We start from the raw sequence: 139,823 nt of genomic DNA on the forward strand, positions 1-139,823 counted from the left end.
AGAGAGGTAATACCGGACACGTACATATCCAGAGAAATAATACCGGACACGTACATATCCAGAGAGGTAATACCGGACACGTACATATCCAGAGAGATAATACCGGACACGTACATATCCAGAGAGGTAATACCGGACACGTACATATCCAGAGAGATAATACCGGACACGTGCATATCCAGAGAGGTAATACCGGACACGTACATATCCAGAGAGGTAATACCGGACACGTACATATCCAGAGAGGTAATACCGGACACGTACATATCCAGAGAGGTAATACCGGACACGTGCATATCCAGAGAGATAATACCGGACACGTACATATCCAGAGAGGTAATACCGGACACATGCATGTACAGTATTACCTATAATGTTTTACTGGACAGTGTCCAAATACAGGACAGTCCGGTTCGATACTGGACACCTGGCAACCCTACCTCTAACTCCGCGTTACAATTTTTTCATTGGTGTGCCGATTCTCGCCACTGTATTGCTAGAGCAAGCAGCCGATTTGCTGCAGATCCAAATTCACCCATCTCTCTGATACGGCAGAGAGCGTCGAGGCCGGTATACCAGCCAGCGTAACACTGAAGTCCAAAGCCAAAACCCTAAAGAAACACATTGTACAGACAACCAGCAGGATTTCTCAAATAATAGCAAAAACACCCATTAATAAAAATCTGCTTTATGCTTCATTAGTTACATGCATTGTACAAGTATTCATTGACGACATTGCAGAACCGTTTCTATAAATGTAGAAAGGACATAAGTTAGCCGGGGGGGGGGGGGGGGAGGTGGTTAAATTTGAATTATACAGAATTTGAAATCGGCTGTCTACACACGCATCCGGACACGTACATATCCAGAGAGGTAATACCGGACACGTACATATCCAGAGAGATAATACCGGACACGTGCATATCCAGAGAGGTAATACCGGACACGTACATATCCAGAGAGGTAATACCGGACACGTACATATCCAGAGAGATAATACCGGACACGTGCATATCCAGAGAGGTAATACCGGACACGTACATATCCAGAGAGGTAATACCGGACACGTGCATATCCAGAGAGGTAATACCGGACACGTGCATATCCAGAGAGGTAATACCGGACACGTACATATCCAGAGAGCTAATACCGGACACGTGCATATCCAGAGAGGTAATACCGGACACGTACATATCCAGAGAGATAATACCGGACACGTACATATCCAGAGAGATAATACCGGACACGTACATATCCAGAGAGGTAATACCGGACACGTACATATCCAGGGAGGTAATACCGGACACGTACATATCCAGAGAGATAATACCGGACACGTACATATCCAGAGAGATAATACCGGACACGTACATATCCAGAGAGGTAATACCGGACACGTACATATCCAGAGAGATAATACCGGACACGTACATATCCAGAGAGGTAATAACGGACACGTACATATCCAGAGAGGTAATACCGGACACGTACATATCCAGAGAGATAATACCGGACACGTACATATCCAGAGAGATAATACCGGACACGTACATATCCAGAGAGGTAATAACGGACACGTACATATCCAGAGAGGTAATACCGGACACGTACATATCCAGAGAGATAATACCGGACACGTACATATCCAGAGAGGTAATACCGGACACGTACATATCCAGAGAGGTAATACCGGACACGTACATATCCAGAGAGGTAATACCGGACACGTACATATCCAGAGAGGTAATACCGGACACGTACATATCCAGAGAAGTAATACCGGACACGTACATATCCAGAGAGGTAATACCGGACACGTACATATCCAGAGAGGTAATACCGGACACGTACATATCCAGAGAGGAAATACCGGACACGTACATATCCAGAGAGGTAATACCGGACACGTACATATCCAGAGACGTAATACCGGACACGTACATATCCAGAGAGGTAATACCGGACACGTACATATCCAGAGAGGTAATACCGGACACGTGCATATCCAGAGAGGTAATACCGGACACGTACATATCCAGAGAGGTAATACCGGACACATGCATGTACAGTATTACCTATAATGTTTTACTGGACAGTGTCCAAATACAGGACAGTCCGGTTCAGTACTGGACACCTGGCAACCCTACCTCTAACTCCGCGTTACAATTTTTTCATTGGTGTGCCGATTCTCGCCACTGTATTGCTAGAGCAAGCAGCCGATTTGCTGCAGATCCAAATTCACCCATCTCTCTGATACGGCAGAGAGCGTCGAGGCCGGTATACCAGCCAGCGTAACACTGAAGTCCAAAGCCAAAACCCTAAAGAAACACATTGTACAGACAACCAGCAGGATTTCTCAAATAATAGCAAAAACACCCATTAATAAAAATCTGCTTTATGCTTCATTAGTTACATGCATTGTACAAGTATTCATTGACGACATTGCAGAACCGTTTCTATAAATGTAGAAAGGACATAAGTTAGCCGGGGGGGGGGGGGGGGGTGGTTAAATTTGAATTATACAGAATTTGAAATCGGCTGTCTACACACGCATCCGGACACGTACATATCCAGAGAGGTAATACCGGACACGTACATATCCAGAGAGATAATACCGGACACGTGCATATCCAGAGAGGTAATACCGGACACGTACATATCCAGAGAGGTAATACCGGACACGTGCATATCCAGAGAGGTAATACCGGACACGTGCATATCCAGAGAGGTAATACCGGACACGTACATATCCAGAGAGCTAATACCGGACACGTGCATATCCAGAGAGGTAATACCGGACACGTACATATCCAGAGAGATAATACCGGACACGTACATATCCAGAGAGATAATACCGGACACGTACATATCCAGAGAGGTAATACCGGACACGTACATATCCAGGGAGGTAATACCGGACACGTACATATCCAGAGAGATAATACCGGACACGTACATATCCAGAGAGATAATACCGGACACGTACATATCCAGAGAGGTAATACCGGACACGTACATATCCAGAGAGATAATACCGGACACGTACATATCCAGAGAGGTAATAACGGACACGTACATATCCAGAGAGGTAATACCGGACACGTACATATCCAGAGAGATAATACCGGACACGTACATATCCAGAGAGATAATACCGGACACGTACATATCCAGAGAGGTAATACCGGACACGTACATATCCAGGGAAGTAATACCGGACACGTACATATCCAGGGAGGTAATACCGGACACGTACATATTCAGAGAGATAATACCGGACACGTACATATCCAGAGAGGTAATACCGGACACGTACATATCCAGAGAGGTAATACCGGACACGTACATATCCAGAGAGAATACCGGACACGTACATATCCAGAGAGATAATACCGGACACGTACATATCCAGAGAGATAATACCGGACACGTACATATCCAGAGAGATAATACCGGACACGTACATATCCAGAGAGGTAATACCGGACACGTACATATCCAGAGAGATAATACCGGACACGTACATATCCAGAGAGGTAATACCGGACACGTACATATCCAGAGAGGTAATACCGGACACGTACATATCCAGAGAGGTAATACCGGACACGTACATATCCAGAGAGGTAATACCGGACACGTACATATCCAGAGAGGTAATACCGGACACGTACATATCCAGAGAGGTAATACCGGACACGTACATATCCAGAGAGATAATACCAGACACGTACATATCCAGAGAGGTAATACCGGACACGTACATATCCAGAGAGGTAATACCGGACACGTACATATCCAGAGAGGTAATACCGGACACGTACATATCCAGAGAGGTAATACCGGACACGTACATATCCAGGGAGGTAATACCGGACACGTACATATCCAGGGAGGTAATACCGGACACGTACATATCCAGAGAGATAATACCGGACACGTACATATCCAGAGAGATAATACCGGACACGTACATATCCAGAGAGGTAATACCGGACACGTACATATCCAGGGAGGTAATACCGGACACGTACATATCCAGAGAGGTAATACCGGACACGTACATATCCAGAGAGATAATACCGGACACGTACATATCCAGAGAGGTAATACCGGACACGTACATATCCAGAGAGGTAATACCGGACACGTACATATCCAGAGAGGTAATACCGGACACGTGCATATCCAGAGAGGTAATACCGGACACGTACATATCCAGAGAGATAATACCGGACACGTACATATCCAGAGAGATAATACCGGACACGTACATATCCAGAGAGGAAATACCGGACACGTACATATCCAGAGAGGAAATACCGGACACGTACATATCCAGAGAGGTAATACCGGACACGTACATATCCAGAGACGTAATACCGGACACGTACATATCCAGAGAGGTAATACCGGACACGTACATATCCAGAGAGGTAATACCGGACACGTACATATCCAGAGAGGAAATACCGGACACGTACATATCCAGAGAGGTAATACCGGACACGTACATATCCAGAGACGTAATACCGGACACGTACATATCCAGAGAGGTAATACCGGACACGTACATATCCAGAGAGGTAATACCGGACACGTACATATCCAGAGAGGTAATACCGGACACGTGCATATCCAGAGAGGTAATACCGGACACGTACATATCCAGAGAGGTAATACTGGACACGTACATATCCAGAGAGGAAATACCGGACACGTACATATCCAGAGAGGTAATACCGGACACGTACATATCCAGAGACGTAATACCGGACACGTACATATCCAGAGAGGTAATACCGGACACGTACATATCCAGAGAGGTAATACCGGACACATGCATGTACAGTATTACCTATAATGTTTTACTGGACAGTGTCCAAATACAGGACAGTCCGGTTCAGTACTGGACACCTGGCAACCCTACCTCTAACTCCGCGTTACAATTTTTTCATTGGTGTGCCGATTCTCGCCACTGTATTGCTAGAGCAAGCAGCCGATTTGCTGCAGATCCAAATTCACCCATCTCTCTGATACGGCAGAGAGCGATACCAGCCAGCGTAACACTGAAGTCCAAAGCCAAAACCCTAAAGAAACACATTGTACAGACAACCAGCAGGATTTCTCAAATAATAGCAAAAACACCCATTAATAAAAATCTGCTTTATGCTTCATTAGTTACATGCATTGTACAAGTATTCATTGACGACATTGCAGAACCGTTTCTATAAATGTAGAAAGGACATAAGTTAGCCGGGGGGGGGGGGTGTGGTTTAATTTTGAATTATACAGAATTTGAAATCGGCTGTCTACACACACATCCCATTTTATACACCTGCTCGAAATGTACAAGCTGCGTTTTCTCCGCCGCTCTCACATACATATGTATATACACGTGCATTTAGCAGACGTGGACTCACCAATGCATTTCAGGATTCCTTAGCAATAAGGGGATGAGTTTCTCAAACCTACTTCCAGAATAATTACTGCCAATATGTACAATGCAATAAAAAAAAGGGGGGGTTAGGTTTTCCTGATGTTTAATCATTATTATATTATTAATTCTTCTGGTTTACAAGCCATGGATATGGGACCGTCTCTCTCTTACGCTGGAGAAGGGCGACGCTCTCGTGGATTTGCATGTTATCTATAATTAAAGCATCCTATTATTATCTAAGAGGTAGGTCCCTACTGACTCATTATAAAATTAGGCTCTCCGATTCAAACAGACAGCGGGAGCTTGTGAGGAGTGAAAACGTTCTCTTGTATTCATTTGTTCTGGTGACTGCTATTACTAATGACGCTAATTACTAATAGTAAAAAATGTTATATACACAGACATATCTATATATGTACCTTAATTTGCTAAAAAGCATTAGATGTATAATACAATGTTTGGGATATTTCTTAGCTCCCGGAAAGGGTCCTGTAGGATTGTTGATCCTGCAAATAAATCAGTGAGGTTGCAGTATATAGAGATTCACCACTAATCCTACAGGCTTTGTCTTCTCCCGTTAACTGTGCAAGCCGGGGGGGAAGAGGTGGAAGAGGTTTGTGCTGTTCCTGGGAGAAGCAGAAGCCATTTGGAATTAGGAGAGGAGGGGGGGGGGAAGAGGGAGAGGGGGGAAGAGGGAGAGGGGGGAAGAGTGGGAGGAAGGGGGCATAGAGAGGGAGGAAGGAGGGGGGAAGAAAGGGAGAGTATGTAAAAAATTGTGGTACCCTGTGAGAAATAAGAACAAAGGAGTGGTACTCAGTAAACCATAGTACCATCACAAATGTGTGTGTATGTGTGTGTGTATATGTGTGTGTGTGTATGTATGTGTGTATGTATGTATGTATATATATGTGTATGTGTGTGTGTATGTGTATGTGTGTATCTATGTATGTATATGTATGTGTATGTATGTATGTATATATATATGTGTATGTATGTATGTATATATATGTGTATGTATGTATAATGTGTGTGTGTGTGTGTGTGTGTGTGTGTGTGTGTGTGTGTGTGTGTGTGTGTGTGTGTGTGTGTGTGTGTGTGTGTGTGTGTGTGTACACACGTGTCTCTGTGTGTATTTCTAGATTGTACTCCGGTGGTTTTAACCCAAGGTTCTTTGAACCTACTAATTTCTAGCACCGTGGGGGAGGGGGTGGGGCATAACACCCACCTACTTCATGCTGATGCACCATTAAAAGAGGGGAACGCCAGCCTGACATTCAGCCCCCCCCCCCCGCCTCCCACTGACTAGGCTTCTGGGGCCAGCGTCTATGTTCTGATCGGGACCCTTGTGGCGGTGAGGCTGCCAAGGTCGAGCTAAGAGGGGAATGTCCTGTCTTGTAAGTGAGCTCGATATAATGCCCTGCTAAACCCATTACTAAACGTCATTCGTGGTCTTTACAAAGGCCCAAAGCCTGCACTAGAGTGTCCACATGGTTCTGCACTTTACTCTCACTTGCTCCACCCCCCCCCCAAGCAGGCAGCACAGACCTATTTCCCATGTAGACTTCACAAAGACTTATCGGAGGAGCTCCTCTGATGAGACTCTTTGAAGTCCCGTCATGTCGCAGTGGGAAAGGGGCTTTAGCAGCAATGCTCGTTTACATTTGGGGCACATTTAGGAAAACAAACAAACACACTGTTAAAAAAAAAAACTCACTGCCAGCCCAAAAAAAAGGTTTAGATCGCTGAAATCAGAATACAAAAACGCCGGCACAGGGTGTCCACGCGTGGCGCTACGAGAGCTCGAACCCCGTGTTCATGCTGATCGAGTAGCGCAGCTTCTCCCGCAAAATCCCCTTCTTGCTGTAGTTGGGGAGTTTCAGGAGGTTAAAGCACGTGGAGGAGGTGGGGAGGCGGCCGCCCGGCTCCCGTTTCCGGATGGTGAAGAAACCGCGCAGGACGCTGCCCAGCGTGTCCCCGGTATCCTGCGCAAAGAAGAAGAAGACGACAGGTGGGTAAAGCGCCGGCTGCCGCGCTAGGAGAGGGCGTTTGTCAACTCGGATCCGAGTCACGTTATTGCCACGCTGAGCAGTGCCTAAGTGGGGCATATTCACTAAGCGATGCTACTCCGTCAGATACATGCTAGCACGGCTCATTTCTTTCTTCTTCACACTGCCCCCCTTCCCTTTTATCCCCCCCCATAGATAGGAAGCAAGGGATCACTGGGGCCCAACAACAGGGACCTCCTGGATCCCGAGATCTGTCACGGCTTCCTATTGGCCCGTGTGCCGCGGGGTATATAATACCAGGAAGAACTGGCGGCCCTTTCCCCGGTAAGTATCTACGGGAAGCAGGGGGTCCCCGGAGCTCAAATGAACACGGTTCAGAACCCCAAAGACCCCCTGCTTCCCACCTATGTTAAAAAAATAGAGGGGGGTTAAGGTGAGGATCGCCCCTTTAAGGCAGTGTTTCCCATCCCAGTTAGAAGGATATACCCCAGGGGTGGGCAACTCCAGTCCTCAAGGGCCACCAACGGGCTAGGAATTCGGGATATCCTTGCTTCAGCACAGACTGAGCCAGATTGAGCCATCCGTGCTGAAGCAGGGATGTCCTGAAAACCTGACCTGTTGGTGGGCCCTTAAGGACTAAAGTTGCCTACCAAATCCTTTTCCTATTACATATTATTTCGGGTGACCCAAACCGTGGTCGTCCAAGGAACCACCTCTCCCCCCCCCCCCCCCCCCCCCCCCCCGAGATACTTAACGGTAAAGGTAGTGCGTTTCTGTCCCCCTTCAGGGGAAACAAAATGGCGGCTGAAATCTCCCGCGTCACATTGGCCAGCGGCAAGCCGCATCGCTTCCTGTTGGCCTGCGTGATGTGGGGTATTTAAATGCTAGGCGCTACCTTTACCCGTAAGTAATCTTGGAAATCAGGGGGTCCCCGGAGCGAATATAATTTACATGGAGACACATCGCTCATACCAATTTCCAACAAACATAAAAATAACCCGGTGCAAAAAGGGAACAAAATGACAATTAATCAACACAGATAGAGTCCCAGAGCTAAAATGTATGAGATCCATCTTCGGGGACCCCCACCCGCATCCCATCATGCTAAAAAAAAAAGGGTGATGACCGAAGGTGGGTGAGAACGTCTGAACAAATGAACAAATGGATTATTTCACTGTAGTCGTCCGTAATCCTGGAATTTGTATGGCCATCTGATTCCAGGAGTTCAGCTGGATTCAATTGCCAAGGCTAACAAAACCACAGGCGAGCTGAAGGGCAGAGCGTGGGGGGAGAAGACCCCGACTCGTTCCGTGGTAGAAGCCCTGCTGATGCTACCCTGCGTCCATGCTACTCCCTACGGCTGCTAGGGACGGAGGTTCTCCCTACGGCTGGGGTCAAAGCAATAAACATCGCCTGTACTGTGCAGCCGGGTGTCCCCTTCGCCATCGAGGACCCTTACCTGGTCATCGGAGACCTCCACGCAGCGGATGGAGAAGGGAGGCTTGAGGTAGGCGAATCCCAGGAGTGGAGGTCGGGAGCAGCTGGTGATGAACTGAAACAGGCAGAGTGGGGTACAGCGTTACAAGAGGGGTACAAGAGAAGAAACAGGGACGGGTACAGGCTATGCCCTACAGTGGGGTACGGTCCGGACATGGATTCCAGTCATGTCAGGGCTTCTTGGTCACCAGCCTTACCTTTAAAAACATGGCTCGTTCATCCGAGGAGAAATCGTTGGCCAAGATGTCCCACAGCCAGATAATGACCCGGTGACTCCCGTGAAAGCCTCCGTAATAAACTGTGTGTTTCCTGTGAAGTGACAGCCCAGTTACTGTATATATATATATACACACATATATATATACATACACACACATATATATATATATATACACACACAACCGTTTTTGCTCACTTTAGGTCATCCAGATCGATCTCCGCGTTGTCCCCGGATATGAGACGCTGCAGCTCGGGCGCCGAGAACATGCGGATCCACTCGGGCCGGATGATGGAGCGGAACCCACTGATGAGAGCGGCTGCCTGGTTCTTAATCTGCATGTGCATGCGGAAGTGAGCCATCAGGTGAATGTAACTGATTCTACAGGGGAGAGAGAGAGAGAAAGGAAAGAGAGAGAGGCAAGAGAGGAAAGAGAGAGAGAGGCGAGAGAGAGAGAGAGAGAGAGAGGAAAGAGAGAGAGAGAGGCGAGAGAGAAAAGAGAGAGAGAGAGGCGAGAGAGGAAAGAGAGAGAGAGAGAGGCGAGAGAGGAAAGAGAGAGAGGCGAGAGAGGAAAGAGAGAGAGAGAGAGAGAAAGGAAAGAGAGAGAGGCAAGAGAGGAAAGAGAGAGAGGCGAGAGAGAGAGAGGAAAGAGAGAGGCGAGAGAGGAAAGAGAGAGAGAGGCGAGAGAGGAAAGAGAGAGAGGCGAGAGAGGGGGATAGAACAAGAACGAAATAGGGAGAGAAAGAAAGAGCAATTACTATTTGTTATTATTCTCCTCACTCCAACTAACCCAAAAAAAGAGAAACTATCCCCCACTGTAATGAAACACAGCACACACACACATGTCCGTGTTGCGTGATGTAGCACACGGCTCGGACCCAGCACTTACTTGTTTTCATTGGTGACCGAAATGGACTTTCCTCCTGGGACCAGCTCATGACAGACCAGCTGATGGAAACACAAAGACATTGGCGCTTTAGCAGTTGTGCCTCATGGCAAACTGGGAGCAGAACATGGCCGCCGATACCGGCGTTACCGGCGGCGAGCCAAATAACAAGAATCATGTGATAATGCGCTCCGGTCTGGATTGGCCGAGGCCGAGTTTACCCCAGGTACGCCGAGAGCTTTGGAGAGGGACAGTAGCAGAGGTACGAAAAGGGGAAAGGGTGAAGGTGCTTAGCACCCCAATAACACAGGAAAACTAATTATCAACACATTCAAGAAGAGCTGGGTGGGGCCCCCCATATTGGAACAGGAAACAGGAAGAGAGAGTCAGAAACCCAAACACACATGGAAGGACCAACCTGGCCCATGACGTCTTCGTCGTATGAAAGGGTCAGCCCCAAATCGCCAATATCTCCATCGTAACGCTGCGAAAAAACGCGCGCAAAGAAACAATCCACGATTAGGCGAGCTCAGGCCTACAACCCCCTCTAGCGAAATGCGTCGGTAACACAATATCTTTCCAATGCCCTAGGAGTGCTGCTGGGGAACTGGGCATACAGTACATTTATTTCACACACATACACAAACCCGGCGCTACTGCCCTGACTGGCGCGCGAGTTATTCGCGATATTTTACAGTCTTTTAACAAATCATTTGGCTGCCTCTTTTGATCCAAAAATGATTGACGCCTGCTAACCCCGACCAGGTAATCTCCATTTAATGCAGCACCCCTGAACACACACACACACACACACACACACACACATTTGCAGCAGGGGGTCTCCAGTGCTGAACTGCGTTGATTTCAGCTCTGGGACCCCCTGCTTCCCGAGATACTTACCTCCGTAGAGGGTGCCGGTAGCAGTTCCGGCAGGGCTACTTTGGGCTAACATAAAGGCGGGTTAAATGTCCGTGTCCTGCGGGCCAATAGGAAGCCGTGACATCGTCCCTCGGGGCTTCCTATTGGCCCACGTGACGCAGGACATTTAAACAGCAGAGAGATACCGGCACCAACTACGGAGGGACGTATCTCAGGAAGCAGGGGGTCCCCGGAGCTGAAATCAACGCCGTTCTGCTCCAGAGACCCCCTGCTTCAACCCTATTTAAAAAAAAAAAAAAAAAGCCATAAAGGGTCCCCAGGAGAGCTGCTTTAAGCAGGTACCTACACAAATGCATCATATTCCTTATTGTCCTGTGCACTACACATCGTTACTATTATAAGAGAAGGAAGCAGGCTGAAAGGGTTAAAGGGAAGTAGCACAGGGTTTGTGTATTGGTTTCCATACACATAATCCAAACACGGGAAACCCTATGACCGCCCCTCCAGCAATTCTAGGTGGGGAGTGAGTATTACATGTGGAGGGCTGCATGGGACCGGCGCGGTGCGGCCACACAGTATTTTTACCGACGCTCAGCACGTATGGACGTCGGAATGGGACGGGTGCTTGCGGACGTTTCGCCGTGACCAAATGACCGCCGGGGGTTCGGACGCACACGGACGCTTTGCTGCAGCTGATCCGCTGCTGGCCGCTCGTAAGGGACGTTTCATTACTGGTTAGGGTAGGGGCTTAATGTAAATGGGTTTAGCGGTTAGGGTAGGGGCTTAATGTAAATGGGTTTAGCGGTTAGGGTAAGGGGTTCATTTAAGAGGTTTAGCGGTTAGGGTAGGGGGTTAATTTAAGGGGTTAGGGAGTTAATTTAAGGGGGTTAGGGTAGGGAGTTAATTTAAGGGGTTTTAGCGGGTATGGAGTTAATTTAAGGGTTTTAGCGGTTAGGGTAGGGGGTTAATTTAAGGGGTTTAGCGGTTAGGCTAGGGAGTTAATTTAAGGGGGTTAGGGTAGGGAGTTAATTTAAGGGGGTTAGGGTAGGGAGTTAATTTAAGGGGTTTTAGCGGTTAGGGTAGGGGGTTAATTTAAGGGGTTTTAGCGGGTGGGGAGTTAATTTAAGGGTTTTAGCGGTTAGGGTAGGGGGTTAATTTAAGGGGTTTAGCGGTTAGGGTCGGGAGTTAATTTAAGGGGGTTAGGGTAGGGGGTTAATTTAAGGGGTTTAGCGGTTAGGGTTGGGAGTTAATTTAAGGGGGTTAGGGTAGGGGGTTAATTTAAGGGGTTTAAGCAGGTAGGGAGTTAATTAAAGGGGTTTTAGCGGGTAGGGAGTTAATTTAAGGGTTTTAGCGGTTAGGGTAGGGAGTCAATTTAAGGGTTTTAGCAGTTAGGGTAGGGGGTTAATTTAAGGGGTTTAGCGGTTAGGGTAGGGGGTTAATTTAAGGGGTTTAGCGGTTAGGCTAGGGAGTTAATTTAAGGGGGTTAGGGTAGGGAGTTAATTTAAGGGGGTTAGGGTAGGGAGTTAATTTAAGGGGTTTTAGCGGTTAGGGTAGGGGGTTAATTTAAGGGGTTTTAGCGGGTGGGGAGTTAATTTAAGGGTTTTAGCGGTTAGGGTAGGGGGTTAATTTAAGGGGTTTAGCGGTTAGGGTCCGGAGTTAATTTAAGGGGGTTAGGGTAGGGGGTTATTTAAGGGGCTTAGCGGTTAGGGTTGGGAGTTAATTTAAGGGGGTTAGGGTAGGGGGTTAATTTAAGGGGTTTAAGCGGGTAGGGAGTTAATTAAAGGGGTTTTAGCGGGTAGGGAGTTAATTTAAGGGTTTTTAGCGGTTAGGGTAGGGTGTTAATTTAAGGGTTTTAGCGGTTAGGGTAGGGGGTTAATTTAAGGGGTTTAGCGGTTAGGGAGTTAATTTAAGGGTTTTAGCGATTAGGGTAGGGGGTTAATTTAAGGGGTTTAGCGGTTAGGGTAGGGGGTTCATTTAAGGGGTTTAGCGGTTAGGGTAGGGGTTAATTTAAGGGGTTTAGCGGTTAGGGTAGGGAGTTAATTTAAGGAGGTTAGGGTAGGGAGTTAATTTAAGGGGTTTTAGCGGGTAGGGAGTTAATTTAATGGGTTTTAGCGGGTATGGAGTTAATTTAAGGGTTTTAGCGGTTAGGGTAGGGGGTTAATTTAAGGGGTTTAGCGGTTAGGCTAGGGAGTTAATTTAAGGGGGTTAGGGTAGGGAGTTAATTTAAGGGGGTTAGGGTAGGGAGTTAATTTAAGGGGTTTTAGCGGTTAGGGTAGGGGGTTAATTTAAGGGGTTTTAGCGGGTGGGGAGTTAATTTAAGGGTTTTAGCGGTTAGGGTAGGGGGTTAATTTAAGGGGTTTAGCGGTTAGGGTCGGGAGTTAATTTAAGGGGGTTAGGGTAGGGGGTTATTTAAGGGGCTTAGCGGTTAGGGTTGGGAGTTAATTTAAGGGGGTTAGGGTAGGGGGTTAATTTAAGGGGTTTAAGCGGGTAGGGAGTTAATTAAAGGGGTTTTAGCGGGTAGGGAGTTAATTTAAGGGTTTTAGCGATTAGGGTAGGGGGTTAATTTAAGGGGTTTAGCGGTTAGGGTAGGGGGTTCATTTAAGGGGTTTAGCGGTTAGGGTAGGGGTTAATTTAAGGGGTTTAGCGGTTAGGGTAGGGAGTTAATTTAAGGGGGTTAGGGTAGGGAGTTAATTTAAGGGGTTTTAGCGGGTAGGGAGTTAATTTAATGGGTTTTAGCGGGTATGGAGTTAATTTAAGGGTTTTAGCGGTTAGGGTAGGGGGTTAATTTAAGGGGTTTAGCGGTTAGGGTCGGGAGTTAATTTAAGGGGGTTAGGGTAGGGGGTTAATTTAAGGGGTTTAGCGGTTAGGGTTGGGAGTTAATTTAAGGGGGTTAGGGTAGGGGGTTAATTTAAGGGGTTTAAGCAGGTAGGGAGTTAATTAAAGGGGTTTTAGCGGGTAGGGAGTTAATTTAAGGGTTTTAGCGGTTAGGGTAGGGAGTCAATTTAAGGGTTTTAGCAGTTAGGGTAGGGGGTTAATTTAAGGGGTTTAGCGGTTAGGGTAGGGGGTTAATTTAAGGGGTTTAGCGGTTAGGCTAGGGAGTTAATTTAAGGGGGTTAGGGTAGGGAGTTAATTTAAGGGGGTTAGGGTAGGGAGTTAATTTAAGGGGTTTTAGCGGTTAGGGTAGGGGGTTAATTTAAGGGGTTTTAGCGGGTGGGGAGTTAATTTAAGGGTTTTAGCGGTTAGGGTAGGGGGTTAATTTAAGGGGTTTAGCGGTTAGGGTCCGGAGTTAATTTAAGGGGGTTAGGGTAGGGGGTTATTTAAGGGGCTTAGCGGTTAGGGTTGGGAGTTAATTTAAGGGGGTTAGGGTAGGGGGTTAATTTAAGGGGTTTAAGCGGGTAGGGAGTTAATTAAAGGGGTTTTAGCGGGTAGGGAGTTAATTTAAGGGTTTTTAGCGGTTAGGGTAGGGTGTTAATTTAAGGGTTTTAGCGGTTAGGGTAGGGGGTTAATTTAAGGGGTTTAGCGGTTAGGGAGTTAATTTAAGGGTTTTAGCGATTAGGGTAGGGGGTTAATTTAAGGGGTTTAGCGGTTAGGGTAGGGGGTTCATTTAAGGGGTTTAGCGGTTAGGGTAGGGGTTAATTTAAGGGGTTTAGCGGTTAGGGTAGGGAGTTAATTTAAGGAGGTTAGGGTAGGGAGTTAATTTAAGGGGTTTTAGCGGGTAGGGAGTTAATTTAATGGGTTTTAGCGGGTATGGAGTTAATTTAAGGGTTTTAGCGGTTAGGGTAGGGGGTTAATTTAAGGGGTTTAGCGGTTAGGCTAGGGAGTTAATTTAAGGGGGTTAGGGTAGGGAGTTAATTTAAGGGGGTTAGGGTAGGGAGTTAATTTAAGGGGTTTTAGCGGTTAGGGTAGGGGGTTAATTTAAGGGGTTTTAGCGGGTGGGGAGTTAATTTAAGGGTTTTAGCGGTTAGGGTAGGGGGTTAATTTAAGGGGTTTAGCGGTTAGGGTCGGGAGTTAATTTAAGGGGGTTAGGGTAGGGGGTTATTTAAGGGGCTTAGCGGTTAGGGTTGGGAGTTAATTTAAGGGGGTTAGGGTAGGGGGTTAATTTAAGGGGTTTAAGCGGGTAGGGAGTTAATTAAAGGGGTTTTAGCGGGTAGGGAGTTAATTTAAGGGTTTTAGCGATTAGGGTAGGGGGTTAATTTAAGGGGTTTAGCGGTTAGGGTAGGGGGTTCATTTAAGGGGTTTAGCGGTTAGGGTAGGGGTTAATTTAAGGGGTTTAGCGGTTAGGGTAGGGAGTTAATTTAAGGGGGTTAGGGTAGGGAGTTAATTTAAGGGGTTTTAGCGGGTAGGGAGTTAATTTAATGGGTTTTAGCGGGTATGGAGTTAATTTAAGGGTTTTAGCGGTTAGGGTAGGGGGTTAATTTAAGGGGTTTAGCGGTTAGGCTAGGGAGTTAATTTAAGGGGGTTAGGGTAGGGAGTTAATTTAAGGGGGTTAGGGTAGGGAGTTAATTTAAGGGGTTTTAGCGGTTAGGGTAGGGGGTTAATTTAAGGGGTTTTAGCGGGTGGGGAGTTAATTTAAGGGTTTTAGCGGTTAGGGTAGGGGGTTAATTTAAGGGGTTTAGCGGTTAGGGTCGGGAGTTAATTTAAGGGGGTTAGGGTAGGGGGTTATTTAAGGGGCTTAGCGGTTAGGGTTGGGAGTTAATTTAAGGGGGTTAGGGTAGGGGGTTAATTTAAGGGGTTTAAGCGGGTAGGGAGTTAATTAAAGGGGTTTTAGCGGGTAGGGAGTTAATTTAAGGGTTTTAGCGGTTAGGGTAGGGAGTTAATTTAAGGGGTTTTAGCGGGTAGGGAGTTAATTTAATGGGTTTTAGCGGGTATGGAGTTAATTTAAGGGTTTTAGCGGTTAGGGTAGGGGGTTAATTTAAGGGGTTTAGCGGTTAGGCTAGGGAGTTAATTTAAGGGGGTTAGGGTAGGGAGTTAATTTAAGGGGGTTAGGGTAGGGAGTTAATTTAAGGGGGTTAGGGTAGGGAGTTAATTTAAGGGGTTTTAGCGGTTAGGGTAGGGGGTTAATTTAAGGGGTTTTAGCGGGTGGGGAGTTAATTTAAGGGTTTTAGCGGTTAGGGTAGGGGGTTAATTTAAGGGGTTTAGCGGTTAGGGTCGGGAGTTAATTTAAGGGGGTTAGGGTAGGGGGTTATTTAAGGGGCTTAGCGGTTAGGGTTGGGAGTTAATTTAAGGGGGTTAGGGTAGGGGGTTAATTTAAGGGGTTTAAGCGGGTAGGGAGTTAATTAAAGGGGTTTTAGCGGGTAGGGAGTTAATTTAAGGGTTTTTAGCGGTTAGGGTAGGGTGTTAATTTAAGGGTTTTAGCGGTTAGGGTAGGGGGTTAATTTAAGGGGTTTAGCGGTTAGGGAGTTAATTTAAGGGGTTTAGCGGTTAGGGTAGGGTGTTAATTTAAGGGGTTTAGCGGTTAGGGTAGGGGTTAATTTAAGGGGTTTAGCGGTTAGGGTAGGGGGTTAATTTAAGGGGATTAGCGGTTAGGGTAGGGTGTTAATTTAAGGGTTTTCAGTGGTTAGGGGTGTTAGGGTAAGGCACTTACCTTTGCGGCGATCATCTGGTTACGGCGAAACAGCCGAGACCAAATGTCATAGACATTACGGACGTTACCATAAACTGAAAGCACTTGGCCACTTACCACCTTTTTTTACAGGTGTATCAGAACTTAAAATGTGCTTTATAGTGGCAAATAACTGCACATGGACATAGAATCTGACGGCAGGTAGGAGACGCTTGGCCTTCCGAGTCCTCACGTTTCCTGCTCAGACCCCATCTCCTCTTTGGCTTTTTTTCCCTTCATATTTAGGATTTACCCTTCTGTTTATCCCAAGTATGTTTGAATTCCCTTACTGCATTAGGCCCTACCACCTCTGCTGGCAGGCTATTCCACAAATCCCCTACTCTTTCAGTGAAGGACTTCCTCACATTTCCCCCCGAGCCTCCCTCCCTCCCCAATAGGAAATAGAACGGCATATACAATACAGCTTTTGTTACGGGCTGCTTCTACCAAGTGTGACAATGCAGCTGCCATCCCAAAGCTGCAGTGATCAGGGCGCGTGGAAATAATGACACTGTTGGTCTGGTTCCCTGAACCCCATTGTTATTAACCCATGTGAGACCCCCGGATCAGACCCTAGGTGCGGAGCCATGCTACACTGACCTTGATGGAGGTGAGATTCTTGTAGAACTCCGAGTCCAGGGAAGGCAGCTCATCCACGGAGCTGTAGAAGATGCTGTGATGGTGCCCAAGCAGCTGGCTTACAAAGAACGATGCAAATGGTACGTCCACCACAATGCCCTGAAAATATACACAAGGAAGAATATTCCCGGTACATGCACTGTGTGCATCAGCTTGTGATTTGGGGTCTGAAGGGGTCATTCCTTCCTAGGAGCAAAGTGTACTAATGGCAGTGACATGTTTAAGGGGTCAGTCCCTCCTAGGAGCAAAGTGTACTAATGGCAGTGACATGTTTAAGGGGTCAGTCCCTCCTAGGAGCAAAGTGTACTAATGGCAGTGACATGCTTATGGGGCCAGTACCTCCTAGGAGCAAAGTGTACTAATGGCAGTGACATGGTTAAGGGGTCAGTCCCTCCTAGGAGCAAAGTGTACTAATGGTAGTGACATGGTTAAGGGGTCAGTCCCTTCTAGGAGCAAAGTGTACTAATGGCAGTGACATGGTTAAGGGGTCAGTCCCTCCTAGGAGCAAAGTGTACTAATGGTAGTGACATGGTTAAGGGGTCAGTCCCTCCTAGGGGCAAAGTGTACTAATGGCAGTGACATGGCTAAGGGGTCAGTCCCTTCTAGAAAACGGGTGATTTTTGGACTTTGACGATTCCAGAAAAAAAAAAAAAGAAGCCTCAGTGCTAGATCCAATATGACAAATTATATAGTTAAATACTTATCTGTTTTTCTTCTCATAAGTGAGGCCGATTCAGTTGAATTCTTTGGCCACAGTATTGTAAGCCTGTAACCAGGTCACGGTGCGGCCCATCTGCAGGTCCTAACCCTGCTGCACCTGCAACAAGCTCTCATACACTCTCTATGGATGGACTGCGGACAGGTCACAGGCCATACCTTGGCGTGGCTTGCAAGCTTAAAATACTTTGGCCAAAGAATTGAACCGAATGACCCTCACTTACGAGGAGAAAACCAGATCAGTATTTAACGATATCATTTGTCATATTGGATTTAGCACTTTGGCTATTTGCCTTGTGTTATATACATGGGGTGGCACTCCTAATAACACTCCTTTTGACACAATGTATAAGATGTGGTGGGTTTGGGTTCTGAGCTTACAGGGTATGTGTGTGTGTGTTTGTAAATGTCTATTGGTAAATCAACTTAGAGGTTAGTGACCCCTCCTCACTGGTGTCACGCTCGCCCATCCCACCTTTTAAATGGCAGCCCTGACTATGCACCTGTGAATGACCAGTCTATAAAGACCGCTCTCCCTCCATTAGAGAGGTTATGAGAGCTTGTTGCAGGTACAGCACTGTTAGGACCTACAGCTGGGCCTGTGACGTGCTTGTGCTGAACCCTCGCCAAGCTTTTGACCACTTCTGCTGACATTTCTTTGGGAGGATCTCAATATGTTCAACAAATCGCCACAAACTCTTCTCCTTCCCATTTTGGGGGGGGGGGGGTAGCAAACTGCGTCCGGATTCTCCGCCTTCCACGGCATCTCGTGTGCTTCTGCTCAGCTCCTAGAGAGCTGACGAGACTGCATTCCCCCTTACCTCGTACACGGCTTTCCCCAGCATCTTCCCTACAAACTCAAACAGCTGGAGGTAGTTCTCGTGGATATAAGACGTAGGTGACGGGTACAGCCTGTCGCCGGAGCTGGTGGTCTGCAGACAACACACAAGATGTAATCAGCCATCCAAAGTAAGTACTGTGTGTAATTAACTTCCATAAAGTGTTAAAAGGAGCCATCCCCTCCCTAACTAGATGCCATTTTTGTACATCATCGGAACCGCTTGGATCCTCAGGAGTTGACCCAGGTTATTTTCAGCTCAGGGGACCCCTCGGTTCCCGAGATATTTACTGGTGAAATTACCGGTATTACTCCTGGTCTTTCAAGGGGATTTAAGTGGCTGTCCAATAGGAAGCCGCAACCGATGATGTGGCAGCTTCCTATTGGCCCGAGATTTGGCAGCCATTTTGTTTCAATCTTGTCGCCAATATCTCGGGAACCAGGGCATCCCCAGAGCTGAAAATAGTAGCATTTGGCTCAGGGTGAGACAATGGGGAACACTGTTAAAAAAAATGGGGGTTCAACACAATAAATGGTTAGCCTGTGACCAGCGGGCGATTTATACAAATACCTTGAATAGATTCAGCGCAGGGTCAAACACTTTCTTTATGATTTCCTCCAGGAACTCCTTAAACACCCCGTCCTGGTCTATCCCGGCCTCGTCCACGCCCAGATCGTTGACGAACTTCACGCGGATCACGCCTTTCATGGCGTTCTGGGACAGCTGCCGCAGCTGGTCGTACCCGTCCTGGAAGGGGCGAAAAACCATTACGGGGTCAGGAGGCCGGGAACACGCGAGCGAGTTGTTTCTAACTTTGTGCGGGGAAACGGCGTACTTTCAAAGCAACCGGCGCCATGTCAGAAATAATATACATTGTGGCTTATTATAGTGTGACTTATAATACATTTATAACCTATATCTCTGTCTCGCCCCTGCTTGAAATCCATATTTTGCTTATGAATTCAGGCAGTGGTTCCTAACAGAGGGTCCATTAACCCCTACGAGATATCCCAGGCAGTATAGCGGGGTCCTGAGCCCGCGTGGGAACTGCGCACTTAGTAAGACCCCAATATGCCCCTTAGCGTGGGGGGTACAGCTGTCACTTACAGCAGGAGCTTTCAAAGTCGCTCCCCACACTGCTTTGCATCCACAGCAGAAAGGCATTGTGGGACGTGACTTTGGAAGCTCCCGCAGTGGGTAACAGCTATACCCCCCATGCTGCCTGCACACACTGAGGGGCAGTTTGGGGCCTTATTAAGCGCGTGTTCCCCCCGCGAGCTCAGGACACGACACTGCCTGGGATCGGTCACACAGCTCTTAGCGACAGTCTGAGGAGTCGGCAATAAGATTTATCCATTAGGGGTTCGCGGGACAAATACTTTAGCACAATGGCACAATCTCATCACTCCAACCACAATAAACCCCATGAGTCTGCGTATATCCATTTCCAAATGTTATATTGCATATTGTTTAAACATTTATTCACAATACGGTGCCTGCTTTCAGATCTCCGGCTCTTTCCCCATTCACCGATTGTTTTTAACCCCTGTATTTTATTCCTAAAAAGGGAGGTCAAAACCTCAAAAAATAGGGCTGCTATGACCCTCTTAATTAGTGACACAATTACAAGCAATTCGTGACATAATTGGACAACAAAAGAATCTTATCCGAGAAACTGAGGATAAGACTCTTTGTAGTCTGCATGGAAACACAGCAGGAGTTGGCGCGTGAACACTTCACTGCAGGTTTGGGGGCTTTTAAAATAAAATCAAAAACTTTGAAAATGGGTAAAAAAATAAAAAAATAAAAATTAGAGGGGGGGGGGGAGGAAGGAGAACAGACCTCTGGGAGTTCTTGTGGGCTCAAAAAAAGGCTATGGATGACATCACTGTAACGGATTGGTGCGTCCGGAAGAAGTTGCCCCGCTAACACATGACGAGGACCAAGACCGATATTATAAAAAAAAGCAGTAATACAGCTTTTTATTTTTTTCAGCAGAGTTTAAAGAAACCTCCCCCCCCAAAAAAAACCACCAAAAAATAAACATTTCTGCAGGGAACATGAAAATTCGGGCTGGGTTTCTGCGTGTCCGTGGCCCGTGTGCATACCTCCAGCATCCGTGACCTGCGGATGGTGATGTGGGTGACGTGCGGAGAGGCGATGTTGGTCTCCACTAAACCCAGTTTCTCCTTCTCCTTCGTGACAATATTTCGGAACAGGAGCACCCTCTGTAAGAGTGACACAAGTGAGGCAGCTGTATGTATGTATGTATGTATGTGTATATATCTATATATCTATACACACACACACACACACACACACACAATCACACCTCATGAGATATAAGATTATATATATATGGGTAAAACAGTAAGTAACTTGGGTGTAATCGGCTTTCTTACAAAGACTCAAGCGTCACGGATTTGTATTTTGTGGCATGACTATGTTTCGCTTTTCAACAGGAACACTAAATTCAACCACAACTCCCTTGTTTTGTTTATATGCGCGAGTAACAACGGAGACAACATGACCACACCAGCAGCACGGGAAAACTTACAGCGGTGGCAGATACAATGTGGCATTCACTACTCATGGGGACGGTGATGGCAGATACAGTAGACATGTTGGACCTCTTTAGAAGAGAACGGTATACAGGGATAAGCAGAATAAGTTAAAACATAGGATGTTGATGCAGGGAGAAATCGGACTCCCATCACCGGGGCCAGGTAGGGATTTTCCCCCTTATGAGGCAGAGTAAAGCCATAATTCCCGCGGAGTCTTCAAGTGAATGGGCTGGAAGTGATCGTCCAGCCGGAAGACAGAAAGGCCCAATTAGCCGCTGAGGGACAGCTGGCTGCGACCATTTCGCCCCGAGGTATGGATTATAGGGTTACGATTAGGGGTAAAGGTTAGGGTTTTCTTTGATGGACACGCAGGAGGATTTCCCTTTCATGTGAGTGAATGATCTAATAAACACTTTTTATAGCTACGATCCCGGGGCAGAGGTAACGATTACCTGCGGCGACGTCCTGGCCGCCAAATGCCCTGTTGGCGAAACGGCTGCGGCTAAATGGCCGTGACTAATTGTTCTAGATGCCCGGAAAGTGTTGTATAGTAGAAGACTGTTTAGTGGATATGGGCCCTAAATAACAACGGTTTCACTAGGGTTTTTTTTTTTTGCCATCCTGTGGATCAACACAAGAATAAATATAGGATGAGTATCTCACTTAATTACTATTCAACAAGGGCTGAACGTGGCGGACATATGTCTTCTTCCCACCTAATCTACTAGACAAAAAAGGTGTGTATTTCCACAGCTGTGTGTGACACTAGGGCAGGCAGTGTGTGAGCAGGGTGACCGTGTGTGACACCAGGGCAGGCAGTGTATGAGCAGGGTGACCGTGTGTGACACCAGGGCAGGCAGTGTGTGAGCAGGGTGACCGTGTGTGACACCAGGGCAGGCAGTGTGTGAGCAGGGTGACCGTGTGTGACACCAGGGCAGGCAGTGTGTGAGCAGGGTGACCGTGTGTGACACCAGGGCAGGCAGTGTGTGAGCAGGGTGACCGTGTGTGACACCAGGGCAGGCAGTGTGAGGGCAGGGTGACCGTGTGTGACACCAGGGCAGGCAGTGTGTGGGCAGGGTGACCGTGTTACTTACATTCTTGTGCGGGATGACGTGAGGGATATACTGCAGCAGGAGCTGCGCTCTCTTCCTCTCCTTGTCCAGTTCTTGGAAGAGCAAAGCGGGTTTCAGATCCCTGGAAGAAGCAGGAGACTCCGTTCAGTTTCTAGATTGCAGCATGGCAAGTTTATACGGTTATTCATCTGCAACGTGTAATCCCCGGTCACTGGGTGAGGACTGATCACTTATCTGAAACCCTCAGTCTTTTGGAGAGCCCACCCCATACATATATTGCTTTCAGAGGGAGCTGCATTGTGATGGAGATTATAATGGTCCAACAATATGTTATAGTCATATCAAATATATTATATAATAATGTCATATAGAGCGCTGAGAGTGTACACACAGGGCTGTACACAGAATTTCTTTCAGACACAATTAACCCGTCCCCCAAAGAGCTCACGATCCCATTTGTATGCCTGAGACACAGGAAGATAAAGTGACCTGCCCAAGGTCACGGGGATTTTAACCAGGATCTGACCTTTCAAAGGCTCCTTCCATTTTAAAGTCATGCCTGCTGTTATGCAGAGGGTGAAATGATGGGTGTCAACGGGTCTCAGTACTGCTGTATAATTCAGCCCTGCACAGTGGAATGCAGGGAACACGGCAGCTGCCGCCATGCAGAGCGAACTGCGCATGCGCAATGCATCACGGATCCAATGCAACACGGATCCAAGGCAACACGGATCCAAGGCAACACGGATCCAAGGCAACACGGATCCAATGCAACACACTCACTTGCGCAGCCAGTGGTCGTCAGGGGCGAATCTCCGGCGACAGTCCCTCTCATACAACACCATTAGCCAGCCGTGTACGGAGTGGAAGAGCTCCAGCGTCTCACCCTTGGCGTTCTCTGCAAACACAGGGGGATAGAAGCGGTTTCATTAACAACGTTCCTGTGATAACCATGCAGGCAAAGAAGGGTGGGGGGCCGGGCTGCTCCTTCCGTGCAGTAACACAGGAGGGAGAGGGATTAGGGGGTACGAGACTTTTTATTGCACCAACAAGTAGTTGAGATGTTACAAACTTTCCAACTTCTCAGGGTCCTTCATCCGGTACGGCAGCAATACAGAAACACAATATTATATACCGTGTATGTAAGAGGGATCTCTGGTTACAACGGGTTTTGAGATAACCAGAGATCCCTCTTACATACACTGCATATAATATTGTGTTTCTGTATTGCTGCCGTACCCGATGAAGGACCCCGAGAGGTGGGAAATCTTGTAACATCTCAACAACTTGTTGGTCCAATAAAAGGTGTCATACCCACTCCTCCCTCCCCCTCCTGTGTTACTGCGTGTGATAAACATGAAACTATACCCAGAGTTTTATTTGACACGGTTCTATTTTTTTTTTTCTTAAACGAAGATGCGTTCGCAGGAAATATACGCCAAGTTTAAAAAAAAAAAAAGTGTTAGATATATTTATATACACACTGTAAATACTGTGTGTGCTCATGTATAAATATGTATCAAACATAAACCAGACACATATAAATAAGTATATATTTGTACGTTTTGCTTTTCAGGAAGATATTTTACCAGGAAAGATACATTGAGATATTAATCTTGTGTTCATGTACACACACACACACACACACACACACACACACACACACACACACACACACACACACACACACACACACACACACACACACACACACACACACACACACACACACACACACACACACACACACACACACACACACACACACACAATGTTACCAGCAGGGCAGCAGAAGAGCAAAAGGAGGCAGCACTCTTAAAATAAATATATAAATTATATATATATATAAGGCGGGGTTGCAGACCTGCCTAAGACATGCAGATGAGCATACAGCTATATTTGCATATATATATATATATATATATATATATATTTCTCTGACTCTGGCCATAAGATGAACGATCTGAGGGTTGCCATACTCAAAGGTAATCTTAAAACACCGACAGAGAGACGGTTGCATGAATACAAATTTATGCAACTGTTCGGGACACTTAGCAGTGGCCTAAACAGAGATCGAAATTTTATGAGCCATTACTGACACAAGTGAACTCTCTTCCCATGAGCGCTATAGGCCATGTCTGTACATACTGTGCTATATGTATGCACACACAGCTGTCTCTCAAACATACTTATACTCCTTGTTTTTCCATCCCTATACACCAATAGGGACCACATAGTATCCACACACACTTTTAGTTATGCTACTAACTCTCACATTTCCACACCCACCCACACCATTTATATACGCTCCCACTCAACACACACCTTTTGTAAAGCACTGTATATACTGTGGGCTCTCCATTCATGTTAATTCACACTGATACACATACACACTCTTTCATCACTTGCTTTCAGGAACCTTTTGACACCTCCAGCCATAAAACACATCCACACCGGGGGAAGGACCAGCACAGATAACATTCCAATAGACATTGTTTATAGTATAGCTTTTGCTTGCTTCATTCATTGTAACATCGCCGAAAGAAGAGATCAGTGTATCTCGAAAGCTCGCACAAATAAAAGCATTTCGTTAGCCACAGAACGGTATCACCTATTTATTTTTTGATTATTGAAGCTCGGCTAACACGGTACTGATACCTCTACATGAATATATATATATATATATATATATATATATATATATATATATATATAAAATATAAAAAACCACAGCATGTATACAAACATACACACAAACACACAACACACAAACACACACACACAGTTTGAGAGCCCCCTGCTATGTACTGAGGGAGTCTTACCCAGGATACAGTCCCAGATCATCTTGAACACAAAGGAGTTCAGGAACGAGGAGATGGTGACCAGCTCCTCCACCTTGAATGAGATCTGCTCTTCGTACACTTCAATGTCATCGAGGATCCTGCCAGAGAGAGATCCACAAAGATGGACATTTTAACGTGCTCTTAAATACCCAACATGTTGCTTCCCTTTCTGCTGATGTTACCCCCACCCCCTTCAGACCCCCTCTCACACGGGGCTATCCACGGTGGCCGTTCTGGTCTATTTTCGGTACTATTTCACAGGGAATGGCTCGTAGTTTAAAATCTGAACTGGATCCTATCCTAGCCTTACACCACATCATGGCTTTTGTTCTGGGCTGCAAACACATCCATTCCCAAGTTCTTTTGCTGAAAGATCCATCTAAAACGCCCGGATTTCTGGCAACTTTGTAGCAATCTAATAGTCTCTTGTAGTATCGGTCTCTTGGGTGGTGAGGATTTGGGTATCTCCGTAACATTCTTCAGAACATGTGGAATAGCAAGTAGGGAAAATGGGGAGACTGGGAGGTCAAAAAGACCCTCATCTGTGGTCAATGTTTAACCTTTACAGTGCCATGGGGGTCAGCTGGCACCAGAGTGCCACTGGACATCCGACACCTCCTCATCGTTTGATCGCTCCAGTAGTGACCACATGACTGGCACCCCGGGCGCCGGAAACAGAAGTGGAAGGGGCTCCACCACTTCTGTTTAAATCGGTCTGGCTAATCCATCAACTTGATCTGCCCCTAAAAAAACAAGCAAGTGTCCAGACCATACCACGTACGTCATTAGGGGTTCTCTAAAGGTTAAGAGACTCACGTAATTAGGTGCCTGGAACAGTCACAGAACAGAACCAGCATGGCCAGCAGTCTCCTGGACTCATCTGTGTCGTTGCTCAGACACTCCAGGAACAGTTTCAACCCTCCCTGAGGTCCCAGCTCGCAAATAAAGGCCCATAACTTGGGCAGAAGGTCGTCGAGATACGTGAGACCTAAAGATCAAATGAAAGAGCTCAATCTCTCCTGGAACCAAAGTGAAAATGATTAACAGCACATTGATGGAGTTATACGAGGATAGGGTTAGATATGAGGCACCTTAAACTCCTTCCATGGCAGGGGAATAGGGATTGGGTTAAGGATTCGTATACCACTACACTCTCTCTACGCTCTGCTCAGGCCGGTCTCCTCTCCATCCCAGGTCACTACAGCTCTCTCACACCTACAACCCTTCTCAACTACTGCATCCTACATCTGGAAGTCCCTATCTCTCAATGTCCTCCAAACACCTTCTCTCTTTAACTTCAAACCCCATCTGAGAACTCACACATTCAACAAAGCGTTTACTCACTAACTGCAAGACTGCTACTCACTAACTACAGTGTGCTAATACTCCCCCTAACCAATGCACTGAAATCTACTCCTACTGTCTCTGCACAAGCCAATTAGATTGTAAGCTCTTTGGGGCCAGGACAGCTTTCTCCCAATGTTACAATTATGTGTTGAAGCACTTATCCCATCTGTATTATATATATATATATATATATATATATTATAATGAGCATCCCGCGTTGTGTCACTCTGGCAATATGCCCTACTAACCAGTGAGTATCTGCAGTCGGATCTGCGTGAGCGTGGTCAGCGCGGTCTGGTACAGCACACAGACGCTGCACACTTTCTGGACTTCCGCAGAATCCACGCGCTTTCCCCCGATCGGCTTCAGGATGTGACGGACAGAGGCGGATTTCTGGAACGCCCGTTTAAAGAGATCTGCCGACATTGTGCAAACCGTGAGAGTTGGCTAGGACAAATCCTGTTATTCACTTTACAAGTGTTAATAAGAAGTCCCCCCCCGAGTGATACCACTGATCAATAACACACCTATTGCAAACGTTTGTTATAAGTGGCAGGGTCCTAAGGGAAAGGTTAGGTGCGGCAGTTTGAGCCCTTCCTGGGGTTAATCATATCTATGCAAATAAAGGGCAGCTAAATTAGTGCATGGTCAACATCAGGGGGTTCTGCAAGACGGTGTCAAGAGAGTGCACCTAATCTACTACATCAGGGGGTTCTGCAAGACGGTGTCAAGAGAGTGCACCAAATCTACTACATCAGGGGGTAGGCAACTCCAGTCTTCAAGGGCCACCAAAAGTCCAGGTTTTAAGGATATCCCTGCTTCAGCACAGGTGGCTTCATCAGCACAGGGGGCTCAATGAAAATGACTGAGCCACTGAAGTCGGGAAATCCTTCATACTTGGCCTGTTGGTGGCTCTTGAAGACTGGAGATGGCCATCGCTGGTCTATATCATAAAGCTGTTTCGGAAAGATAGAAGGACCTTAATATGCGCGGCTTGGAGGGGAGAGGGGGAGGGGAGAGGGAGGAGGAGAGAGGGGGGAGGGGGGAGGGGTAGGGGGAAGGGGAGAAGGGGGATATGATTGAAACTTTCATAAGGGGTTTAACAAAGTGCAGGAGGGAAGCATATTTCAGAGAAGGAGAAGAGCTAGAACAAGAGGTCGTACTCTGACGCTGCAGGGCGGGAGGCCCAGGGGAAGTGTGAGGCAGTGCTACTTAGCGGAAAAGATGGTGGATTAATGGAGTAGCCGCTCAGCAGAGGTGGTCAGTGCTAATACAGCCAGGGCAGGTAAACATGCATGGGATAGACATATGCACATCCTACGAAAGACAAGGATCAGATAGGGTCTGAGGCTTTACAGATGAGGTGGGCCGAGCGGTTCTGATCCGCTGTCAAACTCTATGTCTCTACACACTGCCATTGAAAAATATGTAGTGACCCAAAAGAGTGGTTGGCTCACTCGGTATGTACACATTTAGCACTCATCGCAACCCGACGCACAAACAGTGCGCCATGGATACACAATCCTCACTTCAATGGAAGCTTATTGTAGCGAAGCTGAACATGCTGTAAAACAAAGGCAGGTAAATGTCATTACGGAGGAGTGTGGGGCCGCGAAAATAAATACCTGTGTCCTTTGGGTTACACCTCCCTCCAAAGTCTAACTGGGCGAGATCCTCATCCTTTATATTGATCCAGAGATAGTCAATAACCAATAAACCATTTGCGGTTTGGACACCGGTAAATGGTTATCTGGTTACTCCCCGGATGAATTCCCTGCCTAGGATTTATATTGGGATAGAGTAAAATGGTGACCACCTACATAAATGGATGGTGCCAAAGTGAGACTCTGGCTCTGCCGTGTGTGTGGGGGGGGGAATCCGGTACTATTTTCAGAGTACTGTAGAGATCAAGACGTAACCGTTGCTCGCTACAACTAAAGACTCTGACCAAAAGATGCTGGGGGTCCTATTTATCACAAAATCCAAGATGTTCCTCTTAACACTGCCCAAGGTCACCCATATTACATAGTTACATAGTAAACCCAGTGTCGCTGTCATCAACTGTATGTGACGGAATAGAGCAGTTGTGGAACTATACAAGACCTTTCCTTAGGGAACGTGGGAGGTTATATCGGCTGCTGCTACATACAGAAACTGCTTTCTGACATACTCTACCCCAGCGGTTCACAAACCTTTATTGCACTGGGCATCCCACCCCCCCCCGATAGAAAATATTTGTGCTGCGAACCCCTAATTAATAAATCTTATTGCCGACTCCTCAGACTGTCGCTAACAGAGCTGTGTGACCGATCCCAGGCAGTGTCGTGTCCTGGGCTCGCGGGGGGAACACGCGCTTAATAAGGCCCCAAACTGCACCTCAGTGTGTGCAGGCAGCATGGGGGGTTATAGCTGTCACTCACTGCAGGAGCTTCCAAAGTCACGTCCCACAATGCCTTGCCGCTGTGTATGCAAAGCATTGTGGGGAGCGACTTTTGAAGCTCCTGCTATGACAGTTATACTCCCCACGCTAAGGTACAGTTTGGGGTCTTACCAAGTGCACAGTTCGCACATGGGCTCAGGACCCCGTTACACAGCCTGGGATCCACCATTAGAGATTATTTTTGGGTGACCCCTTGGGAGACGCCTCACAAACCCTTCGTGGTTACCAAACCCTTTGTTGGGGATCTCTGCTCTACTCTATCACTTGTTAAAGGAATGACAGGAGAAAGAGACCTCACTTTTCATGGGCAGGTTGTTCTGTGGGGAGGTGCTGTGCGAGGGGGCGTGAGACGCGTCCGAATTCTCCGCCAGCTTCTTGCTGAGGACCTCCCGGAACACGATGCGGATCATGGGTGCGCCCCACAGGTGCTGCAGCTGCTTGGTCAGTAAGGGCATGGACTCATTGAGGCTGGAAGGAGAGCGGGAGGAGAGGGAGAGCGGCTCAGGTGGAGGTCTATTGTCCATCTACGGGGAAGGAGGGAGTTATGGGGGAGATATCACATCTATGGGGAAGCGCGAGGTTAGTGACGGGGGGGAAGCGCGAGGCTAGGGACAGGGGGGGGGAAGCGCGAGGCTAGGGACGGGGGGGAAGCGCGAGGTTAGGGACGGGGGGGAAGCGCGAGGTTAGGGACGGGGGGGAAGCGCGAGGTTAGGGACGGGGGGGGAAGCGCAAGGTTAGGGACGGGGGAAGTGGGAGGTTAGGGACGGGGAGGGTGGAAGCGCGAGGTTAGGGACGGGGGAAGTGGGAGGTTAGGGACGGGGAGGGTGGAAGCGCGAGGTTAGGGACGGGGGGGGAAGCGCAAGGTTAGGGACGGGGGGGGAAGCGCAAGGTTAGGGACGGGGGAAGTGGGAGGTTAGAGACAGGGGAAGTGGGAGGTTAGGGACAGGGAAGCGGGAGGTTAGAGACAGGGAAGTGGGAGGTTAGGGACAGGGAAGTGGGAGGTTGGGGACAGGGAAGCGGGAGGTGAGGGACAGGAAAGTGGGAGGTTGGGGACAGGGAAGCGGGAGGTTAGGGACAGGGAAGTGGGAGGTTAGGGACAGGGAAGTGGGAGGTTAGGGACAGGGAAGCGGGAGGTTAGGGACAGGGAAGCGGGAGGTTGGGGACAGGGAAGTGGGAGGTTGGGGACAGGGAAGCGGGAGGTTAGGGACAGGGAAGCGGGAGGTTGGGGACAGGGAAGCGGGAGGTTAGGGACAGGGAAGCGGGAGGTTAGGGACAGGGAAGCGGGAGGTTAGGGACAGGGAAGCGGGAGGTTAGGGACAGGGAAGCGGGAGGTTGGGGACAGGGAAGCGGGAGGTTGGGGACAGGGAAGCGGGAGGTTAGGGACAGGGAAGTGGGAGGTTAGAGACAGGGGAAGTGGGAGGTTAGGGACAGGGAAGCGGGAGGTTAGGGACAGGGAAGCGGGAGGTTAGGGACAGGGAAGCGGGAGGTTAGGGACAGGGAAGTGGGAGATTGGGGACAGGGAAGTGGGAGGTTGGGGACAGGGAAGCGGGAGGTTGGGGAGAGGGAAGTGGGAGGTTAGAGACAGGGGAAGTGGGAGGTTGGGGACAGGGAAGTGGGAGATTAGCGAGAGGGAAGTGGGAGGTTAGGGACAGGGAAGCGGGAGGTTGGGGACAGGGAAGTGGGAGATTAGGGACAGGGAAGCGGGAGGTTAGGGACAGGGAAGCGGGAGGTTAGGGACAGGGAAGCGGGAGGTTGGGGACAGGGAAGCGGGAGATTAGCGAGAGGGAAGTGGGAGATTGGAGACAGGGAAGCGGGAGGTTGGGGACAGGGAAGTGGGAGATTAGGGACAGGGAAGCGGGAGGTTAGGGACAGGAAAGCGGGAGGTTGGGGACAGGGAAGTGGGAGATTAGGGACAGGGAAGCGGGAGGTTAGGGACAGGGAAGCGGGAGGTTAGGGACAGGGAAGCGGGAGGTTGGGGACAGGGAAGCGGGAGGTTGGGGGACAGGGAAGCGGGAGGTTAGGGACAGGGACGCGGGAGGTTGGGGACAGGGAAGCGGGAGGTTGGGGACAGGGAAGCGGGAGGTTGGGGACAGGGAAGTGGGAGATTGGGGACAGGGAAGCGGGAGGTTAGGGACAGGGAAGCGGGAGGTTAGGGACAGGGAAGCGGGAGGTTAGGGACAGGGAAGTGGGAGGTTAGGGACAGGGAAGCGGGAGGTTGGGGACAGGGAAGCGGGAGGTTGGGAACAGGGAAGCGGGAGGTTAGGGACAGGGAAGCGGGAGGTTGGGGACAGGGAAGCGGGAGGTTAGGGACAGGGATGCGGGAGGTTGGGGACAGGGAAGCGGGAGGTTGGGGACAGGGAAGCGGGAGGTTGGGGACAGGGAAGCGGGAGGTTGGGGACAGGGAAGCGGGAGGTTGGGAACAGGGAAGCGGGAGGTTGGGGACAGGGAAGTGGGAGGTTGGGGACAGGGAAGCGGGAGGTTGGGGACAGGGAAGTGGGAGATTGGGGACAGGGAAGCGGGAGGTTGGGGGACAGGGAAGTGGGAGGTTAGGGACAGGAAAGCGGGAGGTTGGGGACAGGGAAGCGGGAGGTTGGGGACAGGGAAGCGGGAGATTAGGGACATTGAAGCGGGAGGTTAGGGACAGGGAAGTGGGAGGTTGGGGACAGGGAAGCGGGAGATTAGGGACAGGGAAGCGGGAGATTAGGGACAGGGAAGCGGGAGGTTAGGGACAGGGAAGCGGGAGGTTAGGGACAGGGAAGCGGGAGATTAGCGAGAGGGAAGCGGGAGATTAGGGACAGGGAAGCGGGAGATTGGGGACAGGGAAGCGGGAGGTTAGGGACAGGGAAGCGGGAGATTAGCGAGAGGGAAGCGGGAGATTAGGGACAGGGAAGCGGGAGGTTAGGGACAGGGACGCGGGAGGTTGGGGACAGGGAAGCGGGAGGTTGGGGACAGGGAAGCGGGAGGTTAGGGACAGGGAAGCGGGAGGTTAGGGACAGGGAAGCGGGAGGTTAGGGACAGGGAAGTGGGAGATTGGGGACAGGGAAGCGGGAGATTAGGGACAGGGAAGTGGGAGATTGGGGACAGGGAAGCGGGAGGTTAGGGACAGGGAAGCGGGAGATTGGGGACAGGGAAGCGGGAGGTTAGGGACAGGGAAGCGGGAGGTTAGGGACAGGGAAGCGGGAGGTTAGGGACAGGGAAGTGGGAGATTGGGGACAGGGAAGTGGGAGGTTGGGGACAGGGAAGCGGGAGGTTGGGGACAGGGAAGCGGGAGGTTAGGGACAGGGAAGCGGGAGGTTAGGGACAGGGAAGCGGGAGGTTAGGGACAGGGAAGTGGGAGATTGGGGACAGGGAAGTGGGAGGTTAGAGACAGGGGAAGTGGGAGGTTAGGGACAGGGAAGCGGGAGGTTAGGGACAGGGAAGCGGGAGGTTGGGGACAGGGAAGTGGGAGGTTGGGGACAGGGAAGCGGGAGGTTAGGGACAGGGAAGTGGGAGGTTGGGGACAGGGAAGTGGGAGGTTAGGGACAGGGAAGCGGGAGGTTAGAGACAGGGGAAGCGGGAGGTTGGGGACAGGGAAGCGGGAGGTTAGGGACAGGGAAGCGGGAGGTTAGGGACAGGGAAGCGGGAGGTTGGGGACAGGGAAGCGGGAGGTTGGGGACAGGGAAGCGGGAGGTTGGGGACAGGGAAGCGGGAGGTTGGGGACAGGGAAGCGGGAGGTTAGGGACAGGGAAGCGGGAGGTCAGGGACAGGGAAGCGGGAGGTTAGGGACAGGGAAGCGGGAGGTTAGGGACAGGGAAGCGGGAGGTTGGGGACAGGGAAGCGGGAGGTTGGGGACAGGGAAGCGGGAGGTTGGGGACAGGGAAGCGGGAGGTTGGGGACAGGGAAGCGGGAGGTTGGGGACAGGGAAGCGGGAGGTTGGGGACAGGGAAGCGGGAGGTTGGGGACAGGGAAGCGGGAGGTTGGGGACAGGGAAGCGGGAGGTTAGGGACAGGAAAGCGGGAGGTTAGGGACAGAGAAGCGGGAGGTTGGGGGACAGGGAAGCGGGAGGTTAGGGACAGGGAAGCGGGAGGTTAGGGACAGGGAAGTGGGAGGTTGGGGACAGGGACGCGGGAGGTTGGGGACAGGGAAGCGGGAGGTTGGGGACAGGGAAGCGGGAGATTAGCGAGAGGGAAGTGGGAGATTGGGGACAGGGAAGCGGGAGGTTAGGGACAGGGAAGCGGGAGGTTAGGGACAGGGAAGCGGGAGGTTGGGGACAGGGAAGTGGGAGGTTAGGGACAGGGAAGCGGGAGGTTGGGGACAGGGAAGCGGGAGGTTGGGGACAGGGAAGCGGGAGGTTAGCGAGAGGGAAGTGGGAGATTGGGGACAGGGAAGCGGGAGGTTAGGGACAGGGAAGCGGGAGGTTGGGGACAGGGAAGTGGGAGGTTAGGGACAGGGAAGCGGGAGGTTGGGGACAGGGAAGCGGGAGGTTGGGAACAGGGAAGCGGGAGATTGGGGACAGGGAAGCGGGAGGTTAGGGACAGGGAAGCGGGAGGTTGGGGACAGGGAAGCGGGAGATTAGGGACAGGGAAGCGGGAGATTAGGGACAGGGAAGCGGGAGGTTGGGGACAGGGAAGCGGGAGATTAGGGACAGGGAAGCGGGAGGTTAGCGAGAGGGAAGTGGGAGATTGGGGACAGGGAAGCGGGAGGTTAGGGACAGGGAAGCGGGAGGTTGGGGACAGGGAAGTGGGAGGTTAGGGACAGGGAAGCGGGAGGTTGGGGACAGGGAAGCGGGAGGTTGGGGACAGGGAAGCGGGAGGTTAGGGACAGGGAAGCGGGAGGTTGGGGACAGGGAAGCGGGAGGTTAGGGACAGGGAAGCGGGAGGTTGGGGACAGGGAAGCGGGAGGTTGGGGACAGGGAAGCGGGAGGTTGGGGACAGGGAAGCGGGAGGTTGGGAACAGGGAAGCGGGAGGTTGGGGACAGGGAAGCGGGAGGTTGGGGACAGGGAAGCGGGAGGTTGGGGACAGGGAAGTGGGAGATTGGAAACAGGGAAGCGGGAGGTTGGGGGACAGGGAAGTGGGAGGTTAGGGACAGGAAAGCGGGAGGTTGGGGACAGGGAAGCGGGAGGTTGGGGACAGGGAAGCGGGAGATTAGGGACATTGAAGCGGGAGGTTAGGGACAGGGAAGTGGGAGGTTGGGGACAGGGAAGCGGGAGATTAGGGACAGGGAAGCGGGAGATTAGGGACAGGGAAGCGGGAGGTTAGGGACAGGGAAGCGGGAGGTTAGGGACAGGGAAGCGGGAGATTAGCGAGAGGGAAGCGGGAGATTAGGGACAGGGAAGTGGGAGATTGGGGACAGGGAAGCGGGAGGTTAGGGACAGGGAAGCGGGAGATTAGCGAGAGGGAAGTGGGAGATTAGGGACAGGGAAGCGGGAGGTTAGGGACAGGGAAGCGGGAGGTTGGGGACAGGGAAGTGGGAGATTAGGGACAGGGAAGCGGGAGGTTAGGGACAGGAAAGCGGGAGGTTGGGGACAGGGAAGTGGGAGATTAGGGACAGGGAAGCGGGAGGTTAGGGACAGGGAAGCGGGAGGTTAGGGACAGGGAAGCGGGAGGTTGGGGACAGGGAAGCGGGAGATTAGCGAGAGGGAAGTGGGAGATTGGAGACAGGGAAGCGGGAGGTTGGGGACAGGGAAGTGGGAGATTAGGGACAGGGAAGCGGGAGGTTAGGGACAGGAAAGCGGGAGGTTGGGGACAGGGAAGTGGGAGATTAGGGACAGGGAAGCGGGAGGTTAGGGACAGGGAAGCGGGAGGTTAGGGACAGGGAAGCGGGAGGTTGGGGACAGGGAAGCGGGAGGTTGGGGGACAGGGAAGCGGGAGGTTAGGGACAGGGACGCGGGAGGTTGGGGACAGGGAAGCGGGAGGTTGGGGACAGGGAAGCGGGAGGTTGGGGACAGGGAAGTGGGAGATTGGGGACAGGGAAGCGGGAGGTTAGGGACAGGGAAGCGGGAGGTTAGGGACAGGGAAGCGGGAGGTTAGGGACAGGGAAGTGGGAGGTTAGGGACAGGGAAGCGGGAGGTTGGGGACAGGGAAGCGGGAGGTTGGGAACAGGGAAGCGGGAGGTTAGGGACAGGGAAGCGGGAGGTTGGGGACAGGGAAGCGGGAGGTTAGGGACAGGGATGCGGGAGGTTGGGGACAGGGAAGCGGGAGGTTGGGGACAGGGAAGCGGGAGGTTGGGGACAGGGAAGCGGGAGGTTGGGGACAGGGAAGCGGGAGGTTGGGGACAGGGAAGCGGGAGGTTGGGGACAGGGAAGTGGGAGGTTGGGGACAGGGAAGCGGGAGGTTGGGGACAGGGAAGTGGGAGATTGGGGACAGGGAAGCGGGAGGTTGGGGGACAGGGAAGTGGGAGGTTAGGGACAGGAAAGCGGGAGGTTGGGGACAGGGAAGCGGGAGGTTGGGGACAGGGAAGCGGGAGATTAGGGACATTGAAGCGGGAGGTTAGGGACAGGGAAGTGGGAGGTTGGGGACAGGGAAGCGGGAGATTAGGGACAGGGAAGCGGGAGATTAGGGACAGGGAAGCGGGAGGTTAGGGACAGGGAAGCGGGAGGTTAGGGACAGGGAAGCGGGAGATTAGCGAGAGGGAAGCGGGAGATTAGGGACAGGGAAGCGGGAGATTGGGGACAGGGAAGCGGGAGGTTAGGGACAGGGAAGCGGGAGATTAGCGAGAGGGAAGTGGGAGATTAGGGACAGGGAAGCGGGAGGTTAGGGACAGGGAAGCGGGAGATTAGCGAGAGGGAAGTGGGAGATTAGGGACAGGGAAGCGGGAGGTTGGGGACAGGGAAGCGGGAGATTAGCGAGAGGGAAGTGGGAGGTTAGGGACAGGGAAGCGGGAGGTTGGGGACAGGGAAGTGGGAGATTAGGGACAGGGAAGCGGGAGGTTAGGGACAGGAAAGCGGGAGGTTGGGGACAGGGAAGTGGGAGATTAGGGACAGGGAAGCGGGAGGTTAGGGACAGGGAAGCGGGAGGTTAGGGACAGGGAAGCGGGAGGTTGGGGACAGGGAAGCGGGAGATTAGCGAGAGGGAAGTGAGAGATTGGAGACAGGGAAGCGGGAGGTTGGGGACAGGGAAGTGGGAGATTAGGGACAGGGAAGCGGGAGGTTAGGGACAGGAAAGCGGGAGGTTGGGGACAGGGAAGTGGGAGATTAGGGACAGGGAAGCGGGAGGTTAGGGACAGGGAAGCGGGAGGTTAGGGACAGGGAAGCGGGAGGTTGGGGACAGGGAAGCGGGAGGTTGGGGGACAGGGAAGCGGGAGGTTAGGGACAGGGACGCGGGAGGTTGGGGACAGGGAAGCGGGAGGTTGGGGACAGGGAAGTGGGAGATTGGGGACAGGGAAGCGGGAGGTTAGGGACAGGGAAGCGGGAGGTTAGGGACAGGGAAGCGGGAGGTTAGGGACAGGGAAGTGGGAGATTGGGGACAGGGAAGCGGGAGATTAGGGACAGGGAAGTGGGAGATTGGGGACAGGGAAGCGGGAGGTTAGGGACAGGGAAGCGGGAGATTGGGGACAGGGAAGCGGGAGGTTAGGGACAGGGAAGCGGGAGGTTAGGGACAGGGAAGCGGGAGGTTAGGGACAGGGAAGTGGGAGATTGGGGACAGGGAAGTGGGAGGTTGGGGACAGGGAAGCGGGAGGTTGGGGACAGGGGAAGTGGGAGGTTGGGGACAGGGAAGCGGGAGGTTAGGGACAGGGAAGCGGGAGGTTAGGGACAGGGAAGCGGGAGGTTGGGGACAGGGAAGCGGGAGGTTAGGGACAGGGAAGCGGGAGGTTAGGGACAGGGAAGCGGGAGGTTAGGGACAGGGAAGCGGGAGATTGGGGACAGGGAAGTGGGAGATTGGGGACAGGGAAGTGGGAGATTGGGGACAGGGAAGTGGGAGGTTGGGGACAGGGAAGTGGGAGGTTGGGGACAGGGAAGTGGGAGGTTGGGGACAGGGGAAGCGGGAGGTTGGGGACAGGGAAGCGGGAGGTTAGGGACAGGGAAGCGGGAGAATAGGGACAGGGAAGTGGGAGGTTGGGGACAGGGAAGCGGGAGATTAGGGACAGGGAAGCGGGAGATTAGCGAGAGGGAAGTGGGAGATTAGGTACAGGGAAGTGGGAGATTAGGGACAGGGAAGCGGGAGGTTAGGGACAGGGAAGCGGGAGATTAGCGAGAGGGAAGTGGGAGATTAGGGACAGGGAAGCGGGAGATTAGGGACAGGGAAGCGGGAGATTAGCGAGAGGGAAGTGGGAGATTAGGGACAGGGAAGCGGGAGGTTGGGGACAGGGAAGCGGGAGATTAGCGAGAGGGAAGTGGGAGGTTAGGGACAGGGAAGCGGGAGGTTGGGGACAGGGAAGTGGGAGATTAGGGACAGGGAAGCGGGAGGTTAGGGACAGGAAAGCGGGAGGTTGGGGACAGGGAAGTGGGAGATTAGGGACAGGGAAGCGGGAGGTTAGGGACAGGGAAGCGGGAGGTTAGGGACAGGGAAGCGGGAGGTTAGGGACAGGGAAGCGGGAGGTTAGGGACAGGGAAGCAGGAGGTTGGGGACAGGGAAGCGGGAGATTAGCGAGAGGGAAGTGGGAGATTGGGGACAGGGAAGCGGGAGGTTGGGGACAGGGAAGTGGGAGATTAGGGACAGGGAAGCGGGAGGTTAGGGACAGGAAAGCGGGAGGTTGGGGACAGGGAAGTGGGAGATTAGGGACAGGGAAGCGGGAGGTTAGGGACAGGGAAGCGGGAGGTTAGGGACAGGGAAGCGGGAGGTTAGGGACAGGGAAGCGGGAGGTTGGGGACAGGGAAGCGGGAGGTTGGGGAACAGGGAAGCGGGAGGTTAGGGACAGGGACGCGGGAGGTTGGGGACAGGGAAGCGGGAGGTTGGGGACAGGGAAGCGGGAGGTTGGGGACAGGGAAGTGGGAGGTTGGGGACAGGGAAGCGGGAGGTTAGGGACAGGGAAGCGGGAGATTAGGGACATTGAAGCGGGAGGTTAGGGACAGGGAAGTGGGAGGTTGGGGACAGGGAAGCGGGAGATTAGGGACAGGGAAGCGGGAGGTTAGGGACAGGGAAGCGGGAGGTTAGGGACAGGGAAGCGGGAGATTAGGGACAGGGAAGCGGGAGATTAGGGACAGGGAAGCGGGAGATTAGGGACAGGGAAGCGGGAGGTTAGGGACAGGGAAGCGGGAGGTTAGGGATAGGGAAGCGGGAGGTTGGGGACAGGGAAGCGGGAGGTTGGGGACAGGGAAGCGGGAGGTTGGGGACAGGGAAGCGGGAGGTTGGGGACAGGGACGCGGGAGATTGGGGACAGGGAAGCGGGAGGTTAGGGACAGGGAAGCGGGAGGTTAGGGACAGGGAAGCGGGAGGTTAGGGACAGGGAAGCGGGAGATTGGGGACAGGGAAGCGGGAGATTAGGGACAGGGGAAGTGGGAGGTTGGGGACAGGGGAAGTGGGAGGTTGGGGACAGGGAAGCGGGAGGTTAGGGACAGGGAAGCGGGAGGTTAGGGACAGGGAAGCGGGAGGTTGGGGACAGGGAAGCGGGAGGTTAGGGACAGGGAAGCGGGAGGTTAGGGACAGGGAAGCGGGAGGTTAGGGACAGGGAAGCGGGAGGTTAGGGACAGGGAAGCGGGAGGTTGGGGACAGGGAAGCGGGAGGTTAGGGACAGGGAAGCGGGAGGTTGGGGACAGGGAAGCGGGAGGTTGGGGACAGGGAAGCGGGAGGTTGGGGACAGGGAAGCGGGAGGTTAGGGACAGGGAAGCGGGAGGTTAGGGACAGGGAAGCGGGAGGTTAGGGACAGGGAAGCGGGAGGTTGGGGACAGGGAAGCGGGAGGTTAGGGACAGGGAAGCGGGAGGTTAGGGACAGGGAAGCGGGAGGTTAGGGACAGGGAAGCGGGAGGTTAGGGACAGGGAAGCGGGAGGTTAGGGACAGGGAAGCGGGAGGTTAGGGACAGGGAAGCGGGAGATTAGCGAGAGGGAAGTGGGAGATTGTGGACAGGGAAGCGGGAGGTTAGGGACAGGGAAGCGGGAGATTAGCGAGAGGGAAGTGGGAGATTGGGGACAGGGAAGCGGGAGGTTAGGGACAGGGAAGCGGGAGATTAGCGAGAGGGAAGTGGGAGATTGGGGACAGGGAAGCGGGAGGTTGGGGACAGGGAAGCGGGAGATTAGGGACAGGGAAGCGGGAGGTTAGGGACAGGGAAGTGGGAGGTTGGGGACAGGGAAGCGGGAGATTAGGGACAGGGAAGCGGGAGATTAGCGAGAGGGAAGTAGGAGATTAGGGACAGTGAAGCGGGAGGTTAGGGACAGGGAAGCGGGAGGTTAGGGACAGGGAAGTGGGAGGTTAGGGACAGGGAAGCGGGAGGTTAGGGACAGGGAAGCGGGAGGTTAGGGACAGGGAAGCGGGAGGTTAGGGACAGGGAAGCGGGAGGTTAGGGACAGGGAAGCGGGAGGTTAGCGAGAGGGAAGCGGGAGATTGGGGACAGGGAAGCGGGAGGTTAGGGACAGGGAAGCGGGAGGTTGGGGACAGGGAAGCGGGAGGTTAGGGACAGGGAAGCGGGAGATTAGGGACAGGGAAGCGGGAGGTTAGGGACAGGGAAGTGGGAGATTAGGGACAGGGAAGCGGGAGGTTAGCGAGAGGGAAGTGGGAGATTGGGGACAGGGAAGCGGGAGGTTAGGGACAGGGAAGTGGGAGGTTAGGGACAGGGAAGTGGGAGGTTAGGGACAGGGAAGCGGGAGGTTAGGGACAGGGAAGCGGGAGGTTGGGGACAGGGAAGCGGGAGGTTAGGGACAGGGAAGTGGGAGGTTAGGGACAGGGAAGCGGGAGGTTAGGGACAGGGAAGTGGGAGGTTAGGGACAGGGAAGCGGGAGGTTAGGGACAGGGAAGCGGGAGGTTGGGGACAGGGAAGCGGGAGGTTGGGGACTGTGTAGGTCATTTGCATGAAAAGCAGCAATGCCAGGGGACATGGTACCCGTAATCCACGGTCTGGGAGAACCAGCCCAGCACCGGATGCCAGTGAGTGAGGTTGGACTTCTTCTGGGAGACGTATCTCTGGCAGTAAGACAGCATGTGGGTGAGGACGCCGACAAAGTGACCCGTCTCCTCCTCCAGCACCTTCTCCGTCAGGTGGCCTAGGTGAATGAGGTTACCTGAAAGAAAAGGACACAGACACCAGATAAGGACTCGGACACATTCTCCTAAACTGCCGTGAACCTTTATACTCAGTTAGATACCTGGATTTCTCACACACACACACACACACACACACACACACACACACACACGACAAATACAGGAATCTCTTCCCCCGAAGAGCATACAATCTAAGAGGTGCATCAGGAGAGAGAAGGTATAACCGCAGTGGACGGCAGTGCCTGACCACCACCACGTTTGGCCCGCGTCTCCGTGGGCGTGAGGAGACGAGGCCACGGGTCCCGGCTGACAACAAGATGAAACCACATGAATAACATGCCGCCGAGCCGCACCTAGCAAGCAGAGGGTGTGACTCCCTTCCAGGCACACGCACACGTCCCGGCACGGCTCCTCCCGGCTCAGGAACAGGATGAATTTATGGAAAAGCCCGTGAGATTCTATCACCGAGAAGCGCTAGAAAGAAACGCAAGCGTACACGTCATTTACATCAGCAGATAATACATCGGTAAGAACTGGTTCATATATAGCGCTGACAATGCACGCACGGACGGACGCAATGTTGTTGCAGGCGCAATATATTCTCTCCTCCTTACAAGGAACAATCCCTGTTAATGTACTCGGACTTAAAGCGCACGTGTAGCTGCTTTGGAAAGCCAGACGCATTTTGGCTTTGGTTTGGTTTTCAGGATATCCCTGCTTCAGCACAGGTGGCTCAATCAATCCCTGCTTCAGCACAGGTGGCTCAATCAGTGGCTCAGTCGAAGATTGAGCCACTTGTGCTGAAGCAGGGATGTCCTGAAAACCTGACCTGTTGGTGGCCCTTGAGAGCTGGAGTCGCCCACCCCTGTTTGAAGGGGAACTCCGCTACGGTAACCTAACTGCTGGAATTCCCCCTAGGCCGGCCGTGGAATTGCAATGCCCCCCGCCGGCGTCTTACGTCTGGTGTAAGAGTGGACAGGTGGGACACGATGGCCGGAACCGACATGATGTGGATCAGGAAAGAGCGCAGGAGGTTGTCGGAAAATTGCGCCGCCACCACGGGCCTGGAAACGGAGTAAAGAAAACACAGCACAGAAATGACCACGGCATTCGTTGGCGCATTGCGAGCGGTTCCGGCGCACGGTGGGGGGGGGGGTTGTCACTTTATTCTGGATGATGATTAGGCGTGTAATATAGTCCTCGCTGCTGAGCATGCGGGCGCCCGGCGTTGCACGTGGCGTGCGCGTTTAGTTGGTAGGCTGCAAGCGGTGACGCGCGCGGTTAGGGGGCATGACTCTGATGTCACAGCGTTAGGCCGCGCTGTGATTGGTTCGCGGCATGGCAGCAGCGCAAAAATACAACTTTATTGTATTTTCCCTGGTCTGCCGCACCACCGCTCGCGCGTCCCAAGTATACCAACGTCTGGCTAACACAGCCAATCATAATTGCCGCGTGCGCGCGCTATATTACACGCCTTACTGTAACGTAGCGGTACTGGCTGAAAGTAGCCGGCGCTGCTCGGGAATTGTACTGAGATTTATAACTGGATCATTTCATTTTTTAGTCTCTTAAAGCTGCAGACCCAGCAATATCCCACGTGTGTGTTTTTTATAAATCAGTTCTGTACTATGAGAAAATACTTGTAGCATTTTAAACAACTCTGAATGACATTTTTAATGTATTATAACGGAACAAGCATTTTTTGTGTTTCTATAGCAACCACTTACATAGTCACATCCCCTTTCTCTTCTGAAACGGGCCCTGGCACACCCCTTTTTGAACCCTGCCCCCTCTCTAGCAGTGCACCAATTGTATCTAGTGACTGCCTGGTCACATGATCTTCCCCACAGAACTTTGCATCTTTGGTCCTCTTCTGCTACACTGACAGCCATTTAGTGAACCCCCGAGCCGAATCTTCGCCGATCGATCAGCAACTTAGCTAATTACTTAGCATTGATGCACTTATTAAAGGGGGGGGAGGGAAGCTTGGACAGCAGCTTTAATGGAAACATTGTTATGTATTATTTATGGTAATGCTGTGAGGTAAACTATCATTTAGTTTTTTTCCATCAGGTGCAAAAACACACACATTTTTTGTCTCTGGAGCATCAAACATAAAATTGACCCATGTACAAAAGATGGATTTTCTAAATTCAATCAGCTACTTACAATCCTGCCCAGTTTAAGTTAAAATCAGTGCAGTTTTGAAAGGTTCAGTCCGCCATCTTGATTCAAAATGGCGTCCGACTGTATCCAAACAGACACAATCCTGCTCCCTGATCTCAGGAACTGTAATGCAAAATGTGGTTACGGTATCATAAGAGGAGTCCAGATGCCTAGCGACCAGACACACAGCGTTCCACAATAGCTGGTGTTTCCTAACATATATCAGGACACTTCAACACTTGGTAAATTAATGGGTTTTATGGTACCGGGGATTTTGGAGCCAAGTTGGTACAGAAATTAGGGGCCAGGCGTCAGGCTTGAAAATGACTAGCTTCCATAATAATAAATAATAATAACAACATGTTCTTGTATAGCGCTGCCAGTTTTACGTAGCACTTTACAGAGACATTTTGCAGGCACAGGTCCCTGCCCCGTGGAGCTTACAATCTATGTTTTGGTGCCTGAGGCACAGGGAGATAAAGTGACTTGCCCAAGGTCACAAGGAGCCGACACTGGGAATTGAACCAGGTTCCCCTGCTTCCCTGACAGTCAGTGTCTTTACTCAGAGCCGCTCCTTCAGCCCGTAATCCCACGCAATGGTAAAACAGCCCTTCCGGCGCGCGCCTCCTCTCACCGCTCAGCCATCGGTAGCTCTGCGACCCTATTTAACAATGCAATGACTTACCGTAACGCCAGAGAAAACAGGGCCGTTAAAGTGCCTTTGGATAGGGAGGGTCGGGATCTGGCCAGGCCATTGGTCAGCAAGATCTGGAAAGAGCATTTGATGCTTATTTTTTTACACACACACACACACGTTCTCTACCCAGAATCCTTTGCGGCTGCCCTGAGCTTGGTAGTCAAACCAGACTTTCTGTATGACATCACCAATCCCCAACTCGTTGACGGAGGGGGGTTGCGAGCACAGAAGGGGTTAATGTCAGTCTGCTCTATCTATATAAGGCTTATGGTTACAGGAATTCTGACTCCCTCTCAACGTACACAGGTAGCGAGTAGCTACCTCGACTTGGTTGCTGGCTTAACAAGTTTGGGCCTAACGGTTGAACTAAATAACCCATAATTACAAGAAGAAAAACATATACTAATGCACCAAATAATTTGGCACACTGGACGTGCATTGGGACGTCTCTGTGCGCTCTGAAAAGTAACCCTGAATTATTCCCCTATAATAAAGTATTAATAAGTATATCTTGGACAGTTGACCCCCTGATGCCCTACACACCTTTATTATTATTTTTTATTTTATTTTTCAAGACATAAACATCGTGGATATATCCAATTAATTCACATAGGGGTGCCTTACACCCTGTTTTTCCTTTACAATACAAAGAGTCAGAAACCCACATTATGTACAATGTGCCGGACTTTACAGGGGGTATAAATTGCTGAGAATGCAAGTGCACTCCCCTAATTTAACCTAGGGGTTCGCCTTTTCCTTATTCAAACCCATTTAATCCATGAAGAAAGGGATAGATGGAGAAAGAAGAAAGGGGAGAGTGGGAGGGAGAGAGGGGGGGAGGGGAGAAGTACACACCTTTATTTTAAGAGCTTGCCGGCAAAGACCCATATTCACAAAAAAAAAAAAGGTGCTAAGAATGGGAGTTAAGATGTGCTAAAGCGCAACACCGTTTGGTGAATATTGGCCTAAATCTCACGGCAGGCGATTTCGAGCGGCGCGGTGTTGAGCAAAGCGCGGCGATGGGATACTAGGAGCGATAATGAGAGCAGCATAGTGACAATGGCGGCGGTGGTGTGTACCTGTAGCACGGAGTAGAAGCCCTTCTGGTTGAGGTGTCCCATGATATTTGCACAGATATGGTTCATCGCAGGTCTCAAGCTTTCCCCTAAAACAGATCCCAACCGTTAGCAGCTGATCTCCCTGCCTGCACCAGCTATAAAACATAGAGGTCCCCCCCCCCCTTGTGACACCGTGGCAGGGACCTTCACCGACTCCTTATACGCACATCCTTCGTAGCACTCAGATTTCCAACCACCACATGGAAATAACATGGCAGCCGTCAAGGGTGGTGAGATAAATGAGGTAGGAAGGGGAGGGAGATGGGGAGCCGGGCTGGGAACAAAAGCCCAAACAGAGGACAGGCAAAGTACTTGTTTGATGTTAGCCAGTGCCAGCAGTGTCGTGCTAACACTCTGCAACTCAAATGATAAACACGTGTGTGACCCACGCACCTTTCCCCCGGAGGATCTTCCAGGTGGAGGCGTCTGTGAAGGTGACCAGCATGGTGAGGTAGACGGTGATCACCTTGGAGTCCAGCAGGATGTCCGGCTGCGAGGAGAACACATTGGAAATATCATCACCATGTCCGACCCATGGAAGGTGGGCCCCGCTTCAGCCCCAGTGGTTACAGAACGGGTCGGTTCTCCGTAGCACGGAGTGGAGCACTTGCCTTCAGCAGCTTGAGAAACTCACAGCAGTGCCACAGGAGGTCCTTGATCTGCTTGATCCACAGCAGGGTGAGGTCCTTCGAGAGCGCAATGGACACGAACCAAACCTGCAGGGGATGTGACCCGCGGGTTCAGTCCGAGCATACCGAGTAAGTTGGCTGTAGTTTTATCTAATTGGCACAGGATCGGTAACCCGCCCGTGTCCCACCGTGTCTACAAAATATCCACAAAGGATTTACAGATACTTATTTGTGCTTAGTTTAAACCTTCCATGGGCCCGCTCTGAAACCAGCAGGTAACAGAACAATTCAAGCAGGCGGATTACAAATAAATAAATAGGATTAAAAGCAGGGGGTCTCCGGAGCTGAACCCCCATTAATTTCAGCTCCGAGGACCCCCTGCTTCCCGAGATACTTACCTCCGAAGGGGGTGCCGGTATCTCGGCAGAGTTTAAAGGTCCCGCGTCACATGGGCCCATAGGAAGCCAAAACCGGACGACGTCACAGCTTCCTATTGGCCCGCAGGGTGTGGGAGCTTAGAAACTCCGCCATTACGTCAACCCCGCTAGCGGAGGTAAGTATCTCCGGAAGCAGGGGGTCCCCGGAACTGAAATGAATGGGGTTCAACTCCGGAGGACCCCCCCCACCCCCTGCTTCAATACTGTTAATTTGTTTTTTAATTGCCCGCTTAGATTGCTCCTTTAAATGCGTTCCCGAGATACTTACCGGTCAATGTACCGCCGGTACTTCCTGATTTAAAGCGCCATTTTGTTTCCCCGGAAAGGGACGGCAACGCGCTGCTCTTACCGGTAAGTGTCTCGGGAGGGGGACCAAGGGGGGGCTCTGGAGATGACAATATTACGGGTCAGCTCTGGGGAACCCTCTCTTCCCCATCAGGGTAAAAAAAAAAAAATTTAAATGGGTGGGTTCAAATAAATAAAAGAACAGGATCAGACGGGACTGCCGCTTTACGGTGTTTTTTGATCCCTGGAAAGATAAATCCGTGGTGACATTGAACAGTCGGCACACACCTTGGGTTCGGTTTCGCAGTCCATGCTGCAGAGGATACAGCGACACAGCTTCTCAAACCTCTGGAAAGACACGAGCGAAGACGAGTCGTTATCAAGATAATGCGCTTGGCTCCTTCGCGATATAAACATTGTTTTTTTTTTGGGGGGGGGGGCATCAATATTAACCCTTTGAATGCCCTAGGACATAGTTACTACGTCATGCAGGTCTGGAGTCTGTTGACAAAGAAGCTACGTCCCCGTCCCCCCCCCCCCAAAAAAAGAAATGCTTGTTTTTTTAGGCTACGATTATACAGGAGCTGCTGGGCGGCAGCGCGATGCGGTGTCGTCACCGCTGCGATCCGGCAAAGCGGCAAGTTGCACTGCAGGCAGGAGGCGGCCGGAGGAGACAGGGAGGCGTGGCCGTGAGCCCTCATTGGCTGAGCTGCTCACGTGACGCAGCCGTCGCCTGCCAAGAACAAATTCCTCGGTGGTGTCTCCAGCCTGCCGCCCTGCAGTTCAGGAGCTGCGCGGCCGTCGCCATCGGTATGTTTGGTTACATTGGATATATGCGCTTTGTTTTTCAGCCGCCGGGCGATTTTAGGTATAAATCCCGGCCTTGGGGGAGATCGCGTTTCTATGGTGCTTAAGACGCCATCTGCACGGATGGCGCACGGGAGCTTACAATCTTACGGTGCTGCCTGCGGCACGCGGCGATAAGTGCGGAGACCGGGATGTGAACACTTTAATGGCCGTGAGAATGACCTCTGATCTAACCCTCTCCCCCACCCCAGAACTCCCACCCCTTCCCCTCCCCCCCCCCCCCCACACTTAAAAATGTTATTGATTTTTCATCAAGTCAAGCGAACAACAAGGTCTGTGCATCGTCTTAACTCCGGCGCAGCGGGGTGTAACCATAACTTAATGCCGGACTAAACGGCAGAAAACCTATTTGATAACGTAAAACATAGAACATCACATTGGGAGGGTAAGATTGGGAAGGAGGGGGGAGAAGAGTAGCAGAGGTCTTGTCTGTGTTTTAACTCTGTGCCACAGAGTGTACATATTCCTTCAGTTCTTTACGTGAAGTGTCGTCTGGAGCGTGGCTAGGCCCTCATATACACCTGGCCATTTTCTTGGCCTAAACCCCTTCCTCTCAGGGCCTCTCCGCCCGTCAGTGTAGAACGCATCTAACACTGTCATAGCCAAGCGGTGCCAGTGTCATTAACTAAACTCGTTCATTTTTCCATCTGGCAAACAAACCAAATTCTGTTTCTAATTTTATCAATAGATAAAATGTCATTTTGTTTCCGCGATGCTGCGATCTCGCACCTCGTTGTTGTTGCCAAATGTGCAACTAATTTATTTCCCACTCTGGCTAGTTCCTGCGCTGGTTTATTTAGCAGGAAAAGCCAGGGGGTCCCAGGGAATTTCGAGGTCCAATAACCTCTACAGCCAATCTGGAATTTGCTCCCATATTGGGGCTATCCAAGGGCAGGACCTCAGCATGTGTAACGGATCCGCCAGCTCTCCACATTGTTTGGGGCAAAAGGGGGAGTAACCCCGGATACATTTTGAGAGTTTTAATGGGGTGAGGTACCACCTCATCATTACCTTATATGCATTCTCCTTTAACGTTGTACAAATAGTGCTTAGGCTATCTTCTTCCATTCTTCCTCATCCAAACTGGACCCTAGGTCCCTTTCTCACTGAGACATGTAACTTGGTTTCCTAGCGAAGTTTGCCCCAGAACAGATCACGTCTCTGTACATCCGAGAGGTTAGTCCCCGTGTGTCATTCCCCAACACACAGAGCGTTTCAAAATTCGCCCCCAGGAACTTTTGCGTACAGACTGGTTCATATTGAGACTCACCGCCCGGTCCTGCTTTACTCGGAATATTACTAACAGCTTGCGGGATATTTTGAAGATGGAAAGTGCGTTCGTTTTGCTTGAACCGCATTCCGCGACTTCGAGAAACGCGTCCACTTCTTGTCTGCGCTCAAACAAACAAAAAAAAAGGCGAGACAAACACAAATTGAAAAGAATTATAAAAAAGGAGGAGAAAATGATTTAATGCAGATCTCTTCAGTACAAAGTCAGCTAATTCCAGGGACCTGATTAAGGGGTCACATCTGGGTGATTGACACCTGTTTTACCCAAACCTGACACCTATGTGTATATTTAATGTGTGTTAGTGAGACCTGGGAGGGGGGATTGCCTCTGGCTGCTCCCTTGTGTGAGATGTCCCTGTGTGATCAGCAAGAGCTTGTACAGCCAGAGTCCCACCTCCCCACCTCCCCTTATCTTTACTGGCTCTCTGATAAGGACAGGGGGGGTAAGGAACCCCCTGACTGACAAACACTTCTCAATTTAGAGGCCCCGAAGAAATTCAACTGGCCAACTACATGGGATTAGGCCTTTAACGCCTTCAGTGGTAGAGGGACCAGCATTGCTCACTGTTCTCCCTAGTTTTATTATCGCGGTGTTACAATCGTAGGGTATACCGCCCCACCTCACGTTACTATATTTCAGGCCGGGTGCAATCCGATTGAGTCGTTACCGGATTTCCTTCTGCAGCCGACATCTGCACAGGAACCTTCTAATGAGGGCCTGGATTTTGATGGCAGCTCTCTCCCGCTCTTTCAGGCCTTTCCTCTCCTCCCGCGCCTGCCGGGCCTTGTCCAGGAACTGGGCCTTCGACATCTGTGTGGCTCCAAACATCGTTGAAACCTGAAAACGGACGAAAAAATACGTAGTCACCGAATGCGCCGTTTCGATATGGTGAAGGCAGGGCCCGGTCGGTGTCTACCTAAAGTGACCAACGTCTGTGCGGTTCGAGGATTTCTAGAGGAACGTTCTCATTCCTACCTATGAGATGCCAACAATCAGTGGGACTGACTCCCACTGACACCTGTTCTCTTCACTGGCTGCCAGAAACATGGCAAATTTATTTCAAGGATTGCCTTGATGACATTCACAACTCCACATGGCCAGGGTCCCAGTTCCCATTCGCCCACTTCTATCTGCAGATGAAGGAATCCGAACAGTTCCCAGAATGTCTGTGACTTCCTTCGGTGCCCGAGCTTTTAGCCGCGCTGCTCCCACTCTCTGGAACAGTCTGCCCCGTACAGTCCGAGACGCCCCCTCTTAGGGAATCTATACAAACAGGCTCAGGCCCTAACCTGGTTACCCAGGCATTTCTTTAATGAACCACAACCTGTCTGGCATCTAATAGCTACAGCACCGTCCCATCCTGTATTGTATCTATCCTTGTGTTCGGTCTGGTTAACAACCTTAAATGTTTTCTTCTTTTTCCCTTTTTGTAACTGTGAGGTGATTTGAGTCCCGTTGGGAAAAAAGCGCGATATAAAGTTATTACTCATTATCAAATCAGTGTGATGCGCAGAAAATGTGACGTTTGACACGTCTTAACATATAGCATCTTCAGTTCCTTCCCTGACATCAAAGAGCGAGAAATACTGTAAATGTGTTTCTGCAGCTCTGCCCCAAATCCCAGAACCTCCTTCCTTCACCCCATTGTCACGTCTTATAACGATTATAGTGCAGAGGCACTGCGGTAGAAACGTTACCACTTAGCAGGTTATCTAAAACGCTGATCCACATTAATCAAGGAAGAAAATCCTGTTAGTTTCAAACCGAAACGTCTTTCTTTGGTAAATCTTCAGTTAATAGGATTCCTCCGTGTTTAGTCGGAGGTTTAGGATTGAAATACGGTGGAGAATTCGGAACCCGCCCTACTGGATCCTCACGACGGACCTGCCCCATTGCTCACCCGATATACAAAACAAAAATAAATACAACAGAGAATAAGAATATATCTCACCTTATGGCTTTAATTTGGAAGGAACAAATTCCCCTACTGTCACAGTCGCATCATCATCATCATCCCACGCCGTGATTTGCAGCGGTACAGTCTATTATAAAGAGCACGCAAGCATTAAAGGTAGGTAAACCCTTTATAAAACCAAGGGGGTTATTCATGACACTGCAATAGTGCCAATCGGGGCAGCCGTTGAAATCAGTGGGAGTTTTCCACACAAGAGTGCTCGACTGGCACTATTGCCGCTTAGTAAATAACTCCCATGACCTTTAAAGGTTACAGAAAATGGTGTGTGTGTGTGTGTGTGTGTGTGTGTGTGTGTGTGTGTGTGTGTGTGTATACACACGATTTATACCCACTGAATTGATTGGTAAATCCTTTTTTTACAGGGGACAGTTGTATTTGTGATGTTGTTTCTGAAGCTGAAGTGGGTCGAGATCCTTTAGCGATCCCTCTGGCTTCTGCTTCTCTAGGTGCAGCAGAAACCTGGCCTCATTCTTCTTCCTATGCCACTGGCGCCATATAATGTACATGGTATGTTATACGGGACAGGGCCGTCATTTCATGTATGGAGCTGCCCTGTAATGTGTATGTATGGAACTGTAACCACACACCTGCAGTGCCTCACTGCCCTCACCTACAAAGATATTAAAAATCAATGACGTTGTCACATGTAATGTTCTCTGGGGGGGGACGGAGGGAATCCCAACGCTTACAACGTGTCCCGCCAGGGGATGTCATCAACAACTAACGAAGTCATGACATCCAAGGATGACATCACAGGTCAGACGTAATATGTGACGCCAAGAGGGGTTAACTCCTTCTGAGCCAGAGACAGGCTCGCACTGCATTACCAAGCGCTTACATTTTAGAATCTGCGCACTATTATACCCAAACAGTATTACTAATGGTGACACCCGTTCCCCTAGAGAGGCAACCGTAACCCAACATACGCAGCGCTGTTTCAACCTCCCTTCAACTAGCGTGCCCCCCCTCCCTACATGGTGTCATCGCAGGCCACCCTCACTACGGCGTCACTAAAGGCGTTAACCCCTTCACTGCCTGCACAGGCAGCGCCTATTAACCCTATAACGCCCTGGAAACGACAGCACATTAGATTGTAAGCTTCTGGGGGCAGTAACGTCCTTCCCTATTGCCGCAGCGCAATTTTTGTTTTACCACAACGGCGTTATGGCCCTTCCCACGTGGTGCTGCGGACGCCCTACAGTACGATGAGTAGTGGCCACCCTAAAAATGGACGCTGCGGTGTCGAGCGGTAACCCAACTCCTGCGGTGCCTTGTCGCGTTCTTTGCCTCACATAGCACCCTCCTAAAATTAGCAATGTGGTCGCAGTTCATGCGCACGGTGTGAGGATCAAGCGCTTAACCCCCTTTTGTTGTCAGATGGGCCTGCGACACCCTCTGGCAACAAAGGGGTTAATAGGAAGAGGATAAAGGTTAGAGGTGTCTGACCTGGAGTATGGGGGTCTTAGGTCCGTCACTCACCAGGGGACACCGTGGGACCGAGGCTTCCAAAATCAGAGCCGCCCCGGCTGCCCACCACATCTGTTGTTTCTGGTCGGACTGTTTTTGCCGTTGCACCAGTGAAGGGCGGAAGTGCGACAGTGAAGCGCAGAGGAGACCGGCAGCAGCAGCAGCAGCAGCCCGGAACACGGACACCGGAAGTGACTGGACTCCAGCTTTGATTTGGGCATAAGACTGTTTTTATTAACGTAAAAACAAGTCCTCTTCTGGTTTCAATCCCTAGGAGGGGCGGTGTGTTTGATTTGTGTTTTCTAGCTCTTATTTTGGGGGGATTTACGCTGATGTTAAGACATTCTCCTCCCCAGGTGTAGAAATAATTTGGTCCTGCCTACACCAAAGATGGCGGCCGCGGCCACAATACAGCCCAGGTATCAAGTTTTCTGACGGTTCTGAAAAGCGCCCGGATAGCGGAAGTGCGTCATTGAGGGGCGGAAGTGCTGGAGGTTGCTCTGGGTGTTGCCCATTTTCTGGCCTGAGGAAAGTTTATCGGGTTTGATGGTAAGTGAGGCACTGGAGCTGCTTAATACAGGGAGACCCCCTAATATACGGACAGCAGGGATACGTACGTGTCACCCCCTCCTAAAACACAGACAGTGGGACACCTCTCCCCTCTAATACTCAGATATCGGGGGGGCACCCCCCCCCATACCCAGACTGACACCTCTCTCTTCCCCCCCCCCCCCCATATGCAGACTGACACCTCTCCCCCTCCTAATATGCAGACCGAGAGACATACCGCTTCCTCCCGCCTAATATGCAGGCATCAGGGGGGGACACACCTCTCACCCCCTCCTAATACTCGGACAGCAGGGATATGATATCGTGGGGACACACACACCTCTTCCCCCCCCTAATACTGTACTCAGATATCGATACTTGGGGGGGGGGGGAGGGGACCTCTATGATACAATACACAGACTGACACATACCTGTTCCCCTCCTAATAAGCAGACTGAGATACATACCACTTCCCCCCTCCTAATATGCAGACATCAGGGGGGAACACCTCTCACCCCTTCCTAATACGCGGACATCGGGGGGGACACGCGTAACTCTAATCTCCTAATACGCAGAGCTAGGGGACATGTATCACTCGCCCCTTCCTAATATGGGGACTGCGGGGACATGTATCTCTCCCCCCTCCTAATGCACAGGACTCAGGGACATGTACCTCTCCCCCCTCCTAATGTGCAGACCTTAGGGACATGCATCTCTCCCCCCTCCTAATGTGCAGACCTTAGGGACATGCATCTCTCCCCCCTCCTAATGCGCTGACCTCGGGGACATGCATCTCTCCCCCCTCCTAATGCGCAGACCTCGGGGACACATACCTCTCGCCCCCTCCTAATGCGCAGACCTCGGGGACACATACCTCTCGCCCCCTCCTAATGCGCAGACCTCGGGGACACATACCTCTCGCCCCCTCCTAATGCGCAGACCTCGGGGACACATACCTCTCGCCCCCTCCTAATGCGCAGACCTCGGGGACACATACCTCTCGCCCCCTTCTAATGCGCAGACCTCGGGGACACATACCTCTCGCCCCCTCCTAATGCGCAGACCTCGTGGACACATACCTCTCGCCCCCTCCTAATGCGCAGACCTCGGGACACATACCTCTCGCCCCCTCCTAATGCGCAGACCTCGGGGACACATACCTCTCGCCCCCTCCTAATGCGCAGACCTCGGGGACACATACCTCTCGCCCCCTCCTAATGCGCAGACCTCGGAGACACATACCTCTCGCCCCCTCCTAATGCGCAGATGTCGGGGACACATACCTCTTGCCCCCTCCTAATGCGCAGACGTCGGGGACACATACCTCTCGCCCCCTCCTAATGCGCAGACCTCGGGGACACATACCTCTCGCCCCCTCCTAATGCGCAGACCTCGGGGACACATACCTCTCGCCCCCTCCTAATGCGCAGACCTCGGGGACACATACCTCTCGCCCCCTCCTAATGCGCAGACCTCGGGGACACATACCTCTCGCCCCCTCCTAATGCGCAGACCTCATGGACACATACTGTATATAATATCCCGGTTTCCCTTCTCTCTCACCCAGGAAGAGATGTCGGGAGAGAGCGTGGTGAGCTCCGTGGTGTCTGCAGCTACGACCCGCACCACCTCCTTCAAATGCGCCAGCACCAGCTCCAAGTATGTCAAGCTGAATGTGGGGGGCGCCCTGTATTATACCACCATGCAGACCCTCACCAAGCAGGACACCATGCTCAAAGCCATGTTCAGCGGGCGTATGGAGGTGCTCACCGACAGCGAGGGTAAGTGTGTACCAGAGTCGGCCTGCTCTGTGTATCAGTGCATCGGGAGTCGGCCGGCCTGCTCGGTGTGTGTATATCAAACATAAAGGAGGAAATCAAGAACATGCAGCTTGGGATGCCCCTAGTACAAGGGGACATAAAAAAGAGTAATGAAAGCATGGGTGCTACTGGCAGGACACCTAGTCCGGGTACTAGCATAAATGGGAAAATGGGGAGCTGTGCACACCAAAAAAGAGATGCAGAGGATTTAATGCAAAACAGTCATTTAATGACTAAAAACAGTCATAAAAATCCAATGTTTAGGTGCTGAGCACCTTCATCAGGGATCATCCCTGAAGACGGTGGTCAGCACCGAAACGTTGGATTTTTGTGACTGGTTTTTAGTCATTAAATGACCGTTTTGCAATAATTCATCCATCTATTTATTTTTAATTTTTTTGGTGTGCACGGTTCCCCATTTTCTGTGTGTGTGTATATACATCTTAAACTATGACAAGCCATAAAACTGTCAGATAAGGTGTTCTATGGCTGAGTGTAATGTTTGCACACATTGTATATATGTACATGGTGTCGGAGGCTGATACATAGCTGATTTCTGCCAATGCAGCGGGTGTGACGAGAAGACGATCATTGTTTCCATAATGCCACATCTGTCCCAGCCTCTGCTGTGTCCTCGCTTGTATCGGATACCATGTTACAGGCACCTGTTAGTTAGGGGACCGTTACAGCATCTGCCAGCCATATTACAGTGCCATATTAACGCATTCGCTTCCAGAGGGGCCTCCCACACATTGCAAAGCGTTTAATACAGCATCGCCCTAGTACTCTGAGGCGGAACATGCAGCATTGTGTAATGATGCAGAGTATCTCTATAAACCCCTCCCAGAATGAAATGGGCAGCTCTTCCTGGGACCAAACTGAGCTAATTAGCAGTGGCCTGTTTAATACATTGTTTATTGTCTTTTACTTTTAATGACCCAAAAGCAACCAAACGTTTTGGAGTGTTTCTGATTTACCCTCTTTTGTAACCTGTGGTATATATATGTATATATTTCTTTTCTGTTGTGTAGGATAATTACGCCACCGTCATTAGCCAGTGAGAGAGAGCGAAAACAAATGCCAGTGAATATTTGAATTCTAGATATCCCCCTTGTCTTTTATTTTATAAGCTTAACGTAGGAGAATCCTACAGGGGTGAAATTGATGTTACAATATAATAATGACGTGTGTGTGTGTACCTTTAAAAGAGGTGTCCTCATGAACTGATCCATGATCCCCCGACTGAAAGGTGTAGTTTATTTTTATTTTTTGTGCCATTGTGAGACACACAAAATACATTAGAAATATGACCGCCAGGGATTCCAACAAAGTCGGGACCTCATTGCACTCTGACACACCAGATTTGTATTGTATGTCTTTATTTATATAGCACCATTAATGTACATAGCGCTTCACAGTAGTAATACACGGGGTAATCAAATAAATAACAGATAATATAAATAACAGATAATATAAATAACAGATCATGGGAATAAGTGCTTCAGACATAAAAGTAACATTAAGGAAGAGGAGTCCCTGCTCCGAGGAGCTTACAATCTAATTTCTATTGGTTCCCTGAGCTAGGCCGACCCTGGCGGCTATATTGTTTCCATGTTAACCTGTGGAAAAATACCACACTGTTGGGAGACCGTGGGTCGTCTCCTCAGGATCTCCCTGGTTCAGGTCTATGGTTATAAAAAATAGGAGAGCGATAGGGGCATCGTGGGGTATGTAGTAATCATCCCTTTTGTGCAGGTTGGATCCTGATTGATCGCTGTGGGAAGCACTTTGGGACCATATTAAATTACCTGCGGGACGGAGCCGTCCCTCTCCCCGAGAGCCGGCGGGAGATAGAAGAGATGCTGGCAGAAGCCAAGTATTACCTGGTCCAGGGGCTTGTGGATGAGTGTCAGGCATCTCTGCAGGTAGGACTCGCAGCAAAGAGAGACGCACACACACTTCACTGCCATTAGTACACTTTGTACATGGAATGGACTGACCCCTTAACCCTGTCACTGCCGTTAGTACTTTGCCCCAAGGAGGCACTGACCCCTTAACCCTGTCACTGCCATTAGTACACTTTGTAGATAGAAGGGACTGACCCCTTAACCCTGTCACTGCCGTTAGTACTTTGCCCCTAGGAGGGACTGACCCCTTAACCCTATCACTGCCATTAGTACATGTTGGTCTTAGGAGAGTCTAACCCTTTCAACTGGCTTAAAATAAACTTGTGCCTAATTTAAAAAAAATAATTCGAAATGTATCACACATTTAATTAATTCATGTAAGTTTTTTGTCATTTAGAAAACATTGACAATATTTAGGCAATAAAAAAACTTTTTTGCTTGAAAAAGTAAAGAAGTAAAAGTGTGTGATAAAGACAAATGTTAACCCTACTATCATAACAGCCCTATAGGCCCCTGTTCAGCAAGCCCCTTCCCCATGCAGGAAAATATTTCAGTCCCACTCATCTGAATGCCGCTTTAGACCCCTGCGTGTGCGCATTTGGCTTCCAAGTTCTATCGCGCTGCGCACCCTATGTTAACGTTATCATCCTCCGTTACGGGCGGTGCTGTCATTTTACTGCGGCACAGACAAACTCGCGGGCTGGCTATGATCAGCGTCTTCTCAGAACTATTACCCCCACCAGTCCATATACAACTATCCGCTCAACCAACACTGGGAGCACCCCCTGACTTAAGAAATAAACATGCAGGTCCATAATGTAGTGTTACTGACGCTTGCAATCAGCCACAAACTGACCACGTGTTCATTCCAGCAGAATAAAGATGTTTACGAGCCTTTCTGCAAAGTCCCTGTCATCACGTCGTCCAAAGAAGAACAGAAGCTCATAGCCACTTCTAATAAGGTGAGAACGCCGGCAGACTGCCATTTACTGAACAATGCGCATCGGCCAACTCCAGTCCCCAAGGGCCTCCAGCAGGTCAGGTTTGCAGGCTATTCCTGCTTCAGCACAGGTGGCTCAATCAGTGGCTCAGTCAGAGACTGCACCACCTGTGATGAAGCAGGGATATCCTGAAAACCTGACCTGTGGGTAGCTCTTGAGGACTGGAGTTGGCCACCCCTGAGCTAACCCTTTCCCTGCCAGGGAGGCCTGCAACACCCTCCCTTAGCTCTGTAAATATTAGGAACCAAATCTTTAAAGCATCACTTGCCTCAGGGCGGGAGTGTTTGATTTGATGGAAACCAAAAGGTGTTTTTGAGCTCCAGATACCCACTGGTTCCTCAGATACTTCCCGGGAAAAGTATTACATGGACGGGGGAAACAAAATGGCATTTTCAATCGCCTGCATCACGCAGGCCAAGAGGAAGCCGCAGCATCAGCTGTTGCGTTTTCCTATGGCCACAGGGGATTTAAAAACCAGGAAGTACTGGCACTACTTTTCCGGCAAGTATTTGGGGAACCACCTCCCTGAACATAACACGTTGTGGTCCCAGGGTGGGGAAGCTGCTGTAAATGTATTTACTTTGAAAGAGATAAACAAGAATCCTATTTAGTAATAATTGAAGGTTTGACGTTCTCGTATTTACATACAATATTTGTATGTGTACTTACAACAATCCGATTCTTGGGGCTGGCTAATATTTAATAGGAGTGTCGGTAATTGTTTTAGTTGGGTGAATGAAGGGAGGTGTCGAGTCTTTTATCGTCAGAAGAGAGATGGTTATTCCTTTTGTCTCCATTTTATCTGACAGCCGGCTGTGAAGCTGCTCTACAACAGAAGCAATAACAAGTATTCCTACACCAGGTAACCCTGACGTCCCAATTAAATGTCTTCATAGGAAGCTCATGACGGCAGCTTCTGTTCTGCTGAATCAGTAATGTTATCGGTTATTAAGGATGAGGTTTCAAGCAGACCGTACAGAACGTGTGTGTGTGTGTGTGTGTGTGTGTGTGTGTGTGTGTGTGTGTGTGTGTGTGTGTGTGTGTGTGTGTGTGTGTGTGTGTGTGTGTGTGTGTGTGTGTGTGTGTGTGTGTGTGTGTGTGTGTGTGTGTGTGTGTGTGTGTGTGTGTGTGTGTGTGTGTGTGTCGCAGTGTCCGCCGCAGTGTCCATGTTAAAACTGCACAGAATGTATCAACCCCATACATCCCAGAGGGTCCAGCATTAAGCAAACTAAGTTATTGGTGTCAATAGAATCTCACCAGATCTCTCAACTGACTTCAGGGCAGTTTGGGTTTGTCTTGACTCATACTCAAGCTCAGAATTCTGATGGCAGGGAAACGTTACCACCTCTTAGACTATTTCTTTCTTTTTTTGTGTGTGTTTATTTTGTTTAATATATCTATATATCTCTATCACACATACTTTTTTTTTTTCATTGGTCAAACAAATTGATAGAAAATACATGCACGCACACATCTATTATTAACATGTTCATCCCCGGTCTCCCCAATGACCTTCCAGGTTCTGCGGTTGCAGTCTCTCCTGCACGTCGCTCCAACACATTTTCTGATTTTTATCGTACTTTTGTCGCTTTGATCTTTTCATTTTCCCTTGGAATCCTGTCTAGGACCAGCTGTCCAACAACGGTCATTTCTTCTTGCGATAGGTCCGTCCCGCCGCCATTTTAATTTCTTCGTGTGAGGTCACCGGCTTTTGGTTTGGAACCTATTCATTCTATTTCCCGTCTCTTCGGGTAATACCCAGCATACATCTCTCCTTTCATTCTTTGCGCTGCCCAACACTTCCGAATTAGCTTTGCATTTAGGGTCCAAATGTCATATCCACACGGGAGCACGGGTAGAAAACAGTGGTGAAAAGCTTTCATCTCTCGGCACAGATGAAGTTCCCTTGAAAGACTCTTGTTTCTTCCTAAACGCTCTCCATCTATCTTCATTCTCCTATTGATTTAATCCAAAAGGTTCCCACCCATTGATACTGGCCAACCAAGGTAGACCTAGTCTCCCACTTCGAGTTCTATTTCGTTGATTACAGTCTTTGCAGACTTGACACATTTCTTGATCACCTCGGTCTTGCCGAGACACATACAGAGGCCACTTTCTTAATTGCTTCGGCAGGTTCTCAGATTTGTTCCTGGAAGTCTTCTGGACTTGTGGCAAAAATACCAATGTCCTCTGCAAATCGTAGCTGACCAAGTATTCACCCAATGCAATGTCTTGAACAACTCCAGTGTTGCAGTGAGAAGCTTTGGTGACATCTCCCTGTCGCACTCCCTTGCTTATCCTTATTTATTTTTTTTAATTCAATATTTACACACCCACACGTAGCCGATTTTTATTGTGTAGCCAAGACATAACCCAGTCACCTAATGATTTGAATTCAGTGAGAAACAGATTCATTGGCTCTTTTTTAATATGTAGAGCAGGTCCTGCTGTGTCTGTATACTTCTATGTTTGTGTGTATATTGTTTATACGCCTAGTGGGAGTTTAATTTGCTTTTACCGAAACGCTGTATTTCTGCAGTAACTCGGATGACAACATGCTGAAGAACATCGAGCTCTTTGACAAGCTGTCTCTGCGGTTTAACGGGCGGGTCCTGTTTATAAAGGACGTGATCGGGGACGAAATCTGCTGCTGGTCCTTCTACGGCCAGGGGCGCAAAATCGCCGAGGTTTGCTGCACCTCCATCGTGTACGCCACAGAGAAGAAGCAGACCAAGGTAGGTGTGCGCGTCTGGTGCTCCCAGCACACCAGTTACCAGAGGAATGGTCCGTTCGCTGGCACAGAAGAGTACAGGAGTGGGTGTATTCTGGGCATCTCTGCAAAGAACTTTGTGCTGCATCCTGACTAGTGTTGCCCGTGTCAGGACTAAAATGAGAAATCTCCGAATGAAGAGCCCAGATCCCCACTGAGAATGGGAAGGAGTCTTAGTTCGTTGACTTCACAATGCCTTCTTTATCCCAGAGGGACAGGCAACGCATCGTCAATCAGTCCGGAATTGCAGTGTAAAATAATTGCAGGTTATACCCGTTAATGGAGCAACTAGGTGAAATTATAGTGTACAGAGCTTTCCAAACCTCATTGTAGTCTCTTCCAGCGTGCACAGGAAGGGGAGACCTGTGAGATATGGAAAGCTGCATACACTATCGTTTCATCTGACTAGCTCCCATGCTGGTCTTACAATTTTATTTATTTATTTATAAAATATTTTACCAGGAAGTAATACATTGAGAGTTACCTCTCGTTTTCAAGTATGTCCTGGGACAATTGATTTGCTCTTCAGGAAAAATGTGGCCGTTTAGAGATTTGAATTACAGGACGGGCAAATATGGCACAAAGGAGCTTTACGGTGCTGGAGATGTGGGGAAATACCCCCAAGATCTGAAGAGGAAGGAGGGATGAATCAAATGTAGTTGGGCCGAGTGTCCCTTGTCTGCTGCTGACGCGTTTCTTTGTTCACCCCAATGTCAGGTGGAGTTCCCAGAGGCTCGGATCTATGAAGAGACCCTGAACATCCTACTGTACGAGGCCCAAGACGGGCGAGGGCCCGATAACGCTCTGCTGGAGGCCACGGGTGGGGCGGCGGGACGCTCCCACCACCTGGAAGAGGACGACGAGCGGGAACGTATCGAGCGAGTGAGGCGGATTCACATCAAACGGCCAGACGACAGACCGCACCACCAATAGACTCTTCCAGCAACTCTCAGTCCTGTCGCCGTCCAGACCGGGGATCTACCTCCTAGTTCAGTCCCGCGCGCCTGGGAGGTGCTGTGGCGTAATGGTTAAGGTGGCTGTCCTTCATATATACGCACGTGGGTTCAATCCTTGCCTCGGACACTTACACTTTTTGTGATCTTAGCATCACTTTTAACCCATGTGCCTCAACTTACCCACTGGCAAAAAAAAATATATATATACATCACTCCCTTTTTGGAGGCTGCTGCACAAAGCACCAGACGTGCTCCCATGGTTCCACCAGAGAGGTGGCTGCCTGCTGTGATCTAGAACTGCAAAGTGCTTCACAATTGAAAGGCGGTAGACGGGTGAATACAAAATATTGGGGATTTTACAGACACAGGCCTGAGTTACTGTAATTTTATTGTCTGCATATTAAGCATTTCCCGCTGCCGCCACCCAAACTCTCGCTGTATATCGGTACATGTGGCCGCAACCACGGGAGCTGAGGTGAGAGTGGCGGAGGCGGGCAGCTGTATGTCTACTGGCCGTAATCTATATCCACCGAAGTGGAATTTCAGCTGCAAATGACCCAAACAGGCACTTCGGTGGATACAGCACTATGGCCGAAGTAAACAAAAAAAAGGGTTATGGTTGGTACCACACAAAAGGGACCAAAACACTCCACCGTACTGCAAATCAAAATGCGTTTGGTGCGGTTGCATGTTGGTCTGATCTTCAACCCCGTCTGTCGCCATTATTGCTTGGCATACAGTACTTCCACTGCAGACAGGGGGATTCTGGGTAATGGCATGCAAATGAGTGTCACTCTTCTCCATTTTTAACATGCACCCCCTCAGCAGGAAACTGTGGCTGTGACGGTAGCAGCGATCACGGAAGGGGGAAGCAATTACAGAATAAAAGTTTTAGGGCTGCGTGGTATATTTACCCTTTGGATGCCAGAGGGGATAGAAACACGCAGTCCGCTGTAGGAAAGGGTTACTCATTTTCATGTTCTGGGGATAAAACTATTCACCTAAACAAGCAACACAGCTTTTAGGTATGTGTTTTTTGTTTTTTTTTACGTTGGGATAAATATATTTCTTTGTTCTTATGGATGTTTTGTTTAAGTCCCTGGCCTGTAGAAACTTAATTTATACCCTTTCTTCCTCCAATAAACACAAGTCTGGACTCCTTGTCTCTGCCCCCAAAGCTGTAGTGTTTGAGAATGTTGCCCCCGTGCGAGTTATTCCCAGAATGAAGGGGCTGAAGTATGGAGTACGGTTACAGGCTTTCCACGTTCATCGCCTGCACGTGAAATACTGAGACTGCACTTCTTTTTTTAATCTGTAGCGCACTCTTTGTAAACACTTTCTGTATATATTTTAAATGTTGTTTTTTCATTCTGCCTGATATCTTTGTAACACCGAATGTTTTTTTATTTTTAAAATCTGTATCTTGTATCTATCTCCCCTGTGCATGGAATAATTCATTTACGCCAAGGTTTTATTCTATACATCTCCCGTCTTAACAAGCTCTATGGCAATTTCAGGTCAATACTGTGTCATTTAGTTAAATACTTTGGCCAAATTTATATTTGTTCTTGCACTGGATATTTTATATTTGTTTTTTCATTATAATTATTAGGGCACTTTGGGTTTCCTACTGTACTATAGCACATCTAGTGCTTCCTAATTTTAACCCTTTATGCACTGCATATGTCACACACCCCATATAGTGTTGTGTTTCCGCTTCTTCAGGCAGTGGAAGAAATACATAGAACAGTCGGTGGCCGATTTCCAGATCCGCTGTCTCCTAGACACATGCCTGCTGCTGCCCTCCCGTCGTCGAAAATTGCAGCATCGCGACGTCACACGGCATCTCGTTGCCACGTCGACGCCATGCCGTTCTTTGACGGCGTCGCGTTGCCATGGCAACGAGAGGGCATGTGATGACACTGCAGAAAGAAGGCGTAGGCAGCAGGTAAAGGACTTCCCATCAGGCCCGAGAGCGCGCCCTCTGTATGGGGGCGGAAAATGTTGCCGGCCTATCGCGCCTAGTGGGAAATCTGCCCCTGAGGATAGTATATTGGTAGTTAGGACCTGCTAAGAGGGTTTACCTTGACGTAGTTGCAGATTTCAAATGTTTTGGCCAAAGAATTGAACTAAATTACCCATACTTATGAGAAGAACCGGATAGTATTGAACTAAATCATTTGTCATGTTGGATGCAGCATTGGGCGCTCTGGCTATTGTTTTAGACACAAATAAGAAGACGGAATAGATCATTTTAATATATTCTGAGTGAGTTGGATTAAAAGGTTCATTGGTTAAAGGAAAAAAGTTTCTCAAAGTAGAATATTGGGACTTGCGCTTGTTCAACAACCACGGAAAACACCCTGCATGTACAAAGTTTCAAACCCCGATGTGTTTCTAACGGTCATTACAGAACAGCTTCCCTGTGTTAGAGAAGAGATTAGCTCCATTCAAAGGAATGGGGCTACAATATTATCCAGTGTAGGGAAGCAGCTTCTAGCATTGGGCACCTGCAGAATATACTGTGAATCTTCACACTAACCAAACTGTGTGTGTAATATTAGTCACGGTGACAGTGCGGCCCCTTCCAGCCCATGCTGAGATGGGAATGAGTAAGAACACTCGCCACACAAACATGGTTGAGCAGTTGAGTGCATACAAGCCCTACATAATGGGCAAGGGTGCTCAGGTTCAGGCCTGGTTTTTAAGGCATTATATACCTCAAGTGCTCTTAGTGCAGGGGAGGCCAACGCCAGTCCTCAAGGGCCACCAACAGGTCAGGTTTTCAGGATATCCCTGCTTCGGAACAGATGGCTCGCCCAAAATCCGAGCCACCTTTGCTGAAGCTGGGATATCCAGAAAAACTGACCTGTTGGTCGCCCTTGAGGACTGGAGTTGGCCACCCCGGTCAGTGGAAATGATTGCTAGGTTACAGGGTTGGAGAAAGCGTGCACATCTGTCCTGTTGGTAGCCCTTGAAGACTGGACTTGTGCAACTTTGACATGCGGTGCACTGCCCAGGGGTCCGTGGGTGGCACTTTTATTGGGGTACATCGTAGAGGCACTCAAGGTGTTGAGGCTTAGTTCATTCTATATAATGCGCAGCGGTCACGGTCCTTGCATCTGAACAAATCAGACTTCAGCATTTGTGGTTCACAATTTGATATTTTTAATGGGAAAATAAAACCCCATAAACCCAATGCTTCGCTGGACCTTCTTGAAGCCAATGATTCAGAAGTATCCGATCCATTCATGTCAAAGTAGCAGTTGGCGCTGAGAAGTTTTTTTTGTGCATTTTATTTGTTACTTTAAGAACGCTCTTCTTGCCCTTTCCAACATTATCTGGGACGTTAAAAGGAAGCTCTCCCCGGGGCCCAGTGCCGTCTAACGGTGATCATGGCAAACGCAGAAGCTGGAGCTTAAAGGAGCAATCATGCCGTTTTTTTTGATTTTGTTATTTTTTAAAAGTAGGTTTGAAGCAGGGGGGTCTCCGGAGCTGAACCCCATTAATTTTTCGGCTCCGGGGACCCACTGCTTCCAGAGATACCTCCAAAGGGGGTGCCGGTATCTCTGCAAAGTATAATAGCTCCCGCGTCACGTGAGCCAATAGGAAGCTGCACCTGATGACGTCACGGCTTCCCATTGGCCCGCAAGATGCGGGGCATTTGAAAAGCGGCCATTACGTGAACCCTGCTAGCGGAGCGGATACCGGCACCTACTACGGAGGTATCACGGGAAACAGGGTCTCCAGAGCTGAAGTCAATGAGGTTCAGGTCCGGAGACCTCCTGCTTCTATACTGTGGTAAAAATAAAGTGCCCCAAAAAATTGCGTGCTTGGATTGCTGATTTTAAGGGGAAAAAAAAAAACAGGACGTACTCGGGACAAGATCCGAACATTGATTTATTCTAGTATAGACTTCTGGGGGGGGTATGGCTGCTTTAAAAATAAGTCTTCCATTGAGTGGAACTTGCTCATGATGAGTGAGGCTTGTGAGATGTTTAATAGTTCCACTGGAATCTTCTACTCCTAAGTATTAACAGCACAAGTTCTATCACAGGATATACAATGCATTCTGCTCATGCTCTGGTCTGCCACCTGAAATTGTATGCTGCCAGTTATGAAAATATGTCTCCATTTCATTTTTCGGGCTTGTTACATATCCCTAGGTTATCCTTCCTGGATTTTACACCATTGCTGATGGTGAGCAGATGTTGCTGGTTAGGACTTTAATCGGGGGGACACCTGAAATAAATAAGGAAGATGATGTTTGGGACAGTGGAGTAGCCAACTCTACATCACGTTTGACGTGGTCTTCATTGGACCTTGAGTAAAGTTAGGGCTCCAGGGCCATGTATAGGCCAATGCAGTTATCCATAGGTCCTCTCCTAATTACTTCCGAGGGTTGCAATTGCCACCTACACACAATTGTCCCTATTGGCCAATTGTTGTGATGCTCCCTGAACAGTAGAGACAATGAGTAGGGGAGATGAACGAAACTGTGTGTTAGGTAGAGGCACTAATTGGTAATCATCTATACCAGGGGTGGCCAACCCCAGTCCTCAAGGGCCCCCAACAGGCCAGGTATTGGATATCCCTGCTTCAGCATAGGTGGCTTATTCTGACAGCCACATGTGCTGAAGCAGGGATATCCTTAAAACCTGGCCTGGTGGTGGCGTTTGAGGACTGGAGTTGGCCACTCCTACTCTATTTAAAACCAGAGACAGAACATGAAACACAGACAGAGCTCAGTGCACATCCAGTGAAACTTATACACGGTACAGTGCCTAAATATATAAGTATAGATATCTATTAAATAAAATGGTCTTTTAGTTTAACATTTTGGCCAAAGTGTTGTAAGCCCCTGAGCCCCTCCTACTCTAAACAGATCTGGATTTGTATCTAATGTAACCAACACAGGCAGCTCAAAATACTATTCAATTTTGGCTGCTCATACAGTTTCCTCCAGATTAAACCTTGCAATGTGTAGCAAACCAGCCACTTTCCATTCAGGACTCAACCGCCTTCAAGAGTAACTCACCACTGTCAAGCGTCCGTTCTTTGCTTTAAACACCTGTGTCTCTGTCCCCGATGTGAAATCAATGGTTCCTTCCTTCCCTTGGAAATGGAAGGTGATGCTAGAAAGAAAGAAAATGATTGTGGTGTCTCAAACTGATAAGAACTTCAGGTTAAAAAGAAGTATTAGGTTAGTGTACTAAATAAAGGATATTGGTCTGGGTAAAAATATTTGCACCTGGATTGAAAACTGGTTGAAGGATAGATTGCAGAGACTTGTCATAAATGGCACCTTTTCAGAGCAGGATGTAATTTCTCCCCAGAAGGTCTTGGAGAGACTGGAAACGTGGTCAGGTAAATGGCAGATGAGGTTTAATACAGATACATGTAAGGTTATGCATTTGGGGAAACAAGAATAAACAGGCAACACAAATTACATGGGGGGAAAGGTAGGTTAATCCTTGATGGAGAAAGATTCAGGCGTGCTTGCAGACAACAGGCTTAGGCCGAGTCCCCAGTCTTCACTGTGGCACGCGCGCGTGCACAGCGCTACACCGCGATCGGCGGTCTGAGGGAAGGTTTGCGATGGGAGGGGGCGTGGCTGTGGGTCTGCGGGGGCATGGCCATGGTGTCCCGCGGCTGGTTCGCCCTCATTGGCTGGACTGCCGGCGGGGGGTGTGGCTACGCCTCCGTCGCAGACACTGAACTCAAATTCCCCTGCCTGCCTGTCTGAAAACCTGTCGCGCACCGCTGGGGAAAGGTGCGCGACAAGGTAGGAACTGGGACCGGAGGTACTGTGGGGGCGAGGCTTAATCGCACGGCGTGCGCTGTAGTAGTTAGTGGGATCGCAGCCTTAGCAATAGTTAGTGGCTCCTGCCTGACATTGGGCACTAAGGCAAATTAGATCTTATCTTGCATTAAACTGGGTATGGATGGAATGGAAGCAAGCATAATTATGCCACTCAAACGCCACACCTTGAATAAGACCACACCTTGAATATGGATTATAGTGTTGGGCACCACTCCATAAAAGACATGGAACTAGAAAAAGTGCAAAGCAGAGCCACCAAATTAATAAAGGGGATGAGAAATCTGACTGAGGAGAAGCTAGCTAAATTAGATTGGTTTACATTAGAAAAGAGGCGTCTAAGAGGGAATATGATAACTATACAAATATATTCAAGAAGTTTTAAAAATAACTTCATCCCAAGGATAGTACAAAGGACACAGTCATCATACCTTAAGGCTGGAGGAATGGAGATTTCACCAGCAACAAAGCAAAGGGCTCTTTACAGTAAGGGCAGTTACAATGTGGAATTCATTACCCATGGAGACTGTGATGGCAGATACAATAGATATCTTAAAAAAAAAAAGGTTGGCCATCTTTTTAGAAAGGAAAGGTATACAGGGATATTCCAAATAAGTAAACATGGGAAGGATGTTGATCCAGGGAGGAATCTGATTGCCATTATTGGCGTCAGGAATGGATTTATCATTTCCCCCTTATTATGAGACATCATTGGATAATCTTTCACTGGGGTTTTCCGTTTGCCTTCCTCTGGATCAAAATAATGTAAATACAAATATAGGATTGGTATCGGTCGTCTACATTTAACATACAGTAGGTGGAACTCGATGGACGTACGTCTTTTTTTACCAACCTCTACTACAGTATGTAATTGAAGTAATAATTGGTATTGGGATTTGCCCAAGATCACATGGTGGCCATGGCGGGAATGAAACCCATGGGGTTCGGAGGTGACATCTACACAAGTCTTGCAGTGTGTTGGAGAGGCTCCTCCATACAGTACCTTCCCTGGACTATGTTGACGGCGTCCTGCTTGCTAGCCAACATGCACAGTTTAGTGACTGCTTCAAAGATGTGGTCGCACTGTAATATGGCATCTCCCTGGAATCAAGAGAACAGTAGCGGACTTAACCCTTTCTTTACACCACACTAATGTTTTTCCCGTAGCTCACCCCCCACCTCCCTGTTGGAGTCCCTGCCTACAACACTGCATCAGATAAGTGGGCGCGTCTCCTACCTTCTGCTTGTTGTCCTCTGGAGATACATGGATGATCAGGACCCCATCACTCAAATTACTGACAGAGATACCTTCAAAATACAAGCACAGGAACAAAGTTTTTAGGAGGATTTTTATCATTTCTATATTTATGTTTATTCATCTCTAAAGGAGCAGCCGCTATACTTTTTTTTTTGGCAGGTTGGGAGTCAGGGGGGTTTTCCTGACCAAACACCATTATTTTCAGCTCTGGGGGTGCCCCGAACCTCGAGATACATACCCGGTTAAAATCTTCAGGGGAAGCAAAATGGCTGCCAAATCTCTGGCCAATAGGAAGCTGGATCATCGGTTGGCTTCCTATTGGGCAGCAATTTAAATTCCCTTTGAAAACCAGGAAGTAATAGCGGTAACATCACCAGTCGGTATCTCGAGAACCAGAGGGTCCCCGAGAGCTGAGAATAGTGCGGTTCAGCTCTGGGTGACCCCTTGCGTCCTGGGGGGTTAGGGGGTAATTGCTCCTTCATGTCTCTTTCATGTAAAAACATAATGTATACCTTTTCTCCCTTCACCTAACACAAGCCTGGACTCTCACTGTCCCCAAATCTATAACGTTTGAGAATATTTATACATCCGACCCTAATGGCAATGCCTTTTTGATAAAGGGTTTGGAATATAAAAGAGGTTTGATTTTAACACCTAACTGCCAGGGGTCCCACAGACTGGCACCAATAGCCCCATTGGCATGTCACATGGGCACTGCCCTACCTTGCTCCTGCTCCCACTGCCTATGTGTCACCATGTCACCTCCCAGTTGGGTCTGACATTTCTAGGCTTTACTGTAGGGTTTTAATGGGTAGTTCCTGTGTTGGGGATAGGGTTCCATGGGGTCACCTTTTAGGCCCGTGTAGTCTATTTTCTGCTTGATCTTGGCTTGCTCTGTCACATACAGCGCTGACTGCGTCATCAGGAGCTGGCGAGGACGGGGTTTGAAACCGTGTCTGTCGTACTTCATCGCTGCAGCACCGTACTGATCACATAGGGAGAATAGGAGAGTATTAGGTGAAGAGTGGAAAGCGGGTAACCACAGCAGTTAGGGGAGGAGTTATAGGGAGCGGATATAGGTTATAGGAGTTAGGGGAGGAGTTATAGGAGTTAGGGGAGGAGTTATAGGAAGCGGATATAGGTTATAGGAGTTAGGGGAGGAGTTATAGGGAGAGGTTATAGGTTATAGGGAGTTAGGGGAGGAGTTATAGGGAGAGGTTATAGGTTATAGGAGTTAGGGGAGGAGTTATAGGAAGCGGATATAGGTTATAGGAGTTAGGGGAGGAGTTATAGGGAGAGGTTATAGGTTATAGGGAGTTAGGGGAGGAGTTATAGGGAGAGGTTATAGGTTATAGGAGTTAGGGGAGGAGTTATAGGGAGTTAGGGGAGGAGTTATAGGAAGCGGATATAGGTTATAGGAGTTAGGGGAGGAGTTATAGGGAGAGGTTATAGGGAGTTAGGGGAGGAGTTATAGGGAGAGGTTATAGGTTATAGGAGTTAGGGGAGGAGTTATAGGGAGTTAGGGGAGGAGTTATAGGAGTTAGGGGAGGAGTTATAGGAAGCGGATATAGGTTATAGGAGTTAGGGGAGGAGTTATAGGGAGAGGTTATAGGGAGTTAGGGGAGGAGTTATAGGGAGAGGTTATAGGTTATAGGAGTTAGGGGAGGAGTTATAGGGAGTTAGGGGAGGAGTTATAGGAAGCGGATATAGGTTATAGGAGTTAGGGGAGGAGTTATAGGAGTTAGGGGAGGAGTTATAGGGAGAGGTTATAGGAGGAGTTAGGGGAGGAGTTATAGGGAGCGTTTAGGGGAGGAGTTATAGGGAGAGGTTATAGGAGTTAGGGGAGGAGTTATAGGGAGCGTTTAGGGGAGGAGTTATAGGAGTTAGGGGAGGAGTTATAGGGAGTGTTTAGGGAAGGAGTTATAGGGAGGTTATAGGAGCAGTTAGGGGAGGAGTTATAGGAAGCGGATATAGGTTATAGGAGTTAGGGGAGGAGTTATAGGAGTTAGGGGAGGAGTTATAGGGAGAGGTTATAGGAGTTAGGGGAGGAGTTATAGGGAGCGTTTAGGGGAGGAGTTATAGGGAGAGGTTATAGGAGTTAGGGGAGGAGTTATAGGGAGCGTTTAGGGGAGGAGTTATAGGAGTTAGGGGAGGAGTTATAGGGAGCGTTTAGGGGAGGAGTTATAGGGAGAGGTTATAGGAGCAGTTAGGGGAGGAGTTATAGGAGCAGTTAGGGGAGGAGTTATAGGAGGAGTTATAGGGAGTGGTTACTTAGGCTGCGGTCACAGTAACAGCCTGTGCGCACGGCGTGGCGTGCGCTGTGCGTGTAAGCACCGCACCTCAATGGGGCTGGGCCCAGTACACACCGTCACGCTGAAGGTGCAGCCGCGCCGTGCTGCAGGGTTTTTTCCAACTCAATCAAATTGAGTTCAAACCTTGCGACGGAGGCGTGGCCACGCCCCCACCGGCGGTTCACCCAATGAGGGCGAACCTGCCGCGTGACGTGATGGCCACGCCCCTGCAAATCCCCGACCACGCTCCCTCCCGTCGCAAGATCCCTCTCTCACAGATCGCGGTTAGCGCTGTGCACGCGACGCCCCCCCCCCCTCCCTGACGGGAGCGCGTGCGTGTCACAGACATTACTGGGACCGCAGCCTTATAGGAGCAGTTAGGGGAGGAGTTATAGGAGCAGTTAGGGGAGGAGTTAGGGGAGGAGTTATAGGAGCAGTTAGGAAGGAGTTATAGGAGCAGTTAGGGAAGGAGTTATAGGAGCAGTTAGGAAGGAGTTATAGGAGCAGTTAGGGGAGGAGTTATAGGGACGGGTTATTGGAGCAGTTAGGGGAGGAGTTATAGGAGCAGTTAGGGGAGGAGTTATAGGGACCGGTTATTGGAGCAGTTCGGGGAGGACTGGAGTGATAATGAATGGTTATAGGATTTAGGGGAGGAGTTATAGGGAGCGGTTATAGGAGGAGTTATAATGAGTGGTTATAGGAGTTATAGAAGCAGTTACGGGAGGAGTTATACTGAGGTTATAGGGGTTAGGGGAGGAGTTATACTGAGGTTATAGGGGTTAGGGGAGGAGTTATAGGAGCAGTTATGAGGTTACAGGAGTTAGGGGAGGAGTTATAGGAGCAGTTATGAGGTTACAGGAGTTAGGGGAGGAGTTATAGGAGCAGTTATGAGGTTACAGGAGTTAGGGGAGGAGTTATAGGAGCAGTTATGAGGTTACAGGAGTTAGGGGAGGAGTTATAGGAGCAGTTAGGGGAGGAGTTATGAGGTTAGGGGAGCAGTTAGGGGAGGAGTTATGAGGTTAGGGGAGGAGTTATAGGAGCAGTTATGAGGTTACAGGAGTTAGGGGAGGAGTTATAGGAGCAGTTAGGGGAGGAGTTATGAGGTTAGGGGAGGAGTTATAGGAGCAGTTAGGAGAGGGAGTTAAGGAACAATATAGCAACATGTAACAGCATATGACAACAGGAAGGTGCTATCCCCTGATCTGTGGATTTCTCACCTTAATCCTGTCATGGTTCATGAGCTGCAGCACTTTGGGGTTAATATCTTGTTCACCTAAGAAGCAAAACACGGATAAAATAAGTGATATTGGTTTTGTGGCATAATCCAGATAAACCTGATAACGTAACACATTGATACAAATCTTTACACAGGAACCAGATCCCTGAAATAGTAGAATACAAGTCTCCAATTAAAAATGTCTTATAGCCAGAAGTATTTATCACCTGCATCCGCACCATTTAATACTGACTTCCTATTTGCATTTTATTTTCCCTGCTAGCAAGTAATGATGTCATAAATGTTCGACGCCTGGATCTGTTTTCTTATTGATGGTTTTTGTGATTTTATTGATCTGTTTCATTTCATTTCCATGAAGGAAAACAAAAAAAAATATTGGGCAAAAGAAAAGTGACGTGTACAAGGCATTGGTTATTTCAGATGGACATTTGATATGTGACAGGGGCTCATTTGAAGCCATGGGTCAACTCCTAAAATTACTTTTAAGTTGACCCTCCCCATTGCCACGTAGGTTATATATATATGCCAGAGCCTGTTTCAGAAGAGGAAGGGGATGTGACTATGTAAATGGTTGCTATAGAAACAAAAAATTGTTTGTTACATTATAATACATTAATAATGTAATTCAGAGGTTTTTTTTTACAAAAAATGCTACAAGTATTTTCTCATAGTACAAAACTGATTTATTAAAAAAAACACACGTTCGGATATTGCTTGTTCTGCAGCTTTAAACCTGTATTTTCCATTGTGTGTTGTGACTCGAATAGATAAGTGTTTTGTGTTTCCAATGGTAGATACATCAGTTTAGGACCTTATTCAAGTGACCGCTTGGGGATTTTCGCCCAAAAACAGCCTTGGCAGCCATTTCGGACAATATAATAGAAGGCCATTCGTCTGTTATAGTAGAAGGCCATTAGTTTTTTTAATCTCCTATCCCAATGTAAGAGCAGCATTGGCTGGAGCTGGGTGTAGGTGACCGGTGGTATCTGTATCTCTCTGTCATCACACTGACTGAGCCGGGAGTCTTCGAACGGCTGGCTGATGCTCTGCGGGTACCCTTCCTTCTTCCCTCGGAAGACCTCGCTGGCCACCGTCTTCTGCTGCAGCTGCAAAGACAGGGACGCGCTAAGAAGAAGCCCGTCGCAAAGCTGTCCTATCCCGGGACTTTTGAAGCTGCAGATCCTGGGAGTGAGCCAGTGAATGGGAGGCGGGGGGTCACCTGTAGCTTCCCTCTCCTTTTGCATTTATTTCCCCCGTTATCAGTGACGCAGAAATGAGGATGATGTGGAAATGGTGCCACATTAACGAGGTGTCACATTAACGAGGTTTAATCCTTTCGTTTTCGGGGGTACCTGCGACCCGCTGGTTTGCACCTCTAGCTAAGGAGGTGGCATTTTCTGAACTGCAAGATTTATACACAGAGGTGGAACTTGAGATTCTTGCGCCCACCAACTGCACCCCCTCCCAATTTATGGAACACTGCTCTCTCTCCCCCCCCCCCTCCACCCCCATCTTAATTTCTTTCTACTCCCCCCTTTTCTCTTCTTTCTCTGGCTCAGTTAAAAGCCCTCCCCCCGCCCTATCTGTGGAACAGGGGAGGGGGATTCATCCTGGCAGCAGACACCAGAAGTCGGGACTGACTTCCAGATTGCCCGCCCTCTTCTGCCCGCCACCAACCTCTACCAGACCGCCCCACTCCTCAGCCTCACCAGCTGTCACCACTGGACCGAAGTGCACCCCCTAAGAGGCTGCACCCGGTGTAGCCTTGCCGCTCGCCAACCCCCCCTAGTTCTGCCTCTGCTAATACATAATGACCATTCAGACACAAGTGACTAACGTGAGCTCTGCTCCCCATTTAAATGCTCGGAGTTCCACCCCATTTACAGATCTGCACATTCCACATGTGCTTTCTCAGGTAGACCTCGTCCACTTTCAGGACAACTTTCATATAAATACGTTTGTCAAACATACATGTGTAGGGACCTAAGGGACTCAGTGTGGGTCAAATACTTGTGCATTGTGGCTGTGTACCTGCTCTGTCCTCTGTGGTGTGATGGTCCTGCAATATTTCCTCACCAGGTTCTTTATGCAAAGCTGGTGCAGCAACGTAGAGGTCTGCAACACAGAAGAATGAACATATCGGCCAGACCTACAGTCCCCAGTCTCCATGATGTATGTCCCAGTATGTGCCAACATATCCTAATATTTTCCTTTATGAGCCAGTACTACCCAATATGACCCAGTATACACCCGTGTGTTCCAAAATGTCCTAGTATATCCCAGTGTGTTGCAGTATAGTTTTCAGTATGTCCCAGCATCCAGTATATTCAATTATACCCCATTATTTTCCAGTATATTCCACTTTGTTCAAGTATGTCATATTATTTTCCAGTATTTATCACAATTTTTTATTATGAGCTAGTTACTGGTTCTCAAGTCCCACCAATAGGTCAGGTTTTTAGGATATCCCTGCTTAAGGACCGGTGGCTCAACCAGTGGCTCAGTCATTTCAAGCCACCTGTTCCAAAGAAGGGATATCTGTATAACCTGACCTGTTAGTGGGACTTGAGGACTGGAGTTGAGAACCGTATACTTAGTATATCCCAGTATGTGCCAGTATATCACACTATTGTCCAGTATGTCCCAGTAGATCCCAGTATTTTCTTGTATGTCCCAGTATATTCCCCTATGTCCTAATGGAGGTATCGTACCTTTTTCATGGCTGCCGGTGGGGTGAGCCAGCTCTTGTCCAGCACATGTTTGGGCACATGGTCCTTCAGCTTGCAGAGGAAGTTGTAATGCATGAGGTTTAAGAAGTCCTTGTTCTTACGGCCGGGAGGTTTATTCCGATGGAGAAATCCGACGATGAAGCTTGAAATAAACCAAAGAAAAACCTAATATAAGAGAATTTCCATTCATGTCATGATAAAATAACCGGTGAGCAACAGAACATTGGACACACTCTATAGCAGGAGAGGCCATCTCCTGTCCTCAAGGGCCACCGACAGGTCAAGATTTAAGACTATCCCTGCTTCAGCACAGGTGGCTCAATCAGTGACTCAGTCAATGACTGAGCCACTGATTGAGCCACCTGTGCTGAAGCAGGGATATCCTTAAAACCTGACCTGTCGGTGGCACTTGAGGGCTGGAGTTGGCCATCCCTGCACTATCGGCACCATGAGCGTGTTTGGCATGGTGGACAATTCCATGGAGCAGTAATAATGTCAAGTGTTGATTTTTGAAAAAAAATGATTGTGTCGAACACCTGTATTTAACCCATAAAACATGACCATGTTATTACATGTTGGTCTACGGAAGGACTGCCTTTAAATGCAGATTACATTCTTATCGGAGGGCAGCCATCTTTGGTCTGTGCTGTCATTAATGAAGCTGGAAGTACCAGAGAGTCTGCTAAGCATTGAGATTCATTACTAAGCCCTCTGACTCCTGGAACAGCATCAACCTGCCCTCTCTTCACCGCTCAGTATCACAGCTCTGGTTTATTAATAATAATAATAATAATAATAAATCTTTGCTGTAATGGTTGAAACCATGACCTGCCGAGTCTCCAGACGTACTTCCTGATAGTCTGCGCCGCCCACGCCCGCCTCCTGGCTTCTCTACGAGAGAGGACCCCGCGCCAGCAGGATTCCAGCTTGATCGCTAAAAGAATGAGGTGACACGCCTGGTTAGCACAAGTCCCTTCTATGTGACAATGATGTCCCGCTTAGAATAAAGCTGCCAATCCTCCTGGATCGGCAGGTCCGTTAAAAAAGACGTCACAATCATCAACGATGGTTTCTTTGACGTACATGTCAACCCCTCCCATATATACCCCTCTGCCCCCAGTGTATTTTACATATATAGGAAGTAGGGGGTCTCGGGAGCTGAACTGCGTTTATTTTAGCTTAGGGGACCCCCTGCCTCCTGAGATACTGGACAAGGTGCGACCAGAACTTCATGGAGGTCTAATTTCCCCGCACCTCCGGGTCAGTACCACGGCGGAGGATCTTGCTGCTTCCTATTGGCCCACATGAGGCCGGAGATCTTGTTGCCCCTGGGGGGGTGGGGGGGGTTCAATAGCAGCGGCATCTTCCCCGACAAGTATCTCGGGAGCCAGGGGATACTTGGACCTGAAATTAACATGGTTCAAATCCAGAGACCCCCTGCTTCCTACCCATGTAAAAACAGAGATGGGGAAACTGCTCCTTTAAGTTCCTAAATCTAGAAAATAATGAGTGTCTGATCCTCCTATTCCCATTGTCCACCTTTCTGCAAAACCTCAAACCCTCCCTGATCCCGCCATTTTCGCGACATATTTGAATTTTGGCAAGAAATTCTCCAGCCTGGAAAATGGCGTCACAGTGTATGGAGCGTATTCAACAACCGTCTACACGGACGATCGGGCGGCTTTCGGACGAAATTCCCGGTTAACTTCGATGGGAAATTGAGACCGAAAAGGACCCAACAACAGTCCTCTTAGACGGAAGGCCCCAAGCCTTTACACTAACTAACTAGTTGATGCATGCCCTCCAACTGTGCCTATTTGGCAGATCCATTACACATTTGTGGGTCCTGTAAGACCAATTGTACCTACTAAACAGAAAGATTTTTGTTTGGGGATCGGCTGCCAGTTTAGAGGATTTCCATAGGAACCACTTGGAAATACCTCCACCCACCGTGAGGCACCACAGGGGGACCTATTTTTATGTGTAAAATGTTAGAGGGTCTGTTTGTGTAACCGATTTGCAGTTAAAATAACTTGGCTTTTTTGCTGCAGTAAGGGAATTCGAGCAGGAACCCTACACACGGTACCTGCTTTCTTCTTCTTCTGAAAAGCTCGTTTTCCTAAACACCCTTTGTATTTGGCCTGAATTTTGGAAACTGGAAGTACAGAGAAAAGATGCCGGTGTTATATATAAAAAAATAATTGCAAACAGCTTCACTGGTTTTATCAACATTAGACTCTGGCAAACTCGCTACAAGTACACACATCTGTAATTAGGCTGTGGCTCCCACTGTATGGGTTTCATTATCTCTCAATGCCACTATTTTGCTTTGTTTACCAGGATGGGAACCAGAGGTTCTCCAAAGCTGAAATACGATATTTTCAACTCTAGGGTCACCCTGCTTCCTCAGATACTTACCCGGGGCAGGTAGCACTTTGCAGTCCCCTCCCAGGGAAACAAAATGGCGGCTTTAATCTCATGAGTCACACCGGCCAGTAGGAATCCGAGACGGCTTCCTGTTGGCTCGCATCACACAGAGAATTTAAATAGCAGGAACACGACTAATTTCAGCTCGGGGGACCCCCTGCTTCCCATCCTGTTAAAAATAATCTTTAGCACAGTGTATGTAATTATATATATATATATATATATAGTATCATGCAGCACGTTTAAGGAGGAAATGTAAACCTCACAAGATAAAGTGCTGGCTTAATGTGGTCCATTGTGTTTCAACCAATAAATAAATAGAAAACAATTCAAGGCCCATGTATACAGAAATATTACCCCTCGCAGGGCCGGTTTAACCACTAGGCAAACTAGGCAGTTGCCTAGAGTGGCATTATTTGGGGGGGGGGGTGGCAAAAAACTGGGGATTCCATGTAGCAGCATGGTTGCCGACAGGAGGCGACAGCTGGGAATACTGTCCCAGGCCCATTGAGTCAGGGGGCTCGGCACCGTATCGGTGACCCAAACGTGCCAGATCTGCAGAGGTGCCTCTCAGAGGGGGCCTGCTGGAGGCCAGTAGAACTGACTTGCACCTCTGTGGACACCCTATGACAGGCATCTCTGCAGGTCCTCTCTGACAAGCCTGCTGACAACCCCTTCTGCGGTACGGTCCCCATCCGGCAAGCCTCTAGTAGGCCACATCCACCAAGGCTGCAGGTAAGCACACCCTGCTCCCGCCCCCTCCCTCTGTTGTGGCTCTTCCTGCCCCCCAGGTCCAGACCTCCTTCTCCTCCCTCCCAGGCACATAACTTCCCCACCCCCCCTCCATTTCCCAGAATCCCTTGCTGCAGTGGAAGCACTGTATGCTGGGAGATAATGGGGAAAGACCGGGATGCAGACCAGTCTGAGACATGAATGGGCTCACACGTGGGATTTTTATTTCCCTTTTAACGTCAAATAAATTCTGCCATTATAAATGCAGAATTTGTAGGCCGAAGGTTCGGCTAGTACCCTTGCACCGACCCTGCACACAGGCGTGTAACACCTTCCGTGACAGAGGGCTGACAAGCAAAGCAAACATTACAATACCTAACTGATGCTTCCTCATTTCAAATGAATCCACCGTGGCAAACAAGGTCCGTGGGAAGCGTATAAACAGCTTGGTTCTGAAAAGTAAGGCGTAGTCATTCCTGGATAACACACTGACTGTAGTACCTACCCAAGGCCCAAAGTTATTAGTAGGTGTATATCAGGCACTTTTCACCCCATAATATATGAAGCCCTGTAGAATTTGGCGGCAGATAAGAGCCGCTTGGCCCCCCTGTCTGCCTATTCTCCTATCTGCTGTGAAACCTCAGACCCTATTCGATATTTGTCTCTCTCTCATGTTTAGGATTTAGCCTTAAGTCTACCCCAAGCGTGTGTGAATTCCATTACTGTATTAGCCCCGACCACCTCTGCTGGGCGACTATTCCACGAATCCACCCCCCTCCCATGAAGAACTTCCTCGCACTTCCCCTGAGCCTCCCGCCCTGCAGTGTCAGAGAACGACCTCTTGTTCTAGCTCTTCTCTTTCTCTGAGATATGCTTCCCTCCTGCACTTTGTTATAAACCCTTTGTGTACCTGAAAGTTGTTATCATATCCCCCACCTCTCCCCTACGCTGCGCATATTAAGGTCCTTCCGTCTTTCATGATACGTTTTGTGATGTAGAGAATGCACCATCTTAGTCGCCTGTCCACAATCTCCAGTGTATTTGTCCTTCCGAAGATATGGTCTCCTGTGGAATTTTGACACCACCCAGCATGTGAGAAATTTCTCCATGGGGGGTCCCATTCGGAAAAACAGTCCCCCTCCCCAGCGTTTTGCATTCCTCGGGGACAGTGCGTCTTGCTACATCTGCACTTTAGTACCCCTTTACCTGTTAGAATGGCATTAGATTGGGGACTTGTCTGTCCCATAGGTCCCCACACTAACAGTGCCTTTACCCTGTCTGCCCCAGCAGTCCCCGCGAAACGCGTTGTCCGTTTGTGAAACGCGTCGTCAGTTTGCAATTATTTTCCGAAAATAAGCAGGAGGGTCACGGAGTTATTGAGATGGATGAAGAAGGGCATTTAGCAAAAGCAAAACAAGGGGGTGATGTAACAGGGCAAACTTGGAGCAAAACTGACGTACATTGCATCTTCATCTTGCGTCTCTTTGCGTCAAGATATTAAGGTCTTCACGCCATGTTTTGCGCTGTGTGCGTCAGCTTGCGATTTGGGGAGCGTAAATAGGAGGAGTTACATGACCCGCCAGATTATAAATGAGATTTATCAAACTCTGCATCACTTTTTAATCTTTTGTTTTGTATCAAAAAAATGTGCCGGGTCTGAAGTGGCGGAAACTTTTCTGGTCAGCAATGTGCGTCAGATGGAAGGAACGCTGTCTTACAATTCACGCAAACGCCATCAGAGAGAAGAGCCACGCGTCAAAAGAAACTTCTATTCACATGTTCTTCACCCTGGCACATCTTCCCCCAGGGGGTTGGGCGATGTACACTGTTACCTTCCTAATTTATATTCATTGGGTTGGTAACCGATGTGTTTCACCAGTCTCTCTACTCCCTCTCGGGCAGGTCCCTTCCAGTTGGGCCATGTGTCTGGACTCAATGATTTGTACCTGAAGGATGACAAATATATCACGGTGAAGGTCATTCGAGGTCAGGACATAATTATGCCTTTTCTCGCTTCAGGCTGCACTCACAGAAAACTCTAATAAATGAAATCCCCAAATTAAAAATGGTAGAGAACTCATTAGGAGGACGGTGCCCTCGTGACAATCATGGGATGACAGTTTGACCCATTATTATATCATCTTACCATGGACAGGTAATGTGACCCTTGGTAACTGATGGGCCGCTCTTGTAGCGCGTGATGAGCTAAAATCTTTCCTTGCAGTCAGCTCCTCTACTTTGGTGTGGATGCTTGCATTGTTTCACTAGAGGCTGCAGCGTACGGAGATTCTTCTCTAATCATCTCTGCCTTCTGCTTCTTCTAGTGGTCCAACCTCACCCATCCCCTCCCCTTTCTTCTGCCTTCACTCCTTGTTTTTACACGCCGGCAGCAAGATATAGGGGCTCCCCACAACCCCTCCACCCCGTCCCCCATTTACACCGCCACTCCCCACCTCTTACCTCTGCAGGAATATCTCGTACTTCCTGCGATAAGCGAATCCCGCTCTCCTGACCCGCAGATGCTCCATCAGCCCCAGGTACTTCACCTGGTGACATACCAGCCCCTCGTCAAACCTCCCTGCAGCCAGGGGAGGGGAAAAAAAGGGGGGAGCGCTTGGGGTTATTTCCTTCCTCCGTAGGGAAGTGATGGGGGTGCATTAACCCCATTCACTGCCAGCAACGTATATTCATCAGAAGATGTGGATGGGAAGATGCCCCGGGCATCATGGTTATTGTATCCGGGCATCATGGTTATTATATCCGGGCATCATGGTTATTGTATCCGGGCATCATGGTTATTGTATCCGGGCATCATGGTTATTGTATGTTTAATAAAGATAAGAATAATACTCTGCAAGTTCTTGTGTGCCCTCATATTGTTGCAGCGATTAATACTTTTAGGGAGATGGGGGGAGGCGGTTAATGATCAATTTGTTATGGCTACTATCCCTAATTTTGTTTTCTCTTCAGCAACACAGGGCAGGGCCCGTGCTAGGGTTGTGGAGACCTTAAGCAGGAATGTTTATATCCTAATAAGGTGGATGTATCATAACGTATGGCCTATATATATATATATATATATATATATATATATATATATATATACACAGTATATATATATGTAGGTATGATATGTATCGTATAAATGTATGTATGTGTATATATATATATATATATATATATATATATATATATATATATATATATATACACATACACATACACATACATACATATGTACGCATGATAGGTATTTTATTCATGTGTATATAATAATTAAATGTGATCTATTAAGATGTATACCTATTCTATTAATGCGTATATGTTTAAATGTATCCAATTAATATGTATGTATGATCTGTACTCTATAAATGAGTATGCATGACACGTATCCAGTTAGAATGTTTCCTATTCATGTGTATGTATGACTTATTCTATTCAAGTGTATGTATGACATATCCTATTAATGAGTATGCATGACACGTATTCTGTTAGAATGTAGATATGATGTATCCTATTAATGAGTATGTATGACATATCCTTTTACTGAGTATGTATGACATATCCTATTAATGAGTATGTATGACATATCCTATTAATGAGTATGTATGACATATCCTATTAATGAGTATGTATGACATATCCTATTTTATTAAATGTGTGTATTGGAAACCAGTATCTAATTTGTAATAATATATGCTGGGGTGACCCAACTGAGTCCTCCAGAGCCACCAACAAGCCAGGGTTTCATGGTATCCCGGCTTCAGCCCAGGTGGCTCAATGTAAATGACTGAGCCACTGATTGAGCCACCTGTGCTGAAGCCGGGATACCCTTAAAACCTGGCTTGTTGGTGGCTCTTGTTGACTGGAGTTGGCTGCCCCTCTTCAATGACAGCTGGGGTAGGACTGGTGTCTTCTGCTGTAAGAGACTGTAGGAGGGACTTGATCAGGTCATGCTCTCACCAGGCTGCTTGGTGTTGTTGGGTTTGATACATCTGACGTACGTGGCCTCCTTTGACATTAAGATTTCGATGAGACTGGCCAAGCTGTTTTTGAACTGAGTGGTAACCTGCGAACACAGAGGAGGAAAGAAGATGCCTTTGAAGACTGTGAGAAAGAGGAGATAAGTCTGGTACAGTGCTGAGCAAAAGGTCAGAAGCTTTGCGCAGAGGTCCATGAATCATGGCGCGATTGGTCTCAAAGCAGCGATCAACCCTTACTAACACACCATCAGACTCTCCCCCAGCTTTCAGATGTTAAGAAACTCCCTGTAAACTCACCTTTTCAACGAAGCCTAATTGCCAACCCTCTAACATCCAACTCCCCTCCCTGTCAACCACAAAGGGACCAGGTGTGTGGCTGGAATAATCTCCACCCTATGTAACATCCCCCCTCCCAAAACCATAATGGCTTAAGCTGTCAGACTGGGCCATATTCATTTGACGTCGCGACGCCATGGCAAGGAGACGCCATGTGACGTCACGTTCATGACGTTCGCGGCGTCATTTGACGCTGCGATCCAGGAGAAGGAGGGCGGCAGCAAAGAGGTGGCCGCCACAGCCAAGTCCCTTCCCATTAGGCCCGATTGATCCGGAAAGCTTCCTATTGGTCCGATATTTGGCAGCCATTTTGTTTCCCCTATAGGGAGATTTTAAACTCAGTAACTTCACCAGTAAGTATCTCGGGAAACCTGGGGGTCCCCAGGACTGGCAATAACGCAGTTCAGCCCTGGGGGGCCCCAAGCAATTCCCACTTGCTGCTTCAAACTGAGGCTTAGGCTACGGTTATACCAGATGCCGCTCGGTAGCAGCGCAATCCGGTGACGTCATCCTCACGCTGCCGCCGAGCGGCATCTGAACAAGCAGAGGAGACAGGAGAGGAGAGAAGCAGAAGAGACAGGGAGGTGTGGCCATGAGTGGTTTGCCCTCATTGGCTGAACCGCTCACGTGACGCGGCTGTCGCCTCAAGAAAACACATTCCCAAGTCTCTTCTCCAGTCTGCCGCTTTGCAGTTCGGCGCTGTGCGGCCGTCGCACGAGGTATGTTCAACTTCATTGGATTCCAGCCATTTGTTTTTGAGCCACGCGACGTCGCGGCACATGCAGCTGCCGGCGAATTTTGGTATAATCACGGCCTAAGGCCGCTGCCATCGTGCGCAAAACGGCACGCGCGTGATGTTGCAAACAAAAAACAGTGTGGCAATAAGTCCGGCCATAGTGGGCGCGATGCGGCGCGGGCGGAAGCGCAATGGCGCGGCGGGATTATGAGCAGACAAAAAAACATTTGCACGCAATGGCCGCGTCACGTGAGCGTTTGAGCCAATTAGTGCCACGCCACCCCGTCGCGCAAGTGATCGGAGTACACAGATCGCTCAGGCGACAGGCGCGCGACTCTTTGCGCTCCATCGCGCACTCTCAGTATGGCGGCAGCCAATGGGGTGAAACTCACACTGTCCGTTGCAATCAATGTATCGGAGTTCATTGCAGCGTGTCAGGCTGTGATTGTGGGATTGCCAGCAGCAGTTATTAAATGTATGTATTAGAATGGGCGGTTATCACATGATGTTTCGGGTCAGCATGTGTTTTCTATTCCTTAGGGTCAAAAGGTTATCAGGGGTCATCAGTCTGCTACAAATACTCCTTATATTGGACATAAAAATGCTGTTTTAGAGCAAAACTGCAAGACATTCCCAGACTGCACTTTTACTCCTTCTGCGTCTGTAAGCCTCCCAGCATCCCACTTAGATTGTAAGCTCTTGGGGTCGGGTCTCCCTTTGCCTTATGTTGTCCCTTACCTGCTGCACTTATTATATATGTAATATATTGCCCTTGTATTGTGCTGTTGTATATTGCCCTTGTATTGTGCTGTTGCACATTACTGGCGCCATATAAATAAAACGATACAAACATACAGAGCCAGAACGACTAAGTGGTGCTCCGTGCCGTCCAGTGAAAAGAAGTGGGCTGTAAGGGGGCTTGATTGCTTAGCACTGTTAAGGTAACATGGCCCTCACAACCATACTAGATCTAATGAACATGAGCGGCATTATTTCGACCCCTTCTGCCTTTATTTCTGTACTGTGTAACGGTGCTTAACCCATTCGCTGCCAGGGAGGAGATGCGCCGCCCACTTATCGCACATTGCGCACAGACACTCGCGTAGTCTCCAGTGGGAGTCTTCTGGGCGTGAGTGCCCCGATCGGCACTACTGGAATTTAACGGATATCCCCCTTTGTCGTGAACTCACCGTTTCCGGCCTCTTCCTGTTGTCCAGCTCAGAGGAGTGGAAACAATCCCTTAGGATGTAGTTTTTAGATTTTAACATCACCTGCAAATGATCAAGAGATGATCATTAAAGGCCCAAGCCCATGTAGGCGGCCAGTTCAATTTCTTTGGGGTCCCTGGATGGGGGGAGTGTTTGTCAATCAAGTGTTTCCCTTCCCCCCCCCCCATCCTTATCAGAGAGCCAGTAAAGATAAGGGGAGGGGGGAGTCTGGCTGTACAAGCTCTTGCTGATCACACAGGGACATCTCACACAAGGGAGCAGCCAGAGGCAATCACCCCCTCCCAGGTCTCACTAACACACATTAAATATACACATAGGTGTCAGGTTTTGGGGAAACATGTATCAATCACCCAGATGTGACCCCTTAATCATGTCGCTGGAATTAGGCCCCTTTGGTCCTAGGAGGGACTGTCCCTTTAAAATCGGGATAACAGGTGAAACGGGAAAGGGGGCCGGAGGGTTTTCTTACCTCTTTCAGATTCCTGTACAGCAGATCATTATTCTTCTCCAAAAACCCTAATCCAACACAAAACGAGAAGAGCGTCTGAGTGACATCTTATAACCGGCCCCAAACATACAGAAGTATCTCTCAAAAAGGGTCAGATCCGGGAAACCCAACGGTGCAATCCCATGGAAAGGAAACGAAAGGTGCAATCCCATGGAAAGAAAACGAAAGGTGCAATCCCATGGAAAGGAAACGAAAGGTGCAATCCCATGGAAAGGAAACGAAAGGTGCAGCATTCCAGGACAGTGCTCATGTGAGGGGTATGTATCCCAGCCTATCAGTGGTGAATAAATACCAACCATTGTTTTCAATAGTACTACTGCTAAGTAACGCGTTAGTGTTAAGGCACCGCGTTCGTGGGGGCAATAACGTCTGCTTAGGGTATGCCAGGTGTCCGGTATTGAACCGGACTGTCCGGTATTTGGATACTCTGTCCAGTAAAAAATGAGAGGTACTGTAATACTGGACATGTATGTGTCCGGTATTTTCCTCCCTGGACATAGTGACCTGACGCACTTTGCACCATTGAGTCCAGTATTTTTGGAGAAGCCACCTGGCAACCCTACGTCTGCTCCATCTGTGTACTACAGGGTGCAAACTGGGTCACATTGGAGCTTGCATCCTTCATTGGCTGTAGGAAGTGTGTCTGGGTCCTTCATGCAACATTATAACAAGGTCTCGTGTTCAGTACTCACCCACAGCGCAGTATGTAACCTCCCCCGCGTAGTGGATTAGCCTGAAATCCACCCAGTCGATCGACTTTCTGGCTCCGGGATCTGCAAGTTTGCGCCTGCGAATGACGAGAGTAAAATATTTAGGCGCAGGTCCACAAAGCGCTGCTAAATCCGGGCTCATAATATTCGCTAAAACAGGCGCCCCGAGGGTAACGCGGATCCACAAGGCTAATTATATGCACAAACCGCGTCCGGGCTACATCTCATTAGCATAGGGTTAATGCCACGTTACTGTAGCACAATGTTGTGTTATCTTCCTATAACGTGACGGTAAGTCACGACCCTGAGATAGGGGTTTAGCTGGAGGTGAGAGAGGAGAGGGAAATAACACAGGGAGGTAACGCTAATTTAGGTCAATTATCCCTAACTGTGGTGTCACACTGATACGGACCCTATAAAAGCCCCACATCAGGGTCTGGATGTGAGTAATGCCAGGTTTAGGTCTCACCGAATTAAGGTAACGTTACGTCCCCGCGTTACCCTTAACGGGCTTTAGTAGGTACGCGATGTTATGCTCATGCTTTGTATGCATCTCATGTGTATGATAGGCGTAATGTTATCTTATTGTCCTTTAAAGAGCTTTAATGTGATGTTAGGTTAGCGCCACATTGAGTTAACGCCACGTAAGGTTAACACCCCATTAAGTGACCCTGTGGATCTGGTCCTAACTGAGAGTAAGAATAGTCCTAGTAACACTAGGACGACAAAAGTTAAAATCCCCGGAACAAAGTACTAATATCAGCGACATATTTAAGGGGTCACATCTGTGTCATTAATGCCTTTTTTTAAATGACGTCATTTTTTTTAAAGTCAGTCAGTAAACCCGGTGAGCGGAGACTCGGGAGGGGTTAGGTTTCCTCTGGCTGCTACCTTTAGTCTGATGTCCCTGTGTATTCAGCAAGAGTTTGCACTGGCAAACCCCCCACTCTCTCCCCTTCCACTTATCTTTATCGGTTCTCTGATAAGGACCGGGTGGGCTACGGGTAAAGAAAACACTTTAACAAACCCTCCACCGCCTCTAAAAAGTGCAATATGTCATAACAAAAGAAGCCAAATCTTTGCTTTTAGCACCATTACATTATTGTAGGAAGGCAATTAGATACATTGTTTACAAAAGGCTTGGTGTTTGGCTGGCTGCATGGGATCACATCCTTCGGAGCACCTTTAGTAAATAAGGCCGTGTCGATAGATGGACAGGCCGTGCTGAGGCGTGCGGACGCTCCGCGCTGAGCCCCTGCATCCTCAATGAGGATGCCTTGAGAGGAGGCTCACGCGAGCGTCCGCAGGCGTGCTCAGGAGTTGGAGGTTTCAGACGAGCGCCAAGCTGTTTTTCAGCGCGCTGTCGGCTGAAACCCTCCAATTGCAGCACACCAGCGTCAACGTCACGGCGCCGTGACGTCGGCGCCGTGACATTGACGTCAGTGCGTCGCGGGCGATTGGCCCAGCGACGCACTGACCCCGCCTCCAACCACCTCCCCCCGGCTACCTTCGCGCACGCTGGCTCGCCTGCCAGTCCGTGCAATCGCGCTAACTGATGCAGGCGAGCCTCAGCGTTAGCGCGCCTCCGCTCTCCCCAAACATCTATGGCCGGGGCCTAAGGGCCATGTCTCTGCCTTGTTTCATCATATCTGGCTGGAGGTGCCATGGGTTGGTTGGAACGTGAATGTTCTTGCTGCACACAGAGACCTGCACCTGGCACACGTACGTACGTTAGGAAGTGGGGGTGATCTCCAACTTTCTCTTCCAGCTTGGCCAGGAAGCTCAGATCTGTGGCTTCCCCGGGTCTCAAACACTCCTCATTCTGTAGGGCAAAGGGATACCGCAGGGTGTTACACCGTAAGAAGCGGTCAGAGCCTTTATCTTGGCCCTACACTTTGTGTTTGATAACATTATATCATCTCTCGACTGCATTGCTCGTACCCTATACCTCTGAACTGTATGCAGACATCGTTGGGACGTTGTGTACTCATTGAACACCCAACTGGGTTTCCAGCATTCAATGGTACATAAAGAAATATGCAAACACTTTATGCACCGTTGCCTGCTGGGAACCCAGTTGGTGTTCTATTTGTATTTGGTGAGGGTTAAGGGTCCCTCCGTTGTTCCCGTTGCACCACCTCCATCCATTGATATATCAGTCAATCCTTGGCGTGTTGCCTATATCCTATACTTTCAATGTGTACTCTATGGACATTTTTGGATAAAGGAGAGAGAAAAACTAGTGGTACGGTGCTTGAAGATATAGGGGTGTGAGACGTACTAACCTGGTGGCAATAACTGTACACACCATTTATTAAATTTGTGGTGTGTGTGTGGTATATGTGTGTGGTATATGTGTGCGGTGTATGTGTGTGATGTATGGTATGTATGTGTGTGTGATTGTGTGTGTGGGGTGGGGGGGGGGGGTGTGTGACACTGTCCTGGAACAGGATTGTTCATTTCTGTTCCCCCCTTTGCAGCTCTGTCTGCTAGCCCCTTATATTTCAGTTGCATGTTTTCCCTGCTCTGAAAACTGACAGTGCCTGTGTAATCGATACATTATTGTTACACATTCCCTTCTTACACTGCCAGTAGCTGGTTGCCTTGCCAACCTCTTTAATCCCCCTGGCTAAGTGGACTTTTCCATACTCCCCTGTCTGTATTCACAGGTATGACTGGGTAGGTGTATCTAGAGAGATACACTAAAGAGTCCCTTTGTAGGCGCACCGCAGACCTTTATGGAATAAATGGTCAGGGGTGAAATGTGTAAATGGTGTACTTTTTACTTTTATTAAGTCAAGTGAAGGTGTAATTAAAACAGTATACACTCTCGTACTCAGTTGAATATACTGTGTTAAAAGATAGACGCTAGAAGGTCTATGTGGTCTACTATACGCCCCCTGTAGCTACTCTTTAGTGTATCTCTCTAGATACACCTACCCAGTCATTCTTGACCTACTCCCTAGGCAGCACACCTCCTCCACCAAGGGGTATTAGAGCGAGGTTCCTCTCCATAGCTATCTGTATTCACAGGTAGCATAGTCCTGTCACTATTCCCGTGTGACAAAGATTACTCACTTCCTTTTCCATCCTAAGCAGGCTGAGTGAGTACCTCTCATGCTATCTACCCCCTGGCAAGGCCATTCCGTTTTTACCTTCCCTTGATACAAAGCATTCCACATAGAGAAGCACTCTCTTACCACTCCACAACATCTACAAGTACCCTTTATTTGCTGTGACTTTCCCAATAAAGTTAAGAAAATACATAAGGACTTGTGCTTTCAAAGAGGGATGAGTTAGGCCGAGTCCATACAAGGACAGGCCGTGCTGAGGCGTGCGGACGCGCAGCGCTGAGCCCCTGCATCCTCAATGAGGATGCCTTGAGAGGGGGCTCGCGCGAGCGTCCGCAGGCGTGCGGAGGAGTTGGAGGTTTCAGGCGAGCGCCAAGCTGTTTTTCAGCGCGCTGTTGGCTGAAAACCTCCAATGAGAGTGGGGCTGCGTCAACGTCACGGCGCCGACGTCAGTGCGTCGCGGGCGATTGGCCCAGCGACGTCACTGCCCCGCCTCCCTCAGTCTCCCCCCGCCTCCGATCGCGGACGCTGGCTCGCCTGTATGTGCGTGGAATCGCACAGCTTCTGCAGGCGAGCCTCAGCGTCAGCGCGGTGCAGCCCGGCTCCCCCCCTCTATGGCCCGGGCCTTAAGCTATCTGGCCTCATTCACATCCTACACGTGACCCTGGTTCCAGAATGGACACTTTTCTCAAGAAATAAAGTGACAAGCATAAAGACACATTCCTAAACCATGTCTTAAACTTGTTATACCAATGTTAATCCAATATTCAAATATAAATACATTTAATTTGAAATATATGTTCTGTAAGTATAAATTAGGAGAAGCTTATTTAACTCCTTCTGTGTCAGAGGGGTCAGCGACCTGTATGTTTGGAGCAAGGACGTATTATGTGTGTGTAGGAGTGAATGTATTTAAACAACCATTGCCACAGACTCACAGCAGCAATAAAGCGGCATTACCAGAATGGAGATGATCCCTTTGTGCTTCTTTCCAATCAGATCACAGATTATTTTGTTGTCGAAGTACTGCACCGGCTCCCACTAGGGACAGAAAGTCAAGTGGATTCAGTATGGGTTTTATAAGTGGATCCTTTACACAGGGCAGCAGTTGAAGTGGATCATGTAGATTTCTTATTTATGCTGCTTCCTTTTAACGGATCAACATGAAAGTTCTCCCTAAATTAAATGATAAATGACAGAGCTACTGTACAGAGATGTGGCAAAGCTGTGCAATTAGAATGCAGAGTGTTGTGTATAATACGGAGTACAGGGGCCCAGCTCCGACACACACACACACACACACACACACACACACACACACACACACACACACACACACACACACACACACACACACACACACACACACACACACACACACACACACACACACACACACACACACACACACACACACACACACACACACACACATACAGGCACACACACACACACACACACACAAACTCCAGTGGCCTCTACATATACAGACACGCAGATTTACACACACGCGTATAGAAACTCCAGGGCCTCTACATATACACACACATTTACACACACACGTATAGACTCCAGGGCCTCTACATATACACACACACATTTACACAGACGCGTATAGACTCCAGTGGCCTCTACATATACATACACACATTTACACATGCATATAGACTCCAGTGGCCACTACATATACATACACACATTTACACACACACACACATGCGTATAGATGCCAGTGGCCTCTACATATACACACATTTACACACACGCGTATAGAGACTCCAGTGGCTTCCCTGGCCTCAGCACAGACCGCGCGTTACCTCGATGCCTTCTGCTTCATACTCCTCCTGTTCGGCCTTCAGTGTCATTGCGATGAAGAGCTGCTGCAGCGTTTCGTTGCAGTAATTTATACAGAACTGTTCAAAGCTGGGAGGGCACAAAACATTACAGGTGAGACGCGCAGCAATGTCCCCGCTGCGTCTATGTATTAATCTTAGCTGCGCCATTTTTGGGTATCTCTGCGTCTGCCTGCGGTGAGATGAGCGATTTCTGGAGCGAGTGGGAGGAGTCAGGGCGGAGTTACATTAGCATATTGGCGCAGGTCTACCCATTAAGGAATGTACGTCTCCCATTACTTTTCTTGGCGGTTTTCTGCGCTGGTTTTCTCCGTCACCTTTAAGGTGGCGTAAGCCTTGTGTTTTAGCGCAACGTGTGCAAATTCCACAAGAGGAGAAACACACTTCATAAATATGTCACGTTTCAGGCCGGAACAAAATGCACATTTTTAGACGCCACTGCATCACCGCACACGTACCTCTAGATACAGAACGCCCTGTGTGTGTGGATGTCGTCGCACTTATAAAATAATAAGCCACCCGCGCCTTTCGTGACTCGTCGCGGCAGAATTACCTGTTTGTTTCAAACACTTCGAAACCGTAGATGTCCAGAAGTCCGATCACAGTTTTCTTCGGAGGTTCCTGTTTGAATAGGTCATTGGATGATGTAAGCTTAGGACAAGGGGGGGCGTAACACCTTGAGTGCCAGAGGCGCCAGCAATGCATGCAAAAAGGCTGCAATGCTTCGCTGGCCGCTCTGGCACACACAAGAGTTAAAGCTCCTTGACCCTCGGCTAGACCAGGGGTGGCCTACTCCAGTCCTCAAGGCCCACCAACAGGTCAGGTTTTCAGGATATCTCTGCTTCAGCGCAGGTGGCTGAATCAGTGGTTTGGTCGTTATGACCGAGCCACCTGTGCTGAAGCAGGGATATCCTGAAAACCTGACCTGTTGGTAGCCCATGAGGACCGGAGTTGGCCACCTCTGGACTAGACAAATCAACAAGCGAATGGGCACGGACTACAAAATAATTCAAACTGGGCCATATTTACTAACTGGTGCTAAGCCTTAAGGCACTTTATGGCCCATCTATATGGACTGTAACGTGCCTTAACCCTTTGCTGGCAACTTAATAGCCTTGTTTTGTCAATCTATCCCGTTGCATTATACTTGTTCCAATATACACATTCGCACTCTATATAACAAAGTGGCAAAATAACAGACGCGTTGAAATTAGCAGGGCTAATAGGTTTTTTTCAGTTGCAACCTCACTTATTTAGTCTCCAACTGAACTGAAAAAAATAGTACATACATTTAGTACATCTCATAGTACAGAAAACAAAATACATGTAGGATATTGCTTGTTCTGCAGCGTTACGCATATGTAATGTTTTGTAGAATGTAATTTTTAAGGTTACTATAAAGGTTATTATCTTTATTAATTGTGTTTTTTCCCTTTTTTGCTCTTTCTTTTGTTTGCACATTTCATATTTACCCCGCTGATCACGGGAGAGTGAGAGCTGCAGAGGGAGACCCCCTATTGTGAATGCGGGGGATCTTTTGAGACTGCGCGCATCTTTACTACTAGCGTTAAGCCCTTACCCGATATACTGTAACGCCGCTCCCCAGTGCTGGAGAAAAGATGAGAGGGGCGAAGTTCTTCCCCAACTTTGGAAAGCAGCCGAACAGCATATTTTTTAATAAGGCTGTTAGCGGGGTTATTCATTAGACTGTGATAGTGCCAATCAGGACACTGTGTATTGAACATCCCCCCCCCTCCCCAAACCCCCTTGGGGGCTGATTCTATCAATTCCCTATTGAGGTTTACAGGGAATTAGGTCCGAAAGCGGCACGAAACGCCATGTGCAACAAGAGGCAGGTTTACCCTCTCTGGCAACGTAGGGGTTAAACGTCACTGCCCCGAGCCTAGCATTTGCCCACCCTATTAAAAAGACACCCCAGCAGCGTTTGGTACCACTCAGCTCAGTGCACGCTCTTCACCCACCTTGTTGGCTAGAGATCCGTTGACCTTGTTGACGAGCCAGTTGAAGGACCTGCCGTACAGGGCTTTGGCCAGCGCGTCGCGGGCGTAGTAGGCCAGCTCTATGTTCAGGGGGCTGAGGACCTGCGGATGTAAACAAGGGACGGGGGGGGGGGGGGGGCAACCGATCTGTATTTAGGACACGCCTGGAGCGTTGGGAGGTTATTCTTTAACCCCGAGTGCCCGACGACGTAGTTACCACGCCGCGTGGTCCGGCGCTGCCGGGGTCGCCATGACGTAGAGGCTCCATTGTGGCTTTTAAGCTTGTTTCTCTAGAGCACCGGTGGCCAACTCCAGACCTCAAAGGCCAAGAATGTGTCAGGTTTTCAAGGATATCCCTGCTTCAGCACAGGTGGCTCAACCAGTGGCTCAGTCTTTGACCGAGCCACTGATTGAGCCACCTGTGCTGAAGCAGGGATATCCCTAGTACCTGGCTTGTTGGTGGACCTTGAGGACTGGAGTTGGCCGCCCCTGCTTTAGGGTGAGATCGAGTCCTGCTCTCCTCTCCTAACGATCGCGTCATCAGCTAAATCCTGGTGGGCCCCCTCGGCACTCAAGGGATTAAAGGAGACACCCCCCCCCCCCCTTCCCTAATTCAAGTGAACCGGAGTTTCAGTGCAGCAGTGTGGGGTCGGCACTCTCGCTTTTAATGCATAGCTTCCAATGATTCGGATTCCCAGCTGGCTCCAGATCACGGGAAGTTAAGTCATGTAACGTTACAGAGGCCTCGAGCGGCCCCCGTCATTTCATTTACATGCCTTCGGGGAAGCGTACGGCTTCTGTAACCACTGCGCCCCCACCCCCCCCCCCAGAAAATCTCACGCCCCCCCAGTTTGCGCACCCCTGATCTATGTCATGGGCGCTAGCTCATTTTCTAGGGTGGTGATCCACTTCCCCTTCCGGCATCCGGGTGAACCCGATCGCGTCACATGACCGCTCCTGGAGCGATCGCATGGCCCGGAAGTGCTGGACCCGCCCCCCCCCCCCCCCCCAGCACTCTACAGGTTAAACATTTAGGTCCCAAACAATATAAAAGACCCGCAGAAGGTGCTAGTTGCAGCTGTCAACGTTTGATATATGGATGCAAAGCACATACCTCTTCGGACCGGGCTTCGATCTTTTTGTGCGTCAGTGCTTCTTGTAGAATGGATATCGGGATCCCCAGCAGCTGCGAGGGAGGGGGAGACAGGGGCTCTTTCATTAGTAATAGCATGCAAGCTGGCAGTAAGTCCTCAAGGGCCACAGACAGGTCAGGTTTTCAGGATATCCCTGCTTCAGCACAGGTAGCTCAGTCATAATTAGGGTTGCCAGGTGGCTTCTCCAAAAATACTGGACACAATGGTGAAAGGTGCGACACACATACACACTCCCCACTCACCTCTCTCTGCTCCATGCTGTATCCTCCTTTCCTTGGCCCCCTCCCACAGGCTCCTGACACCTCCTGCTGATTGGCTGCTGCTGGGTAATGCAGCCAATCAGTATGGAGGAAGCTGCACAGCCCCCTACAACAGCCCTGCGCAGGGAAATCCCGCGGCCCCCCAATCCGGCCAGGTCACTATCTCCAGAGAGGTAATACCGGACACATGCATGTCCAGTATTACCTCTCATTTTTTACTGTACGCCATGTCTAAATACAGGACAGTCCGGTTCAACACTGGACACCTGGCAACCCTACTGAGCCACTGATTGTGCCAACTGTGCTGAAGCAGGGATATCCCGAAAACCTGACCTGTTAGTGGCCCTTGAGGACTGGACTTGGCCTCCCCTGCTGTAAGGCATTCAATTTATTTATAGATGAAGTGTCACCTAGGTGAAAGTGAACCAATGGCAGTGACATGTTTAGGGAGTTACATCTGAATGATTGACACCATTCTGAGCTACAATCACACACCTATATGTATTTTTAAATCATTTTTAAATTTAGTTTGTAAACCCCATGAGCTGAGACTTGGGAGGGGTTTGATTTCCTCTGGCTGCCCCCTTTTGTACGGAACAGGGGTTTGCGCAGGCAAAGCCCCCCCCCCCTCTTCCCTCTCCCCTCTCCCCTCTCCCCTCTCCCCTCTCACTATATCTTTATGGCTCTGACAGGGGTAGGGTGGGCTGGAATTTGAGTAAACACTTGATTAACAAGCGCACACTCACACTCATTCAGAGGCACCAACAAAAAGAAAATTCACCTTCATTGTTAAAGAAACCCAAACAGCCCAGTGTTTGATCTGAATATATTTGTGAAACAAAAAAGACAATTAAGTCGTTTTTTTAAATGTTTTATTTGCAACTAACAGTGATTGCACATCAGTAGTATTACTGTAGAGCAGGCCTGCACAACTCCAGTCCTCGAGGGCCGCAAACAGGCCGGGTTTTCAGGATATCTCTATTTCAGCACAGCTGGCTCAATTTGTGACTCAGTCTGACTAGGCCAGCTGTGCTGAAGAAGGGATAGCCTGAAACCTGGCCTGTTTGCGGCCCACGAGGATTGGAGTTGTGCAGGCCTGCTGTAGAGTAAGGAGATGCAGAGATGGCTGAATCACACCTTATCCCATCACCTTAACGACCCCTTAGCCCATCACCTTAACGACCCCTTATCCCATCACCTTAATGACACCTTAGCCTATAACCTTAATGACACCTTAGCCTATAACCTTAATGACCCCTTAGCCCAGGGGTGGCCACCTCCAGTCCTCAAGGGCTCCTAACAAGTCAGGTTTTAAGGATATCACGGCTTCAGCACAGGTGGCTCAATCAGTGGCTCAACTGATATCTGTGCTGAAGCAGGGATATCCTTAAAACCTGACTTGTTGGTGGCACTGGAGGATAGGAGTTGCCCACTTCTGCCTTAATGGCACCTTAGCCCGCCCACATTGAGTAATAATACCTTAGATATCCACCGGATCTGTGTGCCATCCGTGATGATGGCGTGACCGTGCATGTCCTCTTGGTACTGTATGTTGCCGAGGTGTAAAACACTGGCTACTAATCCAAACAGATGCTGGTGTATGAAACAGAGGGAGTCAAGCGATGAATAAGGAACCAGGCATTTCCCATCATCTGGTTAGTGACATCATCGGCGCAAACACTGAGATTTAAACCTATTCATTGTTATTTCTGCTTCAAGCAGTAATCCCGCCATTTTTACTCCAGGATGGGAACAGGGGGTCCCCACTTTTAAGCTACAGGGTCCCCAATATACTTACTGGTGACGTTACCGTGCATTACTTCCTGGTTTCGCACTAGGATTTAAATGATGTTGCGGCTTCCTATTGGCAACGCGGGAACCATCGACACTCGAAACGGACATTTTGTTTCCCCGCCTTCCACATCGGTAACTTCACCAGTGAGTATTTTAGAAATACTGCAGCTGAAAATAATGCATTGCAGCTCTGGGGAACGCACCAGCTCCCATCCGATAAAAAAAATAAGAGTAGTAATGAATACTAAGGTGAGATGGTTTGGGGTAATACTACTTTCACTTTATAAACCAGGATTACCGCGGACTTTCCTGTTTTGCAATGTTACAGTTCCACTTATTTATTTCTTTTAAAGTATCTCTATCCTGGAACCAGGGTCACGAATGATGTGTGAATAATTCCAGTTAGCTTAACTCATGCCTTCCCTCTTCCAAAGCACAACAAGTCCTATTGTCTTTCTTAGTTTTATTGAGGGAAAATCACAGGAAGAAAGGTACTTGCAGATGTATTGTGGGTAGAGAGTGCTTCTCTGTCTGAAGTGCAGTGCATAAAGGTAAGGCAGTGTAAAAACAGAAAGGCCTTGCTGGGGCAAATAGCAGGCAGGTACTCACTCAGAATCCAGGGTGAAAGGGAAGTGAGGGTCAAGGGTCACACTAGAAGGGAAGTGAGACTATACTAACTGTCAGCAAGGACAGGGGGGTAGGAATAGCCCCCTCTCAGCTAGGAGAATAGGAGATTGCAGGCAACCAACACTGACTAGGGCTGTGTAAACAACATGTAACAATAATGTTGCCTTTTCACATGCAGCTAGCTGCTGGGACAGGGAAAATAGCAGGCAGCTGAACTAGGGAGACATGAATCCTATGAGCTGCAAAGGGGGACAGAGAAATGTAAAATCCTGTTCCACGACAATCTCTCCCTTTCTGTTCTTAGGGCACGTACGTTGTTTGAAATAAAACATGTCAGTAGATTAGGTTGGAGAAAGATAGATGTCCATCAAGCTCAACCTTCGTTAAAATTGTAATTGGGTGAGATACTCTTCCTATGTAGATAATTGTATTGATCCAGAGGAAGGCAACCAAAAAACCCCAATGAAACATTTACCAATATATCTCATAAAGGGGAGGGGTGAAATCCCTTCTAACCCCGAGAATGGCAGTCGTATCTCTCCCTAGATCAGGGTGCGCAAAGTGGGGGGCGCAAAATTATTCTGGGAGGGGGGGGCGCGGACTTCTCCTACCTTATCTTCGGCGACGTGAAATGATGCTGCGGGGTCATGTGACGTACTCGTCGCCATAGCAACGCGCGTCAAATGACGCCGCGGGGGGTCACGTGACGTCACATGACCCCGTGCGTCATTTGACGCTGGATATTAGGTAAGGGGGGAGGGCAAGCATAGGGGCTGGCAGGCAGGGGAGGGCGCAGCACAGAAAGTTTGCGTGCCCCTGATCTAGATCACTGTCCTTCCTATGTTTATATATTTGGTAAACCCCTGTATAACTTTCCTTTCTAAAAACAAAAAGATGTCTAACTGTTTCTTAAAATGATCTATTGTATCTGCCATCACAGTCTCCCTGGGTAGTAAATCCCCCATTGTAACTGGCCGTACCGGAAAGATCCCTTTCCTTTGCTGCTGGTGAAATCTCCGTTCCTCCAATCTCAGTGGATGACCCCGCATTGTTTATACTGCCCTTGGGATGAATAATTCCCTTAAAAGTTCCATGTATTGACCTTGAATATATTTGTAAATAGTAATCATATCCCCCTCAATAGTAATAATATGTAGTAATTAAAAGGGCTTTAATTCAATGTGGAATGTTTAGGATTACTTGAAACCAGGCACCACTACGTTATTTAACCCCTGGACTGTGAGTGGGGTCCTCTGGTACTCAAGGGATTAAGGCAACCAACTGGTTATAGTGCACACATTATTTGTGTGCATAAATACATTGGCTCCGGAAACAACTTTGGTTACCTTCATATACATTCAAGTGAATGGGCCATAAGGTGACGTCCAGCTCTGTAAGGTGTCTTCTGGCATAGGGCTGCTCAATAAACATGGGCCTAAATATCTCACCTCAATGTCAGCTTCTGTGAATTCAATGATGGTGAATGCCCTTCGAACGACCTTCCAACTGGCTTTGTCATTGATGGAGCTCACCTCGGCACACTGACCCTGGCAAAGGAGAAAGAGATGTTCTGTCTGCACTGTACGACTTCCGCTGTCCAACTTGCACAGTGGGCATGCTCTCACCTGGATGAGGTAACTGTACAGCTGTGGGTTGCGCTCGAGACCCAGCCAACGTACAAGGTGATCTTCCCCTCCCTCCAGCAGCTGGTAGAAGATGTGAAAGTTCCTCTCTCCCTGATTCTGATGGACCACCCGTGACTTCTCAATCAGATAGCTCCGGATGTGCCCACCCGCGGGAGCGCCCTGCAGCAGAACACCCCATCGTCAATGCCAACATTCACATCCGTGCTACTCAATTATTAGCATTCAACCTACATTGATGAGGTCAAGGAAAGCATGAAATTGCCCAAATACCCAGAAGATCATAAACTTTATTTTCATTTTCTTTCGTAGTTGTTTTTATATTTCAATTTGTATTTATAAAGGCCCAAAGCCTGCACTAGAGTGTCCACATTGCAGCTCCTGCTCTTCTTTCTCACTTGCTCCCGCTCACCAGCCAGCACCAAGCTGTTTTCCATACATATTACAAAGAGATTTATCAGAGAAACTGTCTTATCCTGAGCCTCTCAGATACGGTTCTTTGAAGTCTAATAAATATGACTTCAAGATTGACTCCACTAGGGAGTTTCATCGGAAAACGGTGCAAGCATCCGCTTCTGAATATATCGAATGTAACCCCAAGTGAGAGGGCCTCAGCAGCCGTGTGTATTTAGGGAAATAAATAGTGAATTGAAACTAGACGTTGAATTGCACAGTATAGTGAAAACATCTTTATAAAATATTCCCGGGGGGGAAGTGCAAGTTTATTAAAGATCTGTGAATGATGCGGTAACAGATTGCTGCCGGATCAGCAAAGTGCATTTGCAGTTTTGTTATGAGAGTGCAATCCTGCGGCACGGGCTGTGGCAGCTCTTCAATCTGAGTTCTTGGGGTTTTATGTGTCAAGGTAATTTTGGAGCAAAACCGGGGCATTTTAACCCTGTACCTTGTACCAAAGCATTCTGCTCCAATTTTGCCCCGTCTGCCCCAACTTGCACCTTAGGGAGAGTCAGTAGGAAGAGTTGGGAGGAGTTACATGGTGCACAGATTATAATGAGATGTATCACATTCTGCGTCTCTGCCCCAGTTTGCACCTTGGGGGTGTCAGTAGGAGGAGTTTGGGAGTGACACAGTGCACAGATTATAATGAGATGTATCCCATTCTGCGTGTCTGCCCCAGCTCGCACCTTGGGGAGAGTCAGTAGGAGGAGATGGGGGGGGGGGGGGTTACATGGTGCACAGATTATAATAAGATGTATCACATTCTGCGTCTCTCTGCGCCATTCTTTTTCTTCTTTATTTGCCCCAGAAAATCCTCCATATCTGGGATGTTTTAAGTGTAAAATTCTGCATCAATTGTAAGAAACTATTCCTACATTTACTTTTCCAAGATACTGAGCAGTGCGTCTAAACACACTTTTCTCTACGCTGTTGAGTAGACTCTTATTATCGTGTGTATCTAGAAACTTAACCGGGAATCACTTAATAAATAAAGACAGTGTGAAGCTCAGATCTTGTTGGTTTTTACCTTGTAATCAAACTGCACGTCCATGTACTTCCCAAATCTGCTGGAGTTGTCGTTACACAGCGTTTTGGCGTTTCCGAAAGCCTGGGAAGGAAATACAGCAGCATTTAGCTCTGCCTTGTCTCTCTCTTTGATGCCTTCATGACTAATTTATCATGTGTTTAACGAGATTACGGGGGGAAAGAACAATAATTACCAGACAATATTTGAATTAAGTGGACCCAGAAAAAAAAAACATGAAACAAACAAGTGAAAATGTTTAATTTAAGGGGGAATACAATTGTTCTAAGGCTGCCAAATGCATTAAAACTGCAGTTCAAGCTGACATTTAAAAAAAAAAAAAATTATATTCAATATGTGCATCAACAAAATCTGCACACTGACAAGTGATTGGCTAAGTTGCAGATCGATCCGTTCTCCTGTAATCGATCGCTTTGCTCAGGATTTTTTAATCCAGTTATTGCGGCAAAACAGTACCCATGATGCAAAGTTCTGCATGGAAGATCATGTGACCAGGCAGGCACCTGATACAATTGGTGCACTGCTAGAGAGAGGCCAGGGCTCAAGAACCAGAGCCTGTCAGAAGGGGAAGGGGATGTGACTCAGTAAATGGTTTCTATAGAAACAAAAATGCAGCTGCACTGCTAGAGAGAGGGCAGGGCTCAAGAGCCAGAGCCTGTCAGAAGGGGAAGGGGGAAGGGGATGTGACTTAGTAAATGGTTTCTATAGAAACAAAAATGCAGCTTTAATAAGCAGTTATTTTTTAAAAACTTTTGTCCAGTATGTGCTGCAGCGATGGGGTTATTACCTTGGGCAGAGGGAGTTACAGAGACATGTCAAGAAGACAAGGAAGCAGAATGAAAGGGTTAAGCTATTAGACACGTGACAACATGTAACATGCGCTAGGTCGGGGTACTTACCTCTAGCACAGGGTTGGACAAAAGAAGGCGGTCTCTAACTGTCTGTAGTTTCTCCGAGGTTGGACAAGCCATGGCCAGGTACTGGAGGATCTTCTTGGAGGTCTCTGTTTTTCCAGCTCCGCTCTCCCCGGAGATGAGGATGAAGTGGTTGTTACGCTCAGTGCACATCACTCTATAAGCATTGTCCGCCACTGCATATCTAAGGGAGGACAATCAAAGGCTTCCAGCGTAAGCATCGGAGACCAGGGGTGGACATTCTCCAAGATTCACTTCGCCATTATTCCGCCCCGAACGTCTCCAAAAGTTCTAAAATGAACAGGAAGGCTTTCTCTCTCTCCCTGGACAAAATATCCAAAAACATTTCAGGGTGTGGAAACTTCACACTTTTATTTAGAGAGAAAAGGGCAAAGTTTGCATAGTTCGAGATCTAGCCAGGACGGTTCATTACAGCAGGGGTACTAATAAGGTACAGGAGAGGGAACGTGTCTTATCTTGGACTCAAAGTAAACATGAGGTATTTATTTGCTGAACTATAAAAGTGAGCAAAATTCCACCCAAGAAGTAGCTACATAAATGTCTGCAAAATTGATCTGTCCATACAGGTGGCTCTAAGTCATAAGACATCTTGCAGTCCATTCAAGTGAACCAGCCGTAAGTTGTCATAAGGTGTTTTAAAGCTAAGTGCTTATCTTCTCTGTACCATTATAACTCTCGACTAAGTTTCTGGAAGATATTTATCAACTGGGTCTGTATCCTAGCCTCCGGTTGCTGACCTGACCTTCACAATACTCGCTACGCCCTTGGGAGAAGTTCTTACATGTGTGGTGGCAGCTCAATGAAGTTCACTCCTTGGTACAGCTCCATCTGCCTCTTGGTGTACAGCTCAAGATCCTCGTATGGGTTCACAGACACAAGCATGGTCCCTATGTACGTCTGCGGATAACAGAACAAAGGCGTTATTCTGATGGAAGAAACTTTTTGGGACGTTTATGTTAAAATGATGACACTGAGAGGTTTTTTATTTTTTACACTTAACCCTTCACTGCCAGATGAAAGTGAATGAGTTGGGTAATATATCCCTTTCCTCACCTACTCACTAATCACCTTCCCTTGTCCATCTTTGGACGAGTGTGGACCCTTATTTGACATTTTTGAGTTGTCTCACTGGCACTGAACGTTTTAAAGACAGCTTCATTTAGTTGCTTTTCCAATAGTATGTCTTAATGAAGGTTCCAATAAGCAACAGAAACACTCAAACTTCCAATGAGTTGATATTTTTTCCCACCTACACGAAGGCAAGAGATTAAAGTCACTGCGCGCATGCACGTGGCGCATGCCTGCCGCTTGCGCGCATGTAAAGAGTGCCTCAGGCAATGGGGAGGCTTGGCAAAGGTCGTGATGTCACGAAGCCGGTTTGCACCCATTGGCTGAACCGCTTCACGTGACACGGTCGTCATGCGGCCGTCGCTTGGATAGACTTGAATTTGTCTGTCCAAAACGCGGTCGCGCCTCATCGTGCGTAAACTCGCTCGCGCGCACTATGGGCGCCCTCATAGGATTGAGGCATGTGGTTCACAACGCGCATGCACGTGCACGCGCCGTCGCGGCCACAATAATCACGACCTTAGAGTATATTTAGTTCATGCAGTGAACCTCCCAGTTGTGAGCACTGGTTCACTTCATTTTAAAGATGGGCAGGTTTGCGGGTTTTCGAAATCTGGACTTTAAGGTCCATTGTTCTTAAGTTCGAGTCCAAACCCCAAGAAACAATCATTCTCAGATTCGTCTTGTTTTGCGGTTTATTTACTTTTTGTTCTGGCCAATCCTGTGACGCGCAAACTTTGCAAAAAGTTTGACATCTTAGAAAGTTTGCCCAAATTCCAAATATTGTTTCAGCTGTTTCCATAAATATTTTTTTGAGAAGTCTAAAAACAAAACCAACCAACAAAATCGGCAAATCCGGCAAGATTAAACCATGGCATTTTTTTTAGGGCCAGAAATATGAGTTAAAGTGCCCACACTAACTTCATTTGGTACCCAAGGTGCAGTTGTTCCATTGCATATTTTGTCTCCCAAGACATCCCTCACTCCCCCTGCTAACCCTAGTACTGAGAGTGGTATCAAAAGCAGCTTCCCCCCCCCATCCCCCCCCCAAAAAAAATATAGTCCCAGCAGCCCCGGCTCAGGCTTTTTAAATCATATTTCCCATTGACAAATTAGCCTTGGATGGGTTTCCCCGTGTTCATACGGGTCAGGTGATCGCCCTAATCAGATAGTTACTAGCAGTGGTGTTTTTGTAGGTCACAAGATGCTGGAAACCCCAAGCAAAGAAAATTAATGTATATCTGAACCGCAATAAAAAAAAAATCATATTTTTAGGGGGGGGTGGAATCGTGGAATAGCCTCCCAGCAGAGGTGGTAGGGGTAATACAGTACAGGAATTGCTTGGGATAGACATAAGGGTCCTAAATACAAAAGAAAGCCCAGGGATCCGTTTTACAGCAGATAGGAAATGGGCAGAGTAGGTGGCTAAGTGGTTCTTATCTGCCGTTAAATTCTATATGACTATGTTGGGTCTGGGTTACAATAAAGCATCCATCCACTTCCAGTTAGTATTCCAGCCCCATTCCTTAAAATGTAATTATCACTATATCGAGTCTGCTGGTTTGCCCCCTGGTTACGCAGATAGGAGAGTGGGCCTTACATAGATAAGATGCCCTTGGAAGCGCTTGCGGAGATTGTCCATGAAAGCTGCCTCGCTGGTGTGGGAATCCAGCAGCACAAAGTCCTGTACCCCAACCTTGTCCCGTGCGGAAAGCGACCCCTCCATGTTCATTGCCGTCCCGTTCTCCTTTGCGCCCCCCTGCTGGACAGAGAAAGAAGGACAGGTTGAGTGACTCCAGAAGTTAACATGAATTCCATTCCACTGCCAGTTGACTCATCACAAGAGTTTTGTCCCTTGTGTTGACGCTAAGGCCTCGTCCATGCTTAGCGCGTGGGTGTGCGCGGCACGAACAAAAGACCGTGCCTCAATGAGGACGGCCATAGAGCGCGCGTTGCGTGAGAGCAACGGCGCGGCCGATTTTTAAAGCATCAAAATATTTGATTTTGTTATGCACTGGCTGAGTCACGTGAGCACTTCCGCCAATGAGGGCGAACCAGCTCTGTGACGTCACGGCCACGCCCCCTCCACGTCTCCCAATCGCGTCTCCCCCAGAGCCACAAATCGTCTATGCTGCAGGCGCATGTTACGTGCGCGCGCCTAGCATAGCCTCGGCCTAAGTGTAAGAAAGCTGCTAATCACGTGTAAAACAAAAGGCAAAAAGGCCCAGTGTTATATCTAACTTGACATATTATATAGTTGAATTGAATGTCTTTATTTATAGTTAAATACTTATCTGTATATCTTCTCAGAAGCAAGGGTCACTTCATTCAATTCTTTGGCCAAAGTATTATAAGCCTACAACAACCACTTCATGGTATGGCCCATCTGTAGGCCCTAACACTGCCGAACAAGAGTGTCTGGGGCGCTCCCTATATCATATAACATATATGCGAGGAATGTTAGATCCGCTCTAATTTAGAGAAGTAGAAGCATAGAATGAACAAAAGGTAAAGACCAAAAGTATTGAAAATATACTGGCCACAGACTTTTGCTGCTGGTCAACTGGGACGGGATCTTCCCTGGATCCTCATGTGGTAGGTAAAAGGGGAATAACAGTGAGCGCAATGAAAGAAAAAAGATAATAAAAGTTGGTAAAAATTAATGTGTCTTAAATGACTCCAAGGTACAAGTGCAATAGATGCAGGGGGGGGGGGGAGAGAATTGGGAGTGGGGGTGGAGAGTGGTTCAATTGGTGACAGTCAAAATAGCTAAGATCATAACACTCACACGGCCATGTGTGAGTGGCTGGTGTACAGCAAGGCCCCGCTTTTCGGCGATCCTCTGATACGGCGGCACCGAGAAGGGGGCCGCCAGGTTTGCCCAGAGGTCGCGCATGCGCAGAACGGGCTGTTGCCGCCGGCGCGCATGTGCAGAACGTAGGTTCCTCGCGCAGAACGTAGGTCGCGCATGGGCACAAGAGGGAAAATGCCGGTTTGCGCATGCGCACAAGGGGGCAAAATGCTGGTTTGCGCATGCGCACAACTGAAAATCGCCGGTTCGGCTTTCCGGCGATTTTCACTATACGGCGGGCCCTTAGAACGGAACCCGCCATATGCCCGGGGCAACTCTGTGGCTGGATGGGCTTCCACTCTTGATATGGCACCAGGTATCTTTGTGGCTTCCGTGTATGCCCCAGAAACAGAGCGACAGCAGGAATTGATGCCAAAAAAATTGGTTGGGAAATATGGATGAATGAATAAATCAATAAATAGATAACACACATGGCCGTTTGTGAGTGACCGATCGTCATACTGGGCCAACCGTGGCAATCTGGTTTGATCCTCTATCTCCCTACGTCCCCTCGGTGTGGTGTCGGCGGACGAAAGAAGAGTGGTACGGATTGATAAATGGACAATTTATTATTAAAAACAAGTAAGTATATATACACTTACAGTTGAGAATGCTCGTTGAGGCTCGCTGGCGTTTCTCTCTGCCTCCTGCAGCAGGAGAATTATTAGAAGTCTAATAATAATTGAACTCATTGATCTTAGATTGTGAGCTCTCCGGGGCAGGGATTTCCTTTCCTATTGTCTTCTTTTATTGACAAACAAGAGAAAAAACTGGCGCACAGCCAAGAATGGGTCCCAAAGATGTAATAAAATCTTCTTTATTGAACCATCTAAAAAATGGAGGTGAACAGCCTCCCACGCGTTTCGTGTGAAAACACTGTATATTTTTATTTGCATATTGCTTATACCCTTATATTGAAAGGATCCAGCGTTGAGCGCCTCTGTCACTTTTATCTCTGGTCTTATTTTATTGCACTTATTGTATTATAATTCCCTGTACTTTTTTTTGTGTCTCTTTTGTACACTGTGGGCGCTTTATAAAGATACACTGTACATGCATATATCCAGTATGTATGTATGTATACCTTTATTTATATAGCGCTATGAATGTACATAGCGCTTCACAGCAGTAATACACGGGATATAATCATATAAATAACAAATAATACAAATAACACATAATGGGAAGAAGCGCTTCAGACGTAAAAGTGACACTTAGGAAATGGAGTCCCTGCCCCGAAGAGCTTACAATCTAATAATCCAGTGGTGGATTTAGCTTTTTGCCGCCTGTCGGCTGGGGGACAGCCCTCCTCCTCAGCATGCGATGTCATGGCATCACATGACGCCACAGACGTCCCGACGGCATGTGACGCCGCGCTGTCATGGCAATGCCGTGTCATTGGACGTCGCTATGACGACACAACGCTACAGGAGGGGGCCTGCTAAGGAAAAGGTGAGATACACACTCACACAAACAAATTGCCTCCGTCCCAAAAAATTGCCGCCTTAGGCCAGGGTGTGCAAACGGCGAGGTGCATGATTTTCATGGGGGGGGCGGGAGGGGCGCGGCAGTTACAGAGGCCCCCTGTGCTCTTCCTCGAGGCATTTGAATTAAATGCAGGGGGATCGCGTGAGGCCTCTACAACTTCCCTTACCTTGGCATGGGCGATGCATCGCCGTGGCAACATGACGTCACATGACCCAGGGAGGAGAGCAGTCAGGGGGTGCGAGAGGGGGGGGGGGTAGGGAAAGCAGGCAGGGAGGCACGGGGGGGGGGGGAGGAGAGCAGGCAGGGGGGCGCTGAAAGGTTTGCGCACCAGTGCTCTAGGCCAGCGGTGCTGCGGGGGCGGGGACTTCCCTGCTCTGTGTTTTCAGCTGCACACAGGGGACCAGCATGTTTAGTACTTCCCCCCCAGGTGAAAGCGTGACTGTGTTGTGTGTGTTGTGATTGAGTGTGTTTTATGTCTGTGTTGGTTGTGGGTGTTGTGATTGAGTGTGTGGGTGTGTGTTGTGATTGTGTGTGTGTTGTGATGTGTGTGTGTGTTGTGATTGAGTATGTGTGTGGATGTGTGTTGTGATTGAGTGTGTGTGTTGTGTCTGTGTTGGTTGTGATGGAGTGTGTGCGTGTGTGTTGTGATTGTGTGTGTGTGTTGTGATTGAGTGTGTGGTGTGTTGTGTCTGTGTTGGTTGTGATTCAGTGTGTGTTGTGTGTTGGTGTTGTGATTGAGTGTGGATGTATTTTGTGATTGTGGGTGTCTGTTGTGATTGAGTGTGTGTTGTGATTGAGTGTGTGTGTTGTCTGTGTTGGTTATGATTGAGTGTGTGTGTGTTGTGATTGAGTGTGTGTGTGTTGTGATTAAGTGTGTGTGTTGTGTCTGTTGGTTGTGATTGTGTGTGTTGTCTGTGTGTATGTTGTGATTGATTGTGTGTGTTGTGATTGTGTGTTGTGTCTGTGTTGGTTGTGATTGAGTGTGTGTTGTCTGTGTGTGTGTTGTGATTGAGTATGTGTGCTGTCTTTGTTGTGATTGTGTGTGTGTGTTGTGATTGAATGCAGCGGTGCGCAAACTGGGGGGCGCAAGATTATTTAGGGGGGGCGCATGCGGTGTGTGGCAAAACCGGGTGTGCACAGGCCGGCAAACACTGTGCGCGGGAGGGCGAAATAGCTGTGCACGGGCGACCAAGAAGATGTGCGCGGGCGACCAAGAAGATGTGCGCGGGCGACCAAGAAGATGTGCGCGGCCGGCTGAACAGGATAGTGCAGGTGGCAGCCACGTGAGGGTGTGTGCGCACGCGCGGGGGCTTCGGAGGTACGGGGGAGGAGCACGCCCCAGCACTGTGATGTTAAACGCCACTCCTTCCGGTGTCTGCCCTGCAGTAGCGCTGTGTTCCTGCTCTCCTCTGCTGGCAACCTGCTTCGCTGCGATCCTCTGCGAGTGAAAGGGTCGGCTGCCACTGTATCAATCATACTATGAATATACAGAAATAATGTAAAAAAACTGAAAACACAACATTGAAAACGGGAAAAAATACATAATACTGTAGGTAGGAGTGTGGATGACACTGGGGACAGCAAGCCAAAGAGCAGGGAGAATACAAAGGCAAATGGGAGAAGGAAAAAAGGGAGGGGAAGGGAAAAAGGGGGGGGGGAGAGGAAAGGGAGGTAGCAAAGAGGTGGATGAATGCCCCCCCAAAAGGATTGCCTTTGTGCACGTACGCTCTCCAAAGCTTGGCGCTTGGGGAGACAAACAAAATTGACTTTGAAGCGCGCTCAGCAGCAGTCAATGCACACACGCAGCCACACACACAGCCACATACACAGCCACATGCGCACATACACACACAAAAAATAGCCCCGATCCACGCCCCCCCCCCCTGCTCGTGCTTGCAAAATTATGCAGGACACCCTGCGCTCATGCTTGGAGAGTTGGCGATGTCACCGCTCTCAGCGGCAGTGTGGACGCAGCCTAATTTTGCAAGCGCGAGCTGTTGAAATATGTAAGTATTTAGACATTTGTATTTACATTGTATACCGTTTAATAAAGGGTTTTTTTCATGTGATTTTGATTACATCAGGGGGGGGGGGGCAAGAAATGTTATGGATGAAAAGGGGGGCTTGGCATAAAAAGTTTGCTCACCCCTGCGGGTCTTGCCCTATGGGAAATCCGCCCCTGCATAGATCTGTAATACATACAATGATATCCCACCTGCAGTGGGCAGCTGAGAATTCCTTATGTCCAGCAGAGGTCAGTACAGAGCTAGATTTGGACTTAATCCCATTTGAGAAAGTGGAAGCTTGGAGACAAATTCTGCTTCCAGCTCCGCATAATTTAATTTCCATGGTGCTAAACTTGTGGTTAAATGATATGCCACTGAAGAGGGAGCGCTTGAAATCCATCTCTCCTTTCATTTATCTCCCTATCTCCTAAAACATGTGTGCTCCTGGCAGGGAGATTTAAGAAGGAAATCAGAAAGATGTTTTAATCTTCACTTAACGTGTGTCGAGATGAGGGAACTTTTATCAGGGAGAAAATATACATTTTAAGCAATTTACCCGAGATGTTCTATTTGCCTCTGTTATTTAAGCAAATGAATACTAGCTGGCAGTGTAGACGCCATTTCTTTACTGAAAGCAGCAGTTCATCTCGGGGATAGCAAACAGGGGGGCCCCAGAGTTGAACCACAGCTTACAAAAACACCACTATTACATTGTATTATAATTAGGGGCTACAGTTTTCCAGTGTTTATTTTTTTCTATAATCAGTGTATATAGTTGTTTTACATTGTGTTCATTTTTTTTTTTTAGATATATATAGCCCTACAATACAACCGGATATGCTCCGACACAGCAGACAGAGGCCAGCGGATTACAGCCTTGAGATTGGATTTCATAAACCGTGGATACAACCACAGAATTGTAGACCAGCAAATCCACAAAGCCACCAGAATACCAAGAAGTGATCTCCTTGAATACAGACAGAAAGAGACAAGCGACAGGTGACCTTTGGTGGTGACATATAATCCACACCTAGGAGCCCTACGCAAGATCGCCAGGGAACTACAACCCATTCTCCAGGAAGATACAAGGCTGCAACAGGTCTTCCCTGAAGCACCCTTATTTTCATACAGACAACCTCATAATCGCAAGAAAATTATGGTGAGGAGTAAAGTATTCAGCAGTACAACTGAATGCAGGACAAGACCATGCCAGGATCCAAGATGCAAAACCTGCGCAATGCTCCACACCGCGGGCACAATACAAATACCACACAGGAATCTGGGGTACACAATCAGAGGAAGGTTCACCTGTTCCTCCAGCAATGTCGTGTACCTCATGTGCATGAAATGCCCAGGGGGCTGCTACTACATAGGTGAGACGGGGCAGGGGCTAAACAAGAGAATGAATCTGCATCGCCACAGCATCACACGCTGAACAAGAGACAGTCCTGTCGGCAAACATTTCTCGGACTCTGGCCATAAGATGAACGATCTGAAGGTGGCCTTACTGAAAGGTAATCTTGGAACACCGAAAGAGAGACGGTTGCATGAACACAAATTTCTGCAACTGTTCGGGACACATAGTGGTGGCCTAAACCGAGACCGCAGCTTCATGAGTCACTACCCTGACACAAGAAAACTCTCTTACCATGACTGCTAATGGCCATGTCTATACATACTGCGCTATATGAATGTACACACAGCTGTCTCTTACACATACAAATGTACAGTGTAATTCTATCCCTATATACCAATAGGGACCACATAGTATCTACACACATTAATAGTAATGCAACACCCTCCTACATTTCTACACCTACCCACACCATTGGTGTTCACTCCCACTCCACACACACCTTTTGTAAACGCTGTATACACTGTGGGTGCTTTATAAATTTATATTTACACACATACACACCCATACTCTTACATCACTAACATTCAGGGACCATTTAATACCTTAAGTCATAAAACTCATACTGCACAGGGGGAGAGATTGGCTTCAGTCACAGATACATTCCAGGACGCACTGTTTTTAAGTAAAAACCCTTTCTTGCTTTATCCATTGTAACACCGCCGGAAGAAGAGATCAGTGTATCTCGAAAGCTTGCACAAATTAAACCATTTAGTTAGCCACAGAACGGTATCGTCTATTCGTTTTTGATTGTATATATACATATATATATATATATATGTTTAAAAGCGTTAATAATTAAACAAAATTGACACGTATTTGAATTTGTTCTTTACCTTTTTCTAGTTTCCATTCTCCCCCGTGAGGCCCTGGGCTCCTACCTGTGGGCTCCTACCTGTGGGCTCCTACCTGTGGGCTCCTACCTGTGGTCTCCTGCCTTGGGCTTCTACCTGTGGTCTCCTGCCTGTGGTCTTCTGCCTGTGGGCTCCTGCCTGTGGTGTCCTGCCTTGGGCTTCTACCTGTGGTCTCCTACCTGTGGGCTCCTACCTTGGGCTCCTACCTGGGGACGGGCTGCCACAACAGGGGGAATTTACTAGGAAAGGAGGCTTCATTTCCGGTGTGTATCGGTTTGTAACCAAAAGTGCACAATGATCAGACGCTGGTGTTTTCAGTGTTTTTCGGTTAAAACCGGAATCCCTATTTATAATTTTGCTACAGTGCTCGAAATTGTATGGAATCAATGCAATTCTGCTTGAAATAAATGCAATAGATGACTCCTCTGTGTTACAGATTACTCGTCTGTGTTATAGATCACAGCTATATGTTACAGATTACTCGTCTGTGTTATAGATTACACCTATATGTTACAGATTACTCGTCTGTGTTATAGATTACACCTATATGTTACAAATTACTCGTCTGTGTTATAGATCACACCTATGTTACAGATTACTCGTCTGTGTTATAGATCACACCTATGTTACAGATTACTCGTCTGTGTTATAGATCACACCTATATGTTACAGATTACTCGTCTGTGTTATAGATTACACCTATATATTATAGATTACACCTATATGTTATAGATTACACCTATATGTTATAGATTACACGTCTGTGTAATTGATTACTCGTCTGTGTTATAGATTACTCGTCTGTTATAGATTACTCCTCTGTGTTACAGATCATTCCTCTCTGTTCCAGATGACTCCTCTGTGTTATAAATTACTCGTCTGTGTAATAGATGACTCCTCGGTGTTACAGATTACTCGTCTGTGTTATAGATTACACCTATATGTTACAGATTACTCGTCTGTGTTATAGATTACACCTATATGTTATAGATTACACCTATATGTTACAGATTACTTGTCTGTGTTATAGATCACACCTATATGTTACAGATTACTCGTCTGTGTTATAGATTACACCTATATGTTATAGATTACACCTATATGTTATAGATTACACCTATATGTTATAGATTACTCGTCTGTGTAATTGATTACTCGTGTGTGTTATAGATTACTCGTCTCTGTTCCAGATTACTCCTCTGTGTTACAGATTACTTGTCTGTGTAACAGATTACTCCTCTGTGTTACAGATTACTCGTCTGTGTAACAGATTACTCCTATATGTTATAGATTACTCCTCTGTGTAATAGATTACTCCTCTGTGTAATAGATAGTGTCTGAGGTTTCACAGCAGAAAGGAAAATGGCCAATGAACACTTCTACAGTGGTGTGAAAAGAAAGTACATCCTCGTTGAATTCTATGGTTTTACATATCAGGACATAATAACAATCATCTGTTCCTTAGCAGGTCTTAAAATTAGGTAAATACAACCTCAGATGAACAACAACACATGACATATTACACCGTGTCATGATTTATTTACCAAAAATAAAGCCAAAATGGAGAAGCCATGTGTGAAACACTAAGTACACCCTTACTGCTTCCATAGGAATTAAGATGCTAAGTAGCAGGCAGGTGCTGCTAATCAAATGCCCTTGATTAATTGATCATCAGCAAGTGTGATTACCTCTATAAAAGCCGAAGTTTTAGCATTTTGCTGGTCTGGAGAATTCAGGTGTGTGTTAACACAATGCCAAGGAGGAAAGACATCAGCAGTGATCTTAGAGAAAACAATTGTTTCTGTCCATCACTCTGGGAAGGGTTATAAGGCCATTTCCAAACAATTTAAAGTCCATCATTCTACAGTGAGAAAGATTATTCAAAAGTGGAAAACATTCAAGACAGTTGCCAATCTTCCCAGGAGTGGACTTCCCAGCAAATTCACCCCAATGTCAGACCGTGCAATGCTCAGAGAAATTGCAAAAAAAACAAGAGTTACATGTCAGACTCTACAGGCCTTATTTAGCATGTTAAATGTTAAAGCTCATGACAGTACAATTAGAAAAAGACTGAACAAGTATGGGTTGTTTGGAAGGGTTGCCAGGAGAAAGCCTCTTCTCTCTAAAAAGAACATGGCAGCACGGCTTAGGTTAGCAAAGTTGCATCTGAACAAATCACAAGACTTCTGGAACAATGTCCTTTGGACAGATGAGACCAAAGTGGAGATATTTGGCCTGAAAGGCACAGCGCCACGTTTGGCAAAACCAAACACGGCATATCAGCACAAACACCTCATACCAACTGTAAAGCACGGTGGTGGAGGGGTGATGATTTGGGCTTGTTTTACAGCCACAGGACCTGGGAACCTTGCAGTCATTGAGTCGACCATGAACTCCTTTGTTTACCAAAGTATTCTAGAGTCAAATGTGAGGCCATCTGTCCGACAGCTAAAGCTTGGCCGAAATTGGGTCATGCAACAGGACAATGATCCCAAGCACACCAGCAAATCTACAACAGAATGGCTGAAAAAGAAAAGAATCAAGGTGTTGCAATGGCCCAGTCAAAGTCCAGATCTCAACCCGATTGACATGCTGTGGCTGGACCTTAAGAGAGCTGTGCATAAACAAATGCCCACAAACCTCAATGAACTGAAGCAACGTTGTAAAGAAGAGTGGGCCAAAATTCCTCCACAACGATGTGAGAGACTGATAAAGTTATACAGAAAACGATTACTTCAAGTTATTGCTGCTGAAGGTGGTTCTACAAGCTATTGAATCATAAGGTATACTTAGTGTTTCACACATGGCTTCTCCATTTTGGCATTATTTTTGTTAAATAAATCATGACACGGTGTAATATGTCATGTGTTGTTGTTCATCTGAGGTTGTATTTACCTAATTTTAAGACCTGCTAAGGAACAGATGATTGTTATTATGTCCTGATATGTAAAACCATGGAATTCAAAGAGGGTGTACTTTCTTTTTCACACCACCGTATGTCAAACCATACGATATATTTGCATTGTAATGTGGTGTCGTTCATTTGTTCTCTCCGCTATATTTGCAACATTACAACCCTAAAAACAGATGACAAGTTTGCTAATAAAAGTATTTAATAGCACCGATCACGCAGCCCGCTCCATACATGGTGCACCTGACGCAGGGAGGTTTGCAGCCTCCCCCCCCAAACATCATGCTTGCCCTCTTCTCTGCACATGCCACAATACATAACCGCGGTGTGCACAGACTGGGACACTGTTTCCGTTGGGCTGCTACTGTGAATTCCTGTTCGCCTTAAAACACAGCCTGGTGCCTAAATACACAATACAAGGCGGGACCGGGAACCCAAGCCAGTCCTTAGTGCTCCGTTAATTCTTCAGCCCTGCGGGGCGGATCCAATCCCTCCTCCGTTTTTCCTTCCCCCCTCCGTTTCAAATGAACCCATCAACTGGACAAGACTGCATTAACTTTTTCACTGCCTGGCCAGTTGCTGACCCTTCTGGCAGCCGAGGGGTTCAAGATCCGCCGTCTCCCTTTGCGCCGACATTGGGGCAATGGGGAGTTCTGCGTGGTATTACCTTTCTGACTTTATAAGCGGCCCGTTACAGAAGCGATGTGCGCGCGCTGTATATTTAGTGTTATCAGTCGCTGAGCACTTTTACTCGACGTATCTTAGATCATAAAACATGTAGAAATGGTGATCACAACCAACGCCCGCCCCTATTCACCCCCTACCGTTTCTGCTAGTCTCCTCTCGCATGCCGACTAGATTGTCAGCTCTCCGGAACAGGGGGCGTCTTTTCCCCCCAATGTTACATTTGTGTCTTGATGCACTTTATCGCCTCTAAATTACTGAATCAACTCTATTGTTGTTGTGATGTACAAGAGAATCAAAAATGGCAAAGCGCTGGTTACCCGATCGGCGCTATTAAAAACATGCATACATACAGCTGGTGTTACATGGCTAAGCGCTTTCCTCCAACAATTCCTATGTGTGTTGTTAAATGGGACTCGACTGGAAAAGGAGGGAAAGCATTCAACATTCAAACCCCAAAATGTGTTTTTTTGTTTTGTTTTGTTCGATACGGGACGGGTTTCATGGATGCCCCTCGTGAAAACCCTATTTTCATGCCAAAGGCGCCCCTTTGATTCTTGTTTTGGAATGTGAAACCATCAGATCCGCTTCTCCCCACCTCCCCTCTCCATTACAAAGGCTCCCATGAACAATTACCATGCTTGTGACGGATAACATTTTTTTTGTACGCCATCTAAAAACGCTTTAACGCCGTACAATCCATTACACATATATTGCCGAATTTCCTTTCAGTAATTATTCATTAGAAAACATTTAGTGTCGCTGCGGATTTCACACTGGGCAGTCGGCGGACAAAGACTTTAGGTAAGCCCATTTATTGCGGGATCAAGGCTGACTCTCTTTCTCTCTCGCTCTCGGGCTCTCCCTCTCTCTCCGCCTAAGCTGAGAAAGTCCAAGGAGGAGGGGCCCGCCCTTCACAAGGGGGGCTGTCTAAATTGTGCAGTTAACGGTCAAAGCCCCCCTGCGTGCTCTGACACTCATTTAAAGATGGTGAGAACAATAAGGAATTGTTGGGAGAGATCCTTTGCTGTTGTGGTAAAGACACAAGCGGAGAGAGACAGTTCAATAAATGGGACCAGTTATAATTTGCTATTCCATCTGCCATTGGTTTTACCTCCTCTCCCTCTCTCTCCCTCTCACCCCCTCTCTCTCTCTTTCCCTCTCTCTCTTTCCCTCTCTCTCCCTCGCTCTCTCTTTCCCTCTCTCTCTCTCTCTCTCTCTTTCCCTCGCTCTCTCTTTCTCTCTCTCTCTCTCTCTTTCCCTCTCTCTCTTTCCCTCTCTCTACCTCTCTCTCTTCCCCCCCTCTCTCTTTCCCCCTCTCTCTCTTTCCCCCTCTCTCTCTTTCCCCCTCTCTTTCCCTCTCTCTCTTTCGCTCTCTCTTTCCCTTTCTCTCTTTCCCTCTCTCTCTCTTTCTCCCTCTCTCTCTCTTTCCCCCTCTCTCTCTTTCCCCCCTCTCTTTCTTTCCCTTTCTCTCTTTCCCTCTCTCTCTCTTTCCCCCCTCTCTCTTTCCCCCTCTCTTTCCCTCTCTCTCTCTTTCCCTCTCTCTCTTTCCCTCTCTCTCTTTCCCCCTCTCTCTCTTTCCCCCTCTCTCTCTTTCCCTCTCTCTCTCTTTCCCTCTCTCTCTTTCCCTCTCTCTCTCTTTCCCTCTCTCTCTTCCCTCCTTTAAGCTCCCACTTCTCCGCTCAACCTCTCGTCTGCCAACTTTAATGCAAAGAGACAGGTGAAAAATATTATTAAAAGAACACCCTCTCGGGCGCCAGAATGAATCAATCCGCTGCCACTATTTCAGAACTGGCGTTAGGGGAGATTTCCCACCTTGGGAAAAGTGAAAGAGGGTTTTTATTTAAAAAAAAAAAATTGTAGTGGAGAAAAAACTAACAAACAAGGGTTTCCTAGAGAAAAGTTTAGTACTTCCACAATTCAAAAATAGCATTAGATAAGGAACTCTTATGTACAATGAGCAGTCCCTTCGGAAACAATTAGTAAAAACAGAATGCTAAGTAGCTCTGCAAAGAATATAACGTTTTTCTTTAAACTCGACACAATACGATATAAAAAGTAACCGCATTGTTCCTTTTATTGCGGGCGACAGGAGCCATTTTAACTGCTTTGCCGAGCAGCAAATGGAAGCATACATGGTTACATAGTTACATAATACTGGGGTGCGCAAAGTGGGGGGGGGGCGTGCTACAGAGGTCCCGCGCTCTCTCCTCCAAGACAAGTGTCGGAGGCCTCTGCAGCTTCTCCTACATGATCTTCGACGACGTGTCGCCATGGTAACCAGCGTCAAATGATGCCGCGGGGTCAGTGACGTTGACGCCGGAGCCGAGCAGGAGGGAGGGGGGCGCGATCCGGGAGGGGAGCAGGCATGGGGGGCACAGAGTCAAAACTTTGCGCACCCCTGACATACAGTAGTAGATGAGGTTGAAAAAAGACATACGTCCATCAAGTTCAACCTGTGCAAAATTTAGACAACAGATACTTATCCTATATTTGTACTTACAGTATATTGATCCAGAGGAAGGCAAATAAAAAACCCCAGTGACATATCATGCAATGATATCTCATAAGGGGAAAATAAATTCCTTCCTGACTCCAAATATTAGCAATAAGATGACTATTTTGGAAAAATAACATTGACAAGAACCAGCAAGAGGTGTATAAACCGAGATGGCAGATTCAACAGCCCATTCTATTCTAACACTGACCGGGAATTAGATTTAAAATCCATAAAATGCTCTTTTGGTACAGATTAGCGGTTTGCCTGTGTGTACTGCAGGTGTTACGGTCTCTCCCTGTCTTGTAACTGTCCTATGAATTTTACATTGTATGTTTCTGTTATCAAAACCACAAACCCTCCAACTTTAGGCACGTGTAAATAGGTACAATAAACTTGTGTTCCTCTGTATATGTGGGATACAAACAAGTGAGCACCCTAAAAAGCCCCCCTCCCCTCACCCCCCCCCCCCAAAAAAAATATGCAGGTTATTATATGCAAATATAATTCTTCTAATAAAACATCGTATTTCTGGATTTATTTGGATGTATTTCGATATGCATTAATACATTCCCTAAAACCCGCAGATCAGTTATTAAATCAGCCATTGATCATTAAGGTGCTGTCGTTTGCTGAAGGTTCTGAGGTTCAACCAATAGGAAACAGGCAGTCGATCGCTCCTTGTCTCATACACGGTCAGAAATTGCTACATTAGGCAGAGCTGGTGTAAAGATGTACGGGGCGTCCACAATAGGCACAGTTCCTGCTATGCTACATAAGTGAGCATGAAACCAGCGTATAGGGTGGTGTATAGAAATAACGGTTACAATTACCCTTATCCGGTGCTCTATACCTATAAATTAACAATACCTGTGCGTCCATCTTTAAAGCCGCGAAACGATGACTCTCCTGCCCCAGAAGAGCTCTTTAGACCGTGCCTGGCGCTTGTCTAGCATCCACTGTTGCATTGGTCTGAATTTCTGCCTTCTCTTTCTAACTGAAGGCCCTTAATAATTCACACTCTCGGAGCGTGGCTCGGTCCCGTCGATACACACCGCTACGTAAGTATCCTGGCTGCCAAGCAGATAAGAAGGGGTAACTCTACCTTCTTCCTGATTGAGTTTCAGCCACTCTTGAGCCTTCATTATACCTGTTTCATTACAGAGTAATTACTTTCGAATGGGAGGAGAGGGAGAGAGAGAGAAAAAAACGCAGGTTTGTCACATGAAGTGAAGTATGCATCAAGGAGGTCGTTTCCAAAGTCTAAAAATTGTGTTTATCTCAACAGCTGCTCAACATCTCTTTGGCGATTCTGTGTGAAATGTAACACATATTTATTTTAATTTATTCAAGCTCCTTTCTTGGGACCGGCATGAGAGTTTTTGATAGATGAAAGGATGCTGTCCATTTTTCCAAACCTCACAGGTCTCTTCTTCAAGTGGACAGAAAGTTCTATGCACTATACTTGAATCTACGAACTCTCAGGTTGTAGGGTTGCCAGGCGGTTTCTCCAAAAATACTGGACACAAGGGTGAAATGTGCGACGTGGTCACGGCACACAAACACGCTCGAGACACACACACACACGTCTCGCTCAGATCCATGCTGTTTCCTCCTCTCCTTAGCCCCACCCTGAGGCTCATGACACCTCCTCTTGACCCAGCAGCAGTCAATCAGGATGGAGCAAGCTGCTCAGCCCCCTAGCAACAGCCCTGCTCTCTCCCTGCTTAGGGAAATCCCGCGGCCCTTCAAGCCGGTCAGGTCACTATGTCCAGAGAGGTAATACCGGTCACTATGTCCAGGGAGGTAAAACCGGTATATACATACACGCCCAGAGAGGTAATACCGGTATACACATACACGCCCAGAGAGGTAATACCGGTATACACATACACGCCCAGAGAGGTAATACCGGTATACACACACACGCCCAGAGAGGTAATACCGGTATACACATACACGCTCAGAGAGGTAATACCGGTATACACATACACACCCAGAGAGGTAATACCGGTATACACATACACACCCAGAGAGGTAATACCGGTATACACATACACGCCCAGAGAGGTAATACCGGTATACACACACGTCCAGAGAGGTAATACCAGGGATACACATACATGTCCAGAGAGGTAATACCGGTATACACATACACGCCCAGAGAGGTAATACCGATATACACATACACGCCCAGAGAGGTAATACCGGTATACACATACACGCCCAGAGAGGTAATACCGGTATACACATACACGCCCAGAGAGGTAATACCGGTATACACATACACGCCCAGAGAGGTAATACCGGTATACACATACACGCCCAGAGAGGTAATACCGGTATACACATACACGCTCAGAGAGGTAATACCGATATACACATACACGCCCAGAGAGGTAATACCGATATACACATACACGCCCAGAGAGGTAATACCGATATACACATACACGCCCAGAGAGGTAATACCGGTATACACATACACGCCCAGAGAGGTAATACCGGTATACACATACACGCCCAGAGAGGTAATACCGGTATACACATACACGCCCAGAGAGGTAATACCGATATACACATACACGCCCAGAGAGGTAATACCGGTATACACATACACGCCCAGAGAGGTAATACCGGTATACACATACACGCCCAGAGAGGTAATACCGGTATACACATACACGCCCAGAGAGGTAATAACCGATATACACATACACGCCCAGAGAGGTAATACCGGTATACACATACACGCCCAGAGAGGTAATACCGATATACACATACACGCCCAGAGAGGTAATACCGGTATACACATACACGCCCAGAGAGGTAATACCGGTATACACATACACGCCCAGAGAGGTAATACCGGTATACACATACACGCCCAGAGAGGTAATAACCGATATACACATACACGCCCAGAGAGGTAATACCGGTATACACATACACACCCAGAGAGGTAATACCGGTATACACATACACACCCAGAGAGGTAATACCGGTATACACGTACACGCCCAGAGAGGTAATACCGGTATACACACACACGTCCAGAGAGGTAATACCGGTATACATATACACGCCCAGAGAGGTAATACCGGTATACACATACACGCCCAGAGAGGTAATACCGGTATACACATACACGCCCAGAGAAGTAATACCGGAATACACATATACGCCCAGAGAGGTAAAACCGGTATACACACACACGCCCAGAGAGGTAATATCGGTATACACACACGCCCAGAGAGGTAATACCGGTATACACATACACGCCCAGAGAGGTAATACCGGTATACACATACACGCCCAGAGAGGTAATACCGGTCACATACATGTCCAGAGAGGTAATACCGGTCACTATGTCCAGTAAGGTAAAACCGGTATACACATACACGCCCAGAGAGGTAATACCGGTATACACATACACGCCCAGAGAGGTAATACCGGTCACATACATGTCCAGAGAGGTAATACCGGGATACACATACACGCCCAGAGAGGTAATACCGATATACACACACACGCCCAGAGAGGTAATACCGGTATACACATACACTCCCAGAGATGTAATACCGGTATACACACACACGCCCAGAGAGGTAATACCGGTATACACATACACGCCCAGAGAGGTAATGCCGGTATGTACATACACACCCAGAGAGGTAATACCGGTATACACATACATGTGCAGGGAGGTAATACCGGTATATACATACACACCCAGAGAGGTAATACCGGTATACACATACATGTCCAGAGAGGTAATACCGGTATACACATACACGCCCAGAGAGGTAATACCGGTATACACATACACGCCCAGAGAGGTAATACCAGTATACACATACCCGCCCAGAGAGGTAATACCGGTATACACATACACGCCCAGAGAGGTAATACCGGTATTACACATACACGCCCAGAGAGGTAATACCGGTATACACATACACGCCCAGAGAGGTAATACCGGTATACACATACACGCCCAGAGAGGTAATACCGATATACACATACACGCCCAGAGAGGTAATACCGGTATACACGTACACGCCCAGAGAGGTAATACCGGTATATACATACACGTGCAGAGAGGTAATACCGGTATATACATACACACCCAGAGAGGTAATACCGGTATACACATACACACCCAGAGAGGTAACACCGGTATATACATACACACCCAGAGAGGTAATACCGGTATACACATACATGTGCAGGGAGGTAATACCGGTATACACATACATGTGCAGGGAGGTAATACCGGTATACACATACATGTGCAGGGAGGTAATACCGGTATATACATATACACCCAGAGAGGTAATACCGGTATACGCCTACATGCCCAGACAGGTAATATCAGTATACAACTACATGTCCAGTATTACCTCTCATTCTTTACTGGACAGTGTCCAAATACAGGGCAGTCCGGTTCAGTACCGAACACCTGGCAACCCTCTCAAGTTGACCTTATTTTATGCAGTATTATACATTGATGTAGCAGACGTTGTTACCCCATTTAACGCACAAAATAGCACGTGTGTTATCTCCTTGCCATTGTTTTAAGTAGCACTCAGGGCCGCCGACAGGGGGGTCGGGGGGGGGGGGAGAGCCGGGACAAGTGGTGCAATTACACCATTGTTAATGCAACGCACTGCGTTACCGGGTGCCAAATCTAGATGCCGTGAGACTAGAAACTGAGTGTGTCTAAAATCTATTTTTTCCAAAAAGAAAGGGAAATCATGCATTTGTCAATAGAAAACTAGTGGTCCTTTGCACCCTATTATACCATCATACTTCAGCCACTGGGTGTGGGCCCTCAAATCAACAGCTTGTGTTACCCTACAGGATTTAACCAGCGCAATACTTTCTCAAACGGTTAAAAAGTGGCCCCGCTGGAATGTCTAATGAAATTGTCTACTGGGAAATGGGTCAGTCTGGGAGGTGTTAGGTTTTTTCTTAGCTTAATAATGTATATTCCCTGGGATCCGATGTCGCTCGCCTTGCCTGTGTTGGACGATCGCATCAAAGTTTTAGGACGTAGACAAACGACAAGCGGCGGAGACAATACTTACAAGACAGCGGGTTTCAGATTTCATGTTCTGCTGCTGTTACACCAATCATGGTCACCAACAACAACCCCCCAAATGCTACACAATCATTTTTTTTTGGGGGGGGGGGAGGGGATAAGCTGTTCTTCAACTCTCCGGGACTACAGTCCGTGAATGACTGGATCCTGAATATTAGGGGCAGGCGCCTTCCTTATGAAGCGTAAGTGGGGTTCTCGCTAATCTCAAAGTCTATCCAGATAAGGATACAGAACACTTATGAGCACGTTCCCATACGATGTGATGCTTTGCGATTGGATCAAAGGGGCTATTTAACATATGACAGCAACCTCTAAACGTGTGACCCCTGATGAAGCACGTAAGTGCGAAACGCGTAGAGGTCACGCGAAGTTGCTTAGCGCGTTTCTGTTGGGGGTGTCGCAGATGGGTTTGAGTTCGGATCAGTTTGCCATCCGGCTGACGGTGATCAGTTGATCCCGTCGCTCTCAACCCTACTTCTCCCCTGCTGCGCACGCGTACGCCTTTTTAACTAATGGAAGTGCATTACTTGTATTGCTGTTGTGTTTCTATATTAGGGGTCATATAACATATACTTTTTACCGACTGATAGTCAGTGCGCTGTTTGCCTTTTTATTCTCTTGCTTGTTTGGGAGACCTCCTCAGGTAGCTCTCGCTTAGGCGGTAATGAAGTACTCCTGCTGATGGGAGGGATTACAGTTATACCGTGCTCATTACATTTGGGAGAGCGCGAGCACGAGCTCGGATTTGCACAAACGAATTCTCCTTGCATTGTAACGTTTGTAAAAAAAAAAAAGAATTAAAAAAAGTAATAAATTCAAATTGTGAAGCGCTGAATGCCTGGTGAACGCTATGAAAATAATACAAAAATATATACAGATATACAACTGGTAGTCGTAATAAATGCATTGCACTTCAACACCCAAAGCGCGAATATAAATTTGCACTATGAGATGGGTTAACAATGTGCTCAGGGCGTAGCATCTCCAAAATGACACCTGTGTGATTCCCCGCGCCTGGTTAGTTACTGTATCCGGTTACTGCTATTGTGGTTGTGTTTCTGAATGATGTACGCGGTGCAGTATCTGTTTCCAGTGACGGAGGCAGACAGGGTGCTTCGGAGCTGTGAAGGCTGGGAAGAACATTGCATTTTGGGGTGCAGCGTTAAAACAGCTAACCAAACTGGGGTGCTAATGTAGGGAGTGAGCGGTGAACTTGACCTTTCTGTCCATTGTTGCTCACTGTTCCACCTCTCTACATTATCCACCCCCCACTTCTAATGGTGTTTGTTGGGTTCCCAAACTCACCATTACCAGCTTGGTCATCTGACCCCATCTTTCAGAGAAAACAGTACACGGGCTGTCACGAACACCACACACGTGAACACGTGGCTTGCATATGTGACAAGGGTTAATACACACAGCAATGTAGCTGATCCACCACTTTTCTCCACTGCGGGGTCCCTCAAATGAGTAATATCTCACCTCAACCCGTCACCTATAAACTCTAAAATCGCTGCCACCACCACGGATAAAGAAAAGCCTATCGCTAGGGGTCCTTGGTCCCCGATACAAAACAATACATGTATTTTTAAGATGCAACTTGTAACTCAAGTTTGTGTGCCAGATTATTAAAATACTGGAAGTGTTAATGGTGTTATCCTGACTCTGGCCATAATGTGAAATCGCATGTAAGGGACATCAAGAGGCTTATTGTCTATCAACTGAAGCGGCCGATCGGGACATCTTTTTGTCTGCCCGAAATCCACCATGGACTTCAATGCACATATGGATCATTTTATTTACATTGCACCCACCATGTACGCAACGCTGTACAACATTACAGTAGGAGGTAAATAATGTACATTACAAACGATGGGAATACTGTCCCAAAAGAGCTTGCAATCTAAAGCAGGGGCGCTCAACTCCAGTCCTCAAGGGCCACCAACTGGCCAGATTTTAAGGATATCCCTGCTTCAGTACAGGTGGCTCAATCAAAATGACTGAGCCTCCTATGCTCAAGGAAGGGTGTCCTTAACAACAGGCCTGTCGGTGGCCCTTGAGGACTGGAGTTGAACGCCCCTGATCTAAACTGTGATGCTGGGAGGCTTTGCACATTTGGGTAGTGGTTTCCAACCTTGTTTTGGTTATGGAACCCTAAATGAAATTCTAAGGAACCCCAACCATCTCTAATAGCAACTCTGAGATCAGATGTATTGTAAGGAACCCCAACACGCTCTAATAGCGCGTCTGAGATCCGATGCATTGTGAGGAACCCCAACCCTCTCTAATAGCGCGTCTGAGATCAGATGTATTGTAAGGAACCCCAACCCTCTCTAATAGCGCGTCTGAAATCTGATGCATTGTAAGGAACCCCAACCCTCTCTAATAGCGCGCCTGAGATCGGATGCATTGTAAGGAACCCCAACCCTCTCTGATAGCGCGTCTGAGATCCGATGCAGTGTAAATTCTTCTGTATTTTATACCATTTTCAACTGAGCAGGACATTGCAGGGAACCCTTTAGGAATGGCCTAGGAACCCTGGTTGAAAAACACTGCATTAGGAGTAAACAGTGCATTATTAGAATGTCCTTCAATGAGGAAATTCGGCCTAAGTGCCCACTTTGGCTGATATAGAATAAGCTGCGAATGAGGCAGTTCTACTAATCTCCTATTACGCTGGGAAAAACTAGAAAAAACTTCATACATGCAACGTACATTTTATGAAGTTTTGTTACTTTTTAGCACAAAAATGTTGGCTAAAAAAATATATATAGATGTGTGTGATTTTTAGTACAGAGGCCACTATTATTTTACAGTTGATTGCAAAGTCATTTTGGGACATTACGTGTACTGGGGAGCTGGAGAAGGGAGACGTGGCCAGATTAACCCTACCATCTCTGAGACCTCTGTGCTACACAGGAGCTGGAAATGAGGTCACCTCGAGCTTGGCCAGGGTCGGCGCAAGGGTTTCATGCGCCCTAGGTGAAACGTAAAATGTGCGCCCCCAAAAAATAAAATAAACAGTGACGCATCTATCGGGGCTGCAGGCGGTGCGACCGCACCCCAGCGCCACGCAAAATCAAAATAATAGGGCGCCAAAATACCGGACACAAAAAAAAAGAAAGAAAAATAATTTAAATAAAAAGATAAATAAATATAAAATAATAAGAGGAAAAAATATTATTATTAATGCGCCCGTAGGACCTTTTGCGCCCTTGGCGACATCCTAGGTTCGCCTAATGGACGGGCCAAGCTGATTGGTGTCATTAGATTGAGACATGCACCCTGTGACACGCGTACTATGCATTGAAAGGTGCGGCCGATCCTATGTCAGGCGTCCTCGCAGCTGAACCGATGGACACGTGTAGATCCAGTGATGCGGAAGCACGTTGTAATTTTGCAGATTTGGGAGGAGTAAAGAATTGGTGCTATATGTAACCAGGCACAAATAGAAGTCTTTATTTAAAAGGCAAATCGCGCTGCGAAATACCTGCGTCTATATTCATCTGAGTTGCGCCATTTACGGGTCTGCCTGCGTTGGGGCCCGTGGGAGGAGTCAGGGCGGCGTTACATTTGCATATAGCCGCAGGTCTACGTATTCTGCGTCGGTTTTCCCCGTCACCTTAAAGATGGCGGAAGTGGGGTTTTATTCTTTCGCGTAGCATGCTCCAAATTCTACAACAGTAGAAATAAAACTTAATAAATATGCCACGTTTCTGACAGGAAAAAAGTGCGCTTTTTTTTTTTTTTCCGCCGTTGCGTCAGCGCAGACCACTCTCATGGTTTCCATTGCCTTTCAGCTAAGTATTAGGGAAACACCCACATACATAGGGGGGAGATTAATCCAAACTCTGTCGTTTTTACACTATGGGCCATGATATGTTTACTAAACTGATATTAAGTGAAGCGTATTACACCAGTACAATATATTTGTATTATTTTGGATAGGCGGCAGTGAAATCACTCACCCATTTAACACATTCTCAGTCATGTTTAACAGTTATTTTAGAATGATTATTGTTTTGAAGTGCAGACGAAGGAGGGATTTTTAATTCTGTTGATATGACATTTAACAGTCTCCATTATCAATGATCTTTTTGATCTGTATTTTGCTTCTTCCCCACCCCCCCTCCCCTCCCATTTCAATAAAATATTAAAAGAAGGGAATATACTTCTGAGACATCAGAACTGAAATCCAGTTGCTATTGAAGTAGTCGGCGGCACACCTTATCCCAGGTACTGCTGTGATCACACTGGATGAAATAATTCAGGAGCCGGACGAGACTTTACTCCTATCATGGTAATCGGAGCTAACAAGGAAAGAGCCTTGTTATCAACTTACCTAGCAACCACTGGGATGTACTATGAGGTACAGGTGCCATGGCGTATTGTAGTTATTTTAATATCTATCTATATATATATATATATATATATATATATATATATATATATATAGCAACTGTAAATATTCCTGTATATTCATTTGCATGTCTTAGACAGGTCTGCAACCCTGTCTTTCACCATTATCACCCAACAAACAGCACTTCCACTGCAGCAAGGGATTCTGGGAAATGACATGCAAATGAGCACACAGTGCCACTTTTTATCTCATGCTCACATTACATGAGCAACCCTTAGGCTAAGGCCCCGCTCCCAGAGTCAGCGCACCCGCACTGCTGACAGGCGGTGCGCTGAGATACACAGACCGCGATATGCGGTCTGTAGGCAGCGGGAGCTGGAGCGGGAGGTGGGCGGGAGTGGGAGATTTGACAGGGAGGGGGTGTGTGGCTTGAGCGGAGGGACCCGCTACTCTCCCCCCCCCTCCCTCCACGGGCTGCAGGAGGGAGCTGCTACTCACCCTCCCCCTCCCTCCACGGGCTGCAGGAGGGACCCGCTACTCTCCCCCCCCCCCCCCCCCCTCCCTCCCTCCACGGGCTGCAGGAGGGAGCTGCTACTCTCCCCTCCCTCCACGGACTCGGGCTGGAGCTGCTACACACACACACACACGCAGGCACTCATACATACACACATACACACACACACAGGCACTCGCACTCATACACACACATACACACACACACAGGCACTCACGCACTCATACACACACAAGCGCGCACACACATGCAGGCACTCACGCACTCACACACACACACAGACAGAGGCAGGCACTCAGGCACACACATACACACACACAGACAGGCACGCACGCACTCAGACACACACACAGACAGAGGCAGGCACTCAGATACACACACACAGACAGGCACTCACCTGCTTTCACTCCACACTCCTCCCCGCTCCCCGAAGCCTCTCCTCCTGCCGCAGCCTCCCCTCCCCATTGGCTCACAGCCACACCACATGACGCGTCAACGCTAGGAAACACCATTCTCTTGTGTCTCCTAGCGGCTGACGCGCCACAGCGTGTAGTCAGCTGTGCCGCCAGTGGGGACCGGGACCGGCTCGCGAGGATTCCCCTGCTGGTGGGGAACTCGCGACATGGCCGCCCGCGCCAACGAGCGCAGCGGGACCGAGGCCTTAGTCAATGCATGCTGCTTTAAACACAGCTTTTAAGCAAGGACTTGGGAGATGCAAAGTCAGTTAACACTCTCACAGACATGTTTCAACCTTGATGGGTCTCATCAGTGTGAGGTTGGCTTACTGACATTGAGCCAACCTCACACTGATGAGACCCATCAAGGTTGAAACATGTCTGTGAGTGGGTTAACTGACTTTGCATCTCCCAAGTCCTTGCTTAAAAGCTGTGTTTAAAGCAGCATGCATTGACTAAGGGTTGCTCATGTAATGTGAGCATGAGATAAAAAGTGGCACTGTGTGCTCATTTGCATGTCATTTCCCAGAATCCCTTGCTGCAGTGGAAGTGCTGTTTGCTGGGTGATAATGGTGAAAGACAGGGTTGCAGACCTGTCTAAGACATGCAAATGAATATACAGGAATATTTACAGTTGCTTTATGCTTTACTGTGGAGGGTTTTAGTCACTTTTTTTACCCACCATAACCTTAATAGTCGTATATATATATACACACACACACACGCACGCGCACGCGCACGCGCACACACGCACACACGCACACACGCACACACACACACACACACACACACACACACACACACACACACACACACACACACACTGGTCGACAAATCACTCAAAAATCTACTCGCCGGACAAAAAAATCTACTCTCCACCTAGTACCACACATGTGCTGCTTGGGCCAATAGGAGCTCGCCACGATGTTAAATCCACTCGCCCGGGGTGAGCAAATGTATAGGTTTGTCGAACACTGTATATATGTATATATATATATATATATATATATATATATATATAGCTCAACCCCCTTATAACGCTGTGCTTGGGGTCCAAAGAATCACATCGCGTTATAAGCGGATCGCGTTAGAAATAATGTACAATTGTATGCGTTGTACAATAAAGTGTTTAAGATACGAATAATCGTGTTGTAAAGTATTCATACATACGAAAATTGGGAGCCACGCTGGCATCGCGTTATAAGCGGATTCGCGTTGTAACTTTAGGGTTTTATTGGTTAGGGGGTTAACTTTAGAGGTTAGGGTAGGGAGTTAACTTTAGGGTTAAAGGGTTAACTTTAGGGGTTTTAGTGGTTAGGGTAGGTGTTAACTTTAGGGGTATGGGGTTAACTTTAGGGGTTTTAGTGCTTAACGTAGGGGTTATCTTTAGGGGTTTTAGTGCTTAGTGTAGGGGGTTATCTTTAGCGGTTTAGGGTGAGGGATTAAGGTTTTTAGGGTAGGGGGTAGCATTAGTATTAGGGGGTTTTAGGCAAGCGGTAAGGTTAGGGACTTACCTTAGCGGTGAAGCAGCCGGCGGCGGAATGTCCCGGCGGCGAGGTGAGTTACGGCCAAGCGCCGGTGGTCATTTGGCCGTGACCAATTGTCCTACACTGCAGTTTGGGGCCTTATTAAGTGCGCAGTCCCCACACGGGCTCAGGACCCCGCTATACTTCCCGGGATCTGCCATTACATATATTCAGGGTGACCCCCTTCTAAGACACCGCATGAACCCCGCCTTCCCCCCCCCACCCCGTTGGAAAACACTGCTCTAAAGTAAAGAGCAACTGATACATTGCTTTCTCTGTGTTTGTGTGTGACATTTTTTAGTTTGTCACCAGTAACATGCAGCTCAGACTGTCACACACGTGTGTGTGTCTGTAGCGGGAGACAAACTCACGTTGTGTGTAGTTTCATTCTAAGGCCCAATTAAAAATAATGAGGGCTGTCCACAGCTGTCAGCCCCCGTTAGAGATAATAGGAGCTGATAGGGTTTGGAATAGGTGCCGTTTTTTGGCAGACAGGGGAATTGGGGCCACGGACGTGGCAGGGGGGCTAGAGGACCGACAGCAGTGCAGCAAAGCAGTGCATTGTGGGTCCTTCCGCCACTACAAACATTAAAATAATCGGGATTTTGCTGTAAGCACAGGCAGGTTAAAATAATACATAATAGGAGATGAAAATATATAAATAAACTCTATAATTTGTCACATTGGAACTTGTTTGTTTACTGCTGTATATTTAAAGCCGCAGTAGTTTACCCCTTTTTCAAAAAAAAATCTTTTCTTATTTGTATATGTAAAGCATGTGACAATGTATAATAATTCTCTTCACAATCCACGGGGAGAATGGGAGAGAATCAACAAAAAAAAAAACAGAAACAATATATCTAAGTTCCGGTGTCTTATGAAGATTCTGGGTCATGAGAGTCTTGACTCGTATGAAATTCCTACTCCAAAGTGTGGTGGAAATAAAACAGCGACTCCTAAACTGTGTGGATAATTCAGGAGAAATGTACCTCAGTATGGGAGAGAAATGCAACCCATAGCGCAGATCAGAAAATAAAGGTTTTTATGGTAAAAAGGGGTAAGAATCGTACTTACAGTATGCACGATAATTAAAAACATTATCACAATAATTCTAACATCGTGAGTGGTGAACAGCTCCCCGCCTCCGTCTCCTTCGTGACGCCGGTGATCTGGGGAACCCCCCCCCCCAACTGACTGCCGCCGGCGTCTCCCGCGGGCTCCACAATATCACTTGCGGTGTCGGGTTTTAGGCTCGGCAACAAGTCTGTGAGTGCTCTGAGGATCTGGGGACTCCCACGCGTTTCGCCAATCCCTTGGCTTCGTCAGGACTCTCCAGTAGGGAGCCACAACCGATGATGGTGCAGCTTCCTGTGGGCTCGAGATTTGCAGCCATTTTGTTTTCCCCTGATGGAAATTTAAACCCGTTACTTTCACCGGTAAGTATTTCAGGAATCAGGGAACATGACCCGGAAATGAAAATAGTGGTGTTTGGTTCAAGGAGACCCCTGATTCCTACCCTGTAGAGGGGGGGCGGGCAGAGTAGGACGAACTGCTCTTTTACTGAAGGAACTGTTAAAAAAAAAAAAAAACTTTTTTGTCAATGCTTGGAACTGTGGCTATTATTTTGTATTTCGGGTGTCTCCTCTCCACCCCTTTTCACCTCTACTGCTCTCTCTCACCTTAAACCCTTTTCCCTCACTGCCGCTTACCTGTGGAACTCCCTCACACTCAGTATACGCCAAGCACCTTCTCTCCCCACCTTCAAGGCTAACCTTAAAACTCACCTCTTACATGAATCATCCCAATAGCCCGGACGCATGGCTACTGTCCCACACCCACGGTCTCTCCTACCACCCACTGTGGCCAAGCTCTGCCATCTACTGCACTTATTCCCTCACCTGCTGTCTCTGTAACTCTCCCAACAACATAGCACTTAGATTGTAAGCTCTCCGGGGCAGGGATTTCTTTTCCTATTGTCTGATCTTATTTGTTGCACTTATTGTGCTATAATTACTTGTGCTGCATTGTCTCTCTTGTAAAGCGTTAAGTACAGCCGTGTGGGCACTATATAAATAAAGATATACATACAGTACATACATACATACATACATACATGTGGTACAGCCATGTTTGGTATGGCAATAACACGTGAAAATGTACTAGTCAAAAAATGTATGATATGGGGGAAGGATACAGCTGAAAATGCTTCTTTGCCATCTGAATACGGACAGTGGGCAAATATATGCCCTGTCATAGTAATATTGCACAATCAACAACTGTGTTTGTTTACCTGCTGGCCGCATGTCAGCTGTAATTAAAGGGGAAGTCACATGCAGACATGAATGATTTAAGGTATGTGTCCCGTACGCTTCATAGCAGACTAACAATTGCAAAACGCAGGGCACAAGGTGATGTATTACAACTCGGTAACGGAGGAATAAACGCTGCAGGAATTCTAGCAACGTTGAGGGCGGAGTACAAAGAAAACCTATGACAGCTGCCTTAAAAAAAAAAACTCTGCAATCAAAGAGAAAGACGGATTTCAAGACATACTCATATATCCAATCCATGGATTACTGCAACAAAAAAAACCCTTAAAGATTTCAAAACACACCGCTTGAAAAACAATATATTAGACGAATTATTCAATAAATATAACCGTATCAAATACTCCCTAGCAGACTTATACAAATGAATCAGAGACTATGAGATGGAGAGAAACAATTAAAAAATAAATACCCTTAAATCATGGCAACATGATTTCCAAGAAATCCAAACAATGGGGGGAAATTGTACTAGGCCAGGGGTCTCAAAGCTCAGTCCTCAAGGACCGCTTACAGGCGTGGCTTTTATGGATATCCCTGTTTCAACACAGGTGGCTTAATCAGTTGCTCAGATGCTCAGATGCTCAGATGCTCAGATGCTCAGATGCTGAAACAGGGATATCCATAAAAGCCGTCCTGTTGGCGTCCCTTGCGGACTGAGCTTGGAGACCCCCAGTCTAGGCTATGGAAGAGTATGCAAACTAATAGTATCAGAAAACTGGAGGGAGATGCAGTTTAGGATAGCCCGTGGCGCCTATATACCATTTATTAGACAACAAAAGAATCTAGAGACAGATACTACGAAATGCCCTAAATGTGGCAGTAAGGGGGTTGACGTCACACATTGTTTCTGGGATTGTGCTGCAATATCATTGTTTTGGGACTAGGTTTTACAATATATCTCCGTAATAAATAAAATTCAGTGGGAAAAACACCCGATCCCCATGATATTTGCTAATATAGAACCCTGGATAACGAAGTTAAATTATAATAGAAATATAACTGAAATAATTCTACTAGCAGCTAGGAAAGCCACTATGGCAAAATGGATCAATCCAGAACCACCAACACTAGAACTACTAAGATCTCGAATTCTCAAAATAATCACCGTAGACAAAATTAAACTGGAAATAACACCCGTGTCCATGTGGGAGGATCACAATACCAAATGGAATTGGTTCCTGGAAACCATTCTAAGTCAAGAACAGGAAGAACTAAGGAATATATTAGACTAACGGTCCAGGGATGGGCAAACTTTCCCCCCTGCGCCCACCTGTCTGCACTGCTCCCCTGCTCACGCCCTCTCCTTGCCATGTCTCCGGCGTCAAATGACGCAGCGGGGTGACGTGACGTCACATTGCCATGGCGACGCGTCCCCTGGAGACAAGGTAAGTGAAGTTACAGAGGCCTCACACGATCCCCCGGCATTTCATTTAAATGCCTGGGGGAAGAGCGCAGGTCCTCTGCAGTCGCCATGCCCCCCCCTGAAAAATCTAACGCCCCCCCCCAGTTTGCGCCCCCCTGGACTAACCCATACCAAAATCTGAGGATTACATGTAAAAGCTGATACCCTGCACTTAAAACGTTGAAGTTGAGATTTGAAGTTACAAGTTTAAAACGAAATTGAATAACGGATCAAAGAATAAGAAGGTAAACAGTTATTATATAATAAACATTTTGGACAAAGAAACATGCTACAAAAGTACCAGAAGGGGAAATGGATGCAAAAGATGCAACTAGAAAGATATGAGAAACGGTTATAATGTTCATTATTTAAATCTAATGTATAAGAGTTGCATGTACAACGACGAAGTTTTATAAAAATGCGACGGCAACGCGACCGATGATGTCACCCGCGCCATCGCCACCAGCGATAGCTGTAATTAAGTTTTTAGCGACGTCGCTGGCGACAAGGCCAGTGATGTCACTAAAGGGGGCGGGCCGCGCAATTTGATTGGTTTAGAGACAGTCACATGTGGCGACTGTCTCTAAAAACCAAATTTACCCAGCTTAAAAATTTGTAGTCGCTCCGTCGCCGTCCCGCTTACTATAAGCGCTTGCGACGGAGTCGATTGATTTGTTTTGGAGCGATGTCGCCGGGCACTATAAGCGCAGCCTTACACAATGTATAATATCTGTTTTGTCCAAAAAAAGACATTTGGGGGGGCAAAAAAAACAAGCTCCGCAAAAATAAGTTTCACATTCATTTAAGTAATCCAGTGGAGAATAAGCTGTATAAACAGAACAACATATAATATAAGAAAACTGCAGTGATGTTGGAGGTTGTCATTATTACACCCTGTAAAGAACATTTCCAAGGGTGGCCATATTTAAAAAAAAAAAAACTTCGAAATATCTTGCATCGTTTTGCTTTTAGTTGAAACCGGTGTGAGGGTTTTGACAGTGAAGTCCTGTGTTTAACATGATGAAAAAGCAAGAACACAGGTTTCAAACCCTCCCCCCCCCCCCTAGAAAAGTCCTAAAAATATTCCCTACCCACTGGAAAAAAAGGCAATAACAGCATAACACTAAATAGTATGGGGGGGGGAGGGGAAGTGGGGTACCAGCCTGTCTCCCAACAACAACGTATAGAAAAAGAAGGAACTTGAACCACTTCCAAAAAGAAATGAGGTCACATGAAAGATGGCTGCTTTAGGAATACTGTGGAGGATCAACACAGAGCAGATTACAGTGCAGACATGTTAAGAAAATACATTTTTATTGCATGAAGACATGTTAAGGAAGTACATTTGTAGCACAAAGACATCTTAAGAATGACTGAGTAATTATGAAGGCAATATATCTATAGCACCAAGACATCTTAAGAAAGGATTGATTCATTATTAAGGAAATGTATTTATTGCATAATAAAAATGTGACAGTATTGCGGCCAAGGTATTTCCTTATCACATAACCAAGGCTTATACGCTTTAGTGAGCGCGTCACGTGTCCTTGTGTACATCTAAACTTAATGGGTGAGTAATGCCGCTCCCCAGGTATGTTGCAAAACTCTTTTTTTTTACACATTGGTTTGGCAAACAAAACCCAACTGACTCTGCTTCTGACCCGACTTGTTCTTTATTTCTAAAAGTCTTCCAGCTTTGGGAAGTAACCCGAGTTGTTCTCCCTCTCTGCACACCCACTATGTGGGGCAATGCTTTGCTCTGGCTAATCCCTGCGCTGAGAATGCATACAGAGCATCTCAGCTCCTGCATAACTCTGAGGAGGTTAGATGTTACACTGTGATGGTGCCGAGCGGGACCCTGAAGTCAATGGGGGTTTCTTTGCCATAGGGCAGGGGTGCTCAACTCCAGTCCTCAAGTCCCCTCCCCACACCCCCCCCCCCAACAGGCCAGGTTTTCAGGTTACCCCACCTTCAGCACAGGTGGCTCAATCAGTGGCTCAGACGAAGACTGTACCACCTGTGCTGAAGCAGAGATAGCCTTAAAGCTGCAGACCAAGCAATATCCTACATGAATGTTTAATTTAAATAAATCTGTTCTGTACTATGAGAAAATACAGGTAGCATTTTTTTTAAACAACTCTGAATGACATTTTTATGTATTATAATGTAACAAAGAAAAATATGATCGATATCAGCGCTGCTCCTTGGGATGACAGACTCACCAGGCAGGTAATAAAATCAATTTATTAAATCTACATAAAACAGATACTAGAACATAACAAAAAAGACCTCCTCCCACATGTTTCGGGCGAGTTCGCCCTTTCTCAACATGTGGGAGGAGGTCTTTTTTTGTTATGTTCTAGTATCTGTTTAATGTAGATTTAATAAATTGATTTTATTACCTACCTGGTGAGTCTGTCATCCCAAGGAGCAGCGCCGATATCGATCATTTCTTTCTTTGTTACTTCTGGATCGTGGTCGCGCAGGAAGTGCGTCATTACCCTTTGAGGTATCACAAGACCAGGAGACACAGAGGGGACGGACTCTCGTGAGCTGTGTGAGCTCCATCCGTGGGCTGCTGCAATTGCGGCCGCTGGCCCCTCATGGGAAGCGGGTCTGCAAGTGGCCCTTACCCCGCATCTTCAAAAGGTCTTTTTTCCTGCTACGCACTTATATCTTATTTGGCTACCAGCTGTGGGGGTCAACCTTGAGTGGACAGACAGCTCCTTATAACGTAACAAGCCTTTTTTTGTTTCTATAGCAACCATTTACAAATTCACATCCCCTTCCTCTTCTGAAATGGAATACTCCTCTGCAGTCATTTAGTGAACCCCTGAGCTGAATCTTCGCAGGATCGATCAAAGGAGAACGGAACGATCGGCAACTTAGCTAATTACTTATCATTGTGCGGATTGAATCGATGCACTTATTAAAAGGGGGAAAAAAAACAAAACATGAAAATAAAACGGCCGCTTGGACTGCTGCTTTAAAACCTGTCCTGTTGGGGGGTCAAGAGGATTGGAGTTGAACACCCCTGTACTGGGGCATCAATATGTTGGTTTGTTTCCAACACAGATTCCTTGATTTAGCAGACACAATATTTCTCACCACTACTCCTCCACTCTCCACTTCTGCGAAACTTGCCCCCCCCCCTCCCCACCCCCCAAACAAATCAGGTTATTCATTGGGGTTTGTGAACCTCACGGCCCTGTAGGTCACCGGGCAAATTCTCGCTGCCGAATTGGTGACAGGTCTTTGCAGGGTTCCTTACTAAAAACCACCGACACTTAATTGACTGTCCTACCCTAGCCATGAAATAATTCAGAAAATGTTCATTTTTAAGCCTATTATCCGGCACAATGAATATCCCAGTCTGTCCCCATGACGGTGTCTGCCCTATAATGACTAAAAAGAGAGCGGATTTAAATGTTACCACTAAGTAACACACTGGCCTTATTATACCCGATTTTTGTTTGCGTAGGGCCTGCAACACATATTTGCGCGGCACACAAAGGGTTACATTTCCTTCCCCCAAGGGATCAATAGCTTCAGCCCCACGTATTTAGACTAATGACGGTGATACGTTTTGTAGGTTAAAATTAAGTATAAATTATACTAGTCTTAAATCTTGAATCTAATCTCGTTTGCCCCGCCTCAGTGATCAGGGAATCGGACTTCATCGCACCCCACGAATTGCCATTTAGAAAGTAGAGGGGATGGCAAGTTTTCATTTCGGGAGCAGCGAGGGGGAAGTGAGGTGTTGCCACACTCTGCGGCCGTGAACGGGTTAAGTTTTACGGCGTGCGCTATGGGAGCGGGCAGAGGGGTTCGGGTTATTTCACAATAATGATGTCAACGGTGATAAATCAATTTCATGTCACTGTCAACCCCTTGTAAATTAACCAGTAATGACATGAAAATTCATTAGCGAGGAGAGAAAAAGCCAACTTGACTTGTGTCCCCAGCATTCAGTTATGGTTGATTAGTTCACTAATGTCTTTTGTAAAAAAAAAAAAATATATGCTCTGGGGGTTGTTGTTGTTTTGGTACAAACATTGGTTTGATAGAGGATTATGGGAAATTCAAGGTGTGTACAGGATTATGAGAAATTCTAGGTGCATAGAGGATTATGGGAAATTCTAGGTGTATAGAGGATTATGGGAAATTCTAGGTGTGTAGAGGATTATGGGAAATTCTAGGTGTATAGAGGATTATGGGAAATTCTAGGTGTGTAGAGGATTATGGGAAATTCTAGGTGCATAGAGGATTATGGGAAATTTTAGGTGTATAGAGGATTATGGGAAATTCTAGGTGTGTAGAGGATTATGGGAAATTCTAGGTGTATAGAGGATTATGGGAAATTTGAAGGGGCTCTTAACCCAAAGATAAAAATTTTTTTCCCTCAAACACCGTGTAACATAAATAAATGAAGAAAAATGGGAAAAGTTAATTCGTTGGTGCTCATGGATGATAAGGAACAACATGAAACTAAACTGATGTGTACTGCAATTCAGAGCCCATGTTTAGATGGGGCATCCATTTCCTGTAGAACATGGAGCAACGATAAATGATGTTATGGACCCTGTTAGAAAAGTCATTTTGACTGAGCCACTGATTGAGCCACCTGTGCTGAAGCAGGGATATCCTTAAAATCTGACCTATTGCTGGCCCTTGAGGACTGGACTTGACTTGACCGCCCCTGACTAAGAACTGTGTTTTTTTGTCATTAGTTTTTTTTTTTTAAGTTGTTTTTTTAATTGTTTATACTAGAATCAAGACTCTTGGATGTGATTAAGTAAACACTTCTTGTCATAATAAATATTCCTGCTTTTCAATTGAATGACAGCTAAAAAAAAATGTAATTTGTTCCCACCAGCAACAGGGCCTGAATTATTCCAATAAAAGACGATTATTATTGTGTTTAGATCTTAGCAGCTTTGCTCCTAACCACTAAAATGTATTGCCCATTTTACCCGTGTTGGCCAAATATTGCCTGCAGCTAAATAGGTGTGTAATTGGCGTATAACGTGTGCTGAATGGAGGCCGCCGAAGCCTCTTTGATAGAATGGAAGGTAATTTGATGATACTGCTCTCAGACATGGCGGAGACATCTCTTTAAGTAGAAACTTTAACTCTGCTGTGGGATTTTGGCAATTACCCAGCGGATGAGTTTACATTTTTACCGGCAACAAATTATATCGGATTTATTTAGGGTCACTGGCAAAAGATCATTTCAATGCCGGGGGGAGGGAACCATGAAAAACAGGCAGCAAAAGGTTTAGTGAACATCTACGTGGGGGATTTAACCCTTCAATATCCGCAGCGCCTCAATATGAAGGGGGTGTGTTGTTTGACTCTCCAGCACTGAAAGAGTTGAAGTCTCCCTTAACAGTAACCGCACAGCTTTGAATGAATGGTCGGTGTGCCACTCACTCACTCACCCACTCACTCACTCACTCACTCACTCACTCACTCACAGCACTCACTTTCATTCAAATACAAGACATTTGAATTTCAAATCGGAGTTGGCTGAAACGTGGATGTTTTGGTTAAAACCTGCGTGTAAATTTTTGCTCCGTTTGGTAAATTGGAGGGAAAAAAACGAGGAAACGAGGTGGGGCCTCTGATCACTTACAGCTGAAGTTGGCCCTTTGCAATCTCCTCCAGGGGAAACAAAATGGCGACGTTGAATCATCCGTCGCGGGGCTTCCTATTGGCCCGTGTGACGCTGGAGATTTAAATCCCATGAACTACCGGCGCTACCTTCAATTGGTTTGGTTCAGCTCCCGCTTTCTTTCCTGGTAATAAAAAAAAGGGGGCACCCAATGGGGAGGGTGCTGCTTTAAACATTTCTAAACGTTTCTACCCCTACATCACATACTGAGCTTTCTTAATGCAATTATTACGTGGCTTAATAGGTGCGTTGCACCCACATATATTGAAGGAAGTTTGAACCTCCCTGTTACAATTGTTCTGTGAAAATAACAAAATACTGCAGGATTTCTTTCAATAGATATGCAAAAATCCAGCAATAGTTCCTTACCGTGCACCCCAAAACTGGAACAACCTACCGGAGACTCTCACATCCACCACTAGTTTAAGTTCTTTCAAAACTAAGTCTGTCTCACATTTTAATCTGGTCTGGAACTGTTACATAAGCCTATAATATATATTTTCTTTAACTGTGCATGCAATGTCTTGTATATAATGTATACCCTGCTCATTTATGTAACTGTACTTGTAACCATGTATTATTTGTCTTAACTCTATGCCCAGGACATACTTGAAAACGAGAGGTAACTCTCAATGTGTTACTTCCTGGTAAAACATTTTTATAAATAAATAAATACCAAAATAGAGAAAACAGAACTTGGTGCTTTAACACCTGCAGTGCCACATTGTAGCGCGGGGTGGGTTAAAGTGTAATCAGCATACTGAGAGTATCAGATTGTGTATTGTACTGTTTCATTGTAACAAATTGTGCTTAAAAGCCATTTAGTGTGAAATTACAGATAGATCTCACCGGATAACAGGGCTGTGACACAGGGACATCCCCACGGGACAGTACAGATGGTGCAAGTTAGTTTTACAATAGGCACAATCCAATGATTAAATGGATGGAAGTAACGGCAAAATTGCAGCACAAGAACAAAAACAGACCTTGGGTCTTAGAGCCCGTCCAATTCAGGGGGCTAAAGGTTCAAATGATGCCGTTATTTCCCTATGGACTGCATTTTCTTCAAGCAAGGCGCCTGTGTGGTCCACACAAATGGGGTTAATGGGCAAACAAGAGAGATGTAATACATATGTGTTCAGAGATTCACAAACCTCGCCTGCATTTTCTTTGTATGTACTAAAGGGATAGAGGGAAAAAAGGTCCTTATAAAACATATAATAGTGTTGTACTGTATAATGTCATTTTGTAAATACTAACTTTATTTCACATAGCGTTTTTCCTCCCAATGGGACTCAAAGCGCGTCACAATTACAGTTGATAGCGTGCGTTACGCAGCACATAGGAATGTTACAGGCACAGTCCCTGCCCCGTAGAGCTTACAATCTGTTTTTTGGGGAGATAAAGTGACTTGCCCAAGGTCACAAGGAGCTGACACCAGGAATTAAATCCGGTTCCCCTCATTCAAACTCAGTGTCATTGTTTAGAGTCTGTGTCTTTACCCACGGAGCCACTGTGTCATATGTCATATTGTTTTCAAACACCTGATAATAAAACACAGCAGTGATGAACAGAAAATTGGATTTCAGTACTGAAAAAACTAGCACAATCTATATAGTTTGTGACCAATGCTGAATGTAACATTGCTGTTTTACAACCGGCTAAATATTCTTTTTTTATTGTCATTTGAATTCATTTATGTGACGGAGCCCAATTATATATTCAACTGCCATTTAGTGTTTTTCTGCCAGTAGTTTATTTTCAAAAACTAAACTTTTTTGGGGGGGGGTTGGAGGGGGTTGGAGGGGGAGAGAATATGGAAGGATGTGTATTTGACAGGTTATGTCTGCAAAAAGGTATTAAAAATGCAATCCTGTATACTGCACGTTTTTATTTAACATATTTTCAGAGAGACCAAAGGAAGGTGCTCTTTATCAACAAATAAAGCCAGTTTTGAATATTCGGGATGTGTAGAGACAAAAGGTACCCGGGCGCTCTCTGAAATTAGGACTAATGCTAATGGTAGAAAAATGAGAGAAAATATGGAAAAATATTACCACACTCAGGGGACCCCCGTGTCCCCTTCTTGATAAGGTGTAAACGTCTAGGGGTCCACCATCGGCAGCTCAAACACCCTATAGGGGAGATAACCTTTTCTCCCCGATAGGTAAAAGAAATAGAAAAAACAAGGGGAGCGCGAATCAGACACAGAACTATGAAATACACATATATGTAAGTATAATGGGTTCAGCAAAAATTGCTGCAATATATTCCTCTATATATGGTGGCCTACAAGAGACAAAAAGTCTCCAAGTCGTGGAAATAAAGTGAACTGTTATTATAGGCGTACGGTTTTAGAAGAAATCCCTCTACAGAGTTAAACCCCTATGGGTTTTTACTCACACTGGTCCGTGTGAGTATTGATAATAGTTCACTTTATTTCCACCACTTGGAGACTTTCTGTCTCTTGTAGGCCACCATATATAGAGGAATATATTGCAGCAATTTTTGCTGAACCCATTATACTTACATATATGTGTATTTCATAGTTGTGTGTCTGATTCGCGCTCCCCTTGTTTTTTCTATTTCTTTTGTATATTCAGGAGCCAGGCGCGGCGTGTTCCAACATGAAAAGACAGACACTGCTACGGTGGCCATATCTACATTCGATTAGGGTCATTTGTTAAACCTTTTCTTTAACAAAAAACCTATACAACATTGCACCCTTACAATTGGCCAGTGAGCTTTGTGACCAAAAAATGGTGGACCCTGTTACTGCCAATTCCAATGTGTCGCAGGGAAAGGGTTAAACACTTCCCAGTGTCCCCAGGCAAAATTTCCAGTGTCCAGACATCATTTGGGACTTTACCACTCCTCAGTTCTACATGTGCCTGCAGTTTACAGGGCTTCTGCTATCAAAGGGACTGAAAAATTAACAAGACAAAACAACAAAGCGACTTGGGAGAGTGAGCGTCCTAAGGCCCTGCCAACTGATTTCAAGGAACTCCCACTCTCAGGGGGCTAGTCTCATTCCTTCGTCATCATCAGTGGCCTTGTGCGGGCTTCGTAGAAGCCTCAGATCAGAATGATAGCATTAATAGGTTAGATTGTGGCGTGTAGGTATTTTACTTAGCCAGCAGTAAGTTTATTGCACGGTCACTTTATCACAATGCTTTGCAGGTGCCGGTGGCACTAGTGGGCTTAAAACAAAGGTGTTACCTTGTCAAGGAGGGAAAATGATGTCCCTTTTGTTATCTGATTTAGACTATGAACATTCAAGAAAATCGTTTGGAGAATGTTTGTTGCAATTGTTATTTTAGCCCCCAAAATAATTTGATACCAATAAAGTGTTTGTTAAACTTATTTTGTAAATAATGAAAGCCCTGTAGTTGCTAAACGTATTTATATATGAAACACTGCAGGAATTGTTTTATTCGAGTTTTGCATTGGACAGTTCTTGGAGATGACTGTTCAAAAATTAAAACATGAATTATTATTTGTTTAGTATTCTCTAAAACTATTTAGGGATGGCTTAATTTAATTATTAATGTAATGCTTAATTTAAATAAAAATGAAGGAGGCAATTTAAATAAAAATGAAGGAGGCAATTTTATGAGTGATACTCACTCACCAATGAGTGAGGTTAAGTTATGAATGAGACTCACTCCGAATGAGTGAGACATTAACTGAGACTCATTAAGGGCCTCTTCCATTGACTCAGACTCCATGAGCCCCACTCCAAATAAATGAGAATAGCATCAAATGAGCAATACTGACTTCCAGACTACATTAAAATTAGGGAGATTTGCTTCC

General features: G+C 47.8%; 3 protein-coding genes across 11 annotated transcripts; 1 reads left to right on the forward strand and 2 right to left on the reverse strand.

The window, feature by feature from the left end:
- Positions 1 to 5,151: 5,151 nt before the first annotated feature.
- Positions 5,152 to 51,180, reverse strand: UBE3B (ubiquitin protein ligase E3B). Of its 7 annotated transcripts, none has more exons than XR_012787763.1 (29): positions 51,014 to 51,138; positions 49,544 to 49,634; positions 48,260 to 48,429; positions 47,572 to 47,692; positions 45,723 to 45,782; positions 44,695 to 44,799; positions 44,477 to 44,573; positions 44,045 to 44,130; positions 42,954 to 43,036; positions 41,061 to 41,166; positions 40,456 to 40,576; positions 39,942 to 40,119; positions 29,288 to 29,457; positions 26,798 to 26,965; positions 26,019 to 26,190; positions 25,182 to 25,300; positions 23,143 to 23,257; positions 22,381 to 22,480; positions 20,831 to 20,950; positions 19,293 to 19,469; positions 18,705 to 18,815; positions 17,128 to 17,265; positions 10,465 to 10,530; positions 10,050 to 10,108; positions 9,359 to 9,541; positions 9,141 to 9,252; positions 8,906 to 8,998; positions 7,155 to 7,422; positions 5,152 to 6,066 (listed from the first exon to the last, which is right to left on the reverse strand). XR_012787763.1 is itself a non-coding variant. In XM_075568774.1 (29 exons), exons 4-29 carry the CDS (start codon positions 48,418 to 48,420, stop codon positions 7,231 to 7,233), a joined length of 3,213 nt encoding a protein of 1,070 aa, XP_075424889.1. In that variant the 5' UTR covers positions 48,421 to 48,429; positions 49,544 to 49,634; positions 49,900 to 50,052; positions 51,014 to 51,136; the 3' UTR covers positions 5,152 to 7,230. The 7 variants fall into 7 exon arrangements, 5 of the variants coding, with proteins under 5 accessions (XP_075424889.1, XP_075424891.1, XP_075424888.1 ...); XM_075568774.1 differs by adding an exon at positions 49,900 to 50,052 and having other exon boundaries at positions 5,152 to 7,422; positions 51,014 to 51,136; XM_075568776.1 differs by adding an exon at positions 49,900 to 50,052 and having other exon boundaries at positions 5,152 to 7,422; positions 51,047 to 51,105.
- Positions 51,181 to 51,424: 244 nt separating this feature from the next.
- Positions 51,425 to 61,471, forward strand: KCTD10 (potassium channel tetramerization domain containing 10). Its single transcript, XM_075568779.1, has 7 exons — positions 51,425 to 51,583; positions 53,151 to 53,364; positions 55,159 to 55,328; positions 56,186 to 56,272; positions 57,121 to 57,173; positions 58,851 to 59,046; positions 59,799 to 61,471. Exons 1-7 carry the CDS (start codon positions 51,581 to 51,583, stop codon positions 60,012 to 60,014), a joined length of 939 nt encoding a protein of 312 aa, XP_075424894.1. The 5' UTR covers positions 51,425 to 51,580; the 3' UTR covers positions 60,015 to 61,471.
- Positions 61,472 to 63,919: 2,448 nt separating this feature from the next.
- Positions 63,920 to 116,067, reverse strand: MYO1H (myosin IH). Of its 3 annotated transcripts, none has more exons than XR_012787766.1 (33): positions 115,519 to 116,067; positions 101,544 to 101,702; positions 99,657 to 99,772; positions 98,840 to 99,038; positions 97,923 to 98,003; positions 96,419 to 96,598; positions 96,242 to 96,340; positions 93,852 to 93,965; positions 92,073 to 92,144; positions 90,941 to 91,060; positions 89,512 to 89,579; positions 88,923 to 89,028; positions 88,066 to 88,146; positions 85,765 to 85,856; positions 84,017 to 84,111; positions 83,286 to 83,332; positions 82,778 to 82,858; positions 80,496 to 80,601; positions 78,993 to 79,110; positions 78,365 to 78,478; positions 76,908 to 76,984; positions 75,460 to 75,528; positions 74,223 to 74,307; positions 73,356 to 73,515; positions 72,676 to 72,759; positions 71,657 to 71,750; positions 70,625 to 70,680; positions 67,966 to 68,101; positions 67,096 to 67,166; positions 66,862 to 66,959; positions 65,289 to 65,388; positions 65,076 to 65,172; positions 63,920 to 64,279 (listed from the first exon to the last, which is right to left on the reverse strand). XR_012787766.1 is itself a non-coding variant. In XM_075568778.1 (32 exons), the coding sequence occupies exons 1-32, from the start codon at positions 115,528 to 115,530 to the stop codon at positions 64,256 to 64,258; spliced, it is 3,114 nt and encodes a 1,037-aa protein (XP_075424893.1). In that variant the 5' UTR covers positions 115,531 to 116,066; the 3' UTR covers positions 63,920 to 64,255. The 3 variants fall into 3 exon arrangements, 1 of the variants encoding a protein (XP_075424893.1); XR_012787765.1 differs by having other exon boundaries at positions 101,544 to 101,705; XM_075568778.1 differs by lacking the exon at positions 65,289 to 65,388 and having other exon boundaries at positions 101,544 to 101,705; positions 115,519 to 116,066.
- Between the last annotated feature and the right edge of the window lie 23,756 nt (positions 116,068 to 139,823).

Source organism: Ascaphus truei, chromosome 13 (assembly GCF_040206685.1).
Source record: "Ascaphus truei isolate aAscTru1 chromosome 13, aAscTru1.hap1, whole genome shotgun sequence".
In the NCBI taxonomy this organism is placed as follows: Eukaryota; Metazoa; Chordata; class Amphibia; order Anura; family Ascaphidae; genus Ascaphus; species Ascaphus truei.

Excerpts from the sequence above, each read along its gene's own strand:
- MYO1H (XM_075568778.1), bottom strand. Across the intron at positions 89,580-90,940 it reads ACGGATCTCTAGCCAACAAG|GAACCTCCGAAGAAAACTGT; the intron begins GTGGGTGAAGAG and ends CTATTCAAACAG. Across the intron at positions 79,111-80,495 it reads CAACAACACCAAGCAGCCTG|GGAGGTTTGACGAGGGGCTG; the intron begins GTGAGAGCATGA and ends CCCTGGCTGCAG.
- KCTD10 (XM_075568779.1), top strand. Across the intron at positions 53,365-55,158 it reads GGTGCTCACCGACAGCGAGG|GTTGGATCCTGATTGATCGC; the intron begins GTAAGTGTGTAC and ends CCTTTTGTGCAG. Across the intron at positions 57,174-58,850 it reads AACAAGTATTCCTACACCAG|TAACTCGGATGACAACATGC; the intron begins GTAACCCTGACG and ends GTATTTCTGCAG.
- UBE3B (XM_075568773.1), bottom strand. The coding sequence starts at position 48,420 with ATGTTTGGAGCCACACAGATGTCGAAGGCCCAGTTCCTGGACAAGGCC. Across the intron at positions 43,037-44,044 it reads GCTTCTACTCCGTGCTACAG|ATCTTGCTGACCAATGGCCT; the intron begins GTACACACCACC and ends TGCTCTTTCCAG. Across the intron at positions 9,253-9,358 it reads ATCGATCTGGATGACCTAAA|GAAACACACAGTTTATTACG; the intron begins GTGAGCAAAAAC and ends GTCACTTCACAG.